The sequence below is a fragment of the Polypterus senegalus genome, chromosome 10 (genome assembly GCF_016835505.1).
Source record: "Polypterus senegalus isolate Bchr_013 chromosome 10, ASM1683550v1, whole genome shotgun sequence".
Taxonomy (NCBI): domain Eukaryota; kingdom Metazoa; phylum Chordata; class Cladistia; order Polypteriformes; family Polypteridae; genus Polypterus; species Polypterus senegalus.
In genome coordinates, this window is record NC_053163.1 from 162,231,566 (window position 1) to 162,355,179 (window position 123,614).

Genomic DNA, 123,614 nt, shown 5'->3' on the forward strand with positions numbered 1-123,614 from the left:
AGTCACCCTGTAGTCGAGAAAGGGAAAAAACAGGCACAACTGCAGAGGTTCAAAAAGAGCAAAAGAGAAACCCAAAGAGGTCACAACATTCGTAATGTCGCCGAGGCACGGCGCGCTGTTCACTACTGTCAATGCATAGGCGTACAATTCATTCATTTTATTAATCCGTCCCATCGAGCTCCCTGAGAAGAAAGACTGAGAAACAGCTGAGCAGGCCGAGGAAAAAGCGCAAGACGCCAGCGGCACGTGAGGCACCCGCGGCGCCGGCAATGCGCTTTGCTGAGGCCGGAGACGAGCGGCAGCTTCCCTGAAGTTTGGCGCCATCTAGTGGCAGGCTGTGGAAACCCAACAGCACAAGTCGTCGTCATCGTCGTTCAGTCCTTTTGGAGACAGCGTGGTCCTAAAAGTGTGCAGCTCAAGGGCCGACTCGAGGGTCGGCACACAATAAGCCATAAACCCCCACCCCCAAACCAAACCGAAAATTAAAAACAAACCGCAACGCACACGCCGACACGTCCGCTGGAAAAGGCTTTGTCTCCGCAAGACGCCTCACTGGCCTTTGTGCTCCTGCGTGTGGTTGGCCTGAAATGCCAACAAAACCCCCCAACCCATCCCGATAATATTAATAACAATAATAATAATAAAAAAAATGAAAGTGTCACTGAAAGCGTGAGGTCACATCGGTGCTTTGGTTTGCCCTGAAATATAGAAATCTTCAGTTTTAACTTTTTTTTTTTCTGAATAAAATAGAAAATATTTACATGTTATTTTTTGTTGTTGAGCTTAGTTAACCAAAAAAATAAAATTAAAATAAAATAAAAAGACAAAGTTGTGTCAGAAACACTGAGCACGGACACGGAGAGGTAAGTATGAATATGTGTAAACAGTGCATCACTTTGCTTTTGTTCTGCTATTCTGTACATTTTGGAGAAAATAAATTATTCACAGGTCGCACTTCTCTCTCTCCCCTGCTACTGAAATCATCTGCTTGGCTGTAGCGCCTCCCACTGGCCACTGCGGAGACATAACCTGAGATAGATAGTGTACTTCAAAACTTCCTGTTCCCGTTTTTGGCATTAGTAGTAGTAATAGTAGTAGTAATAGTAGTAGTAGGAGTAGCAGGAAAGCTTCTGACTTGGCATCACCTGTCCGGGGGTCCTGCGGCTTCTAAGGCGAGGGGTTGGAGGTGCACGAAGACGATGAGGTAGATGTGTGAGAAACAGGAAGTCCCGAGCTGGGGGCGCTTCGGCCACCACTTGCCTTGCTGTTGCTGGGTGCAGAGGGTGTAGATGAGCTGGCGCCTGCTGCCTGAGCAAACAGTACCCCTAAGGAAGAGAAACACACCTAATAATGAGGGGGACGCCGCTCCGTTAGGAGTACGCTATCCTGGCTTCCACAATTCTATGGTGGGCTGAGAAACTGTGGGCTACACTTGGACACCTCGGCCACTAGGTGGCACACTGCCTCTTTACAAGTGGGGGAAGAGAATCGCCCAGCATCCTCAACAAGACGTTTGCTTGCACACTCACCTGTGTAGACGACACCATTGAGCTCCACGGACATGTTGATGCTGTTGAGGCCACCTGATGAAAGGCTCATACTGGATTCGCCGCGGCTTTCTGGAATTACAAGAAATGAATTTCACTTTGTGTAGCCCCTGTTCAGCCCTCCAATACGCTGATGGCCGGCCACCCAAACAGACCTTTATCTGAATATTCCGCTAAAACACACTCCCATATAAACTGCGTACATATATTCACAAACACACACAATAATAAAGCAGTAATAACAGACTGGGAGGGATGATCCGTCTTCTTACCCAGCCAGGATGCCCTTCGGGACAGGAGCAGACAGCTTACACAAGGCCTTGTTCCCCAAGGATGCTAGATGGCAGCAAGCCCAGGATCACTTCCCCGCATGGGCGCCCACAAGGTATGCCGGGTATTAGAATCCCAGGGAACAGTCTTGTTGGGCTCCATGGGGGCTGCCCGGGCGAGCTGCAGGATTTGAGAATCCCCAACTCCATGGAGCTTCAACCTAACCCAGAAGTGCTTCAGAACATCAGCATCACAACGCCATTAGCACGCCCGGGGGGATTACATAAAAGGAGCTGCCTGCTTCACAAGGACAAGCAAAAGTCCGCTAAAGGTGGATGAAGCTTGTAAGGAGGAGGCAGTGGAGGAGCAACTGAGAGAGAGTAGGAAGACAAACGGTTACTTTACTGTGTGCTTACTGATCTTCTGTTAAATTTGCCTGATCAATATGCGGACAACAATACAGATTTCCATACCGGGACGGTCAAGGATAGGGTTAATAATGGCTGGCGCCAATACTGTTAGCCAGTACCATTACAAGTGCTGGGGAAATTGGGCTACCATCGGCTGAAAGAAGAAGGGGAAGAAAGAGGAGAGGACGAAGGTTAGCAGAGTGGAAATGAGGGTACACACTTTGAATGTTGGCAGTATGACTGGTGAGACTGGGAGAGAGTTAGCCGCTATGATGGAGAGAAGGAAGGTCGATATATTGTGTGTGCAAGAGACTAAAAGGAAGGGGAGTAAGGCCAGGGGGATCAGAGGGGGATTCAAACTGGTCTGTCATGGTGTGGATGGGAAGAGAAATGGAGGAAGAGTTATTCTGAAGGAACAGCATTTTGGAGGTGAAGAGTGTCAGACAGAGTGAGGATGATGAAGCTGGAAATTGGAGGTGTGATGATGAATGTTGTCAGTGCATATGCACCGCAAGTTGGGTGTGCGATGGATGAGAAAGAAGATCTCTGGAGCGAGTTGGATGAAGTGATGGACAGAAAGTGGTGACATGTTGGTGAATGGAACAGAGGAGATGAGGAGGTGATGGGTAGGTATGGTGTCAAGGAGAGGAATGAAGAAGGTCAGAGGATAGTGGATTATACCAAAAGGATGGACACGGCTGTGGTGAATAAGAAGAGGGAGGAGCACAGGGCGACGTACAAGAGTGGAGGAAGATGCACACAGGTAGATGAGGGTCAGTCTGAAGGAGATTGAAGACTGCAAAGTGGTGGCAGAGGAAAGTATAGTTAAGCAGCATAGGATGGTGGCCTGTAGGATGACCCTGGAGATGAAGAAGAGGAAGAGAGTGAGGGCAGAGCCAAGGATCAAATGGAGGAAGTTGAAAAAGGAAGACTGCAAGGTTGAGTTTAGGGAGAAGGTGAGACTGGCACTGGGTGGCAGTGAAGAGTCACCAGACAGTTGGGCAACTGCTGTAGAAGTAGTAAGGGTGACAGTAAGAAGGGGGCTTGGTGTGACATCTGGACAGAGGAAGGAAGACAACAAAACCTGGTGGTGGAATGGGGGATTTCAGGAGAGTATACAGAGGAAGATGTTGGTGAAGAAGTGGTGGGATAGTCAGAGAGATGCAGAAAGTAGACAAGAATACAAGGAGATAAGGCGCAAGGTGAAGAGAGAGGCGGCGAAGGCTAAAGAAAAGGCGTATGAGGAGCTGTATGAGAGGTTGGACTCAGAAAGCATTTGATAAGGTGCCACATGAGAGGTTGGGCATCAAGTTAAAAGAAGTGGCAGTTCAGGGTGATGTTTTTAGATGGGTGCAGAATTGGCTCAGACACAGGAAGCAGAGGGTGATGGTGCCAGGAACCTCAACAGAACTGGCCAATGTTACGAGTGGTGACCAGCAGGGGGCAGTGCTGGGGCCGCTGCTATTTTAATATATATAAATGATTTAGATAGGAATATAAGTAACAAGCTGGTGAAGTTTGCAGACGATACCAAGATCAGTGGATTAGCAGATCATTTGGAATCCGTTATATCATCACAGAAGGACTTGGACAGCAGACAGGCTTGGGCAGATTTGTGGACGATGAAATTTAAGGTCAGTAAATGTTAAGAATTACACATAGGAAGTAAAAATGTGAGGTTTGAATACACAATGGGCGGTCTGAAAATCGAGAGTACACCTTATGAGAAGGATTTAGGACTCATAGTGGACTCCAAGCTATCAACTTCCCAACAGTGTTGAGAAGCCATTAAGAAGGCTAACAGACTGTCAGGTTATATAGCGCCTTGATGTGTGGAGTACAAGTCACAGGAGGTTCTGCTCAACCTTTATAACACACTGGTGAGGCCTCATCTTGAGTACTGTGAGCAATTTGGGTCTCCAGGCTACAAAAAGGACATAACAGCACAAGAGAAGGTCCAGAGAAGAGCGACTCGGCTGATTCAGGGCTACAGGGGTTGAGTGATGAGGAAAGATTAAAAGAGCTGAGCCTTTACAGTTTAAACAAAAGACGATTAAGAGGTGACATGACTGAAGGGTTTAAAATTATGAAGGGAATTAGTACAGTGGATTGCGAAAATGAGTTCATCAAGAACACAGGGACACAGTTAGAAACTTGTTAAGGGTAAATTTCACACAAACATTAAGAAGTTTTTCTTTACACAAAGAACGATAGACACTTGGAATAAGCGACCAAGTAGTGTGGTAGACAGTAAGACGTTAGAGACTTTCAACACTCGACTTGATGTTTTCTTGGAGGAAACAAGTGGAGAGGACTGGCGAGCTTTGTTGGGCTGAATGGCCTGTTCTCGTCTAGAGTGTTCTAATGTTCTAAAGTGAGAGAAAAGGACCGGCGGGCTACACAGAGGGACTGAACTGGGAAAGACGCGAGGAGGGTGTGTTGAGAAGATGGAAAGAGTGCTTTGAGAGGCTGATGAATGAAGAGAACGAGAGAGAGAAGAGAAGGTTGGATGATGTGGAGATAGTGAATCAGGAAGTGCAATGGATTAGCAAGGTGGAAGTAAGGACAGCGATGAAGAGGATGAAGAATGAAAAGGCCGTTGGTCCAGATGACATACCTGTGGAATCATGGAGGTGTTTAGGAGAGATGGCAGTGGAGTTTGTAACCAAATTGTTTAATGGAATCTTGGAAAGTGAGAGGATGATGAGGAGTGGAGAAGAAGTGGACTGGTGGGCCGATATTTAAGAAATAAGGGTGATGTGCAAACTAAATGATGTACTTTTAAAGGCTGGCTGGTCAGAGAACCAGGTGGATAGGTTTGTCACATCTGCTATTGCAGGCTTATATTCAATAGCATCATTACGTTTACTGAAGAGTAACCCTTATCGGAGGAGTCAAATGAATTAAAACTGCAGATGGACTGTGATGTTTGCTGATGACATTGTGATCTGTAGCGAGAGTAGGGAGCAGGTTAAGGAGACCCGGGAGAGGAATGAAGGTCAGTAGGACCACCAAGACAGAATACATGTGTGTGAATGAAAGGAAGGTCAGAGGAATGGCAAGGATGAGGGGAGTAGATTTGGTGAAGGTGGAGGAGTTTAAATACTTGGGATCAACAGTACAGGGTAATGGGGATTGTGGAAGAGAAGAGGAGAGTGCAGGCAGGATGGAGTGGGTGGAGAAAGAGTGTCAGGAGTGATTTGTGACAGACGGGTATCAGCGAGAGTGAAAGGGAAGGTCTACAGGACAGCAGTGAGACCAGCTCTGTTATATGGGCTGGTGACGGTGGCACAGGAGACAGAGCTGGAGGTGGCAGAGTTAAAGATGTTAAGATTTGCATTGGGTGTGATGAGGACAGACAGGATTAGAAAGGAGGACATTAGAGGGTCGAAAGTCGAGATTGAGTTGGTTTGGACATGTGCAGAGGAGAGATGCTGGGTATATTAGGAGAAGGATGTTAAAGATAGAGCTGCCATGTAAGAGGAGAAGAGGAAGGCCTAAGAGAAGGTTTATGGATGTGGTGAGAGTGATGGGTGTGACAGAGGAAAATGACAAGGACACAGAGAGATGGAAAAAGACGATCTGCTGTGGAAACCCCTAATGGGAGCAGCCAAATGAAAAACAAGAAGAACAACAACAAGGTGGTATCGACTTGGTACCGAGGTACTGGTTCTTGTGACATGTGTAGTTTAATTCACATGAGGAAGACATACGTTAGGTAGTTCTGGTCAATAATCCTGGTGCCAAGTTTCATGATTCACTGCAAGCTATACACGTAACAACATTGACCCAATGAACCTGTGCTTCTTCGGAGTCACAACGTTACATCAGAGCAACAGAGTTGCCAAAAACCCACCTGCACCTATGTGCCGCAGTTGGATGGTGCCAACAACGACGCCGACTGATGATAATCAGCATGGTGTCTCATGCAGTCCAGTAACAATAATGAAGATCACATGGACTTTTTTCAAGCCAAATGTACATTTTTCATAACATTTCAAGTTACATTTCTTCACAATCAGGGACTGAGGGAAATGGCTTTACTGATTTCCTTAAGAAAACTCTCTCTAGTAGTAAATGTTTCAGAACACGACCACTAGAGGGCACAGGATCACCAAAAACAACACAAGAAAGTAACCAGCCATCCTGCGCTTTGGGAAATGCTGGTCTCCCAGCAGGGCTGTCTGCATCCCACCCTTCCAAATGCTACAACCTGAAGATAACTTTGTTACTCAAATGTGCCAATGTGTGACGTAATGTTGATGTCTCACCTCACTACTTTATATAAAGCAGCTCAAGCTGAGATGTCATTTATTATTACCATGAAAAACAAACAAAGAAAAAAATAATAATTAAACCTAATCTTGAACTGAACTTTGTGCAAATTTAGTCACTGATCTCCCTCACTTTGTTCCCAAAACTCCATCTGGACACACATCAGACCAGAACAAACTGGGAAAGGCACGACATCACAAGTGCTCCCCTTAAAGCTGCCAGGGCACAAGGGCACAGACAGAGCAGGCTTAATGGGTCAGGGGTCAGGGCATTAAGAGCGAGTGGCCCATGTGTCTTCTTACCTTGGTTGTTTATGCGGATGTTCATGGGAATCTGGGTACTCATAGCCAGCAAATTCTGCTGCAGGGCTCGCTGCATGATTCTCTGCTGCTCATCTGCCATCAGCACCATTTTTTTTTCAGGTGGCTCTCCTGCATCCAGCTTGTCCCGCAGCTGTTCCAGAGCAGCCACCTGAGCAGCCATGGCTGCCTGCGCTGCTGCCGCCTGTACAGCTGCCGCCTGTGCTGCCACCATGGAGTGACCGGGCAACGCCACTGGCATGCGGCTTGACACTGACACAGGCCCGCCATCATCTTCTACAAAGAAGAAAAAAAAAAAAGGAGAGAGAGAGACAAGAATGTTTGGTAGGTCAAGGCAGGAAGTGCTTACCACCATAGTGTGCTTGCTGCGTCAACTGTACCTGTTTTGATCTTTGGGATGGGATTCAGAGATCCTCCATTGGTCACTACAGCTACATTCATACTGGGCAAGGCCAGCTTGGGAGAGGACAGCATAGTGGGAGTCCCATTGGGGGAGTAGGTGAAGAGGGTCCCCCCAAAGCCTTGTCTGCGGCCTTCTCTTCTATTGCTGTCAATGGCTGCCTGCAGTTCATTAGGGTTGCTGAGTCCCCGCTTGTCACATTCGTAAGGGTACAGATACTTCATGTATCTGAAAAGAGAAAGACACCAATCACTTGCTATGACAGATGCTGTATGGAATGAAGACTCACCTACTGTATGAGGGTTCAGCAACAAATCGCAGTATCAAGAAAGACAGGTGCTTATCATCGTGTTGATTTCATGAACACAATTTTGTGAAGAAGTATCTCCACCTTCCTCATATTCTCCGTTTGTGTGCATTTCACACAATCAGTGTCTTCAAAGTGTTAAGACAATGCAGCATTGGAGAACAGGAGCCTGAGTGAGCACACCACAGTTTTTAAATCATGACTTCAATGTTCAATTCATTCATCCAACATCATCCATCCTGTAATTTGGTACAACTCTGGGCGTGAATTGCTACTTTTAGCGGGGGATCCTTTCCCCACCACTGAGAACCCAAAGGTTCCCCATCTGAGATAATGGCAGAATTCCAGGGCCTCAGAAATGGCCTTGTAAGCCTTTTCCCACTTGGGAAATTGCAATTCTTCTCCCTCTTTTTTTAGCGGGATGTATTTTAATCAAGGTCAAGTATTCTTCAAGAGACCTTGCGGTGACCACTTTACTCTCAAGGCAAGGGTCACTGGTAAGGTTTACAGTCAATTGGGCTGGCTCTGTCCAGTCAGCAGGTTTGAAATTTGAATATTTGTTCAGCGGTTTCAGGGAGTGATTCAGGGGGCAATAACCTTTTCACACAGACAATACAAGTGGTGGATATGTTTAATTACTTAATACGTATTAAGCAGTAAATGTACAAGACACAACATTAAAGACACACAATGAGCTGCTGGTTGAAACTTACTGGGTCCTGAGGGTGAATGCTGCACTGGTGATCGAGGTAGGCAAGTTGAGGCCTTTTGTGATTTCTCTCCACAGCTTCTTGTTTATGACCTCCACCAGGCCACCCTTCTCGGTCACAAGCATGTACAGCATGTAGAGATCCAGCACCTGCTTGGCCATGATGGGAATCCGATTGACCGGAGTCCCTGGGAAAGCAAGACAGACAGGTGAGCAAGGGGTACGAGGAGGGGGTTAGAGACAAAACCGCTGCTACCAAGGCCCAGCAGAGGGGGCACGGGGTGATCGGCATACTACCTTTGGTCTGTAGCTAAATACGCCCCCACCACCCCTCAACCCCACAGGCAACACAAACACAGAGCCTTACATTTGCGTGATCTGCTGTGGAAAAAGTTGGAGAAAAACTCACCTCGCTTCTGCATGAAACTGAAGAGGTCGTCCAGAAACTCTTTACGCTTCGGATCTGCATCGAGTTCATAGAGCTGCAAAAGAGAATTCATGAAACATGACACTCTGGTTTGAGGAAGGGGTGCTGTATGCTGTACATGGCAAACACCGAATACTCCTACACTACCACTGCTGCCAGTTCCTTCCAAATCCTGAGCAAAGCCAGAAATGTGTGACCACTAGGGGCAGCACAAAAGCGAAACTAGACTGCCAGTACTTTGGCTGAACATCTGCAGCAAAACACTGCATGATGGGATACATTACCAAACAGCTGACCACGAAGCTCAGTGTGGCTCTAGCTGTTGAAGGTCTAGGGTACTCTACAGGTTATATAGTGCCCACGCGGTGTGTGTTAGTTGGTATCCAGGATGGGGGATGACGTGAAAAATCTAACACTCTGGCCACGTGACCATGGCATCAGCACCGTCCCTTTCCTTTTCACTGTAATGACAGCAAACTTGAAGGTGACATCCCACGATAAAGCTGCTTATTTTCTGAAGGACACAGCGCCCCCTTGTGCCGAATGGAACTGGCATTCCCATCCCCGCCCCCAATGTTGCCATTCTGATGTCACAGGCCTGACGGTATTGCCAAACTTCATTTCCTCTTTTCTGTTTTCTTTGTTTCCCAACTCAGCAGATGAGTATTTGCACAGACAGTCGAATGAGGGTGGGTTGGGGTTGGCATGGGCTTGAGACCACATGAGCTCCTATGCTTAAAACAAAGCTGGGCCTTCTCTCCCATCCATTAGTCAGAAGTGAGCTGGCAATGGAGAGCAGGGCATGGGGATGGGGGGCTCGGGACACATTCTGTTACACTACGCCTGCCCTCGTGCCTTTGGACTCTGGAGCTGTGCTTTGACATTCTGGCCAAGAGGGGCGCTGGTGTTAATCTTTGGGACACTAACTCGTGCCATCAGCACATGTACTCTAGCGATCGACTAGTGTTAAGTGAAAACTTGCCTGCCGCGTGCTCCATGTCTGCCTGCTTCTCTCTGTCCATCTGCCTAGGCCTCCCTTACTCTCCTGATGACGCCCGGTTATGTAATCTCTATTTACATTCCTGTCCTCCATCTCTGTGGCGCTGGCTGATTATTTATAGCTTCCCCCGGGCCACGTCTCTTCTCCTGGAAGCGTTTCCTGGACTCCTTCCAGATTCGTCTGTCTGCTGGCATCGGTACAACTTCCTTTCCTCAAGCACGCAGTGCTTCCCCGGTGCAGCACATCACTACAGTACAAAGGCGGACGCCATCACAGCTCTTGGCCATTCATGACCCCATCACACCTCCGGCACCCTTCAAACACCTTCTCACCAATCTGATGTAGCACTGGGACTGGCGACAGTTAGGTGCCAGGGCAGAGTTCGGCACATGGCCTGCCACCAGGCTGGCCCACCACCAAAGCCTCACTGGCTCTTTGCAGCTACACAATCAGTGGTCAGACATATTGGATATGAAGCCTGGCTGTGCCCATGAATGCCACAAAGCAGCTAAATAAGCACAACTCCATTAGGAGAGACTGGAGACATGGAGCTGCCCTCAGGGCCTAGGAGTCCCAAGTGATCTTCAGAGCTCCAGAGTGTGAGGTGTTCGATGCCAAATTAAAGGCGCATTTCGTTTACCTTGGAGTAACACAAGAAATAAAACACTGCCATGGGGTGTGGCACCAACAATCAGTACAAGGGAAAAAAAATGTCCACGCAGCCGCGCTTCATCCAATTCCAATGCGCAGGCCAGCAATCAACTCTGCCCAGACACTGATAAGCTGAAAAGCCAGTAAAGAGAAACCCCAGTGGCCAGACCTCCGCTCATTCATAAGCCCAAGCCAAGGCACGTACGCACGCACGCACGAACCAACACACTGGCATTCAAATGCGGACGCTTGGACTTGCACGTTCCCCAACAAGTTTTTCTTGTTTATCAACTGATAAGGCTTCCCACCCTTCAACTGAAAACGGTTGGCTGACTTTATTTATAACAGTGACACCGTTACAACACTGGGGGTAAGGGCAAGGCACCGCAGCACACCCACTGCAGTGGTCCTAACTTTGAGCAGTCGCATCCACCTCCAGGGAAAGTGGTCAGGTTGAGATTACCACTCCCTGTGGACGTGTACTTCATCGGCATTACTTAATACAGCGCCTTCCACACCTGCACACCAAGTATATCGGACACCAGGTCAGCAGCCTTATCCAGTAGAGCGCCTTTCTAGGCCCGAGCAACACCTCAATTTCTAAGGCCAAGTTCATTCCAATCACGGCAGGCTGGTGCCACAACCTCCTCAGGCCGATTTGCAACTCAAATTAGGATTCAAGAGTTCAGTTCTGCAGGCTCCCCATCCAGCGGCTGCGAGTCGACTGAGCCTTCGCCTCACGGGTACATTTGACAGCTTAATGAATTCACCAGCTGCCTCAAACTCCTTCTACCTTCAAAGTACTGCGTGCATTTGACTCCCACTTGTCACCATTAGCAACCAGCAATCCCACCAAGTGAGGAGGCACTTAAGGCCGGCATCGTGGAGTTGGAGTTGAAGCTGAAACCTTAACAACCTTTAAAAAGAATGTGGAAGAGACAAACGGACAGCTGAACAAACAAGCAGCAACTGGGCTGAGTGGTCTCCTCTCGTTTGTCACATTTCTCATGTTCCCATGACCTAAGCAATGATCAAGTCTGGCCAGACATCTTCACAGCGGGGTACATAAAGGGATGGGTCCTCCTGGGACAGAGCAGACAGGCAAGTGTGGCGGTGGGTGACACGCATGGTCCCTTCTCATAAATGAGACGGTGCAGGTATTTATATGCTGGTGACAGTCAGGCTCAAGTGGGTGTGGCATACTGTCCTCCTCCCACCGCAGTGAGACATCATCATCATCATCACCACCACCTAAGCCAGGAGTCCTCAATCACGGTCCTGGAGGGCCGCAGTGGCCTAATTAGAAAGCAGTCCACGCTGATCATGAGACTTGGCACTGAACTGTTTGGCCTGTTAATGCTTTCATTCATCCAGGAGCAACTGGAGTTGCACGGTGGAGTTTCCTTCTGCGAGAACGTTAGCCAACCAACGTTAGTGGACCAGAACAGATTTACACCCAACGATTCTTCAAATTCTCCCCTCAGTCATTTCTTAACATTTTTTATCACAGATACTTCATGGTAAGCACGTGAGCTGGAGAGCTGCTGGTTTACTGGTGATCTGCATCTCGTTATTAACTAATTTCTAAATAAGAAAACAGGCAACAATTAAAACTCAAATGCAGCTGCAAAAATCTAAAATAGGAAATGAAGGGTTCTGAATGTTACAGGCAAGAGAGCTAAAATGAAGTCCAAAAAACGTACTGCGTTAGTAGGAAATAAAAGGGTTCTAATGAAGAAATCGGTTAAAGTGAAAACCTGCAGGACTGCAAGCGAGGACCTCTGATCTACAAAGGAACTCAAATTTGTATTTGAGGAATGAAAGCACAAACAAGACATGGAGTTCAACACCAACCATCATTATCAGTAAGGACAGTGGCTGGAATGGAAACCCCAGGGCCGTGACTGAGGACCCCTGATTTAAGCATTAGCCCTTTGCCACCCTGGGTCTCAACTACCACCCTACTATGGTATGGAAGTCAAACTTCTTACCGACGTCATGGTCTGCTTCTGCCATTTGCCAGCTATGATGCCAATCAATCCAGCCAGCCAACTCTTTCCTCCATTACGGGGGTGGACTAGCAGGCTTTCTTATTTAGCAAGTTCTTGAAGTCTAATGGGGCCGTCACACCCATTGTGTAAAATGTGCTTTGTTTATTCACCTTCTGTGTGACCTTTGCTAGAAAAGGCCTGCATGATTTAAAGCTTCACTTTAAGGAAAATGATAAACACAACAGAACAGAAGGAAGGGAAGAAATCACACACAGAAGTGGGCTTGGATTGCCTTTTTATGTGTTCAGAAGTGAAGGGGAGGGAATGAAAGCTCCATGAAGCTCAAAGACGATGTGCATTCCTGGACACACACACACACACACACACACACAGACGGTCAACTTCTTCTCACTCCTCACAACACAGCAGAGTGTGACGGCCTACTTCGAGGCCTGGGTACAGCACACGCCTGGAGTGATGGCGCGCCTTGGTAAGTAAAGAGTTCCCTGCCACGTCCCAATGGACAGGAGGTGGACATTCATTAAAGTTTCATATAAAAGTTGATTAAAGTATTTAGGATAATGGAGTTCCAAACTGTAAAACTAAATTTTTTGTTTTGGAATCATTTAAGGAATCTTCACATTTTAATTGAATTAAATAAACTGTTTTATGGGCACCGCTCAATTTTATTTTTAGTTACATATGACCAATAAAAATTTTTTTTTTTTTTTACTTTTCAGTGCATTTTTGAATAAAATCATGTCGCTTACAAATCCTAATTTTACATATTTTTGGCACCCTAATGCCACAGAATCCTTAGCTCATTACAAAATCCTTGACTTAGCAGGGAAAGGTGATTTGACAGGCATGACATTAGTGACAGAGTGGAGTCAAACCTACGATCTTCAAGTGAAATGCAACATAAATTCACATTCATTTCAGAAAATCCTAACCACGGTGAAGCCTTACACTGCACGTGTGAAGTACTGGAAAGGTGCGTTGGTCTATTGGAGAGTCGAGCCATCAATCTTTCTTAGAAAAGCCCAACACTTTATCCACTGAGCCAATACTGCCAAATCACTGAAAACAATATTTTGTTAAATTTCTATATAAACGAAGGGGGGGAAAAAAAAGAAAAAAAAAAATCGGTAAAATTGGGGAAAAAAAAAAACAAATTCCGTCTGTGTACATTGATCTCGAACCTTCACCCATTTGATTGAATGACCAACAAGCGGACCACTTGATCAATGTAGATCCCAGGTATTGCATTGTCACCAGAGATCAGCATGCATGCAAAGATGGAAGGAAATCAGTTTGAGAACAGTGGGTAAAAACGGATTGCAAAATTTGACCCAGACAAACGGACGGCAAGTTGAATAAAATTGGGTAACAATAATAATAAAAATGAAAATAAAACTCTGTAAACCCTCTTCTCTTTATAATGCCTCGGTGGATGAAAACTGTCCATTTCTCTTTGTGCACTTGGCTAGAGGGGAATGTGGCCAACTGAGGAGCGAGAAGGGCTGATGCCACCTAGTTAAGTGACAGCTCCCAGTTAGGAGGCCAGATGCAGCTACTGGAGTCTGATTTTTAACAGTGTAAGTGAATGGTAAGAGGACGTGCGGTCGCAGGTCAATACTGGTATTAAGTAACTACTAAGAAAACAAGTGAGGGGCAGAGTTAGACTCACCGATTATTAATAATAAATAAAGTACAAGGGACCTGGACATTAGAAGATGTGCGTCGTCCTGCCTTCTCTGCACCCTCTGTGTGCCATCCTACGTATCAGCGAGGCCAGCTAGCCTTCCAGAACACATTTGTGTCCGTCGCTTCTGCTTCTCACACTGACAGCACAATGTTAGTTTAGTCAGATTCTTCTAGCATGACATTAATGGAAAGCATGTTTGCTTCAGTGGCATCATCCAGAGAAATGGCGCAGATGAGAGCGCGAGTGAGCACTGCTCAATCAGATGCCAACTGCCATTAAGACAGAGTCCATTACTCAATCACTCAGTCGCTAACAATCAACAAGACTGCTGCTGTTCTCCCATTTCATCGCTTGTTTCCATGATCCAATTTCAAATTTACAACACGTATGGTTTCAAAGTGGAAGTATTACAAAAATGGCAATGCCAAACACACACTCACAAGCACTTCCTTAAGCCACTTAGAATAAGGTGAATGTAGAATCATATTCAGCATATTCATTTTGGAAAATAAAACTTGACGGGCAAACATGTGAAGCACAACACTGTGACTGTTGATTAGCCAATGAAATTAGACGACCGCTGAAATGGAGTTTGACTAAAGCCTCCTGAACAGCAGACTAAGCGGCCTGTGAATCAGAAGCCTTATTTATTAAGTAACACAGAGTCACTCACTAAATGCAGTGGGCCACATGTGATAAAGGCCTCCAGTGCCAGCGATGTGCCGCTCGCACAAAGAAGAGGAAACCCTTCAGTTCGCTATACTCAGTAAGGCGCAGGGTATTGCAGTCTTTCGCAGGTTCGCTCCAGTGACCCTCAGCCTTCAGTGTTAAGAAATGTGTAAGTACTCGCGTTTTAAAGTCTCCACTTTGGGAATCACATACTCAAGGACACAATGCAATTGAAAGTGGTCATCATTATTAAGATTTGGATGAGATGCCCACACTAAAGAGGGTTGATTCTCTGAGCCTGTCAGAGCAGGGCTTGTCCATCAGCCCAGGGTTAATCCTGGTCACTCTTCCAGAGTTAACTTGTCTTCTTTTTGTAGCATGGAGACCAGAACTGAACAAATGACTAATGATATCAAGACGACTATTTTAACAATATAGGCTAATATTTTTCAGCTTCATTGCCGCATTACTTGATAAACATGGCAGGTCATGTACTTCACTTACAATGAAATGCCAGTAAAAGCAAAGAAATGAAAGCTGCTTCGATTTAATAGCGCCAGGCACAGAAGTACGTAGAGTGGGTGCAGTTCATTTGGAATTCCACCTCCTTTAAAATACATCCCTTCAAGAGGGTTGGGAAATCAACACTAAACAATACTTCCCACAATGCCCAACAAGAGCATAAACTTGGTCCCATTTCTTCCCACTGTAAAGCCAGCAACAGCAGGCCACTCACTTCAAGTGTCCAGTCTGCCCAGTGCCCTCTCCTCTGCTCAATCAACTGGCCACCACTAACAGACACACAAGAATCCCAAGTATTTACAGGCCGAGACCTACCTGTTTGAACTGTTCTTCGTACGTCCAGTCGCCGTGATCCTGACCCACTGCCTGGCTGTGGGACCCCTGCCCCGGGAGGCTGGCTATGCGCAGGTCCTGGCCTACAGGGGTCTTCATCTTCAGGAACTGTGAGTGAGCCTGAACTGGACGGTGAGGGTGAGCCAAGGTCTTACCACCTACAGTTGCATCTCCTATGGCTCTACTCTCTTCACCGTCCTCTTCCTCATCCAAGTCATCAAAATCGTCTTCCATTTCCTCTTCAAAGTCTTCCTCATCCCATTTTCTTTTGCTGTTTTATGGAGAGAAGGACACATGTTAAACAATGGGATATGCACAAAGACAGAAAAGCACCGAGATGGTGTGACAGGTAGCAGGGTCATCGTCGATATCGTCCATCACCCATTGGCTGGACACGCTGTCAATGTAAATTATAAAATCACTGATGAATGGATTGAAACATTTGCAGAAATCTCCTCAAAGTAGCAAACTACAACTGTCACCAGCTGTGGGGCACTCACGTGTGCCACAGGAGGCATGCAGGAGTCCTGTCCTGTGCTATGCTAGCTTAGCAGGAGTGCGGCATAGTGGAGGGAAGGCACCGTCATCAGTGCGTTGCACACCAAGTTTGAATGGGAAGGGCACAGGTATATTTGTAGCACCTCATTGCTGCTCAGTACCCTTAAAATGACCACACAATTTGGAATTCTTAGGCGACTTTGGCAGGTTTGCCCTTTTTGAAGCCGCTCATTTACGCGATGGAATGCCAGCTCATACTATGGACAACCGACTCCCAGGCTAATGCAGCTTGTCAGCAGCATTACAATATTCTTCAATCACCGTCAGTTTTCTTAACCCACTTACCCAGGGGGCTCGCCATGGGGCAGCTGGAGCCTATCCTTGTGATATTTTACATAAGCAGTGAAATTCAGGTGACGGGCAAGGACGGTGGCAGCATGGCGATGCTTGAAGTGGGTCAGTACCAGCAGCACTCAAAGCTTCAAGGGGACCCCCAAACTTTGATCAAGCATTTAGTGTATTGCCGCACTTGTAGATTCAAGTTTAACAATCCCCCCCCCGATATACTTCTATACACATGCTCCGACATCTAAGAGAGTGCCATCGTGTAAAAGTAACGAATTGGGAGCAGGAACACGACACTGACTAAACTGTCATCTGATTCCACTTCAAGCACTGCTTGCAGGCAAATAAGAAAATAACACAAATGTAATTGTGCTGCGTACACGAAATAATAAATGTGAAATAAACGGACTGCACTATATAATCAAAGCTGGGCCATACCGTTTATAGAAGGCCAGTGCCATTGTCCTCCTGCATGCACATCTTGAATCTGAAGCACACAATAACACTGAACACTCGGCGTTCTGCGCTTCCTGTGGACAGTCGTTTGGATGCATGGTAAGAAACGGCAAAATATGCCCTCTAGCCAAGCCAGGATGAAACACAACAAAGTGCGATTTGTTTTCTAGAACGTATGTATGGCAGGGCTTTTTTTTTTTTTTTTCCGTTCAGAAGATAATAGAAAGAGGACAACTGAGGCTGCAGTATATGAGGAAGTACTTTTGTAACTTCTACTTTCCTTTTGGCACGCCTTTATGCTAATCCATTTAATGAGGTGGCAGACCCAATTTTAGAGTCTCATGCCAATTCAGCATTGTGATTTGCATAGCAATTCTAAATGAACTCGTTATTACGAGGACTCGAAGGCAATTCATTCCATCCCCAAATACCACTGCAGGTGCCGAGGTGCAGCAAGCAGCCTGTGAGACAACAAAACTAAATCCTGCTTCCCAAGCTAAAAAATGATAGATAGATAGATAGATAGATAGATAGATAGATAGATAGATAGATAGATAGATAGATAGATAGATAGATAGATAGATAGATAGATAGATAGATAGATAGATAGATAGATAGATAGATAGATAGATAGATAGATAGATAGATAGATAGATAGATAGATACTTTATTAATCCCATGCCCACTCACCATTCCTCCACCACCCCGTGTAGATGCTTTCCACATCAGGTAGCTCACACTATGAAGAATAGCCACCAGTGCCTAAAGCCAAGCATCCATTTGCTCATTTGCAGTTGGAACCGACCCTCTGCTGCCTGTGCACATAGTCACACATCTGCCCAGGTCTTCTGTACTGGCATAGCTGCGATCTTTGTGGTGAAGACACCTGAAGCTCGAAACTAATTTATCAAAGCCACTGTGACAAAACAGAAAAAGGCAGGCATTGTAGCACCTCCATCCCAGAGAAGCGTGACCGAGTTATCACATTGGCCGCTACTCATATACCAGATGTAGAGAGGCACCACCACCACCAGACACCATTCAGCACGCTCAGTTACTGCCATGCAACCCCTTGGGTGCATACAATTACCGCAAATGACAGAAGTGTCCCCAAAGAAGCCAGAAGCACTTTGTTTTGAGGCCTTTAAAGTGTCACTGCTAAATGAAGTGGAAATCAACCAGAGATCACTTTTAGTAACAAGTGACTTCAACTGCATCGGATGAGGGGACATTTACATAAAAACAGCCTTCTAGTTTCAGGCTTATTAAAAACCAAAGTCAAACCTAAACCAGGTACACGGTCTGCCGTTTCCCTTGAAGCTGGGTGGACGTCATCCTCAGCCTTGGGGCCCTACCAGCCTTCAATGTGGCTTCTTTAAATTCCAGATGGAAACTCCATGATTACAACATTTACACAGACCACAAGACCGACTTTGGCAGCTCAACGACTGTGAATGCCCAAAACGGTTGTCAGGAACCAACAAACACTTTACAATTCACACTCCAGTCAGGTGATCCTGAAAGCTGCACTTGCACTAAAACAAAAAGGAACTACAAGCAGAGCCGTGCCCCCCACGTCAAGGCCATTCAGTGTGAATATTAGTGAGCAAAACAAAATCCCACAAAATCGACAAGTCCAGCCTAACAACATTTACAGACACAATCTGCTGTATCATCTGATTACCAGACTGGCGGCTGCTGCTAAAAGCTGCTGTCATTGTGGCCTCCTGGGCCGAGCCCGTCCCACCCTGCTCTATAGTGTTGAGCTGAAACTCTAGAACGTGTTGAAAGGCAGGAAGTTCTGTTCCAGGATATAATGCTTGAGGCTTAAAAGGCAGAATGAGAGAGTACATAAAATAACGTTAATTTCACTTCCCAATTTTACATGGCCGCTCAGCCGCAGTAAACGTGTGCTATAGACTCGGTTGGCGCCATGCACAGGACATCCTGCAGTCAAACCTTACAACCTCCCTACAATGAACTAAAGGGAAAAAAAGTACCAACCTCACCACATACCCACTGCTCACAAATGTAACGTTATGAAGGGGCGAAGGGGAGGGAGTGGGTCGACATTTTACTCCTACACACAACTGCTCCATTTACTCAAGTCATTGATCCTGCCGACTACACCAATCAGGATCCAGCTCATCCCACACAGCTCCAGCTTGCATTCTTCCTCGCTTTTGTTAAATCTTTGTCACCCCTTCACATCATCTCACTTGGGTCACTGCATTCTTTCCCAGTAGCCATTCATTTTGGTTCCCATCTGAACCCTCACGGAGCCCCTCCACTCAAATTGAAACAACGGCCTGCCACAGGGTTCCACAGTTGAGATCTCGACAGAGCTGTATTCCACAACTTGAGCACCACCCTCCGAGCACTCGTGCAGCTCTATGGTGCTTTCTAGTGAGACATTTTTATGTTCTCAATATTCCAATTGAGGCTCACCAGTCTCCTTGGCATAAATGGCTCGAGCAAACATACCATGCAGATGTACCAAAGCTATTTAGAACCAGGAGTAGAATCACCTACTGCATAAGGCTGGTGCCCACACATCAGAACTATTTTGGCACATACGAGCTGGAGACTCCCAGCATTAGCTACAACCCCTAAATCTTTTCTTCCTAGTGTATGCCACACTTCTATTAATGCGAAGGGTGCTTGCTATACTCCGCCACCGTCACTCCTAACACCACATACAGTGGAAGTGCATCTGCGTTGTTACTCACATGTGCTCCTCCTCATCCGACCCCATCATCTCCTTGTAGCGCTCAGCTCCCTCCTCTTCGTCATCCTCTTCCTCATCCTCCTCCTCCTCGGGGACTGTGCTACCATTCTCAGAGAGTGAACTATCCGAGTGCCTCTGGAGTCCCGCCGCTGCTGCCCTCATCGCTGCCAGAGCTGCCATCTGAGTGCGCTGCAGTCCTGGTGCTTGTTCTGCAGCCACGTCCTCCTGTCTGAAGCTTTTGCTGGCTTTGCTTTCTGTCGAGTCTTCTTTCCTTGAGTTGGAAGCGGATGTCAATGGAGCCTGGGAATGGCTGGCTAATTGCTGCTGTTGCTGTTGCTCAAGTTCCATTTGAAGTTTGGCCCTCTGCTGCCTGTGCAAGTTCTCCATGACGGCTTGCAGCTTCATTGCCATGGAGAGGTTTTCTTGGAGGCCACAGGCCTAGACTATGAGAGAAAGATGTGCCTAAATTGGAGATGCTGTCGAGCTGCGTCAGAGGGCTGGGCCTCAGAGCATTTAAAACTGTTCTGCCAATCTCCTGAAGCCAACGATTCTCTAAAAGAGGTGCAGCCGAGAGGCTTCAGTCAGCACTCCCCTTTGCTTTTGTGAGCACTGACCTTGGGTGTCATGCAAAAGGCAGTCAACACGACAAACCTGGCACCTTGGAGGGCTTTGCTTTGACCATCCAGAGTCCTGCGTAGACACTTAAAGTTGTGGCCTGCCACTATTTTTATGCAGTGCAGTGGCAGATGTGTGCCGTCCCAGCTCGACTTGAGCAACGCATGTCTCTCAGTGGGAGTCAATGGGCTGGAGAGGGCGCAGTGATGTGGAGGGTGCTTGGCGCTGCCAGCAAACAAGAGAAGAGCCTGTAAAGAAACAAAAGGAAGCAGATGAGAAAGGCAAAGCAGGTAAATATCAGTCCAAGACTGAAACATAAAGTGTGCCGATGTTCTAGATGTGCTCACATACGAGTACGCCAGCCATGCCCCCTCCACTTCTCAATGTGACAGCTCAGTTACAGTTGAATCCTGAAGGGTCATACTCTTTTTAAGGTGGCATTTATTGAGATTGGATGCATCTGCCTCATTGCCCTGTACCAACTCTGAGCTTCACCACTTACCTGGTGTGAGTGGATTGGTGACAACACCAATACAGCTTGGTGTCATTAAATGACACTTTGGCAGAAAGCACACTACCTCGGTTGCATGGACTTTGCCTCCACTTTCATTATGGTTGGAGTATTAGAGGCTTAACTCCCTTGGATCAGAGCAGACTGAAGTTTTGTTTCCCTGCCCTTAGTCTACATCATGGCTGTTAACCGTTCTAATGAACCCAAAAGACACCAGGGACTTACACACCTATCTTCTATACGTTAGATATTTACATATCACACGGTGTTTCATGCGTAAATGAGAACAGATCACCAGAAACTAAACTGAATCCTGTAGAAGCACAGAGCCCAGAGTAAGACGGCCTAACGTGAGCACAGCCCAGACGGGAGGAAGTGCAGCAGAATGCAATACTGAAAGTCCAAGGAGGAAGCGGCGCACATTAAACCGCAGGCGATCAGCTCACTTATGTAAAATGGACATTTGCATCCCGAGGTGTCGAGCTCTGAATGCAAAGTAAAGTTGCTGCCGTCCACCATTCTGACAAGGAAGTAGAACTGGGACTCTAGGGAGAGTTTGTGGTAAGTGTTACTTGGCACAGGCCTATCAGCGTGGCATAGATAACTTCATATGAAACCAGCAGATGATATGCGGTCATCAGAGTAAATGCCAGCGTCAAACGCACTCCCACCACCTGCTGCCGAATCACTCAGGTATCAAGTCTCTCTCATGCACGTTATTAGAAACTGCAGAATCAAGAAGCAAAGACAAGACATCAACTTCATTCGAGAGGACGCTAGCACAGCAGATGAGGAGGAAATTCCAGAAAGCAAGGCTTGAGGCTTCAGTCACGTCATTTTTCACTAAATATAGCAGCTTTCACAGCGAGCAGTAAAACGGCAGTACGAAACATGACTAAAGATCACCGCTGCTGTGGTCTTGTGCTTTGTAAAGCACCTTGTGATAGTGTGCCATATAAAGATGAACTGATTCATAACCAAGACTTACAGATATAAGCCTAACTGCAAATTAAACATCCCAGGAATACGTTTTCATGTCCACACATGAAGACAACTCAACAGCTTCCCTGTTTGATGGTGCAGGGGACGAGGAACCTAACAGTTATGCAAAAGGTCGATAACCACCAATGTCACAGTTGGCTTGTCCAAAAATAAATAAATAGGTGGGTGTGGAAGAGAATAAAAAAGTTCTGTGTTTGTTATATTTGCATACGCATTCTTAGCACAATGCACTTGGATCACACACTCAATTGGACGAGAAAGTGAAAGAAAGCAGAAACAAACATGAAGCGGTGGGCGTCTGAACACACAAGGACTGCATTTGATACGTGCTGAAAGCTCTCCAAGATCGGGTTCCTGGAAAAGGGCACCAGGTGCCCCCTGTTTCACTATCACCCGGGTGCACTGCTCCCTTGCCGTTAACTAGACAGCACTTGGCCACGTCTCACTTCCCACCCTAGCGTGTAGACAGAATGCGCTTCCCTTCTTTCAGTATCTGCCTAGCTGTCACTACCAGAATCTCTTATCTTTAGTTTACTAGTATCAATGGGACTCCATCTTGCAGAAAGCTGTGGCATATTTCGTGTGCTGGTCCCATAACTGAGCAACTCTGATAAGAATTTCCAGATCCACTCATCAATCATAGTAGGCCTTGGCCTAGCAAATGGCTATGTCACCTTTCCTGGAAAACTCGCTTTCATTTATTTCCTCCACACACACATTCCTGACACTGGAATTAACTTATCAGTGTCTGGCATAGTCAGTAGTTGTATGAAGAGCTAAAATCTCCAAAAATCCAGGCTGAACTCCTGCCTCCTCGGCGCGCCATCATCCTTTTTCTTAATGGATTCTCTTCATTTTTAGTTCCAGGTCTGTAATGTACAACTTTTACAATTTTGGCATTACATTTCACTCTCGCTTAATGTTCCTGAGCAGCTGACCTTATTGCTTTGTGCAGCCACACTGTCACCTGGTAATCAATACTTACGATGGCGCATGTCGTGAAAGGCTCCAGGCACAGAGGTTTGCGCACATGATGCATGAAGGTCCTTGCAGATGTGCACTTTATCTGTACAGTTACTACAGGGCCCTTGCCATGGTACTTAACCCCATCTTGGACAAGCCTATTACTCCAATTCAACAAACCAATGACTTTTGTTTTTTTATCGAGTAAGTGCACTGGCACTTCTGTTGGTCACTCAAGGACATCGTTTGGGCCTGGCCACTACCTGAACAGGAGGACAATCAGGGAAAAAAGATATGTTGGTCAGGCAAATGGGGGGACCCTTACCCCGAGTGCGGACCCCAGCACGGCAGTGCAGTAACAGGGACACTGTGCTATAAAAGTGCCTTCCTTCAGGCGAGACGTGAAACTGAGGTCCTGACATCTGTGGAAAGGAGTAGGGTAAGGTGCTTCCCAATGTCCTGGCTAAACTGCCCAACCTACCCTTGTGCATCCTGGCCCTCTAATTACCCCACGTCCCTAATTGGCTAACTCTCGCTCTGCCCTTCACCATCTAATCGTGAGTGTGTGGCGAGCGTATGGCTTGTGTTGCAAAATCCACATGGTGGTGGATGAAGTGACACCACTACTTTATATGTAAAGCACTTGTGTTGGTCTAGAAAAAACGCTATATAAATGTACCTATCTTTCTGCTCATTCAGAACTCCCACAGTTATTTCTAATTTAGGGAGCAGAAAAGCATAGAAAAAATATTTAATAAGGCAAAGCATTCACAATATCTGACACACAGACAGAGTTACGACTTGAGCCATGAGTGAATAACTTGCAACCTGTCCCTTCTTTGACTGCGACTCGTCTTCGCCTCAGAAAGTTAACTTCCTCTACTTAAAGCTGGTATTCTAATGTGATCAGTGAAGCCTTTCATGCTTTAGAAACAGATAACACGAGGGAGCCATGACAAGAATTGCCTTGCAGTGGCATTTTGGCCCTGATCCTTACACTCTGCTTTACATTACAACAACCCACACGTCTTTACTGAACGGTGTCAGGGATGCCAGGGGCAGCGACCCGGCCGGGACGCCTTGAGGAACCGGAAGAGGATCTATGCCCGCCCTGGATCACGTGGGGGCCGCCATCCTGGTTGCTTTGGGGACCCGGGACCTCAGCACTTCCGCCACACTGGGGCGTGTCCAGGGAGGAGTGCCGGGAAACACCTGGAGCCCAACCGGGATGAAATAAAAGCCTTCATTTGAGGCTGGAGTCGGGTGGAAGCAGGACGAAGCAGGAGACGACAGTGGAGGCGGCCCGAAGAAAGGTGTTGTGTGGCCAGGACTTTTGGGGGGTTTGTGCACTTAAATTGTAAATAGTAGTTTGTAAATAAACGTGTGGTGGTAGAAAACAACATGTCTGCCTGTCTGTGTCCGGGCCGCGTCCACAATAGTTTGGTGAAGTTACGCCTTCTGTTGCTTTTCCAGTAGCACCAGGTACAAGCAGAGGCTGTGCAGACCGGTTTGCGGGTGCTATACCAGTAGAAGCAGGAGCTATCAAGTCTGCTTTACATCCAACATAACCAACAGACATTTTCTTAGCAGGTATGAATTACATTAGAGCCCTTTGGAGTGACCGCATTGTGATTAAAGTTATCAAAGATTAAAATATACATAAGAACAATAAAAAACTAAAAGACAGGATATGCCCAAAGAGTGCCTGACAGCATATGCATCCAAGGACTGCGCCGTACAACCAGAAACAATGGCTCACCACTGCCAAATAAGGAACTGCTGCTTCTCAGATTTCTGCTACAAATTAATCTGACTTCAAAAGAACATCGCAAAACTATTAGGATTATGGAAATTAAGAAAATAACCATGGAAAGGAATGCTGGACTTTTAAAAACAATGATTTTACCTAAAGTACTGTACTTAGGAACTATTTATTTGCCACAAATGACAACTTAAATGATAGAAGAAAACGTGTTTTTAGGGGGCTCTTTATATCAACCCATTTCCACAGAAAAAGTCACGGGGGGCACTTACAGAATGTCCAAGAAATACTGAAGCTAAAGTATGTAACAATAATTATGAATATGGCACAAAAAGGAAAACCTGATGACATCGCACAAAATGTAGGATTGCAGGGGCACCAAGACGACACAACTACATAACCTGCCAACCTTTAAAAGGCCAAGGCACTACATTGAGCATAAGGAATGTATGACTAATGGCAGCTCCAAACCAAAGGATTTGAAGAAAAAAAACTGAAAATGAAAAATGCGATCCCCCAGAGAACTACAGCACAAAGGACTCCACATGAACACGCGCTCATTACATCCTCCAAACAAACCATCAACTCTTTATGAGGAAAGTGATCCAAAATGGACAGCAGGATAGAAGGAACAACGTGCCACCTAACGTCACTTAGCCCAAGGAATTTACAAAGAAGTAAAAATCTTTCCAGGGTCTCAATAACTAAAGACGCAGTGCTGTGCGGTGCTCTTAAAGATTACAAATACAACATTTATTTTGATAGCACAGTTCCATACAACAATGTAACAATTCTTTGCATTTATATATTGCTTCTCTCACTACTCAAAGCGCTCAGCAATTGCACGTTAAGGGCCTTGCTCAAGGGCCCAACAGAGCAGAGTCCCTATTGGCATTTAAGGGATTCGAACCGACAACCTTCCGATTTCCAGTGCAGATCCCTAGTCTCTGAAAGCACAGAGTGCTTTCTTTTTCAAGAAAAGAAAAAGAATTCAGATAAGGCAATGATATTAAAGAATAAGTAACTACAATCCAAGGTCAGGTCACAGAAAAACAAAACGAAAAGAGAAGCAGATGAGGTGCGGATAAATAAAACATCATGGAAAGAGGGAGGCTTGAGGGGTAAGCAAAAGAAAATTCGAAAAAAAAAAAAAAAATCGCATTTAATTGAACCAAAAATAAAAAGGTTTTATTTTTCTAGGCAATAAACGTATGACAGCTCATCGTGACTAAAAGAGAACCGATATTAACAAGCAATGCTTTTAGCAAATACACTTTATTTCATCCTTAAAATCCGTTACTGTATTTGGCTCATATATGAAACTTACAATATGATCAAAGAAGCAGGAAAACTTCCTTTTCAGATGGATTCAAGGACTGTAAAATTACTTCACAATACACATAACTCGTTACAAAGCTTAGAACAAGAAGTGATCAACTCACGGGTCCTCCACGCGAAAGCAGGCCTGGCGTCGCCACCACTGTACACAGACAGATAAACTTACGTTCATTTTGAAAGCTCCTAATCGAGTGTTTTATTTTATTTATGTGTTTTCAAGACGCTCGTTTCTGGCATCATCTTTACTCTCTGTTTCCACGTCACTACGTCGTGGGCTTCATCGCAGCTCCTCAATCGACTCAACCACGAGTGGCAAAAAGCACTTCGCGAGTTCACGTCTTGTCTCCATGACAACACGGACAATAAGCCAATCAGTGATCGCCGACGCAGTGCGGCCTTAAGGTGGCGTTCCCGGCCCGGGTCGGAGTCTCCAGCCTTGAGTATTATTCGAGTCGGCTAAGCCCCCCACGACACTACTCTTAACAACTGGATAGCCGGAGCTGGAGCTCTACAGTTTGACTCTATTAGCATCCATTGGAGTCAACTCCACGGCAGTGGCTCAGGGACGCAGAGATTTATGTTGCCCGGATGGCACTCGCTCCACCACTGGGGAAAAAAACAAACATCCAAACCAACCTGAGTCACAGACAGTTACGTTTCTGGAAGACAGGCAAATAAAAAAAGGACGGTGGAAATAACATGGCGATAGTGAATGAGAAGAATTAAAAACACCGTTCACGTCTTTCCACCAATGTATTACGCCCCCTACTTAGTTAAAACAGCACAAACCCAGCTTTCTCGTTTAGGTAAAACCAACTACGGCAGGCTGAACTGCTGCTCAAAAAGGCCAGCTGAAGGCGGCCATAGCAACAGGGCACTAGGACCACGTGTTCGACTGCCGCCTTGGCGCTCATTGGTCAGTTTCGGGCGCGGAGAGCAAAGAGCAACGTGACCGCAGCTACAGAACGGAAGGAGGCGTCCCGCCGGGTGAGTTTGCTCGCGTTTTATTCCCGAACGAGCTCATCCACATCAACACTTTCTATTTACTTTCAGAGGCAGCAGCAGTTTGTGTCCGCGAATGCTCTCGTCAAACGACCTTTGGCGTGTTTTTTTTTTAAACTCATCTTGTGGACTGCTGCCCGTCTTCGTGTCAGGGCTCACAGAGTATAATGGGATTTGTTTTTAATCGTACACATACTAAGTACTTTATGCAGTTTGAATGGAACTTTTCAAGCGTTTTCCAAAATTGAAATTTAAAAACAGTTCCAGTTGTAAGCCTTGTAACCTTGGCTCATTAAGATACAACTTTAACGTCCAAAGCACCCATCGGGTTTGACTGCTAGTGACAAATTGGCGCTCACATCGACAAGTTACAGCAGATTGTACGGCCATCTCCTTCGGTTTTAACTCAAATTCTTGTAACATGGATGGCAGAAAGCACGTGAGGCAGGACACCGTGAGTGTAAGTAAATCCGTACGCCAAAGTAGTCCGTTCGTGCGCGGATACGGGGGTCACTCACGGGCACAACACCGGTGTGATGGGCATCCAGTGGCACATCTCCAAATCGAATTCGCCCGATTGTCGTCTTGGTTGACGACTGCCTTGGCATAGGCCCGCTGTGTCCGATAAGCCAGTAGTTTTAAAAGCATCTCATGCCACTTTATAACTAGCGTTTGCTTGGACTCTCATGTAGGGGTAAAGGTGGCAGTTCATTCCCGACTGTAAAAAGGACTTTGTTTCTTTCTAGTAAATGTTAACAAAACTTAAAAGTTTACTTGTTACTCGATAAAGCAAAAGGTGGAAGTCACGGTTTGTGTAAGTCATTCATTTTCACCGCTTTATAAATTACGATTCAAACTGCAGTGTGTACCCAGGGGGAGCCATACAGGTGGGCAATGTGGCCCACTTCATCATATTTTAAGAAGCCAATTATTATTATTATTGAACATTAAATACACATTCAGTCATTTAGTCTAACTCTTTATGATTTTGTTTTACATTTAACACGTTAACAACTTTAATTTTGGCAATTTTAATCTTTGGTTCCAATTTATTTATTAAAGTAAGCTTGACACTTACTGTTTGTATAAAAACAAGAGGAGGACCGGTTAGGCTAAGTTCTTTCCCTCAGCAATAGCAGTAGTAACTCTTTAGTGCATGGCAGTTTCTTTCTGATTGAACAAATTAACGAGGCTCCTTCTTTAAATGTTTTGAACTAATTAGCCAATCAATTTCATCCCCCAAAATGACTTGATTGCTACAGCCTAATGAAAGGCGAGGCTTAAGCACAATGAAATCCACATGCTGATGCATCATTACAACACAGGTGTGATTACCATAGATAGATAGATAGATAGGATAATTTATTAATCCCAAGGGGGAAAATCACATAATCCAGCAGCATTATACTGATACAAAAAAAAAGTTAAGAATGTACTATTACCATATTAAATTACTAAACGTTCAATATTAAAAACGAAACCAACTTCAGTCAGGTCAATGGCTCCTTCTCACTTGACAAGTTTTCAATCAATCCATCCTGCTATATCCTAACTACAGGGTCACAGGGGACTGCTGGAGCCAATCAATCAATCAACATTTATTTCTATAGCACATATTCATACAAAAAAAAATGTAGCTCAAAGTGCTTTACAAAATGAATAGAAAAATAGAAGACACAATAAAAAATAAACATAAGTCAACATTAATTAACATAGAATAAGTAAGGTCTGATGGCCAGGGTGGACAGAAAAAACAAACTCCAAAGGCTGGAGAAAAAAAATAAAATCTGTAGGGGTTCCAGACCACGAGACCACCCAGTCCCCTCTGGACAATCTACCTAACATAAGTCAAACAGTCCTCTTTGTATTTAGGGTTTTCATGGAAGGACCTGATGATGATGGTCACGTAGACTTCTGGCTTTCAGTCCATCAATGTTGGTGCATCATGATGCTTTGAGTAGGTGGAGGTGGCGCAGGCCGCCACCACAAAGAAACCGGAAAAAGAAACATAATCCCAACCAATACAGGGCGCAAGGCAGGAAACAAACCCCGGGCAGGGCGCCAGCCCACCACAGGGCGCACATGCACACACACACAGGACAATTTAGGATAGCCAATGCACCCAACCTGCATGCCTTTGGACTGTGGGAGGAAACCCACACAGACACGGAGAGGACCCGGGAAGCGAACCCTTAAGAGTCTCCTAACTGCGAGGCAGCAGCGCTACCACTGCGCCATCACGCTGCCCCACTTGACAGGTTTTGACTTCACTAACTCTGCTTACATTTTTAATAATGAAGTATGCAGTTTTCTGTAAATCCTCTCGTCATCCTTTACAGGGTCACACGGCACGTTTAGCCCGTCCCAGGAATATTGGGCTTAAGGCAGGAGTTGGCTTTGGATGAGACGCCAGTCCATCACATCTCATGCACACCCGTTAACCTAACGTGTCTGTCATTAAGATGTGGAAGGAGGCTGAAGAAAACATGCAGACACAGCAAAGAAGAGCAAATTACTGTGCATGTTTAGACACAAGACCCCTCAGAGTCAAATCAAATAGGCTGTGAAATGTGCCAAGTTGAAATGGGAATTATTAAACTATGAGAAAACAGATGTCTGTGACACTGTGTATACGTCTACCCGTTAATATTCACAGTGTTGGCACCAAATGTCTCAATGTCAGTTATGCATTAAAAAGAACATCAGTCCAATGCTGCATCCACTTCCACACCGGGCAAATTTAACAATGCATTTCTTTGAGATGTTGGTCAAAAAAACAAAAAGAACCCAGAGACAATGTGCAGAGTGCACCGACTAATAAGTACATACACGCTGCAGTGCCTTTTAATGTATCATTTCAAGATAAGCGCTCTAAAAGCACTGAAATCTGAGCCATCAAACACACTCTTCCATAACATCCCCCTCCAGGGAGCGTAGATAGTGATCACTATATTCTGTATTACACAGGGGAACATTTAATTTTAAATTGTGTTTTACATTAAAATGTTTCATATTTCAGCTCTCCCTGATTTACAGTTTAAGAGATAAAATTTGATAGGAATAAAGAGAGGGATGCATAGTGGCAGAGTGGTCTCACACAGGGTCATGGGAATTTGGGGCAAACCCAGCAGTCACACAGCTGAAGTGGAAACCTCCCAGTCTGTTTCTAGAAGTTGTTAGATGCGATATTGAGGCAGAGCAGCCATTACTTAATGTAACAACGGGTCTCCTCTGATTGTTCTTACAGTTAACGCTGCATGGTCAAGGCTCTCGAAAATGACAAGTTCGGACATTGTGCGTCTTGATGTCGGCATTTCCATCACTAAAAGCCGAATTTGAACTAAGGGTGTGGAGTCTTTCGATATACACTAGTACAATTACAGTGCAGTTTAAAACTAATGGTGGCCTGTAGAATACACTTCTGAGTAGAACTGAAGGGTAATGTAGTCGCACATCTTGAAGTGAACTCCAGAGGCAAACTGTGACCCACAAGTTGCAATTTCAAAGTGCCCTGCAAGAAGATTGTGCCAAATCAGTCGACGTGGCAGCGGGTTTTGGTTTTCCTGTTCAAGTTTAAAACGCAAACACATAGCAAGAGTTAACTTGCTTCGACATGGAAAAGAGCTTTCTGGAACTTTCCTTGCTTTCATTTATTCAAGACACAGTGATAGCCACGCACCGCCCAGGCAGTGGTGTAAGGTAATTTCATCTGGTGGTCTTCGCTGTGAGCTACCGATCAGCAAAGGGGCAGCCCCATGACCTCCTCCATGCGCTAACCTGGTGCCAGCATGTTATTAGGCTGGCTACCATTACTAGAGGTCTCAATGTAAATTTCCAGATATCAGGGGCGTGAGTCACGTTGTAAAATGTGTCAGCCATATATTGACTCGGAGTCATTAACCTGAAACCTCCTATCAATTTACCTCAAGGTGATATCCTTGCCATTCACACAGATTTCAACAGCAGTTTGTAATCGCTGCCCTATATGGAATTTGTGTTTATCATCATTTACTTGCAGACTGGGAGAGCTAAAATATACTGGTGCTGCAGTGTGAGCATTTGTCACTGCTTAGCCGTAAATGTCTCATTTTACAGGGTCAGCAATCGGCATCTTGTAAGAAGGGATGAAGGGATGTGCTCCTCTGGAAATCTGCTAGCTGTGGCGTCAACAGCCCTGTTGTTCACATTGAGTCATAAACACGGAAAGCAGGGGTACAGAATGTTCCTTGTAACTAATGGAGGCTGTAATTTGGGGACAGAGGCGAGGGAGCCCCCGGCACACCTCTGGACGGGTTTTCATTGCTTTGAATCAGTCTGGGTGTTATTTGCCTTTGTCTTTGTCTGTCCGATCTGCTAATTAAAATGTTCTTGACTGTAAGGGGTTAGCTAAAATAAAGGAAACCGACGAGCAGTTTTCCTCCAAATTAATCTTTAAAGCCTTCAAAGACAGAGAGGCATCTACCGGAAAGGCCCAATGTCTCACTGTAAAGGCAAAACAGCCAAGCTGCGTTCATCCCAAGGGAGGAGATCAGCATTTGCACAAAGCCTAGCGAGTTAGTTGGGTTCAAACTGCAAGCCTTCGTCATCAGTGTGGATTTCAAATTACGCAAAGGTGCTCCACAACTTTTGTAAGGTAAACAGAGCCTGAGACGCGTGGGAGGGAGTGCAGGACTTGTCCCATTTCTTTAATCTTGCAGTTGAAACTGTGCTCAGTAGAGAAAAGCAAACACCACGGAGCCCTCAGGGCAGAATGCGTGCCAGAAAAGCAGCCCGCCAGCCAGCCAGCCAGCCATCTGCAGTACTCGTCTGAATTGGAAACACACTTTACTTTACCCCATCTGTCAAGGATGATCAGAACCGGTCTTTCAGGGTAACGTCTGCACCCTCGCTAAAGGGGAAGGCTAACGTATTCTGGCTTGCCACTGTAATCTTCGTCTCTTGAAAGAAAGTAGTGAACCGGACCAGCATAGAACAGAGAGGGCCAAGCACTTATCAAGAAGAGCAAAGAGAGTGGAGGCCATCGGCAGTTGCTCACGGGCGACATTCCAGATGATCCCTCCACTTCTGTGACTCGGTCAGCGCTTACTGTGTGGCCACACCATCCACAATCATTCTGAGAAAGGAGTTCAAATAAGAATAATAATAAATACAGAAACAGCCCGGCAGCAGCGTATTAAACCGAGCAGGCGCCGCCGCGCACACAGGAAGGCTGCTGTCAGGTGAGCACACCGCACGGCCCTTTTGATTAACAAGCCACCCTTTCTCTTTTCACTTCAACGAGGGGGCTGTACAAGCCTGGCCCCACTTATGCTGAGCTGCCACCGGACAGTAGCGGAGTTACTAATTGTGTCGAGTTTGGGGTTTCATTGAATACCCGAGTCCACTCCGGCCTGCACGGACTACACAGACAGACATGGAGCTTGTGCAAGCTGAATAGGTGATTTTGGTCATTTCTGTCCTGTAGGCTGTATGACCTCAAACACGGCTGACTTTTAGGATTTTTGTATGTTGAAGTAAACACCTAATTTGCATGTGCGATTTCACCAAGTACAAAAACATTCTTGGACATTGGGGCGGAGGTGGTGCACTATAAGAGAGAGACAGATGACAAAGGAGAAAGAGGTGGGAATGTGAGGACTGCTTCTTCTTTGGTTTTTACACTTGGGAGATGGCAGGCTTCTCAGCACAAATGGAATTAAAACTCATCAGAACCCCATTAAAGCTTGAGAGAGGCACAGATGGGACGGGCACCAACCTACCATTGGCACACCAGCTTCAGACACAGAAGAGCTTTCTGGTGCCATGTAGCAAATGGAGGAGTCAGCAGCGCAGGGCTTTCCAGTAAGAAGACATCAACTTCCCTTTTTGGCAGCTGCAGGAAAGCTTGCCGAGTCGCTCTCGTGCGGGCGCAGGGAGGCTCCGCTTTGTAGCTGTGCTGCAGACACGCAAGCCAAATATCCGTGGAGGGCAGGGCCAGCAAGGTGACGATGGCACACACACACACAGCTTGTTAGGCGGGCTTCAGGCAGCTTTATGATCAACTGCTCTCTCAAGCTGCCATCCTACTGCCAGCTGTAGTAATAGTAGTAGTGGTGGTGGCATTGGCACAAGTGTGTGTGTGTAGTGTGTGTGCTCTCTCACATCCTAGACGGCAAGATAAATTCAACTCGCTCCAAAACGTGGTGCCTCCCGGGTGCTGAACAGCCTTGCAGAACTTCCAGTCCAGTACACCCAAAAAGGGGACCTTGGCACCAACCTGGGAGTGCCAGTTAAAGTCCAGCCAGTCAAGGGTGAACAGAGCTCCCTTACTCCCAGACGCGACTACAGCACTGCCACTCAATACGTTTACTTCTACGCAGGCCTAGGAGTCCATTTGTCGAGCCCACTCTTTCTGGACAGTGGCACATAGGCGAGCGCTGCCATGTTATAAACCCCTGACAGGTATGGACAGGTGACGCTTCAGAATTCAGCTCAAGTCTGAACCCCCCAGGGTTCCACCAAATGTCCTCTTGGCAGTCTCGTATTGTGGCAGGCTAAACCAACATAAGTGAATTCCTGAATCCTTGAACCACAGAAGAAAGCTGGAAGTTTTCAGGTCAGGTAGTTCTGAGTGGAGGTGTGTGGCACCTTGTTTAGGACATGCACGAGAGAATTTCACTACACACGTGACAACAAGGACCCTAGAAAGTGCTTCTGTATCTGCTCGTGTGGGACAAGCAGGCCATCATTCAGGACAACTCTCCCAGTGTGCGGAGAACCACCACAAACCAACAGCAGACATCACGTGGACTTCATTTGATCTCCACCGAGGTGCACACACAGAAGAAGTGGGGGATTTGCCTTGTCAATTAATTAAGAGGGAGGACGTTCCACCCAGCCAGTCCTCCATGCTCCCTGTTGGCAGCGCACTCTGTAGGGGCCACCTCAGGCTTGAAGGCCTTAAAACGGGGGGACGGACTTTTAGATTTGGTGGTCAGTTAAGCGTCTCACAAACGCTGCACTTAACAACTCACATTCATCTTAGAAACACTTGTAACATACACACCGTCAAGACCTCCAAGGAGCCAACAATGGCCCCGGGGGTCATTGCTGCCTGCAAAATATGTGGGACGTCTACCAGCAGACATTTAACTCTCTGACCACAGAAGATGAGGGACAGCAGAGAGAAAGATGGAGCCGAGTCCAAACGCCAACAGATGAAGACGCGTCAGCCCTCTGGTGATTTAGCTTTCCGATCCTCCATTTTGTAAACTCGTGTAAACAGAGCAGAGGTGAGGGGAAGCTGCCGCCGATCCCAGCAAGCATCAGGATTAAGGTGCCAAGCCCATCACAGCACACACACGTGGCATGTCAGGGGTCACCAATATGCACATCCGGAACACCTGAAGGAAACCCAATTAGCCACTGGGAGAAGAACGTCCTCACTCCACACAGGGACCACCCTGGACACAAACCCAGGTCTCCTTGCATTGATGACAAAAGCCACAGGGACAAGCGAGGTCTGTTTGGGGTCATGAGGTCCTAAAGGTGTTGACCCCAAAATGATTCCTGTCTGCATCAGAAGGATGGGGGGATGGGGGTAGTGGTCAGCCATGTGAAGAAAGGTTTAGAAGTTCTGTCTCACCTGCACCTCATTGTCCTCTACTAGAGGTAGTGACCGACTACTGTGGTGTGACACCACAAAAGACGACAGGCAGCAAATGGGGCAGACCCAGACGGCAGGAAGAGGGGGCCTTTGGAAGGCACCGGGTCGGTCTGAGAGTTCAAAGAAATGTCAGTCTGGAGCAACTCGGGGACAACAAAATGCAGTGCTCAGGTGTTAGGAGGCACACAAGTGACTGGTGGTCCTAATGACTCCCTCGTTTAGAGCCGAGGAAGGGTGCAGACAGCACAAGTCCAACCCAGTAGACGGTCTGCACTCGCTTCCATCAAGTCAAATTTCAAGTGCCCACCAGCTAGAACTGAATCGTGGGCTCTGTGCCACCTCTCAGCTCAAACTCCACTTACAGCGTGCTTTTCAATTCAAACGTGAGCACGGCCAGCTTAAGGGGAAGTCTCTTTGGGACAGTGACGACCCCAAGTGTCCACTGGTTGCTGTCACATTCCTAAGGTTAGTGCCGGATGATGGCTCGGAGCTCACTCAATTAACAGATGGAGTCATACGATTAGCCACAAAGTTGGCACCAGAGAGTGGCAATATGTCGCTTGTTGGTTGGACCCACATGTAAGAAAGTCCATGGCAACACAACTACCTGAAAGAGGAGAGAAGCTGTGGTGACATGGACTTGGCAGGGTGGCGTGGCATTTCCTTTCAAGCTGCGGCTTCAGTTTGTAATGTGCGAGGCTTCTGTGTTGGCGTGGACGAGCCTGGCTTTCATGTGGTGTCACTAACACAGGAGGTGAGCCATCGACTTTGGATAAAGCTAAGCTCTGCAAAGTGGCAAGACAACATGGGCACACTTTCCCAGTCTAATGACACAAGGCAGCACAGTGAGATAGCTGGCATGAGGCCCTCCAGAAGCTTTAAGAAATCTGAAAAAGGAAACCCTGCCAGAATTTGGGAGGGGCAGCAACAGCCAGTCAGACAAGCTGGCAGCAAAAGTGCAGCTCTGTGCCAACAACAAAGGGTTATCCACAGGCTATCAGGCGGCACTTTTGAGATGATAAACACAGGCAGCGGCGGGCCAAGACGTCAGTGCAGGCGGCAAGGGGCTAAAATGAATGTCAGTCTCACCAATTTGTGGCATGACTGAAGAGCCGCTCGATCCACGCCAAGGAGAGCGGGCTTCACTAAACAGGGGCACCACATGGGCCAGGCAGTGGCAGTCACAGACACGTGGGAATATGGCGCCATCGTGCAAAACTAATTTCACGTAGTTCCTTTCATGGCCTTCCTAAATGGCCTGCTGGTCATGCCACTTTGTCACTTTCACAGCCACAACAGGGAATGCCAGCCTACCAACCTTCCTGGCCAAGTAAAGTGTTCCTCTTCTGCAGGTAGGGTGTCATAACTGAGCGAGTTCTGGGTCCACTGGTGCCAAGTTCTACGGTCAGGTCGTGTGTATAGCGCCTTTCGTGCGTGTGCCACAGAGCTGTGAGAACGCGTTCAACAACTCGAACAGAGTGCATATTACAGGGACATCCACTAGTGACACTTTATATAGCGCCTTCCGTCATGTCTTCAGTTACAAAGCTTCAAGGGATTTGAGGCAAACGTTCAACAGACAGGTGATCAATGCTTATAATGCCTTACACAGGAATCTCGTTCCAACATGAGCCATGGACACAACTGCACTGGGCAGTCAGACAGACCATGATTGGCATTAAATGAGAACACAGTATATGGCTTCACATGGGCTCCTGGCATTCTGTGACATAAAAGTCTTTAACATGAGGCGCTCAGCCTCCTCCTTTCATACCACTTACTGGGCTGATGCCACCCTGAGCCTTTAGCAATACCCATCCTTTTCAGGGTTCAAGATGACTTTGTCCCCCTCTGTACTTCACCTTGAGGTGTTTCACCAGGCAGATTTGACAATTTCAAATAGAAGATGTTTGCAGAGGGGCAGGTGGATTTGAGTTTTGTAGGCCAGGATAACACACGAGCTTACAAGTTCTGCCACAGAAGTGCCACCTCCACGATAGAAAAGGAAACAGAATGGCGTTGAAAACACAAAATAACAAACCGCAGAGTTGAACTCGAAAGCCCGAGTTTACAGCAGAATGGAACAAAGAGCCACTTGGTGTGGTGCCATTCAAAAACACAATTCAAACTCACCTGGCGTGGTTGGGTTCAAAAGGGGGATGGAGTGGACGGAGAGGAAGTGCGACCCCGGTATGCCAGTTAGTGGATGACATGGATGTGTCCACCTCGGGCCTCCAGGGGCGCCACACCGAGGGTCGCCGAGCAGCCACGTGGCACAATGCCCGGTGTGCGTACCCGATTGACAAGAAAGGCGAACGCGTGTCAACAGCTGATCGGCGGGTGGGGGAAGGGCGGCTTAGTCGGTGGGGGGTGGGGACCAAAGAATGTTCAAAAAAAAAATACAAAGACGACGTGGTATCCGATTGGAAATCGATGGCTGTCATTGATCGGAATCGGAGCGGACCAAGATGGCCCAGGTGTGTCGAACCCGCGCGCATCCGCTCGAAACAGGAAAGGAGCGCACGTTAAGACCCACATTTAGGGTCTCAAGAGAAAGACACAAAGCAGCCAGGCGAGTTACATTGTATCGTGACGAATGGCACACGAGCACGCGACATCAGAACACGGGGGAGGCAAGAAAAAAAAAACCGAGAGGGCCAGCCGTGACCCCTGCATGCCCATCATGTTTTCTTGAATGGCCGGCTGAGTGACACTGAGATTTAAAGCGATCAGCTCGACAGTCAGCAACGGGAAGGACGAGTCGGGGCCTAGGAGCTGTGGCCTAGCGGCTAAGGCGTTGGACTGTAATCTGCAATGTAAACAACCGCCCTGAACGCCGCGGTGGTCTTCGGGATTCAAAGTCGCTACATAGACGGATCGGGACCGACTCTCCGCCAAACGCCCGCCGCACAGCACCTACTCAGGCGTATTTACGGGACCACGCAATCCAAAGGAGCGAGTGCGCAGCACAAGCAAATCTGCGGTCAGATCGCAGTGAATCGGATTGTGCCCAGCAGGAGGGGGCACCCCGAAGCACACGTACCTTCCTCGCTCCGCCCGGAGGGATGACTCGGGTGGCTTCTTAATCTGCTGGAACGTCAATCGGACTGGTCGCCTCGCACTCGAACATTAATGAGAAGACCCCCGGCAAATCAAAGGGCTTCGTCCCGGACTTTCTGGCAGCCCAACTCCTCCTCCCCCACCCTCACTCACACTCACGCACGCACTCCTAAATAATTAAAGGCCGGCGGTTTAGTGCAGGAGCTCCAACGTTAAAATCGCTAAGATTGCCCGACCCGCATCCTAAATAATTCAGTGCCGCCGTAGCGCCAGGCTAACCAAATAAAGGAAGGACCGATTGGGACAGCAAAAAAAAAAAACGATCGTAAATACTAAAAGATAAAACAACAAAGAGGCGAATCCGAGAGGAAGGGGACATGGTCCTCGGCGCGGAGCCCCCAGTTCAAAGCGCTCGGGAGCCAAACATGCCACTTACCTAATCCGCTTCCGTCTGATTTGGGCGAACTCTTGGGAACTTGAAAGGAGGGGGCGCATTCCGACCCCCTGCCCGGTGAATCCCTCTGGCAAACGAGCGCACTCCTCGGCGATCGAGCGGCACTGTGGCGTCCGGGACTACTTGGGAGGCATCGTCGTGTCGTGGCCCCGGTGTAAGGCGGGCTCGCGGCCTTCGGGTGACAAACGGCGAGCGATCAGATGCAAATTCCTAACCTCTGAATCAGAGGCCGGCGCTGGGGGCCCGAGTGGCGAAGGGCGGGCGGGCGGAGCAGAGCTCAAGGCACCGTCTCAAAAAAGTCCAACTCGGGAACCAGCGCAGCCTCAAGCGACAGTCCGCCTGCGATCAGCCTCCGGTGCTCGGGTGTGCCGCAAGACGGCAAAAGCCATCAATCGAGTCGCTGGAACGGAGCGGTGAGCCGAGAAGCGCACGCGTTCAAGCGCTGGGGACTTTTAACAAGACCGCCGTAGTCCCTGCAGCGGAGGCGAGGAGTCCACAGGGCGCATGCGCGCTACCGTATTTCCTAGTGCGTGTGACAATAAACGAGTGAACGTGCGGAGAGGCGAGGAGGGGGCGGGGACACGCGTGATTTAACAAATAATGAGGGACGCCGCGTCGCCCACTTCTCCGTCCTCGGATTCCGGGGCGGGGCCATGCGAGGGTCACCCCTGCTTGGTTATGAAATCTTTATTTGAGAACAGAAGCGACAAGCGAGCCGACGGACGAGCCGAAAACTTGAAAAGCCAGCAGTGCGGAAGAGAGAGACAGTAGTGATTAATGAGGGGGGGCGGCCCGACCTTTGACCTCTCAAAGGCCACACTTCCTCCTTAGCTGGTGGAGGGCCCTGGCCCGTGCGACAGCTGCCCCCTTCCCAAAACGCCCCGCCGCCCCTTCCTGCCAGACACGACATGTTCGGGGTGCCATTTGTATCCATGGAGACGCGTAGAGCGTCGCCTGCAGGTGCTAACGCGCAACTGAAAACAACCGCCGGCATTATGTCGAGCACAGCGGCGTTGGCGTCGACAGCCTGGCAGGGTACCTGGCAGAGGTGATCAGCACACTTGTTACAGGCGTCACACCGACAGTCGGAGGGGGCTTCAGCTGGCAGGAAAGGAGGGTCCGAGCCCAAGAGATCGCCTTGAACCGCCAAAGAGAACAAATGTAATAGACCACTCAGTGTCTGGAGGTTACAGCCATGCGTGTGGGGACGGGGGACAACACTTAAGGGTGACATTTAATGGGTGGCCATGACATTTGGCTGCCATATGCATAAAGGCAACACTGGCAACTTAGAGCTTATTGTACTGTATAGTGCTGATTAGTGGGCACAGACTGGAATGGGTTGACCCAGCAGGAAATCAGGACCTGGTCACAGCCGGGGTCTTGTCTGTGATCTTACAAGAGGGGGGCTTTAGAGATTTAAGTCCCTGACCTTTTAGTCCTTCTATTACTTATAATAACTGCCCCCAATGCTGCTTGATATCCTATATGAGTGTAAATACCATTAAACCCCCAAGGGGGGCCACCATCCCCCACTCTTCATTTACACCTAGACACCCATAAAGGGGGCTAAAGACCCTCATCCTGTCAAAATGCTCCTTTTTGCGAGGCCCTGTCTTGTCTCCACCTTTTCAAAATGCCATGGGGTGGTGGGCACTCCAGGGTCTTCACTTTACACTGTGGCTTCCAATAAAGTGTCACACTCCTCACATCCAGCGCTCACCCATGTTAATTTCTCCATCCGTTTGCACCAGCACATCATTTGTGAGGGTGGCACACTGGTACCTCATAGCTGCTGTGCGCACTACCTGGGTGTGTGGCAGCATGGTGGATGGCATCCTGTCCAGGGTTGGTTCCCCTGCACCGCATAAGTAGCTCCTCCACCAGCCATGTGCCATCATGTCTGTCCCTGTGCCCCACTGGCATCCCTTTACTTTTGATCTTACGCGGCTGTTGTTCAACCCTTTGATTGCTAGATGTCCCGTTCACTGTTCTCTGCCTGGCACTTGATGTTGCCAGGATTGCTCCCCCCATGCCATGTGAATGTTGGGTCAACACAAATAAAATGCCTGATCAGGTGGCAGATGTCATGTGACGAGATAAAACACTGCGGGTTCAAATCCCACACCTGGTCACTACCCGTGTGTGGCCTGCATGGTCTCCCTGTGTGCATGTGGCATTTCCTCAAAGGTCCCCAGAGACGGATTGAGGCCAGGCTGGCACCGTGTGCTTGTGTGTGTAAGAGAGAGAGAGCCGGTGCCCCCAAGACCCCAACTTTCAGGCAGTTGTCTCACTTTTCTTTTAATTGGCTTCATTTGAGGTCTTAGCCTGTCTGCCAGCCAGCCCACCTGGCCACGGTGTGGCACTGATTACAGCTCAGCCTGTGACCGATGGATACCCAGCTGTGACCCCTAGTTTAAATGGGGGGGGGGGCAGGCAAAATTTGAACCCTTCTTAGTCTAGTCGTTTGACCCACAAAAGTTTGTACCACAAGGAGAAGTGGATACAGGGGTGCCCACCCCAGTGAGGAGACCAACAGCCATTCAAGGGGTGCCAGCTGAGGCACTCTGGGCATCCACTGAAGAGGAGATCTTGGAGTGGCTGAGGGGGAGCCTGCAGTCCATTTTGTTATCCTCCAGAGGCCGTGCCCCCATCACCTTGAGTAGCGCTGGCCGTCCTCTAATGTCACCTCTTACTACTTCACCTGCTGCTTTTGTTTGTATTTTCCTGCCATCTTCCAGTTGTGATTTTTTTCAAAATGGCATCTGAAGTTTGCCCACATGTCACTTCTCAGCTACGGTCCTGGATTCAAATCTTGTCCTGTTTGCCCTTCATGCCCTGGTTTATGTTCAATTCATCATAATTACTATTCATGGTGGCTCTAAAATCCGTTCTGACCTCAACTCTCTCTTCTGTTTCTTTTTCCTGTGCCACCTCCACCCGCTCAAAGCTTCATGAGGCTCCAATAATGATGGTTGGGTTGAAAGGCAGAAGTCTACGTGACCGTCATCATCATCATCATCAAGTCCTTCCGTGAGAACCCTAAATCCAAAGAGGACTGTTCCACTTATGTTAGGTAGATTGTCCAGAGGGGACTGGCTGGTGGTCTCATGACCTCGGACCCCCTACAGATTTGGTTTTATTTCTCCAGCTGTCTGGAGTTTTTTTTTTTGTTTTTTCTGTCCCCCCTGGCCATTGGACCACCTTACTCTTATTCGATGTTAATTCATGTTGACTTATTGTGTCTTTTATTTTTCTGTTCTTCATTATGTAAAGCACTTTGAGCTTCTGTGTGTATGAAAATGTGCGACAGAAATAAATGTTCTTGTTGTTCTTGTTGGTCTTATGGGCTTTCCTTCCACACTTTGTTGGGATACAGTGCTAGCCCGGCCCCCCAGGCTCCAGCCCACCATGATGGGTTAAGTGCTTTGACTACAGGAAGGGCGCTATATAAATAAAATGTGTTGTTCTTCTTTGTAATGGATTGAGGTTGGCACCCAAGTCGTTTGCCCAGAATGTTTGAGAGGCTGCCCACAGACCCATGCAGTTCCACGTGCCATCACTAGAGGCCGCTGTGTGACCAGACAAGCAGGATGTTGAGGCGGCAACACAGCCAGGACTGGACTAACCCCGTGCCAGGGACGCTTCCCAAAAATCTGAACGTCACAACATCAGAGCCCACCTGCCACACAACCCCCACCCCCCATGCAATGTCCACATGTCGTCACCCGCGCCGTCCCCATTGCCCAAGGCGCACAGTAAGCCACAAGATTTGAACCCAAGGGCACTGATGCCCGGTCGCCCCTCACTGAACTGGACAGAAAATGGAAGGCTTTGGGCAAAGCAAGGCGTTATAAAAATACCACAGGTGGTCTTTGTGGACGACTCCCTGGACAAAGCTGAGGAAGTCACTCGGCCTGCCGGAATTGAGAATCTGGAAGTAGCGCAGCCCGGGCTGAACGGAAGGAGAGGCTTTTTAAAATGGCAGGGCAATGTTAGGGGAGGGCAAAATGACGGAAACGGTTGGCACCGCGGTCACTAAAGGCAAGTGACCGGCGGTCAGCAGTGTGTGTGACCATCAAACACATTAAAGACGCATCAGGAAAAGTCAGTAAGAGAAGGACAGCATCTGGCAAACGTGCGCGAGCGTAACTTGAAGGCCACCAGCGGGGACACATGGACATGTCACAGGCTGGCCAGTCAGTGCCACAAAAGTCCAGCTACAGAAACACTGCAGCAGCACAGTGACCAGCTGTCTCTACAAAGTGGATATGGTGGGCACTGCAGGACTGACATCTGCCAAATGCTTGTGGGCAAAACCCCCTGAAGTGACAGAGAAATGTCACTTGGTCACTCCGCACCCTCCATCTGGACAAGGCTAAAGGAGACCTTAGGTACAGAATGCCCGGGTGGCCACCTTACCTCATGGGTATCATAAAGTCAGCCAATGATGCAAGGTCATTACAAAGGCCCAGGTGCCCCCTATGGTGGCAGTGCTGCGCCCCCATTCACAAATGCCAATATGGACATGGAGGAGTCCCCTCATCATCGTCATTCAGTGGGCATCCTCACCATTTTGCTGTTCAACACTGTAGGCGTGTGGTGCCACCTATATAAAATGGGCACCACCCATACTCTATGATAAAAAGTGGTGTTTGACATGAAAGGCGCTATATTCAGGGCTCACCTTAAAGAAGCCAGTACCCCAAACATGGCGCTCACTATATGAAGGCGCCACGTCAAGCAAAGTTTCATTCTCATGAAAGGACAGGTACTGAAAATGGGCACTGAGCAAAGGAGCAGTTAGAGGCTTGATGCCATCCTCGTGATAAGCAGCCGAACCCCCAGCGTGCTGGCCACCACCCTCACTATCTGTCCACAGGCTGAGCAGAGGGGCACCGGTTCCTCTACCTTGGCACAGACAGTGGCATCGGATTTGGAACAGAGCAGGGTTTCTGACGGCTGGCCTGGACATCCCTTGAACTTGTTTGTGAGCCTCGCCAGCCTCATCCTCGCCAACTGTGCCCGCTCAGCCCTCCTCTGAGTCAGCCTTCCTTCCTTCCTTCCTTCCTTGGTTAAAGTGTGAGGTGTGATGGATGGCGTGCCAGACGAGGCAGCCTCGTTTAGACCACATCAAGGGTGCTTTGACAGCACGCTGGCACCTCAGAGACTGAAAGTGAACATCACGTCTGGCAGAGGATGGTGCCCGGGCCTTGCAGCCTTTTTGCCCAAAACCTTTACTTGGAACTGAGGACACGCTGCGGGTGACACTAAGGTCACGTCTGTCAATATGCTGCCCCCTTCAGCTTTCCGTTTGGCCTCTTTGGTGACTCAGTGGGTGACAGACAGGGAGCCACTACTGTGCCATCTCCAGCTGTGATGGGCTGGGTGCTATTTACTCATCCATCTGGTCATTTGTACTTTACAGGGCTGCAGCTCTGGGTGGGGTGGCACACTCGCTCATGCCAGGCTGGTAGTGTAAGTCATCTGCTGGCATCTTTCAGTTCCTGGGGTTGCAGGACGCCTCCTGATTGGCTGCACATGCTGTCAATCAAAGTTAGAGGGCACAGCTGAAGAGCACAAGGGGAGGTGGGGTTCATGTTGACAGGTGAGACCACCAAGAGACCATTAGAGTCGGACCACCTTGTGCCATGGGCTCTGGATCAGAGGCCACTTAATGTAATGTTAAGAGCCACAGGCATCAAGTCGTCTTGTCACACAAGTCACTCCAAATGGCTGGCTTAGTGCCCGGGGGGTCCGGTCAAGTGGGCTGTGGCTCAGGTGCTTCCTCGTGACCCTCAGGAGAAGTGGGTTTGGAAAATGGATGGGGGCCGCCCATCAATGCCTTTTTACACTCACTTAATGCTCGACCGTTAAAAGTGAGAAATCAGAAGGAGGGTGGTCCTGCGCTGGGCAGAGCCGGCTCTGTTAGTGCCCACCTGCGCTCACGCACTCCACACACGGACCCTTTAGATCTCCTAATCAGCCGAGCCAACAAATCTTTGGGAATGCTGGTGGAAAACCAGGGTGCCTAATAAAATGGCCGGCCGACAAAGGGACAAGCCACCTCAGTGCCGGTGACAGAGCGAGAGGGCACTAAGTAGTGTGGCGTGCTGTACCACCATATGGGGGGGCTTCAATGACTGTCTAAAGCTCAAGAGAAGTAATCGCGACTCCACTGTCCTTCTATCCTGCCTCATCAAGTAAACTCGTAGACACGGCCGTCGTCACGCAGCTCGGCGATTACGCGAATGAGACCCCCAATTCTTGACGAGCGTCACTCGGGTTTCAGAACAAATCACGGCAGAGGAAGGCGGACAGAAGACGTCTTTCTGTTGTTGTTGCTCCCTTAGACTCACCAAAGACCACCTGAGATGATGGGTGGGCCTCTCTGGCAACATCTTTGGGGGCTGGTGGCAGGACTGGCACTCCAGCCACCATGAAAAACCCCTCCCGCCATTCCAGTGTGGTGCTGAGGTGACCCCCCCCAATCTGGGTGGGTCATCGTGTGGTGGGGTGGCAATGCGCTGTAATCTGTGCCTGCTGCCAACCTCTCTCTCTCTCTCTCTCTCTCTCTTTACACCTTGGAGACCCCCGATATTCTATATGGTGGTCTCTCGGGGGTCCGCTGCTCTTTTGGATCTCCATGCTTCCATCAGGTCAAATTATCTCAAAGCACAAGATGAGCCACCACAGCTCTGCTGATGACACGCGGCTTTATGTATGGACAGCGCCTGAAGACCCCGACTCTGTGGGCTCACTGACCCCCAATGTCTGTTGTCTCAAACTTAATAAAAGAGAAAACAGAAAGCTTAGTGGTTGGCAAAAAGGGACACAGTGAGGCCATCAGAGTGAAACGCGAGTCTCAGGTGACGGATTGAGGGGTCCTATTGACGCTGACAGACCCCCATTTGAAACCCCAAGTCAGTCAGATTAGCAGGACCGCGTTCTTTCAGCAAACGGTAACCGTGGCCTTTCAAAAGGGGTCCACGCTTTAGTTTCCAGTCGACTAGGGGAGTGTAACAGGACCACCTAAGACAGACCTGAGTCGGTGACAGGGGGCGCAGAACACAACTCGAAAGAGAAATTCAGTCCTGGCGTCGTGACATTGGTGACCCGTGTCATTCAGAATTGACTTTCAGCCTTCAAACACCGCAGCCCGTCCTGTATGTTGGAATGCCAGCCCCCTCACACCCCTCAGATGGGGGTCTGCTTAGGTGGCAAGGCGGCCTTCTGCTGACATGCAGAAGAAAACCTGAGACGTGAGTTTACTGACAGAAAATCACCAGGCTAACTCTGTGCCACAGCCAGGACTCTTACCCGGCTGGGACGCCTCCATACTGGAAGGACCTGGGGGGGGGGGAGCAGGACCCCCCAGTGTGCTACGGTGCCACCGGCTCAACCCTGCTGGGATACGTAGACCACGGAAGTGCTGCCAGGAGGAGGTCGTGGAACATTCCGGGTGCTCAATAAAAGGGGTCAACGTCGGGTGGTGGGGAGGAAGAAAGAGGAAGAGAGAGAGTGTTGGTGCTGCTGTGGCCCCTGGGGTCCGGGGAGCTCTACAGCGGCCCCCTGTTGTCCACCCCGATAACAACGAAGACGGCTTCATCACAGCGACAGGGACCCCCCCTATGGTGGTGGTGACCTGAGCAGCCCCCTGAGATGATGGCATGAAGGCGGGGGTCTCGGCTGTCCCATCATGTGGACGTTTGATTTCGGACGCCTATGTTAGGTAGAATGCCCAGTGGCGGCTGGGTGGTCTAGTGGCCTGGGGACCCCCACCCGTTTTCATTTTGTTTTTCCAGCCCGACTGCAGTTCTTCGTTTATTTTGACTTCTCTCCTTACCCGGCTGTGCTCTTCTCTCTTATTGTCTCCTTCCTCTTCTCGTCGTCTCGCTTTGAGCTGCCCTGCTCTGTGAGGATGATGATGATGATGATGATGATGACACTCGAGGCCAGAAAACACCAGTGACCAACTAAACGAGGTGCACTCTGGACACGGGTTCAAAACCAGTTAACAACACCAAGGAGAACATGGGTCTGTGCTGAGCAGAGAGACTGGAAACGAACTGGTCAGCCGGTGACGTGTGACAATAAGCCGAGGGGCCAGGCAGACGCAGGTAAATGGAGGGGGGGGGCTCAAGGAGGTCCACATGTGGTCAGTCTGGTGGACGTGTCGGTGGCAGGTCAGAGCAGTAAATAAAAAAAATAATAATAAAATTAGGCAAAGAATAAAGTAAAGTCCGATGTGTCAGTCACACGGCCGTGGCCAGAGGTTTGAGAGAAGGACCCAAGTGTCCCTGTCCACCAAGTCTGCTGCTGCTGCTGCTTCAGTGTCTTTAGATCTTCGTGTCAGATGTTCCTCTGGGGTACTGAAGTACAATGACAAGCAGTTCAGAAGTTTAGTGACAATGACGTGACGTTTATGTATGGCAGTGGCGGCCCTTCCTTTTCAATTCACCCTGGCAGGCTGCCAATCAACTTGTGGGCCCAAATCCTGACTGATGGATGGCAGCTGCCTATTCTTACAGCATCAGAACTGGGGGGGTTTGTTTGCCCACCCGCCTCTTGACCACAAGTTCTCAATGGGATTATGAAGGTCTGGGGAGTTTCCTGGCCATGGACCCCAAATCTCGATGTTTTGCTCCCCGAGCCACTTAGCTGGTCAGTCACCTTGTAATTCAGCAAACACACCACAGGGGGGCGCTTGTCATTCATTTCTACTTCGGTAGGGTTAGGGCGGATGTCGACTAAAGTCGACAGGTGGGGTTGAGGGCGATAATCAGCTGTTAATGGCGACAAATCTCACCGTCACGTCACAGGCATTCCCTCTGTGCTTGGAGGAATGCTAGACTCGTTGACTCGGCCACTAATCCTAGCGTGTGCGTGAGTTGTGAAATGTAAACAATGGCAAGATGGCATCGACACGTGACAAGGGAGCGAAGTGAGTGCAGAAAAGAAAACACTCGGCAGACAATGTTTTGCACATTATCGCGGAGTCGGACTCTGATTTTTCAGAATCGGATTTTATTGACAGTGATCAGGAGATCGAGCAAGAGAGTGAGAAGCTGGCATCAGCTGATCAAACACCAGCCGATCTGCTGCCAGTTGAGCGCTTCGCGCAGCCGATTCATCTACAGCAAGGTCCACGTGGGATAAATACACAGACACTGATCCGTTGAGAGCCGATCTGGCTGCTGGACTTCACAAGACGGCATGGCTCGCTGTTGGACACGACAGATCACCAGCTGCTGGACTTCAGGCTGCTCTCTCCTGATGCTGCTTTTCAGCTACCGTCAGACGAGATAAACAGGTAGGCAGAGAATTGTTTTGAACCACGGGCCGCGTTGGCATCGCATTCTCATTTTTCAAAGTGTAAACCCACAACAAAAGACGAGATGAAGCGTGCTGTGGTATCACAAATAGAGATGGGACAGAACTGGTGATATAACTTCAGGGAGCATTGGTCCAAACGTGCTTTGTCCCCTGGTGGCTTTGGACAGGTTATGTAGCATGGTGGGAGGTACAATGTGCTGCTGCTGCAAAGTTTGATTCACTTCTGTAATAAACAGAAACAAATCCCAGGGGGTGAGCCAGGCTGTAATGCCATGCATAAAGTTCAGAAAGTGTCAGAAGATGAAAAGAGGTGACAATACGGTTCTCATGCAGGCATAAACTTGGTGGCAGTGGAATGGCACGATGGCCAAAGGGTGACTTGTCTCTCTACAGCACACACTAACAATATATGTGAGAAAGGGCAGCAACAGACAATTGAAAAGTCGGCACCAAAGCAACACGTATTGTGAGAAGTGCAATGTGGCAGTGACTGAAATTGGCTGCTCTGAGTGACATCAGACGGTGTAACACGTACGTGAAGTCATCGAGTGTGCAGGCTCATACAACATGCAAGACAGGAACATTTGTCAAAAGGAAGTATTTGTTGTTGATTTGATATGTTAAACAATTGCTTTGTGTTCTTTTTTAAAAAATGTTAGTTTTTGGAAAAATATTCAGCCCTGGGAGATAAGAAACAAAAAAAAAAATAAAATAAAGCCCTAAAAGAGTTAATGTCAGTGTATCCGAGTGTGGAATCACAGCAGCTGATCGGATTATCAGGATACAACATCGAGCACACGCCGCCTCAGCCACACACACAGTCTATTTGAACTGCTCTCATACGACAAACACTTCAGAGCCTTTCCTGTACGGACCTCGTGATTCACAAAGAGTCTCTAAACGCACTCAGTCAGCCATCAGGTGCTCCTCGTAGACCTGCTAGGACTTCTTAGTGCAATCACCTCACTGGAAACTGGCGATACAGTTATAACATCACACAACCTGCGCCACTTTATAAAGCGCGTATTCATATATGATGACGAGATCATTAAGATGAAATGCAGTAAAATATGTTTATTATATTATACAGGTAAAACTAACTTCATTTAAATAATCTACATGGTTAATATTTAAACATGTGAGGACGCGGCGTCGCTGCGCTAGCAAGGAGTTGGCGCTCCCTTCACAGATTGTTTCTGCCTCACGTTGTATTCTTGCTGGGACTGACGTGACACTGGAAGGACAGACAGATAGAATAATTAAACACGTACTACGAAGAGAATTCAAATGTTCCTTAAAAGTTTTGAACAATCGGCGTTCTCAGCTTACAGATGGCTTAACGTCCATTACAGAGCTGATTGTGTGGCGATTGGGTATCTGGAGAAAGAAAAGGAAGGACAGGAATTGGAGGTTAGTACGTCCGAGAGAGACACGACTGCTACAGTAAAGTATTTCATCGAAGGTCGCAGACGGCGCAGCAAGCCTCTTACGTGACACATGAACAGTCACTGTGCCACCGTGTGCCCATGTTTAATAACGTGCTTTAACTCCTATGATCATGAAATTGACATCACGTATACATCGGAGTATTTGAGTTATTCAGAGAGCTGGAATATCACGAATGTAAAGGATTCCGTGTCCTGTCGGAGGAAGAGAGCCGGTTTAAGAAGCACGTAGTGATTCACACACACAGAGCACATACAGCATTTAACGTGCGACTTTACTTACGATGTGATTTGAGAAACTGGCTAATTAAACGATTTTAAGATGAAGTTTCTGAAGTTCTACTTTAATGACAAAATAAACTACGTGATTAAAGTGGAAATGTCGAGATTCAAGTGGACATTTCATATTTTTTCCTACTGTGTGCCTTTTAATTTTTTTTTCTCTGTACCCTAATAAGCTGGCACGCGACACTCAGACGGTGGGCGCCTTTTCACGGTGACGTTGATATCTGACAACTTCTTTTTTTATGCTGGCCGCTGTGTGACTTTGTGTATTTGAGCTTTCGAGTTTTTCCGCCCCGCCAGGTCACTCGATCAACTTCCTTTTCTTGTTTATTCCACTGTTTGCGTCTTTCTTTCCCTCCACTTGGTATTCGCTGAACTTCTTCCATTTCGCCCTCTTGGTTTTCTCGTTGTCTTTTCACAGAACGCTAATCTTAACGGCTCTTTATACTGATTTGCATATTCAAAGAGGCGTCATTCTGGGAGGAGTCGGGGTGGGGCTGCAGGCGCGTGTACGTGTGTTACTTTTCACGCTGATCAGGATTTATGGAGCAGAAGAACGTGGAAGTTGGCGTTCGCACAGATTTATGCATCTGGATTTTTTGGTGCATACGCACATTTCCACTTTTGTCTGCACGTCACGTCAGAGTGTCAGTTCTACGCACGACGTTATTCTTGAGGCACCAGGACTTTTTCTCGCTCCTTTCTGTAGCCTGCAGACTTAGGGTCTCGTGTATAAACTGCGTGTTCACACATCGATGTTGCGTTCGCCCGTTTTGACGCTCATTTTCAATTGTGTATGAACTCAGCTTGGCATAAAGTGGCACACGTTTTCATGGCAGCCCCCCTCGAGTATCCAATCATGCCACGCTTCTGCTCGGCTTTACAAGCAGGCGGCCCCCCACATCAAAGCTGTGCTACCCCTTCTGTGGTCTGCTTTTCTTTTTTAGATTCACGTCCATGACGGTGGGCTTTATCGAATGCACCCCCATTAACGGCGAGTCGTTTCCCAGTTTCATTCACGTGATTGTACTCCGTCTGTAACAATATGCCGGTGCCCAGAATGAACAAACTGCCACAGCTGGCACGACTGTTTTAGCGTTACTAGCAATATTAAAAGCGGGCACCTCGTCTTAACAGATGATGATGATGATGACGACGATGACGATGACGATGAAGTCGATTCCCAAGCGCTCTCATCCGGCGCCGTGTGCTGTTAATGTTACTGGATATCAGGGTGAAATCCATTAAAGACTGTCGTTAATCGTTAAACATGGGGGTGTAACGGGAGTGTGGCAGAAACACTGGTGCCACGTAGTAAGGGGGTGACGTCACCGGTGTCCCCTGCCTGCAGTTTGTGGGTTTCCTTCCAAAGGCATGCAGGTTACGGGATCTGCTGGTGCTGAACTGACGTCACTGTGTGTGTGCGTTCGGAGTCACCCGGCGATCAGCTGGCACCCCGTCCAGGGACTGGTCCTGCCTCACACTTGATGCCTGCTGGGGCTGGCGCGACCCTGGATAGATGGACAGAATAATTAAACATGAACTGTGAAGATATTTCAAATCGGCGTACTAAGCTGGTTTTTAATTATTTTACAGACGCTTATTGTGTGGCGATTGGTGACGTGGAGCAAGAAACAGAATGACGGGAATTGGAGGGGGGCAGGATGGCGGGGGGGGTTTGGTATGGCACTGCCATTCAGGGTGCCAGCAAACATCTTAGAGGAGGCAGGACCAATCCCTGGACGGAGTGCCAGGTCAGCACTACCTCTGTGCCCGCGTGCCCTCACGTGTTTAATGCAAGCTTTAACCTTGAGAATGAAATCACGCGTACACCTCGGTATTCTAAACTGTTCAGCGAGCCGTAATATCGGGAATGTGATGGCGTCTGAAAGTCCTGGAGTCGCCCAAAGATTCGGTCCTGCCACGTTTTAGACCTCCTGAGAAAGGTGCCGTGTGTGTGTGTGTGTGTGAAGACGACAACTCGAGGACCCGTTCACTTTGGTCACCCACATTTTGCACACACGTATTCGGTACAAACGGAGATTTCGATCAGCTGGTGGGCTGCGCCCGCTAACCTGAGGTGGTCCTTTATCTTTTATTCAAGAAGCTGCAGACTGCGATTTCTTCAACTTTACTTTCACTCTATAATAATTGTTTCATTAATTATCAAATTATTCATTTGATTTGTTGTGGATTGCTCTTTAATGAAGTCATTATTTTTTAATTAATCAATTTAAATTATTTTAATGAATTCTTTAATTGTTCTGTCATGGGGTGGATGGGAGGAGAAATGAGGTTGGTGTGATGAACAAGAGCGCCAGACAGAGTGAGGATGATGAAGCTGGAGGTGTGAAGATGAGTGTTGTCAGTGCATACGCCCCTCAAGTCGGGTGTGCGATGGATGAGGTGATGGACAGAGAGTGGAGGTTGGAGCAAATATCAGTGGACATGTTGGTGAAGATGAGGAGGTGATGGGGAGAGGAATGAAGAAGGATAGTGGATTATACCAAAAGGATGGACATGGCTGTGGCGAATAAGAAGAGGGAGGAGCACAGGGTGACGTACAAGAGAGATGCCCACAGGTAGACGAGGGTCCATCTGAAGGAGACTGCAAACTGGTGGCAGGAGAAAGTGGAGTTAAGCAGCATAGGATGGTGGCCTGTAGGATGATAGTGGGGATGAAGAAGAGGAAGAGAGTGAGGGCAGAGCCAAGGATCAAATGGTGGAAGTTGAAAAAGGAAGACTGTAAGGTTGAGTTTAGGGAGGGGGGTGAGACTGGCATTGGGTGGCAGTGAAGAGTCACCAGACAGCTGGGCAACTGCAGCAGAAGTGGACCTGAAGAAAGCAAATGACAGGGTGACTGAGAGGAGCTGTGGTATCATATGAGGAAGTCGGGAGTGGCAGAGAAGTACGTAAGAGTGGCACAGGATATGAACGAGGGGAGTGTGACCGCGGTGAGGTCTGCGGTGGGAGTGACGGAGGTGGGATGACATCAGGGATCGGCTCTGAGGCCTTTCTTATCTCCAATGGTGATGGACAGGCTGACAGACGAGATTAGACAGGAGTCTCCATGGACTGTGATGTCTGCTGATGACATTGTGATCTGCAGGTGGAGGAGACCCTGGAGAGGAATGAAGGTCAGTAGGACCACCAAGACAGAATACATGTGTGTGAATGAGAGGGAGGTCAGGAATGGTGAGGATGAGGGGAGGAGAGTTGATGAAGGTGGAGGAGTTTAAATACTTGGGATCAACAGTACAGAGTAATGGAGATTGTGGAAGAGAAGTGAAGAAGAGAGTGCAGGGAGGATGGAGAAGAGTGTCAGGAGTGACAGACGGGTTACAGCAAGAGTGACAAGGAAGGTCTACAGGATGGTAGTGAGACCAGCTGTGTTATATGGGGTGGAGACGGTGGCACAGGAGACAGAGCTGGAGGTGGCAGAGTTAAAGATGTTCAGATTTACATTGGGTGTGACGAGGATGGACAGGATTAGAAATGAGAGGTGAGATTGAGTTGGTTTGGACCTGTGGAGAGGAGAGATGAGGGGTATACTGTTGAAGGGTGCCAAGGATGGAACTGCCAGGGAAGAGGATGAGAGGAAGGCCCAAGAGAAGGTTTATGGATGTGGCGAGTGAGGACATGCAGGTGACGGGGGTGACAGAACAAGATGACGAGGACAGGGGGATTTGGAAGAAGATGATCCGCTGTGGTGACCCCCTAACGGGAGTTGTTGGTTGCTTTAATGTCCATAACGCTGTCCTGCGGTCTCCTCCTCAGATATCCGTCTCCATATCCAGAAGGTCGAGGGGAGACCACTCACAATTTTTTCCATTGTCTTTTAACAGACCACTGAACAGAAGGGGCTGTTTGTATTGATTTGCATATTAAAATATGCAAAATTCTGTGTTCATTGGGAGTTCTAAAGGGGCGGGGCCTTTTTATGCGTCTGGATGTTTTGCCCGGACGCACATTTTCAGCTTTGTCTGCACGCCGTCATACACGAGACCCCACCAGTGCCTTCAAAGCCTGAGCAGGACCTCCGTGGAGCTTCCAGGTCTGCTGATGGAGCTGCAGATCATCTTGAGGGTCGTGCACAGCGACCTGGCTGGAGTGGATTTGTGAAGCTGGATGTCATTCAGGGGTCCTCACTCCCAGTCCTGGGGGGCCACAGTGGCTGCAGGTCTTCACTTCAACCAGTCTGTTAATTGGAGAAGCTCTTTTCTGTGACACCCCTTCAGGCTCTCGCTCTCTTAGGCTCACACGGTGCTGGGGGGTCTCTCTTACTGCACCCCCTAAGCCTTACTGGTGACAAGGGCGCGTTAGGTGGGCACCTGTCATATGCTGACCCTTCTGGCGACAGCTGCCTCTGCCCTCGAGGCTCAGCAACAAGGACCAGGAATGGAGTCAAATTAAAACTGGCGTGTCGCCTTTCCTGGGGGTCCCAGTGTGTCTCAGCCTCCTTTCTTGGGGGGCTCCCAATTGCTTTCCCGTACAGCCCGCTGCTTCTCAGATGCTGTCGTGTCGAGGCGCCTGGCTTGTCCTGTCCGCTGTGTGATTAGCACCAATGGCAGCCGTGCCACACTCACCCGCTGTGAAAACCTCGCCATCTTTAATGGGCACTCTGCTTACGCCTCGGTAGTTTCTAGAAGTCCCACGCTGAGTTATTTGCTTTGTGTCACTGACGTGCGCCATTTTAACTCCTTGGTTCGTCACAAGCAGGACCTGAACGTCACACCCTAAAGCATCGCGTCACCATCTGTACTGAAGCGGGACGAAGGCCAAACTGACCAATCCGATTGTCCGGAGCGACTGGACACGCCCACCCCATGGAGCCGTCGGGTTTCGTTTTCTTGGGGTGCGCAGCTCCAGCTTTCAAACCCTCCCCAGATTTTATACGCTTGGCATGTCATTGAAGTCACCCGCCTTACGCCCGAGATGATTTCACTTTTACTGGACAGAATTCACAATTCCTGGGGGTCCCAAGTTTTGTCAACTGAGACTTTAAACAGCTTGAAAGTTCCAGAAATTGACGTCAAGACTTCTGGCAATTCAGCAATGAGCCTCGGAGAGCCAGTTAGCCACACTGGAGTCAGCAGGTAGGTGGATGGATGTTAAAGTATGAAAACCCGAGACCACCACGGCCCACCAAGACTGTTAGTGAAGATCGCAGATGTCAGTAAATATAATTAGTTACGCCAAGGAGAGAAATCGTGAGGACTGAATACACGATGGGGGGACTGAAAATCGAGAGTCCACCTTATGACTGGAATTAGGAGAAGCCATTAAAGAGGCGTCGGCTTATATAGCGCCTTGATGTGCGAGTACAAGTGACAGGAGGTGACGCCTCGTCTGGAGTCTCCAGAAGGACACCGCAGCACAAGAGAAGGTCCAGAGAAGAGCGACTCGGCTGATTACGGGGGGCTACAGGGGATGAGTGATGAAGATGAAAAGAGTTGAGCCTTTACTGTGATGAAGAGGAGACGGTGACTTTAAAATGAGCTCATCACAAACACAGGGACACGGCTGGAAACTCGTGAAGGGGACATCTAGCAAGAGAACCAACCAGTATGGTGGACAGGAGGACGTCGTGAACTTTCAAAACTCGAGACATGAAGTGGACGGCGCTGGCGAGCTTTGAGTGTTCATCGAAGGCTTTTTTTATTGATTAAATACATGGACAGGACAGAAGCACATGCGACAGCCAAGTCGAGCTAGTGGGGTGGCTTGTCGCCTGACCCCGGAGTAGCCGAGGCTGCCGGCGCACCAAATCCGCCGATGCCTGACGTAGCGATCAACCTTTCGACCGCGGTGAGGCTGCTATGCCGTTCAGTTGATTTTACATACGGAAGGCATTTGAGAAACGGGAGGTGACCATTCCGTCCATCAAGCCCGCTTGTTTCTTTGATTGAAAGTTCAGTTCGCGGTGAGCAGAAAACGCGGCGCTGAATCGACTTTTCAGACTGGCCTGGCACTGGCGATGTCCATCTGTGCGCGTCACAATAATAATGAGCCTTTCAACGCCGCCCTTTCCTCCTTCTTATGGGATCCGATTGATGGGCACATTCCGAGAATCAGCCGAACAAAAGTTACAAGGCGGTCGTACGAACAGAAATCCGTTTAAATTCATTCCGTTTGTATTTCTCAAAGGATGGCACAGTAAACGTTATTTGCGCCGGATGCCCCCGTGATGTGCCGCCTTCAGTAACACTCGCGCAATGCTTGTTACGTTCTGTTTGACTCAAAGGGCAGCCCGTAGAGTGGAAACGTCACCAAAACTCCGCCCAATGAGAGCTGCGTTCGGCTGGACACGTCACGGATATCCAAGCCAATGAACTGGGAGCTTAGTTGCCTTGTAAACAGCCTAGTGACACGCCCCCTCGTCGAGCCGCGCATGGTGGTGCAGAACCCGGCGGTCAGCGTCTTGATATCCCTGGCACCACCAACCGAACCGAGGGGTCAACACTGGCAGGCCGCTCCGGGGAACTGAAACGCCTTGACGTCAACTGTCGCGGTGACCCGCTCAGCCACTGCAAGACAAGCTGGCTGCTCCAAGGGCGACATTTCTCGAATACTGAAACAGTGCATAAGAATAAAGTCGGTTGGCCACATGGATAGGAGACCCTCGGCAGCGGGGGGCTCAGTTCAACGGCACAGCGGGAATTGCTCGCCCGAATTTACGTGGACACACACGAGGGGGTCTCGTCAGCGGAGAGAACTGGGACTGAAGGGTCACTCCGCGGTCACCAAGCCTCTCAGCGGTAAAGAAGAATAAAAAAGCGAGAGTGGCGACGGCTGAGGGGCACGTCGTGTGTCTGACCTGCGTTTTAGTGCACTTTAGTGGGATCTGATGGGCAACGCTGTGTCAGGCATCCAACTGTGCCAACGCTGAGCCCAAAGGGTGGGAAGCAAGTCAGTCAAGTTTGATGATGGGGTGAGTCACGGAGTGAAGGGCATTCTCTGGCACAGGAGTCACGCCTGTCACACTGCCATGTGACAAAGTGAATGCCAGCACCTCCTTTAGTAACTCAGAGGGCACCAGTCAAGCAGCCAGATGAGTGAAATGGCAGCCTGGTCTGAACCAACTGGTGACAGTTATGGCAACAAACCAAGCTGTGCCCCGTGGGCACCAACGTGCCAAAGACACTGAAGTGAGGGCTGCGACTGTTATGACGCCATTTTGAAATCGGTCATCGTGAAAACGCGTCGCCAGACTTGACGTGGAGGCTTCATTTGCAGCGCAGCTGTCAGTCACCATAGTCTTCCTCATCTTCCTCCGGTCTCACAGTCCCTGGTAAACTCACAGAGACGTCGCTCAGCACCTCGTCACATCGCAGCTGAACACGGTGGGCTGCCTGGTCTTCTCATTTTAGACGCCGAGTGCCCACCTCAGGGACACAAAATCAGTTGTTGGGTGGAAGCGACAACTTTTGGGAGCGGAGATTTTACTTAAAGCCGTTCAGGACGTTCAGTCCTCTCCTTAAAATGGCAGGCAAACAGAAACGAGACGTGCGCTTGGTGGGCTCAGTCGGTGGTCTCGGACTCCCGGCAGTCTGCTAATCAGAAGTCGATGCCGAAGTTTCCAGAGCGACGTCACCGAGACCCTCAGCTTTCATTATCTGCCGAGATCAGGTGACAGTCAGCCGGTCAGGTGTTTGTGTCTCGTTATTGATTGGCTGCCAATTAAGGAGAAAAAAACCACCAATCAAGGGGTCCGAAGAGGCCAATAAGCATCGAAAACTGAAAACCTGCAGCCGGTGCGGCCCCCCGGAGCGGAGCTTCTGCTGTTGTTTGTTGTTCTTCAGCACGTTCAGCAGACATCTTGAATTGTGAATTCTTGACGCGCGTGAAGAGGAGACCCCTGAATGGGCCCGTGGCACGCAGTTTAATGGCCATGTGACGGTGTTGTGACTTTGTCGGGGACGGTCACAGTGACTCAGGCTGGCCCCCTCACCGGCGGAGCTCAGCAGGACTCGTGAAGCGAATTTGTGTCGTGTGTGACAACGTCCGTGGCCTTCATTGACAAGCGAGGACATCGCAGTGACACCACATGTATGTCACCGAGCGCTCGGAGCGAGGGGAGGTGGCACATAAAACCGAAACGGCGACGCTCAGCCCGCGTCACGACCCAAGGACGAGTCCCACTGCCATCTCGATCTCTTTGTGTCTTTCATCTCACCAATCAAAGGCGTTCTTATGTGTAACACAAACCTCGACGCAATGCCAGCAGGACAGGCCACCGAGTGGCCACTGGGGGTCCTTTGTGTCACACTTTTGAGACTGTCACTGACACTCAGCCCAGCGTCACAGCGGGTACAGGAAACGCCAGTTTCTTCACATGCCTTTCTGTTCCTGGCACACGAGACGGTTGAGGGTCTGCGTCTGCCCTGCGTGATTGGCGTCACCCCTTGTGTTGCTGTTGGTCTTGGGGACCTCCACGCTCCCCCGTCGCGAGGACTGACCGTCACTGCATTGTGATCAGAGCTTAGGGGGGCCGACGACTCACTCATCGCTCTACCTGATCGCATGCCCACCTGCACCACAGCGAACCTTCACGTGACCAAAGTCACCGGGCATATCATGGTGGTCCGGTGCCATATGCATCAGTCCGACTGCCCGTGGTGGTCATCGCCCGATTCCACCAGCTGCTCAGTTTCAGTTTGTTCTCAGACGCCATTGTGTGTTTAGTGGCAGGCCCCGCCCCGCTCATAAATATTAATGAGCTGACTTAAGTGTCAAAGTGCACAGAAATACTCAGTGTTCTTGGCACCATGATGCCGTTCTACCCACTAGGTGGCATTCAAGCAGATCTTAACACGTCAGCCCAAGTCTGACTCGGGCTTAACCCTAATTACCCACAATTCACTGTACACAAACACCACAGGGGGCACAAGGGCACAGCCCCACAGAGCAAACTGGCATCCTGTCCTGTGCAAGGAAAGGCTGTGCCCCCTCACCACCAAAACAGCCAGATGGTCAGACAAGGCTGCTGGGTTCTGTCCACACTGCACCCCACCGCCTTCTTATTACCAGCCTGTTGATGCCAGGCAGTGCAGGCCTGTGCCAACCAAGTGCCACCACTCTAATCCTGTACCCCCTGGCCATTTCCTAATGCCCAGCACCCATTTAAGCCCCCATTGCTTGACTAGTGCCCGCCCATGCCCGCTTTCTCTCATCTCCTTTCATGTTTTCCACATATTGTCTCACCACGCCAAGGTGCCACATAAAACGCCACCCTGTGCAGCATGAGAACACCAGGCTGTCACTGCTCAAATGTCCTTTATTTGATTTTCTTTACACCCATCACAGAGATGCCATCATAAAAAACAAATCGTCCCCAGCAGGCGCCAGCCCTCACACACCAGGCATCCCAGTGTGTCAGACCTGCTGGATTTAAACATCAGGGCCATGCAGGGCACCCCAACTTCTCACCCTGTGCAGCTCCAAACGTCCCTTCCGTCACCATGCAGAAGGGCAGCAAGCGGCTTCTCCAGTCGTCACCCCAATGCCAGGCTGTGCCCGAGCCGTCTCACAAGAACACAGGCTGGTCCTGCCCGGTCAGGAGCCGGTAGGTGGACGCTGGCATGGTCTTCAGGTGGATCTGAAAAGGGGGCAGAGAGCAAAGGGCATCAGGGATCATTCACAACGGGCCACAAGTGGCTTGCCATGAGGACAGGCCCGTTGGTGACTCCATCTGGTTTGTCCAAGACACGGATGATGGCACCCCCATGTCAGGTTTTGCCCAGTCCTGAGTCCACAGAGCTTTGCCCTCCCATAACCTTCTGCCCACCTTACAAATGAATCCCTGTGTGCAAGGCACTATATATGAACACCCAACAGTGTCACCTCTGCCGCAGGGTGTTTAAGGGGCACTGCAGAGAATGCCAGTCTGTCCCAAGGACCCCGTCAGCGGGTCACACTCACCTCTCCGATCGCCTGCGTGAGGATCTGGATGATCTTGTCATGCGGCGTGGCAACCACGCTCTGCCCATTGATTTCGATGATGCGATGGCCGACACGGATGCCCCCTCGTTCGGCGATTCCACCGCGCATGAGGCTGCAGATCTGTGGAGGGACAAAGGGACAGGCAGTCAGCCAGGTGCCATGACCTGCATGGAGTGACAACAGTGGCAGTGCTGAGGGTCTCGCGCACACCCTTCCCGTCTATCGGGGCGATTTGACACAAAAGCACTTGTGACCTGGCACTGGCACTACACGAGCACTCAAACAGCCCACATGGACCCGCATTTGGAGGCACACAGATGTCCATGTGAGGTGCCAAGTATGGCATGATTGTAAGTGATGACACAATGGGACTGTCACCTGGAGGTGGCAAGGCATCAGGGCATCCTGCACAGGGGGAGGTGGCGGCTGAGCTGTTGACACAAAGTGCTAATGGCAGGACGTCACCATCGGGTGGCAAAGCACCAACCACACCCGACAAGCTGTCAGGCGGGCCCACCTCAACGGCCCTCCTTGCACCAGTGGCGCCTCCCAGTGACCTCGGGGTGATGAGACGTCCTCATTGCTGACGACGTGTGGTCCGCTCGACGTGCCGTGATGTGGTGGGCCTGCACAGAATGTCAAATGTCGCCGCTGTGTCACTGAAGCGTCACACAAGCAGCAGGTGGCTCAAAGGTGTTCATTCGGTGGGCACCAGGAGGCTGGCAAGTCAGTCCAGTGCCCACCCCGTGTGCTGTGCATAGCCCATCCACTGTCCGTCAGCCTGCCACCCTCAGGACTCTGTGGAGGTCACTTTGGTTTACTTCTCGGCTCCATTTGGACTTCAGCCGCTGCCACCTTGTGTGGTGACTGTGCTTGTGAGAAGCTGGGCAGCAGTGGCTTGGTGTCTTATTGTTGGCACTGCTTATATAGCGCCCTGCCAGAGCACTCAGTCCTCACCGATGTCTGGAGGTGGTGGCAGCCGAGTGAGCTGAGTGGCTTGGGGACAAGTCTGTGTGTCCTTGAGTGGCCTAGCAGGATGTGTGTGGAGAGACCTGAAAGTGGCCGATGACAGAGGGCCTGCCAGGAAGACTGCCATCAGCTGGCCAAATCCAGGAGTGCCGAGCTGGTGGAGACTCAAAGCTGGAAGGGCTGCCAAAGGGGCTTCAACAAAGAAAGGAAAGTGGGGTTTCAGCTTTTGACCTTTTCGGGTGACAGGTCTTCACTTTGTCACGATGGGTTACTGACTTTCAAAGAACGCGTGTGGCGCAGCAACAGGACACAAAGTGCCAGACTTGAGCCACCAAAGGGGTCCTGAAGGCCAAAGAGTGGAATGACGGAGTCAGAGCCCCCTTAAGCACGCATTTCATCTGCTGAAGGCGAGGTGAACGGCAACAAGCCCCCCAAATACTCAGGAACGGTGCAGGCCTGGCAGGGCATCGTCAAGAAGGAAGCCAACACCTGGCAAGGCCGGTGGGCTCAGACCCGAGGGTGGCGGTGGCCGACTTGTCCAGTTAAGCTTGGCATCGTGTAGAAGAAGTGCTGCACATCTGAGAGCACAAAGCCACCGTTTTATGTAAAGCGCGCTGACTGAATCTCTACTAATAAAAGGCAAAGGGACAGACTGACTGACCGACTCACTGACCGACCGACTGACCGCTAATTCTCTAATTCTCCAACTTCCCGTGTGGGTAGAAGGCTGACATTTAGCAGCTCATTCTTTACAACTTACTTACAAAAGTTAGGCAGGTTTCATTTCGAAATTCTACGCCTAATGGTCATAACTGGAAGGTATTTTTCTCCATAAACTGTAATGGAGTTGAGCTCGAAAGCCGTGGAGGGCGGAGTTTTGTGTGACATCATCACGCCTCCCATGTAATCACGTGAACTGACTGTCAACGCAGTGCGTAGAAAACCAGGAAGACCACCAAAAAAGCGCTTAAGAAAACCTGCATTATATAATTGAGAAGGCAGCGAAACAATAAGAAGCGAGCGAGTGACACATACAACCATATTCATGAGTTCTGCTACTTCGGAAAGAAAGCAAGGTGTAAACCTAAACTTTAAATTAAGTTCATAGACAGGCTGACGCTGGCGTTTCTCATGCCCACAGGTAATGCGGGATACAAGTTTAATGAGAGGACGCAGGATATAAACGAGAGTTTTGATCGCTTTGTAACTAAGTTAAAATTGTAGGTGAAGGGGTGTGCTTATGCAAATTCCGAGAGACTGTGTTTGTGGGGGGATTGACAGTTAAGGCGGGTGGGGGAGTCACGTCATCATCTCCCCTCCCATTCATCCCATTTCACTCTGAGCTCCATGGCTAACGCAGTGTGACAGAAGTGACTTTGTGACGCTGCCACCAAATACTCACAGAAGAATCCACAAGTTCATCCACACGCCGTCTCTTGAGTTTCTCCACACTGAGTCCTCCAGGCACTGCTCAGCCTAATCTCATTTTGAGGGTTGGGACACCAATAACGTTACTGAGAAACTTGCAGCCGCCGAGCCTTCAGGTCACGTGTCTGCAGAAGCAGCTCATTGAGGCGACTATTTTTACCGGCGGTTGCTCAGGGAGAGCGTTTGTATTCCTCACATCCCCGTTATACCCGCGGATCTCCCATTTCAATTCAAATGCCTCCAATTTCCAGTGAGGCTCTGCTTCACGATGACAAGTCTCAGGGACAGACCCTACAAAAGGTCACATTGACAAGCTGTGGTGTTATGGGTCCACAGCTCGTTGAGAAAAGGCCATTCATTTTAATTAAATAATCACCGCACCCGAGGTGGCTTCGTGAGGGGGGCGTTGTTGTAGCGAGCCGCGGGGCAGTCGTCGATGTGGGCGTTTCTCACCGTGTGCACAGGTGAGGAACTGCCCACATTTGTGATTGCTCCCGTGGCTAATGCTACAGCTGTAATGGCCCCTCACGTTTTTAAAAAGAAGCGCGAGTCGGTTGTGGGGGGAGAAAGAAACGTTTGCGGTAAAAAAAATGGAGAGAGGAGAGAGGAGAAAGGAGATGAGGAAAGAGGACGGAGGTTACAGGGAGCGAGGAAGCATGTGGTGCAAGAGAGTCGGACAGGCGGTGTGTGCGTCTGGTGAGCGCGCGATCGAGCGCTCGTGGGCAGCTGTATGGAAGCTGGGTGTTAGGCCAACACCTAGACGTTTGAGTTGAGGTTGCTCCCGCTGAGTGACCAGGTAGCGGGAGTGCCTAGAGGAAAGCGACGAGCCGCAGAAGGCCGTGGAAAGGCAGCGGAAGTCGGGAGGCTTGGTGGTGGAGTCCCCAATGTGAGCGCCCTGGCTATTGGGGTAATCAAGTCTCGGGACTGGGATGAGTGCCAGACCGAAGCCAGGGATCGGGAGGTCTCCAGTCTCGGGTGTGTTGTAGGAGGGCAGCTGCAGAGAGCGTCTTGCCTGCTGCTTGGCCCAAACGGGATAAGCAGGTGAGACGCTAACAGAAGAGCACCGGATTTGTTGTTGGTTTTTAAGACTGCTTCCTAAAAGAAGATTTTAACCTCTCGTTTTTAAGGATGTGTTTTTTTTTCTATTTATTGATTTTTAACCTCCACGTGTTCTTTTGACATGTTCATTGACCTTTAGACCTAAGCATGCATTGACTGATAGGATGGTGTTATTCTAGAATTAGAACAATCTAGACGAGAACAGGCCATTCAGCCCAACAAAGCTCGCCAGTCCTATCCACTTGCTTCCTCCAAGAAAACATCAAGTCGAGTTTTGAAAGTCCCTAACGCCTTACTGTCTACCACACTACTTGGTAGCTTATTCCAAGTGTCTATCGTTCTTTGTGTAAAGAAAAACTTCCTAATGTTTGTAAGAAATTTACCCTTAACAAGTTTCCAACTGTGTCCCCGTGTTCTTGATGAGCTCATTTTAAAATACAAGTCTCGATCCACTGGACTAATTCCCTTCATAATTTTAAACACTTCAATCATGTCACCTCTTAATCTTCTTTTGCTTAAACTGTAAAGGCTCAGCTCTTTTAATCTTTCCTCATAATTCAACCCTGTAGACCTGGAATCAGCCTAGTCGCTCTTCTCTGGACCTTTTCTAGTGCTGCTATGTCCTTTTTGTAGCCTGGAGACCAAAACTGCACACAGTACTCAAGATGAGGCCTCACCAGTGCATTATAAAGGTTGAGCATAACCTCCTTGGACTTGTACTCCACACATCGGGCTATATAACCTAACATTCTGTTAGCCTTCTTAATGGCTTCTGAACACTGTTTGGAAGTTGATAGCTTGGAGTCCACTATGACTCCTAAATCCTTCTCATAAGGTGGACTCTCGATTTTTCGACCGCCCATTGTGTATTCAAACCTAATATTTTTACTTCCTATGTGTAATACTTTACATTTACTGACATTAAATTTCATCTGCCACAAATCTGCCCAAGCCTGTATGCTATCCAAGTCCTTCTGTAATGATATAACGGATTCCAAATTATCTGCTAATCCACCTATCTTGGTATCATCTGCAAACTTAACCAGCTTGTTACTTATATTCCTATCTAAATCATTTATATATATTAAAAATAGCAGCGGCCCTAGCACTGACCCCTGTGGAACACCACTCTTAACATCGGCCAGTTCTGATGAGGTTCCTCGCACCATCACCCTCTGCTTCCTGTGTCTGAGCCAATTCTGCACCCATCTAAAAACATCACCCTGAACTCCCACTTCTTTTAACTTGATGCCCAACCTCTCATGTGGCACCTTATCAAATGCTTTCTGAAAGTCCAGATAAATAATATCATAAGCTCCACTTTGATCGTATCCTTTTGTTGCCTCCTCATAGAATTCCAACATGTTAGTAAAACACGACCTCCCCCTTCTGAACCCATGCTGACTGTTCAGAATAACTCCTGTCCTTGTCATGTGTTGCTCAATCTTATCCTTAATAATTCCTTCCATTAATTTTCCTGTGATGCTTGTTAAGCTTACTGGCCTATAGTTGCTTGGATCTGCCCTGTCACCCTTTTTATATAATGGGATGATATTTGCCATTTTCCAGTCCTTTGGAATCTCTCCAGTGCACAGTGACTTCCTAAAAATATGTGTCAAGGGTTTATATATGTACTCACTAGCCTCCTTAAGAACACGAGGATAAATATTATCTGGGCCTGGTGATTTGTTTGATTTCATCTTATTTAATCTGAGCAGCACTTCTCCCTCTACAATTTCCAAATCCCTCAGTACCTCCTTAGTAGTTGTTTACCTCTGAGGTTATCCACTTGCTCACTTGTAAACACCTCAGAAAAATGTAAGTTTAGGGCATCTGCTATTTCATTGTCTGTATCTTTTAATTCCCCTTTACTATTCCTGATGAACTTGACCTCCTCCTTAACTGTTCTTTTACTACTAAAATACTGAAAGAATCTCTTGGGGTCTTCTTTCGCCTTATCTGCTATATTCCTCTCCAACTGTCTTTTAGCCTCCTGATATCCTTCTTAATGGTTGCCCTCATTTTCTCATACGCGCTACGGTTCTCTTTGCAGTCATTAGTCTTATATGCCTTATACAGCAGTTTTTTCCTTTGCAACTTCTTTTTTAAATCTTTATTAATCCATCGTGGAGATTTTTTTAGTTTCCTATTACTTCCAAATTTAGGTCTGTATCTGTCCTGCATTTAAAACATTTTTAAACCTGTTCCACTGCTCCTCGACTGTCTCCACATTTAAAAGCTTATCCCAGTCTATCCTACTTAGACTTTGTCGCATCTGCTCAGAATTAGCCCTACTAAAGTTCAACTTAACAATTTTAGTCTTTGCATCTGCACTCTTACAAAATACTGAGAATTGTATTACATTATGGTCACTTGACCCTAGTGGTTCAATCACCTCTACACCCTCAATTCTATCCTGATTATTACAGAATACTAAATCCAGATAGGCTTCACCCCTTGTTGGTGCTTTAACATGCTGTGTTAAAAACAGTCGCCGATTACTTCTAAATGGGTTATTTATTTAATGAACTGTGAAGACCTGCACTATTTATGGAACACTGTTTTTGACTGTTTTTAATAAAAGCACTGTTGCACTTTTTACCTTCCCCTTGCTGGAATTATTTGCCTCCATTGACTAGCTCACTCGGTAACATTATCGACGGTGTTGGGTTCAAGGGTTACCAAAATCAGATGGGAGTGTGGAGCCAGAACCCACATCGTCACACAAGCGTGTTACGTTATTTTTAAAATGTTTCCTTTTCTTAGCACAAGCACAGCTGAGAAGCTTCAATGCATGTGCTCCATATGTAGATGTTGATTATAGAGATAAAACTTCATTGAAATAATCTACTGTACGTTGTTAATAGTTACACGTGATGGCACGGTGGCACTGGCGCTCCGTTCACAGATTGTTCCTGCCTCCTGCTGTATTCTTGCTGGTGCGACACTGGAAGGACAGACAGATAGAATAATTCAACACGTACTACGAAGATATTTCGATGTTCCTTAAACGTTTTGAACAATCGCCGTTCTCCGCTTACCGATGGCTTAACGTCCATTAGAGAGCTGATTGTGTGGCGATTGGGAGTTTGGAGAAAGAAAAGGAAGGACAGGAATTGGAGGCGAGTACGTCTGAGAGAGACAGACCTGCTGCAGTGAAGTATTTCATCGAAGGTCACAGACGGCGCAGCAGCATCTTACGTGACACATGAACAGTCACTGTGCCACCGTGTGCCCATGTTTAATAACGTGCTTTAACTCGTATCATCATGAAATTGACATCACGTATACATCGGAGTATTTGAGTTATTCAGAGAGCTGTCATGGATTGTGTGTCCTGTCAGAGGAAGAGAGCCGCTTTAAGACACGTAGTGATTCACACACACAGCATTTAACATGTTATACTTTACTTACGATGTGATTTAAGAAACTAGTAAATGAAAGGATTTTAAGACGAAGTTTATGATGTTCTACTTTAATGACAAAATAAACGACCCGACTAAAGTGGAGATGTCGAGATTCAAGTTGACATTTCGTGTTTTTTCCCCACCATGTGCCTTTTTTTTTTTCTCTGTACCCTAATAAGCTGGCATGTGACACTCAGACGGTGGGCTACGACTCCCCTTTTCACGGCGACTTTGATATCTGACAACTTCTTTTTTTTATTTCCGGCACTGTGCGACTTTGTGAACGTGAGCTTTCGAGTTTCTCCAACACGCTGTCACTCGATCAACTTCCTTTTCTCGATTATTCCACGGTTTATTTGAACTAATAGTACGTTTTTCCTTTGCCTCCACTTGGTATTCACTGAAATTCTTATATTTTCCCCCGTGCTTTTCACAGAACGCTGATCTTAAGGGTGATTTATATTCATTTGCATATTCAAAGAGGCGTAATTCTGGGAGGAGTTGGGGCGGGGCAGCAGGCGTGTGTTAATTTCCACACTGACCGGGATTTATGTAGTGGAAGAACGTGGAAGTTGGCGTTGGCACAGATTTATTTTTTGTGTCCGTATGCCACGTTAGAGTGCGAGTTCTACGCACGGCGTTATGCACGAGGCCTCTGATCGTCGTAGGCCGTTATTTCCTAATGACAAGGGGGTCACTTCTGTGTCACCTGCCCCCGTCCTTGTGCACTATTGGGACACAGTTAACCCTTACAGTGCCTTGTGATCTGAAGATGTCATTATGGCATGCTGTGAAGCACCAAAGTACCCTCAATGCACTGGAAACCCCGTTAAAAAAGTCAAAGCCCACCTACCTGTTGTACAAAGTGCACAAATTATGGGATGTCTAAAATTATTTTTACGGTCATTAATATTGCGGGTGTAAGAAAAGTTAAAGGTGAACCCCGAGGAGGTGACATTCTGGGTGCTTTCATGGATCCCAAACACCAAACTGGGTCACATTTGACCACACGGCTTTGCAAGGGTTAAGGAAGCAAACACCAGAGGAAACCCAACAAGCCAGGAAGGAGGAGGAGGAAGAGGAGGAGGAAGACGACGACAATAAAAATAAGGAGTGGGAAGTACAGCCAAGGATGAAGAGTCCAGAACTGCTGCCAGACTGAAATGTCACAGTCAGAAAAGGAGGAGGAGGAGGCGGCAGCACAGGAACACAACACCCAGCAGTCACGGTGGGGGGCGCCCTTGGCATCCTGCGCATATTGAGAAAGATCCCCCCGGAGTGTAGATGGCACACTTTACGAGGAGGCATGTTGTGTGTGCCGTAAGCAGACGGTGATGATGAGGATGATGAGATGTCACTGTGACACTTTGACACCACGGCGTAGGACGCGTTCATTTGGCAGTTTTTTTACCTGCCTGGCCCTGATCAAAGGGTGAAAACGTTCAGAGGAAAACTCCATGGCAGTAGAGCGGAGGCCATTCTCATGGGGAGTCTGTGCAGATGTGGCAGAGGTGGCAGTGCCAGACAAACACGGCCGCTGTAGATGTTGGGATGTCATCGTGACACAAAGCTTTGGGCAGATCATCAACAAGGCCATCGCTGCCCACCTCAGATGACACGACAGCTGCACTCCAGCCACTGCTTAGCCGCGTCAGCCTAAAGGACTCGGAGGGACCCCCGTTTAGGTCCTGGACCTGCTCTCGAGTCCGGCCCTGCCGATTCTGGACCCCGCACTTGTGAGGACTCCTGGCGTGTGTCCCACTCCAAATGCAGGCCCACCCGCCCCCACGTGCTACTCCAGGCTGGCCGTGCCACATTAGCTTCCTGCCTTAAACTCAGCTTTATAATTCCTAATTGTGCCCCCCTGCTCGACCCCCCAATCCCACAGTCACAGCAGAGTCAACTCAAATCCAAAGCGACATGCAGAAGCAGTTCAACCAATAAAAACAAAGAGAGACTTACAATGCCATCCTCCACGCTGAATCCAAGCTGGTACTTGGGGTCTGGCCGCTTGATGATTGCCAAGGTGACTGGCGGGCAGTGCACGATGCTCAGCTTCACCTGCGTCTGGTTCTTCAACTCCTGTTTGGAAGCAACAGCACAAAGGTGGGCTTAGAGCTCGGAGCCACTCTGTGCCCCCCAAGGTGGTGTCAGCAGAGACACAAGTGGTGCCCAATGGATAACAGCACTCACTAAACAGACAGTCCTGCCAATGCGAGTCCTGGGGGGGATGAGAGCCCCCTTCAGCTTTGCCTCTTTTGAATGGTGAACTGGCCCAACATGAATGAGTGTGGCGTTTGTGTGACTGTGCCCCACCATGGACTGGTTATGCTGCCAGGACAGCTCCCTATGACCCTCAAGTGGCCACTCACAAAAGAAGCCCACCCTGGTGTGCACAGCATGCATCGCTGCTACACTCCTTGGGAAAAGTGAAACCAATCGTGCTTGGCATCTCGGGATTAATTCAGAGAATGTTAAATTACGAAAAGCCCCCACTTTACTGTTTAACATGGCAGGGGCACCCAGTGCAGTCCAGGGACGGTCACCAAGTCAATTCTGGGGGTGGGGGGGCTTTGGCCCCAAACCAGGATTTGACCGACTCAACCCACGGTGTGAAGCCCACTTTGAGTACCCATGCCAAGTCCTAAAAGTGCCCCTGGGCACCGCCCCCAATAAAGTGTGGTCATTAAATAAAATGAAACCTCGCCTGTGGCCTTCACCAAGAGGGTCAACGGTGTGGGTGGGTCTGCATGCCAGCTTTACACATTTTGAGCCGGGAGCTCGTCAGTCCCCACCATCAGCAGCGTCTCTGGACCCCCTTTAGTGGCTCAGGTGGTCCCCGCGCTCTCAAGTGACTCTGCTACCTCAGCCATCTGACCACTCGGCCCCTCTGGCTCGCTCCACCACCGACTGTCCCACCGGCCTGGTCCACTTTGATTCTCTTGTGCTCCCACCTGCTTGACTCACCCGAATGATCCCCTGACACGTGGCGATGGGCAGTCCCACAAGGCTGGTTCCGTTGACAGACATGATCCTGTCCCCAATGCTGAGCTCCCCGCTGCGCTCCGCGGCACCCCCGTGAAGGAGGTTTGCCACCACCACGGTGGGCAGGATGGACCCCCAGCCAGACTCCACGATGGCCAGGCCGAGAATCTCCCCGCTCGGCTTTTCAATGCAGACCTGAGGAACAGGAAGGGAATGGAGGGATCTGCTTAGTTAAAATGCCAACTCTGATGCCCAGGGCACACAAATAACTGTCACCCATGAGCAAGATGAACAAGCAGGGCTTCATAAAGTGAAGTGACCCAGATGACAGGCCAGGCCAGACCAGGCATGTGTTATGACCCAAGAATGGGACCCTCATTGCCGTCTACCAAATCCCACCTTCTCAAGTAGAGTGTTTATTATAAACCTCACTATGAGGTTAGTACTGCCACCCAATAAACCCACCCACTGGTAATGACCAGGGACCACCCATTTCAGAGTCCTTGTTTTGTTACAGCTGAAGCCTGCAGGTTTCCCACTCTGTGGCATAAAAGGCCCAGTTTTTTTACCCACCCTTCACTGTCCATCTTTGACCAGGTGTGCCACCTGAACCCACCTAACCTGGATTGAGCTTTAAATCCCTGCCACTGTAAGGTGGTCTCCCAGCCTGGCATACCATTCCACCATGGTGGCTTTACATTTGTGCCACTCTGGAGAGATGTCACTTGCCAATGTGAATTGAGCTGTGACAATACTGGGGGGTCCTCTGCTCAAACTTCCATCAGGCAGCCAATGAGGGCCTCACCTCTCGGAGGTTCTCAGATCGGGAGAAGTGCACCAGGTCACCGTTGTAGAGTTCCTGAGCCCCCAGATAGTGACTGTACTCGCTGGGCTGAAGCTCGGTGGGCTTGATGCCATTGGCCTGTAGGAAATGCTGATAGGCCACGCTGAACGCCTGCCCGATGGCCTGGGCAATTAGCTGCGCCTGGAAGACAAGAGAGGCAGTGAAAGGGCGTCGCCAACATGGCCATCTGTCGAGAATTAGCAGCGGTGAACCCCCCTGACATCACAGCAGCAGCGTGGCCCCCTGCTTGAGGGATGATAAAGACGAAACTTACTGCCCATGGGGGGGGGCACTCAGCGGATGACATTGGCCATGCTGGACCTTCTGAATACAAAAGTGCACAGGGTGCAGACTGGACATGAGAGCCCACCATGGACGAAGCAGCACAGTGGTGGGGTGGACAGCAGGACTTTAGGGACCTTCAGATCGCGACTCGATGGCTTTTGTGAAGTGGGCAGAGCTGGACAGGCTGGGTGGGCCTCAATGCCCGTCCTCGCCACATTTCTGATCAGATCACAATCAACCATCGTGGCCAGACCTGCAGCGGCCGTCTGCCTGTAAAATACACCGCAATGGACCACCGTGATGGGCTGGCACCCTCCGCTCCAAGGAGAGGCTTTGACCCCCCACAACCCTGAGCTGGCAGAACTCCGTTTTTGTGAGTGACGTCAAAATGATTTTTTATTACTCAAATTGTACAAACTGACTGTGAATGTCTGAACACCTCATAGGTGGGCACTTTGGACTGAAAGGTAACCAGCTGCCCGTGCCCAGCCCGCATTAAGTGGCAGCTGGTGATGCTGGGTTATCTAAGCATCACTACAAACGTCTAACTGGTGTCACTTGTACTACAGGGGGCTTGGAAATGCCAGGTGAGCCTGCTTGGCAAGCAAGAGTGCCAACCAGGATCTGGTGCTGTTCTAGAAGAAATACCCAAAGTGTGCCAGGCTCCCCTTAAAGTCACGATCTTTGCTGCCACCTAGTGGATAAAATCAAACGGCCCACTCGGGCTCTGATGTGAGTGGCAGCCTTTCCAGCAGCTCTGTGTATGACTTTATCTTGAAGTCTTTCTCTTTCTACCTTCTTCTCATTTCACTGATCACTCCTACCACCTTCTTTTATGTGGACTCGTTCCTTGGACACTTTTTACTACTTGACATGGATTTTTAAATGCCGAGACTCGTCTATTCAACTAGTCAACTTCAAGCGCAGAGAACAAATGCCCGCGCCAGTGTGGTTCCCTAGTTAACCGATGATGTAAGGCGGCGGTATCGGGGCAGCAGAGCTGGTGCTAAGACAAAAGCCAAGCGTCTAGCGAGAAAGTGGCGCTACAAACCTTCGGTGCCTTCTGTGATCCTGGGAAATGTATGTGTGAATTTCGCCTTGGGAATTAATAAAGTATCTATCTATCTATCTAGTTTTATCTCGTTGACAATGACTTTGGTCGACAGCCACCCTGTGAGAGTTAAGCGTTTTAGGAATGTTGATGATGAGGACGACAACAAAATGTGAAAAGTCCAAACATCGATCCATTATGTGGTGACACCACCCTGCCCACCTCGAACAACACACGGCCCGCTAGGCCTTGAAATGAAGACCCCAAACGAGCCGTACTCACATCTTCGGACAGGAACACGTGACAGATCATGCAGCACTTCTTGCTCGATGACGCGGTGGCAGGCGAGTTGCTGGCTTCAGATGCCCTCCGACTTGGGGACTTCCGGTGAGCCATCAGGACCACAATGGCGCCGATATCTGCAATATAGGAGATTGTCTGAAGTGGGTGATCCATCATGGCCTCCTGTCAGGAAAGGTAGAGAAACAGGAGGAAGATCTCATTTGTTTCACAGACTGTCAATGCAGCATCCCGTGAGAGTGCCCGCCTGCCTGCCTGCCTGCCCGCCCGCTACTTCTGGCTGGTGTTTGTGTGGCGCCATAACGAGTCTACAAGGCAGACAGACGTCACTGCAGAGTTGACATGAGGACACAGAAGCACAAACCAGTTCAAACCGGTTAAAGTAACCGGACCCTAACAACACGCGTCCGCAACGTTACTGTTGAGACAACCCAAGAGTGGGCACCAGGAACTGCAGTCTGTGGCATTCCTCAAGGAAATGAGCCTGCAGTTGCAGAGTTCTGGTGACCCTTGCCAACTGGCTGCCCACCCCCTTCCTGGTCATCCAACCAGTTTCAACAAGCTCCCTTAACGGTGGGAGTCCATGGCATTCCTGGGCGCTGCCCCCCTCATGTCTCACCTGCGTGGCGGCACTCAGGACCTTAATGCGTTTGGTGGAGATGAAGAGATCCACTTCAGTCATTGGTTGGGACTCGCCATCGGGGGCCTGGCAGAAATGGAGCACACAGTTAAAACAAAGACAATGTGACCAAGTGACTGAGAAAGGTGCCACCCAAGGACGACTCTCTTTTGTGGCTTTAAACTGTCGCCCACATTTCATGCCAACTTGACAGCAGAGAGACAAATGAAAGCGTAGGAGCGGCACGGCCCTGCCTTAACACTGCGTAATCGGCGATGATGGAGGACCACCGGCACGTCTCCGAGTGGGCACTGCGCAGGTACGCAGAACGAGTGGAGCTGGAGATCAGGAGGCCACTCAGTGCTGGGAATGAACCTCGAGGCATTTCAAGGACGGTCACCTTCATTATGCAACCAGAACTTGAAACGGTTTCTGGTCAGATAATGAAATAGGCCACAGGTGGTGACAGACCCCCCCCCAAGGTGACACTCGGTGACAAGTGCAGAGGGGCCAGTGCTGTGTCAATGTCACTAACAGTTCTTGCCCTGACCATGTATGTCATCACCCAGCAGCCACCTCAGTCATGTGCCTGTCCCCCCCCCTTGAGCTCTCCACAGTAAGCAGGACCCTCACTCCATCTTAATGAACACCTGCTTCTTGTCCACCGTCGTCTGGGCGAAGGCACGTTGAGCGTATGCCATGTCACCGACAGACAGACAGGCTTTGGGTTGGCACCTTCATTTCATTATATTCTAATAAAACCAAGGACCACCGCACTCAAGAATCACAACAAGGCGGGCGGCGCAGGACTGGGACAGGAGGTTTCAGGTCAGTCACTGCCATTGGTCCTCAGTCTGCAGACACGTCACGTCACGTCACAGCGCCTGCCAGTGCAAACCACTAAAGCATGCTGGGTAATATTCACCAAACAGATGCCACCGATTTCCAACATACAAGACTCTCCCCTGAATGTCAGTGAGCGGTCTACGCAGAGCTCAGGTGAACCCAAGATGGCATCATTTACTCCGACAAGCCCAAGAGGGGGTCTTCAATACGTCCGGTCCTGCTGGACGGCAGCCACTGGGGCTCGGACACAGCCAGCCATTTCATTTTTATATCAGCTGCGTCACTTGTTAACACGCACAGGGGAGGATTAAAAAAAACGCAGAGGGACTTGACCCACAATGACACCACCTGGGCTCTTCTGCAACTGCCACAGGCTGGCACCAAGGTCGCCCACTCACACTATCAAATACAAAACATTCATCTTCTAAACCCGCAAGCCCCGAGCAGAGTGGCAGGGAAGCTGCTGCCCATCCCGACAACTGAATCAACTTTTTAGCCTGACAGGATTTTTGGGGGCCTCAGGCCCGTGTGACGGACCCCCCCGAGTGGACGCCGTGTTGTCCTTCTTGTCAGGGTGTGCGGCTTTAAACAAATGGATTTGATGTCCACACGTTGTCGTTCAGAAATGAAACCCGTGACTGAAGTGCAGGACCGCAGTCTCCCTCGGTGGACCCCAAAACCAAAATAAGAGCACAACGAACAAATGGCTTGTCACTGGGGACAACGTCACAGAAAGCCCACCCAGGAGCCACGCTAGCCGCAATGTTGACAGTTGGTGGTCGGTCGGCCCCCGGACTTCAGATTGTAAAACCTTAATGCGGTCCACAGCCTCCTGTGCCTGCCTCATGCGCCCGTTGGTCGACGGGTTCTTCTCCGACAGCAGTTGGGTCGAGCCCAGGTATTTTGCTCCAAAGATGACACCATCCAGAAGATCTTCAGGGTCACAGGGGCCTGGCACTGAGGGAACAAAGGAAAAGCAACACAACCCGTCAGCAGGCATGAAGCCCGGGCACCCCCTTCACCATCACACCAGCCGAGCACAGGCTGCCTTCACGATTCTCCTGGCATGAAGCCCCAAATATTTAAAAGGTGCCCACATTAACCACAACTCAGGCAGGGTACCCCAGTGGAACTGGGCAGCCAGAAAGGACAGCCAACCTGCACCCATCTTCATGGTCGTTGGGACCCCCTCAGTGAAGTGAGGCTCTCGATTCGTTATAAAGTCAAGGGGGGCGATTTTAAAGAGTGAGGGGGGCAACTTACCGTCTTTAAATGCAGGAACGCCAGCCTGGTTCTGCAACAAAAAACAAAATCAAAAGTGAACGACGGGCAGAAACTCACAAAAGTGCAAAGTCAGCCCTTAGTGACCCGAGGGCCTCACAGCCTCGTCACATCAGGGCCCATCATGGAGATCAGGACCCTCGTCATCATCATCATCGCTGCCCTCCTTCAGTCACCACAGGTGTGCAGACTGGCAGTCGCTCCTGGTTCACTGGCACACGTCTCTCGAGTGTTTAGAACGCTGCTGCTGCTGTGCCACGTCATTGGTCAGCCTCTCAATCAACTGTGAAGTGGACCCTTAGGTACAACTGGGATGGCGACACTCCTCTCCACGAGAGAATGCCGACAGGTCTGGAGGGGCACCATCACCACACTCTGGCAGTGCCCAGCCGAGATCATCATCAGGTCCAAGCAGCAGAGCCGCTGCCACAATTCCCTTAGCCAGGTGGGCACTCCCTAAACTCAATGCCCTGACCAAGAACACCATTAACAGGAGTCCAGCGACCCCATGGGGGTGTAAAGACCCCAGAATTGTGATGCAGGGTCCCAGTATCGTTCAGCAATGGAAGGGGGGACCAGAGGGGGGTAAAACACAAAGATTGTGGCAGGATGCCAGGATGGACCACCTTCACTCCCAAGTATCGGGGCCCACAGAACGCCACACTCTCACAAGCCTTCTGCGAGACCCCACGAGGCACATGCAGACCCCCCCACCCGCTGGTCAGAGCGGCCCTGATGGTGGCATCTGAAGTGTCACTGGGCTGCTGGTGAAAGTGAATGACACATTGTGGCCAGTGGGGTCCATCGCTCACAGTCACCACAATAGAGAGGACGTCAATGTGGGGGGCTAAGAATCGGATGAAAACGACCAGCGACAAAATGAATGAAATTAGAAATCATAAAGTGCCCCCCAAACTCCATCTTACACAAATTCAACTCTGCCAGCAGGGCACATTTCCCCACCGAGACCCTCCACCTGCGTCCTTGACCCCAATACCAATCGGCTTCTTTAAAGAAGTCTCCGGCATGCCAACCGACGTAGTAAACTCGTCCTTAGATACGGGGGTCTCGTTAACCCCCTGCGCTCGACTCCTCTCTCCGTCTCTGATCATTTTAGCCCCTCATCACGCAGCTCAATGTCCACCTCAATAAACCCACTGCTCTTGAGATGTTTGAGAACACAGCACAGCACAGACACGGCCCACCACGGCGCTCGTCCACGACCCGACGGGTTTAAAGCAGACGGAGGTCGTCTATCTGCCCTCATCCTCGGAGGTCCGAGAGCCACTTTGATACCACTGACCACAACAATCTTCAAAATCGCCTTAGTCAGTGGGTGGGCCTCAATGGCAGGGTCTTCAATTGGTTGTGTTCATGATACTTCAGAGACCCCCATATGGTGGTCCGCTGCTCTTTACGATCTGCATGAGGTCAGATGAGCTCTGCTGAGGACACCCTGTAAGTGTATTTATCAACGGCGCCGGATGACCCCGACTCTCGTGATTCAGACCTCTTGTAACTAGAAGATGCTGAGAGACGAGTGGATGACTAGAAGACCACCAAGACAGACACTCCTCTCAGGACCACCAAGACAGACATCAATCAGTAACAACAGAATCTGAACCAGAACAAGAAAATCCGAGCACATCACACCAGTCCGAGCGTCACTATACTGGTGACCGGCGCCATTTCGAATTGACTTTAAAATCCTGCCGACGGTTCACAAAGCCTTCAGCCACCTTCACCCTGTCCTGCCTGTCACCCTACACTCCAAACCGTCACCTCAGGTCTTCAAGTGAGGGTCTGCTCAGAATTCTAAGAGCTGAACTTAACAGAAGTGCTGAAGGCCTTCTGCTGGTGGGCACCTCAAAGCTGGAATATGAGGTGACCGACAGAAAGTCGCCAGGCTGACACGGTGGGGCACTTTAACAAACTGATCAAGACCCTCCTCACAGCTTCATTTTAGTGGGACCCTCACATTCTACAGTTATTGATCGTGTCTCCACACTCCCCCCCTACTGTCGCTGCTCTTTGTGCACCCTCACCACCTGACCAGGGCACCGTGATGTCCCTACGTTGATGGACTGAAGGCCAGAGGTCCACAGGACCATCATCATCATCATCATCTAATTACTCCACGCGAGGACTGATGGAGATCATTGGTGTTGGGTCTGGGTTGGGTCTGGGTGGTCTCGTGGCCTTGGACCCTCTGCAGATTTTGATTGTTTTCTTCGGTCCTCCTGCCCATCAGACTCAGACTCAGACTTTGTTCTTTGGTACTCAGCGTTGCCTCATCTTGTTTTGATCTTTTTCTTTCTTTCTTCATCTCGTGTGACGACATGTGGACAGGATGACAGCACACAGTGGCACAAAGTGACGATCCTCAGGGCACAATCAGACAGGAGAGCAGGACAAGTAACGAGGGCAGCGGGTGACAGCTATGACAGCTATGACACACGAGCCTGCCCGGATTGCAATGATCTGAACCACGTAATAAATGACAGTTTAGTGACCACGGCACGTGACAATAAGACAAGACGTGCAAGTGGCTCTGCCATCGGATCAACCACTACAGGCAGACCCGAGGGGTGGTCCGGACCACCGAGGGGCAGATGTGCTCTGAATGCTACGACACCTTCTGAGACGGTGGGTGGGCTGGCAGCGATCCTTCACAGTGCCACGCCCCGATAAGAATGCCTTGAAGGGAGGGCATGGAGGGCCCAGTGACCTGTTCGGCCGTACCCGTGGTAAGACCCTGCGGCTCCCAAAGCAGAGAGAAGACTCCCGGCCAATGAGCGAAGGGGGCGCTCAGCTCCAAGTCGACCCCATGAGGGTGGGCTTCACCTTTACACTCGTCTCATTTGGTTTATTTCGCAATGTTTTAGTAAAACGTCACGCATTTTGGACACGGTTGAGCGTCAGTGGGACACGAGTAACTGGCGTGTTTTAGGGGTCTCGTTATTTGCTGCCATCCAGTCCTGCCCCATCACCCTTTGAAGCCCACCATATCAAGAACACGGCCGTCACTACAAACATGGGCCAGCTGACCATTAAAGCGCACATTTTAGGCGGAGTATTTCTTTACTTCAACACGGGGGACGACTCCGAGACCCCCAGGCCTATGACAAGTCCTGCCGGCCCATCTGTCCAGCATTTGACAGAAATGCCAAAGAAAAGCCAACTCACCGCGTCCTCTGCCTGCTTCCCATGATGCTCCACCTCGGCCAGTGATGGTGAGTGCATCTTCAGCCAGATGGGCTCAGGGGTCTCCTCGGGACTGCCGGGTGACTGACGGGCAAGGGGCTCGTCTTCCTGCGTGCCAAGTGACTGGCCTCCCTGCTCCACTTGTCTTTCCTTCAAATCCTGGGCCAGACCCCCGTAGGAGATGGAGACCACCGAGTCCACCTCGCTCCCCTGGGCCTTGTACTCTAAGGGTGGGTTACTGGAGCTCAGGGCCGATGCCACCTCGTGTAAAGCGGTGCCCCCCTCACAATCCAAAAAGCTCACAAGCTCTCTTTGGCTGGACTCTGAAAACAGCAGCCCACCTCCAACATCCGTGTGGGGTCCATCCTGACCTGCCCGCAGATCCCCGCGATTTGCTCCAAGCCTGGCAGGAGCCCCCCAGTCTTCTTGCAAACCTGACTGAGCCCCCGTGACTTGCGTGTCAGACGCCCGGAGCTGCGCCAGAAGAACATGAATGCTGTTGTGATCTTCATCACGTCCCCCTTCGGCTACGGTGCTGGACGGCCGGCCCGCGTGCTGAGGGGGGCCGCAGCCACAGTCGGTGCTTGAACACCGGGGAGGCACCAACGAGGGGCACGGCCCTTCAAGCTCACCCGAGGGCATTTCGTGAGCTTGTGCCGCCTCGGAGATGGAGCAGCTCTCGCTGTTGCTGTAGGAGTCCAGGCTGGCTGTCTCACTCCAGTCGAGGGGCGGGGGCTCAAACAGGCAGGGTGGGCTCCACTCCTGCGGTGGACGGCGGTCCTCCACACCTCCATGTCCTGAGCTGTCCTCAGTGGAGGCTGCTGGCGCATGAAGGCCAAGCCAGGATGGTCTCGTGTTGACCCCATCGGCGCCCGGTGGCTCCTCGGGCCTCGGCTCCGACTCATCATCCATTATAAGGGGGGCAACTGCGGGCACACAGCTACGAGAACCTGCAAGAGAGCAAAGAGAGGCGCGTGAGGCAGGTGTGGCACAAATGCCAGCCGTGCAGAAGGGACACTCCAGGCCACTGAACCCCAAACGCGACCCTGGGATGACTAAAAATAAATACAGAAATGTCAGCACTTAAAGGAGATGAGCCGTCACCCCCGGCTAGGGGGGCCATTTTAAAAAGCTCTTTATTGTCCAGAGACCCCCAACAAGTTTACACCTTCCTGGATTTCAGAACATCCGTCTTCACCCCCCAATCGCGCTGGTGAGGCCGACACTTCACAGACAGACGGACGCAGTTGGCGTTCATTTTTGTGCCCGTTGTCATTTTTTATGTCACAGAAATGGTTGTTGCCAAGGATTACAATTGTCACTCGCAGCACACCGGAGTTGGGCGGTGGGCTCACATTCCTGCTCCACGATGTCGAAACATCGAGAAGAGCCCAGGGTGGAAAATCACAATCAACTTTCTGGTACGGAAAGCCGGCGTGTGAACGTCACGAGGGTCTCCTCACTCATCATGGGGTCCGAGAACAGCAACCCGCAGATCAGCACACATGACTGCAAATTTCACTGGGACAATAAAAGGCGCTATAAAGCGATCGGAGCAGCGCACAACTGAGAAGAACACAAAACACACCGACATGAACAATACAAGAAGAAGAACAAGAAAAACGGCGACGCCATTCACATAAAAGGGGACTTTAAAACTCCACTTACAATCGTCACCACGTCTCATCACTGGGCCACCACAGGAGCTCCTCCTCAGCCAGCCCGCCCGCCATTGGTCAGGAGAGCCATTGACCACGCCTCCCAGAGGGGCAAAGGGCCAATGAGTGAGCTTTACGAGTGAAGAGCTGGGCCTCCCCCTCCTCCTCATGCATGTCGAGTGGCACACGTGACAATAAGGACCCTGTGACACCCCACGATGGCTCTAACTCCGCTCCTGGGGGGCTTTTCATTCAAAGTCGTGTCCGACGTTGGGATTTCCTCTTTTCTCGGAGCACTGGGGTCCTGAGACCCTCACCTTTCTTTATTCTCAGATATTGTGGGGCTCACCAGTTGTTTTGGCTCAGTTTGTGTCTCCTTATTGTTTGGCTGCTAATTAAGGAATAAGAAACAATGAAGGGGCGGAGTCTTCAAGAACAAATCAATGCAAATGAGTTGAGGCCACTGACTAAGACAAGGGGGAGAATGAAAAGCAGCGGCCCCCCCAGGAGCGCAGTTGGAGACCCCACTCTGAACGTTCAGGTCATGTCCTGTTCCAGCGAGTCCACAAAGTCACAAAGCCTGGCGCCGCGACGGTGCAGACGACCTTTATTATCATTTATTTATCACATCACTGGAGCTGAAAGACCAGCCGACGCCAACGACAGCACCACCAGCCGCAGCGGCCTGTCCCGGGGGGCTGACATCAGACCGCCATCAGCAGCTCTCAGATTACAGGTGGCGCAGCTCGTGTGCCAGTGTGGCGTCACCCACCCGGTGGACAGGACGCAGACAGTAGTAGTTGGGGGAGTCGTTAAATGGAGAGGACCCCATAATACACACACACCACCCAGTCACTTGGGGGGGGGGCATCTTTACGGCTGGCCTAACCCCCTCTTCAGTGCCATCTGTTCACAGGGTGCCCAACACTTGCAGGGGACTCTGCTGTCAATGGGCTCACAGGACCCACCCCGTGCTGCCAGGGCAGACTAACATCCTCTGTGCCAAAGGCTTGGAGAAAGATCCAGGAAATGCTGACTGGCAGACACTGGCACACGTCTCTCCAGATGGCTCTATGGACCCCGGGATGGAGATGCTGACGACTCACGCCATCTCAGGTGGCACTGAACCCCAAGGCTGCCAGCTCAATCGCTGCCTCTGCCTCAGTGTGCCACCCTGTGCTGCAAACAGAAATCCATTCAGATGCCAAGCGTCGTCACCTTGACATAAGGAGCCACCTTGGACTGGCGCAGCCAAACTCACAACAGCGACAGGAAATGAGGAGCAGCAGCTGGCGGCACCGGACCACTGCTACCAGTTCTTTGGTTTTATTCTTTTTTGCAGACACAAACACCACAGAAGACAATAGAAAAATAAAAAATAAAATTAACAATTCAACAAGATGCCTCCCCACGTGCCAACCTGAAAAGGCCTCCCCGGCTGTCTTTAAACGCTGACTGTCTCAGCATCCCCTAAGGCACAAAAGAGCCCCCCTGGGGTCTTCAGCAAGACGACCAAAGTGGGCAACTGGTGGTATAATGTGGCAAAAATAAGAGAAGAATCAGGACTGGAGCCGGGGACCCCCGGTGAACGGCCAAGACTTCAAATGGACTGAACGAGCCGATAAGCCGTCGCTGATCTCTGGGTGCCAGTCCTTCAGGCTCGGCTCACACCTGCCCACCCCCCTTAAAACCCACTCATCCTCCACTGACCCAATGCAAAGCCCCCCCGGTGACATTTCTCTCTGAATCTCCTTCAACCCAATTGTCCAAAGTGGGCCAGAAAGCCCACTGCATTTCAAAACCGCTGCCCTTGTAACTGAGCGTGGCACCCCCCCCCACCCGTGGCACCCTTTGGCACGCTGAACAGACAATCCTGAGGTCCGCCGAGCCGCAGGCCGAACCGTACACTCTTGGAGTTTTCAGACATCTGCGGTGTTCCTGCCGACTTTCCTGAATGGCGATTGGCACGCTGGCACAAGCCCCAGGCACACACTGAACTGCTATCATGAGAAATGAACTGAATGCACTTTACAAAACGCCAACGGCGGGCAAAAATGAGGGAGGAAAGAAAAGAACAGGAGATGGGAGAGAATGTGAGAGAGCAGGCCAGTCGGCCCACCGGACCCTAGGCCATCGCAGACCTAAGCTGGCACAGCCTCCTTCCGAGCCCCCGTGTTGTCATGAGGGTCTCGTTTTAAAACAACAGCTGCAGGCCTAAAAATAAAGTTAGCTGAAGCGATGCCAATGTGGGTGAGGTGCCATCCACATGAAGGTTCCAAAAAGAACTTCAAATTAAAGATCAGCAGGTTCCTGATCTTCAGATGACTCTCACCGAACTCGGGGGTCTCGTTGATCTGCCACTGCACTTAGGTGGTCTACAGTATGTGAGGCTCAGCCACAAATCAGGAAGCCTCCCAAAGCCCAGAGGAGCCAATTTAATACACAAAAGACCCTTCAGTGATTGAAACGGCTGGACGAGGAACACGCCCAGTAAAGTGCCAGCGCTGGCAGGAGTGTGGTCTACTTGGCACTGGCATCATTCCCAACAGGTCACTCACGTCACCTCTACGAGTGAACACAAAGCGTCGGCTCACACCCTGCAGTCCCCCGATCCGACTCCTTCGGGGTACCCTACTCCAGTCCTGCGGGGGCAGCGGGTTTCCATTCCAACCAGTTTCCTAACTAGGAGTCAGGCCTGGCAGAGACCAGTAGCAGTACCAGTACCAGTGCAGGCTCCCCAACGTGACCGGACCGAGCAGATAATGAAAGTCGCGGTTTAATTCTCCAGCTTCTTACCGCTTTCATTCTTCTACAGTCTCATTGTACACTTTTGACTTTCTGAGAGCTTCACTCACAGGCTTTGTGGTGCCAAGCAGACTCGTCCCTCTTGGTCCTTCCTCCCGTCTCTCATTTATTTTAAAACTCTGTACTGACGCCGATTCTTCAAACTGGAGGCAAACGGGTTTAAATGGGAGCACATCAGCTGGAGAGCTGCCGGCCACTTTGTCATTTACTGTCATCGTTAACAGACGGCTGGTTAAGAAAATGGGCAGCAACTGAAACCTTCACGCTGCAGAGGCCATTAAGGGTTCTAAATTGTAACAAACAAGTTGACTAAAAACGAAGTCCCCAAAAAATGCTTTGCTGCAGCAGAAACAAATGGGGTTCTGACTAAACATTCGTTAAAGCACAAGCCTGCAGACCTCCAGGACGGAGCAGAGGACCCCTGCGTAGTGGCACTGCTGTCTAGTGCTGCCGTGTGTTGTGACACCAGGACTGCAGAGGCCATTTCAGAGTCGCTTGTCAAGGAGCGCAGAGATAAACTCACAGAACTGAACATGCGATCGGCCTCACCTGCACGGTCCAGCAGGCCCTTCACTTGTGTATTCAAATCGACCTTTTCACCTTCATCAGTCGCCAGTCCGTCGCTCGGCTCCTCTCAACTCAATCGGCTCCTTCCTCGTCATTTGCTCTCCAATCCAGTCCGGTGTCATCATAAGACCTGGCCGGCTTATAAAAAAGCGCAGTGGCCACGGCACTGACCCCCGGACACCACACGGCTTCTCTTCAAAGTGCTCAACCTTATCGTCTACCCTCCTAATACCGAATCCCGGACTCCTACTTCTTCCATTTCGATTCAAACCCCCATCAATATCCTCAGACCGGCTGCTTTTGCCGCTTCCTCCTCCAAACCCGACAGAGCACCGGCATACAAACATTCGGCCCGCCGCTCGTCTCGTTTCTTTTCTTGCCAAGCATCGTAACGCGTCCAGCCGCAGCACAGAAGCCTCCCGTCCACACAAACTGCTTCACGTCCTGAAGACCGAACGGCCTGCAATTCAACGGGCGGGACAGCGAAAGGACGAGCCAGTCAAAGTCCAACTGGCCTTCCCGAGGCGGGCAGCACTCGCCGTTAAAAGCTTCCTCGCGTCGCCCCGCTTTTCGCCTCCTGCCGGGTGCCTAGGAGATCACCTTCAGAACGAGGAAGCCCTCTTCGGCTTCAGGCCCCGACTCTACTACCGGAGAGTCGTTAAAGGTTCACTCTGAACGCTAACACAGCAGTTCGGGGCGGCCTCGCGGGAGTCGAAGACGACGAGCGGGCGACGAACTTCTTAAAAGTTGATGACCGCTGCCATTCCACGCTGGCAGGAAGACAACCGCGAAACGCCGCGCTCTCCCCGTCCTAAACTTCTCGCCTTGACACAAAGATCGAGCACTGACGACATTCACTTTCTCCCTCCGAGAACGAGACTAGTCACTCGGCGCGACTGCGTGCGCACCAACTTACCTCCCGGTCTGGCTCGCCGTCCTCCGCCAATTCTCCATAACGCAGTTTACCCGCTCGCGCTTGCGTCTCAAGAGTGGACGGAGGCTGACGCTCGCCAAGGGGTGTGGGCGTGGCTCGACAAGGCGGACCTACGCAGGGCGCGCCTGTGCGCACCACAGACACACAGAGGACGCACAGATCGGTCACAGAATTAAGGAAAGAGTTGGGCCAGGCGGCCATCTTTCTTAGGTGAAACTTCCTTTAAAGGGCATTGCTTTCAATCTCACGCCATTTTTAACGGAAGGGCACACCCCCCAGCCTGCAGGATCAGAGGGGCGCAAGTGTGACATTATGTTATTGATCACTTTATAGAAGATTTGGGTTATAACAGAGTTATTTCATGATGTTATAAAGTTCAGCCTTACTGGCATATGCCAGAAGCATATTGAATGGAGTGCTTTCTCAAAGGGGCTATGATGAAAGATAACTACTGTACAAAAACAAGGGTCCGTAGACAGCAGATAATACAATAAAAGCCGTTACACAAACTGTGGAGGCCCCTGTGTCTTCTCACTGAAACCTGGCTTAGTAAATGTGACACTGTCCCCTAGCTGAGGCGTCACCAGATGGATACTCGTTCCTTCACAAGTCTAGAGATTCTGGTCAAGGAGGAGGACTTGGAATAATTCATTGTAACAAAATGCAAATCACTTCTAAAAATGTAGGCGACTTTACATCCTTTGAGGCATTCATTTTAAATATTAAAACAGATTTCAACACAATTATAGTGCTAGTCTACAGACCACCAGGGCCATCTTCATTGTTCATGACTGAATTTAGCAAACTTCTATCTGATTTGACTATAAATTATGTTCTCGTAGTACTGATGGGGGATTTTAATGTACACATTGATGTGGAAACTGACACATTTAGCAAATGTTTTACTTATCTGTTAAATTCAGTAGGATTTTATCAGATCGTCGAAGGTCCAACTCATAATCATAATTAGATTTAATTATAACTTATAAAGTTGAAGTTCTAAATTGAAATATTACTCCACTAAATGAAGTTATTTCTGATCACCACTTAATTACATTTGATTTAGTTCTGCCCAAGCCAACGCACTCACAGATTAAAACAAAGACAGTGCGACATCGAGATTGTAATTCGGCTTCAGAATTTTTATAGATACTTTGAGTAAGTCGAGTGTAATTGTGGAAAACCATTTAGATCAGCTGACATCACATTATAATGCGACCTCGAGAGATGCTCTGGACGAGGTGGCGCCCCTTAAAACAAAAGAGATCAAAGCACATAGAAAGTCCGTCCATCCATTATTCAATCCTCTATATCCTAACTACAGGGTCACGGGGGTCTGCTGGAGCCAATCCCAGCCAACAGAGGGCACAAGGCAGGAAACAAACCCCGGGCAGGGCGCCAGCCCACTGCAGACATAGAAACTCTCTGGTTTAATGAAAACACTCGGGCTCTTAAATTAGAGAGTCGAAAACTGGAGAACAACAAAGCTACATGTGTTTCAAATCGCATGGACAGAGAGTGTTAATAAATAGAAAAGAGCTCTCTTTAAAGCTCGCTCAGAGTACTATTCTACAATAATAGATAGCAATGATAAAAATCCTCAGTACTGTTTAGAACAGTCGCTAAATTAACAAATGGGAATTCTGATCAACAGTGCAAAACACCAACAGACATTAGCAGGACAGACTTTATGAACTTCTTCAATGAGAAGATTAAAAACAGAAGATCCCAGCATCACAGTACAAACCGCACACTAGCTTAGCAGACCCTGACGCACATCACATTCAGCACTTTAGTCATTTTAATCCTGTAACTGAGCAGGACGTCTGAACTTTAATTTCTAAAATGAAGCCCACTACTTGTTCCCTGATCCAGTGCCAACAAAACCAGTAAAAAGTCCAATGGATGTTCTTGCAGCGACTCCTCTAAACATTATCAGTAGTTCATTACTGTATGGCACCGCATACCTGATACACTAAAAGTGTCCGTCATGAAACCATTTCTTTAAAATGTCAGACCTACACTCACACATACTAAATAATTAAAGGCCTGTTTCAAATTTACTGTTTCTCTCTAAAATACTAGAGAAAGTAGTCGCCAGTCATCTTCAGTCACACCTCACGCATTACAATTTATTTGAGAAATTCCAGTCTGGCTTCAGCACTGGTCAGAGTACAGAAACGGCACTAACACGGGTTGTAAACGACATTCTGATATCCTCGGATGAAGGAAACTCCACTGTGATGATGCTGTTGGACTGAAGCGCAGCGCTTGACACCAGTGACCACTGATTTGACTGCACAGGCTAGAAGATGACGTTGGGCTTACAGGCAGTGACTGAGCTCGCTTGGTTTAGTTCTCATTCATCAAATCGACTCCAATACGTACAGAAATGTGCTGACGGACTCCATCATGACACACACAAGTGACATATGGTGTCCTGCAGGGCTCAGTACTGGGACTGTCACTGTTGTCACTTCACAGGCGTCCACTGGGATCTCTCATTAGGACACATCACTCGTATGCAGATGACACTCAGTTCTACCTTTCATTCAAATCAAATGAAGTTCCTCCGATGTTGTCTTTAATTAGTTGTGTTAGTGAATTAAAGGAGTGGATGGATGAGAACGACGCGTCTTTAAACACAACGATAAGACAGAGATGTGAATTGTTGGAGGGAGTGACGCTGATCACCACAATATTCTGTCATCGTTTAACTCAGTTGGAGTCTCCATTAATTTCACTGAATCAGCCCACAATCTCAGAGTTCTCTTTGACTCTAGCAGGTCATTTAAAGCTCACCTCACACAGTCGTCCAAATCAGGTTTCTTCCATCTTAAAAATGTTAGGAAATTCAGGCGCTTTCTAAATAAACAGGATTCGGAGAAATTAATTCCTGCGTTTATCTCTAGTAGGATTGACGACTGCAATGCGGCGTTCACTGGATGTTCAGACTGTTCTTTATTCAGCCTCCAGTTAATCCAAAATGCTGCTGTAAGAATTATTACAAGAACAAGAAAACACGAACACGTAACTCCAGTCCTTGAATCCTCACACTGGCGCTCAGTTAAGTTTAGGGCAGATTTCAAAATCCTCCTTTTAACATATAAAGCATTAAATGGCGGAGGTCCGGCTTACTTGTCTGAACTTCTCATGACTTACAAACCTGAGCGCACATTAAGATCTCAAGATGCTGGTCTGCTTAGGATTCCAAGGATTAATAAAATAAAACGGGAGGTCGAGCTTTTAGTTACAGGACCCCTAAACTGTGTGGTGGTCTGCCTGCCACTATAAGAGATGCCCCTTCGGTCTCAGGCTGAAGACTCACCACTTCAGTGTAGCCCACCCTGACTAGAGCTGCTCATTAACTGTCCAGACTCCATCTCTGTTGTTGGTCATCAGCACTAAAACATCAGTGACATGACAGTTACAATTTGTTACTCACCCTCACCTATTCAGTTTCTCTTCTCAGTATTCAAATGTGCCACTTGGTGCCACGGCCCACCTGCCAACTTGTTCTGCCTGCCTAAGGTAAGTCAACCCTGATGGAGGATCACAGGAATCATAGGAATGAGGGGTCCTTTCATCGGATTGGCTGGTTCATCTGTGGAATGGCCAATAGGGGGAGGCAGCTTGAAGGCCGAGGTCTCCAGGACTCTAAATTTATCCAAATCCTATTATGGGATATCATCGGCTGTTAAATTCTGCTCCGTACTTCTAAACTTTTTATTTTTATGCTGTATTGAGGGTTTGCTCTGTTCTGTGTATTCTATTGTCTTGTGTTGACCCCCTTCTTTTGTTTGTGACACCCACTGCACGCCCAACCTACCTGGACGGGGGTCTCTCTTTGAAGTGCCTTTCCTGAGGTTTCTTCCATTTTTTTCCCCACAAGGGTCTTTTCTTTGTCTTCTTAGAGAGTCGAGGCTGGGGGGCTGTCAAGAGGCAGGGGCTGTTAAAGCCACATGGGCCACATGGCAGCGACGTCCACAGTGATAGTGGTGCCACTCTGCTCTCGAGGGGGCACTTGGGTGATTGATTCAAACTGCCACAGCAATGACCCACCCCACCTTTAGTCATCATGAGACATCTGGAAACACTGTGACACCTCGTAGGCAGCCCTGCCTCTCTGGGGACATTCTAATAAATGGCCTCAACATCAGGTGACACAGCCACTCACAAGCCGGTGACGCCACGATCTCGGGGTCTTTTATCAGGTGCCTGGAGGAGGTGCTGGCACAGCTGGCATGACACTTTCTCCTCAGTGACTAACAAGATGTGGGGCGAGTCAACAGGGATGCCATTCAGCAGCCAGGGCACCCCAAAGAGGGCAGTACAGCTCCACCGAGCCCCACGTCTGAGGGGTCAGAAGAACATGAATGGACGTGGCTGAAAGGTCACAGCACTGATGGGCCGTCGCAGCCTCAGGACACCAGCTGGAGCGCATGAGCCTGCAGTGCCCACCACTCTTACCACATCTGAGGGGCACTGACTCCTTGTTTTATATAGTACCTTACAGCATATTGTCACTCTTAGGGTGTATGCCAGGGAACAGAAGTAACAAAAAAAGATGAGCCTGAAAGGGAACAACACGTGGGCACCAAGAAGGCACAGCATCTGTGGGTCCGAGTCTCTCTGACATGAACCCTGTCATTTGTGGCACTTTTATATAGCGACTTTCACAGGCAGCTTGGCTCGGAAATAATAAGGACATGTCCACCGCATGAAGAGCAGAGAGGAGAATGAAAACTCGGCTGCAATGAAATTCTAAACTCACATTTATTTAGATGACAGAACGTAGAAAGTTTCATCCAAATGACCACCACAAGGTCCAGCTGCTGTACAGAGTGACCTCCAGCAGGTGAGTGGCTCGTTCAGCGAGTGACCTGGCGCCATCACAGAACATGACAGGATGGGGACAGCAGCACCCCCCCCCAGTGTCCTGCAGGAGAGAGGTGGCCAGTGCCACCTTCTGAAGAGCACAGTCGGTGCCACTCAAGTGAATACCCACAGTGCACTGGTGCCAAGGGAGTCAGCAAGTCTTAAGCTGTAATCGTTCCATATTTTAGGGCTCGGCGTCCAAAGATGTGTGGCCGTCACTCAGATAAGGAAGTCTGAAGTGCTGGGAGGATAACGAGACCCTCATGGGGTGTCTACCCTGGACTTCTTCTGTCCACAACTGCTGTGTCCGGTGACTTTGTTGGGGCCGAGACTTTGCCAGTGTTGTGTTTCTTTCTCAATAATTCATCGCATTCAAGATCTTTAAATGTGCAGCCCTCACTTGTGTTTTGTGGGTGGGACATCACAGGTGCAGGCCCACCCACCTCCTATATATGGCAGTTAGACCTGAAGAGGTGGGGCCCTCTGACATCACAGGTGCAGGCCCGCCCACCTCCTATATATGGCAGTTAGACCTGAAGAGGTGGGGCCCTCTGACATCACAGGTGCAGGCCCGCCCACCTCCTATATATGTCAGTTTATTGGGGCCCATCGATTGCTGCAGACCTCAACAGGTGGGGCCCTCTGACATCACAGCTGAAGGCCCGCCCACCACCTATATATGGCAGTTAGACCTGAAGAGGTGGGGCCCTCTGACATCACAGGTGCAGGCCCGCCCACCTCCTATTTATGGCAGTTTATTGGGGCCCATCGACTGCTGCAGACCTCAAGGCGTTTGGTGAACATCGCTTTCCACGTGTTGGCTCCCGTCTCGAGGTTCTTTGTTTCTGCTCTCCTCACAATTCTTAGCTGCCTTTTGTCTTCTGTTTCTAATTTTTTTTTGTTAATAAATCCTCACTTTCTAGAGATTTCCATTGGAGTTGTGTTTACAGTCTTCTCTCCCATCTAAGATGTTTTCGGACTTTGAGTGCATTTTGAACTTTAAAAGCTCGTTTCCTAATTGGGGTTTGCACAGGTTGGCTGACTGCCAAGGTTAAGTCCACATCTGGGCAGGTTGGCGAAGGTCCCGGCCTGCTGTTTTGGGACTTTTAGATGGCCTCCATCCCTTTTTGCCTCGTCTGTTATGCACTATTGTTGGTTTCTGTGTTTTTAAATTGTTCATTTACATGTTTTGATGTAATGTCTCTCACGTTTGTCTATGATTTACTCATTGTGTACTGTAAATGTAAAGGAGGCGGGGCTGGTCTGATGTCACCTCCCCCTGGTTATGCACATCAGCTGAGAAGGCTCAGGAGTAGGAGATCATTGCATTTGTGTGCAGTGTTGACGAGTACTGGTAGCTTTGTGTGGAATTCTCTGGTTTTTGATTATTTTCTGCGGATGGTCCAGGATGTTATTTTTGGGTTGTGTTTCTTGGGACCTTTAAGGCAACTCCTTTAATACTTTTCTGAATATTTGGCTGTATTTTTCAGCTTTGTTAAGTAAATCCTTATTTTGTCTTTTTGTGCACAAGCTGGGGGCTCACAGTCATTCATCCTCTTCCTTGTTAGGTTTATTACTATATTCCATTACGTTTTTTGTAATATTTGAAACTATTAAGCCAGTTTTCCCCATTTTGGGCCTAGCCAGGGCTGAAGCCTGCAGGTATATTTTTCAGGCAAGCTGGTCTGGAGCGAGTCTCTTCAGGGCTGAGCAGTGAAGGTCCTGGCCTGCTTTATAATGATTTCTGGAGGCCTCACACGGGTTTCATTGTGTTTGTGATTCCTAATCATGGCACACGGCTTTGTCGTCTCTCTCTCTCTGTGTTGTGCTACTGTGTCTGTGTAACATTTTTACAAAGTCCTTGGTATTCCTTGCAGGGTCTTTTAGCTTGTTCTCTGTATGCTGAAATGGGGGGCCACAGGGCCCACTGACGCTGCAGCTGTAGGCCCCGCCCCCAGAAGTCAATGAAATGGACTACAACTCCTGTCATCCAGATCTCCTTGTTTAGATCTGAGATCCCCAATTATTACAGGAGGAGTTTCCAGCCATCCTCTGAACTTGCTTATTCAGTGCCAGGTCTTGTGGAAGAGGAGTCCATGCCAGCAGGCACTGGGCACAAGGCAGGGATAATCTGGGGAGCCACGGCCCACCTGCCAAGTTGTTTTGCCTGCCTAAGGTAAAGCCATCCCTGATGGAGGATCGCAGGAATCGTGGGAAAGAGGGGTCTTTTCATCGGATTGGCTGGCCCAGCGCTGACTCAGCTGTGGAACGGCCAATAGGGGGAGGCAGCTTGATGGATGAGGTCTCCAGGACTCTAAACAAATCCCAATCCTATTATGGGATATCATTGACTGCTAAATTCTACTCCGTACTTCTACAATTTTTCTTTCTATATTGTATGGGGTTGTTCTGTTCTGTGTATTGTATTGTATTGTGTTGACCCCCGTCTTTGTGACACCCACTGCACACCCAACCTGCCTGGTAAGGGGGGGTCTTTCTTTGAATTGCCTTTCCGGAGGTTTCTTCCATTTTTTCCCTACTGGTTTTTTTTTGGGAGTTGTTCCTTGTCTCCTTAGAGGGTCAGAGCTGGGGGGCTATCGAGAGGCAGGGCCAGTTAAAGCCCACTAAGGCACCACTTGTGTGATTTTGGGCTACACAACAATAAATTGCATTGTGTCGTATCCCACGGTGAACAGACACACACACACAGACAGACACACAGACAGACAGACAGACAAAGGCCATTTTCTGCTATCTGATTCTCACACTTCTCTCTTTAGCATTTACGAGTTTTGAAATTGTGGACCGGCTTGCTTTGCCGTATTACTTTTGGTAAATCGAATACAACCTCAGAGTTCACAGCGTGGACCACAGGAGTCACAGTTGCCCCCCACTCTGTTCTGTGTGTTTTACTTTTGGTATTTTAAAAAGCCTTCGCCCCATTTTGGGGTCCCTGCCGGTTGGGCTCTGACCTGTCCTACAGGCACCGGGGTCTCTTCCAGGCTTATGTCTTATTTTTCAATTATTGTTTGTGTTGTTATGTAAAGTTTTGTCAGTAATGTTTTCCATAAATCGCATTGCTGCCTCCCCAGTGTTTTGTGGGCGGGGCTGCCGTGACATCACCACTGGGGGTCCGGCCCCCCGCCTGTGGAGTGCAGGCCTGCTGTTCTTACGGTTTATTGGACCTTTTCCTCCCTCTTTGCGACTGGCGAGTTACTTTGTAGCCATTGACTTGCTGCTGCTAATTGTTTGCCTTTCATTGATTTTTTTTTTTCATATCAAATGCGCCTTTTTAAGTCCCTTCAGCCTCAAGTGTTGTTCTGTTATTATTATTCTCGTCCCATGAAGGACATTTCAGAGTATTTTTGCACTTTTAAAGTCATGTTAAAGTCGGGGGTCTGGCTGCCTGGGGTAAGGTCTATGGTGGGGCAAGCTAGCGAGATGCCAGTCTGGCCTGCAGTGTATTTTGGGGCCTGCACCCCCTCTTGGCATTATGTGCAGCACATTCATAACTGGCAGCTCAGGTTTTTGTGAACTTTGAGGTCTGCTTCCCCCATTTTGCTACAACACCAAAGCTGTGGCCTGCCAGGTCTGCTCTGCTTCATCACTTTCTGATTAGAGTTGTGCTGCCTGCAGTAATACGCTAATTATGATCCATTACTGCCGAGTCCATTCTGGTGTCTCCTTGAGGTCCTCCTGTCCATTGAAAGACCCCTAAGATGCTGGGAGCCATCGACTCAAAGGATGAAGAGACTCCGATGGCGGCACAGACCCGTACTGTTGAATGACCAGCAGCGGGCGGAGGTCTCCAGGGCTGACTGAGGACCCCCATTGATGCTCAGTGAGGACACTAATGGGCAGACACTGGGAGGCTCCTTCTGCTCCGTGCTGTGTTTTTAAGCAGACCTGCATTGGCACGTCTGTACGTTTTGTAAAGTCTGGGCTTTGTATTTGACCTGTAAACGTGTGACACAAAAATAGCAGGCCCGGGTTATCAAGGTGGGCAAAATGGCTCAGGAGGTTCATGTGGTGGAAACACGCTCGTGTCCTCCACAGCAGACCCCAGGCTGGATGTGAGGGTACATTTAAAGGACATGCTCCAGCCGTGCCCAACTGGTGCCCATGTGTGTCTCGCTGTAGCCAGGCACAAGTACTGTGACACGGCTGGCATGTCACATTATGGACCACTACAGTGGTCTGCAATGGACACGGCTTTAGACGTTTCCTCCACTGCCCTTGTTACACATCTGGTGCAGGCCAATCAGGGAAGAGAAGGTGCCCAGGAGTCCCACCAGCCAATCAGGGAACTGCCCTCCCCACAGAAAGCCAGGGGGCATCCAGTGTATGGCATTAGCAAGATCAGCGGCACTACTCAGGACATTCAGTATCTCCTCCTGCACAAGCCTCTCCAGGGATGGCATCCTAAGGAGAAACAAGCCTGTGAGTTGGCATCGGGCAGTCCGGTTGTGCCCCAGTACCTCACGAGACCCTCACACAACAGCTCTACCTGCTCTTCTCAAGTCGACCTTCTTGCTTCTTCCTTTTCTGGATGAGATGCACAATCACGCTGGTCGACCTGCAAAAGAGAACCAAGGACCGTTAATCAGGAGCGAGAGGAGCCGCAAGCCACAAGTGGCAGAACAGAATCAAAAACAGAGGGGCCAAGTGACGGAAGCGAAGGGGTGGGATGGGCAAGCTGGCACAGCTTTAAGATGGCCGTCCCATTCGTCTCCAGCGGCTGCTCTTAAGGAATCTGAAAGCTTTTTTTGTTTGAGTTCACCGTGACGTGGGGGCAGCCATGTTGTGCTTCTTTAGCGTACCATCAGGGCCATCTTAACAGCATTATAGCCCCCCGGGCAGAGCAGTGCACTGCGACCCCCTACCAACACAGCATACAGAGATTAGCATGGGGTCCGCGCTACTGCCCAGTGTGCCCACACGTCAAGATGACCCTGTGCACCGTCGCCACAGCACCTGATGTGTGATGTCATCACCACGCCTTTACTAAACATGGCAGTGCCACCTGCTCGGTCATCCTGGCACTGGCATCAATCCACAACTCTCTGCTTGCATTTATTTGGATTTTTTTCTTGCATTTTGCGACTGATTTTTGTTTTCTCGTATTCGTCCAAACATTCGATCGTTTTAGACCTTCTGTCTGTCTGTCTGTCTGTCTGTCTGTAAACACGATGACTTGAGTTCACTTTCACTTTGGTCAAACACATTTGGCACACAAGCATTGGGTACAAGGCCGAGACTTCCATTAACTTTGGAGCTCTTTCTGTTAGCTTGACGTGGTCCTAATCCTGAAACGTTTCCCCAAAAATATTCCAGATGTGATCGTCTCACACCTTATCAAGGTAAAGCAGCACTGCTAAGCAGGTTGTCTCTTTACGTTCTGACATATAAGACGACCGGCTTGTGAGACAATCCCAATGTTGTGTCTGCCGTTCAAACGGCACAACAAGAGCCTCCCGTGTATTAGGCGCGGGCGGGGAGTGATGCCATCGTTGGCTTGTAGATTCCTGCCATTGAAGTCTGACTTTGGATTTAGGGGTTTGGTTTTGGTTACAGCGGCCTCCGCTCGGGCGCCTGGTAAATGAGACGTGATGACGCTGTGAAATCAAGTCAGGATTTAGGAGACGCAAACTTGGCGTGGCACTCCACTAGTACTGCATCCAAAATCGAGATTTATTTAAAAGGCTTAGTAGTGGTGGCCAAGAAAAATGGAGAACGAGAGAAAATCGCTTATCATGTAATGGAACTTCACCGTCACAAAAGACCGACAACAGCAAACGGTGGGACGACGTCCATGGAGAAAACAATTCCAATTCTCCCGTTACTCGTGTCACATAATCCCGATGTCTGGAAATCCAGTGGAATCCCCAAAACGTGCAAAGAGTTAAGGGGGTGGAACGGCAGACCGCGGCCCCTAAGAGGTCAGTCGCGTAACACCACACGTCACGAGACGCCCCCAACGTCAGTCACAAAACGGCCATTTCACGACTGACGTTGGGGGGCCTTACCCAGCATACATTGTGGGCACTGCAGGCTGCAGTTACACTCGTCTCCAAAAAGTGGGCATCTTTTACTAAAGTATTATTAGGATTTACTTCTAGAAAAAGCAGCACAATGCATTCCCACAATTCAATGCTTAAGAACTGAAGACTGGGCTCTTGACCAATGAATGAGGGGGAGAGGCAGGTCTTCACTCCAGATGCTCGTTCACGACGGCGTTTTCCAAGGCGGTCCACTTCAGACTCTGCTAATGAAATGGCCGGTTTGGGATGAAGTGAGCCAACAAACGGACGACTCCGAGCGCGGATTGCGCAGCTCGAGTAACTCGCGATGTGTTCATGGCCGTTTTTTTTTTGTCTTGTCCTGACTGTTGCCTCCTTTCTGTTTTAAACACGAGATTACAAGTTTTTCTCGGCTGTCACTATGAAGCACTTGGGGGTACAGGATATCGTTTTCCTTTAATGTCACAGCAAGTCTCGACCATCCTTAAGGCCTACGCAGACGTTTTTGGTGTTGGCATTGCAGGCTGCAGAGTCCAGGTGGCAGGTCAATGAAGTGAACAGAAAATCAGCGCCATTACGGTGCACCCCGGTGTACTGGCACCGTTTGGTGGTGTCGCCACTCTGATCTGTGCATGAAAAAGAGGGGCATAACTGGCAATGGCAGCGTGAGCTCGTCTGGAGGATATCGACAACGACAGGGGAGTCACACACGTGCGATTAGGAGCGGGTCAAGTGGAGGTAATAATCCGCCAGGCCAGGGGGTGCGCTGAACCTGCTTCTGTTGTCTCTGTAGGCCACGTTTGGGAAAAACTTGGCTGATTTAACGACGATGTGGCTTCACTTCCACTATCGCCCTTTACAGATCAGTTCAGTCTGGAACTCAAGCCGTGCACATCGCTGCTTTGTGGCCAGAGACAATATACGGGGGGCCCACAAACCTTTCCAGGGTGTTGAGCCTCATTCTTTCACAGGGGTCACAATGACGATGGCTGACTTATGAGCCAATTTAGATGTTAGAGTTGTGTGCTGAACTGGAGCTGACGCTACAGAGACCACCATGGCGGCCCCTGTTCTGTTACAGGTGTTAACAACTGCAAGCGACGGGCACTTTCAGTGTGAACTGGCTAAGCGGTCACAGTCACCCCTCAGCCACACTGTGCCACCTGAATGGGGTGGAACACTCAAGATGATACCCAGACATGTGCTTCTCTTAGGCAGGACCCAGACGTGGTCAGAGCACCACATGGAGTGAAGCCCCCCCAGGTCGGGTGGAGGCCCCACAAACTACCCAGAGACCCCAGCAGGGCCGCCCCACAGGCTTATAGGTCTTAGGCAGGCCTGTGTGTGTGTGTGATGGTCCTGGAGTGCTGCCACCTAGCTTAGGAGGGGAGCATACAGGGTTAAAAGGCAGGCTCCCTGCCAGGTAAGGAGCTGGAGTTCATCACGACTGGCATGCCAGTCTGCCACTACGGCAACTGACAGGCACTGACTAAAGGCACGCGGGCGACCACACGGATTAACGTTACTCTGAGATTCATAAAGGCGCTGCGCGTGGCACGGCACGTGGCACATGGCATACGTACTGCCCAATTTATTTTGCGTGTGTGACATTTTTGCCTTCTGAGTGTGGTGTGGAATCAAAGGAAGGTTTTATACAGGAGGCCCCTCAACTTACTTGATGTCTGCCCACTTATTTTTGTAACAGGCAAGTCTGGCAGTAAAGACGCAGATTGTCGGTTATACCTGCACTGTTATCGCTCTTTAATTTAATGTTGTTTTTTATCAGTACGCTGCTGCTGGAGTGTTTATGAAGTCTCTCTCTCTCTCAGTTATATAGCGCCTTTCACATCCACCTCTCTATCTCTATCACATGGGCTTTGCCTGAGCTGCAGGTGAGCTGAACTCCTCAGACATCTCTCATCATTAATCTCATCATTAATAGAATTATTAATATCATCATTAATATCATTATTAATCTCATCTATACTAATAAAAGGCAAAGCCCTCATTGACTGACTGACTGACTGACTGACTGGCTGACTGACTCATCACTAATTCTCCAACTTCCCGTGTAGGTAGAAGGCTGAAATTTGGCAGCTCATTCCTTACAGCTTACTTACAAAAGTTGGGCAGGTTTCATTTCGAAATTCTACGCCTAATGGTCATAACTGGAAGGTATTTTTCTCCATTAACTGTAATGGAGTTGAGCTGGAATGGCGGGGGGAGTTTAGTGTGACATCATCACGCCTCCCACGTAATCACGTGAACTGACTGTCAACGCAGTACATAGAAAACCAGGAAGACCTCCAAAAAGCGCTTAAGAAAACATGCATTATATAATTGAGAAGGCAGCGAGACAATAAGAAGCGAGTGAGTGACATATACAACCATATTCATGAGTTCTGCTACCTCGGAAAGAAAGCACGATGTAAACCTAAACTTTAAATTAAGTTCATAGACAGGCTGACGCTGGCGTTTCTCATGCCCACAGGTAATGCGGGATACAAGTTTAATGAGAGGACGCAGGATATAAACGAGAGTTTTGATCACTTTGTAACTAAGTTAAAATTGCAGGTGAAGGGGAGTGCTTATGCAAATTCGGAGACTGTGTTTGTGGGGGATTGACAGTTAAGGCGGGTGGGGGAGTCACGTCATCATCTCCCCTCACACCTCATTTCGCTCTGAGCTGAGCTCCGCGGCTAACGCCGTCTTCCGAAGCAACTTCGTCAGACTGCCACCAAATACTCACAGAAAAATCCACAAGTTAATACACACACTGTCTCTAGAGTTTCTCCACACTGAATCCTCCAGGCACTACTTACAAAAGGTCACATTGACAATCGTGTTACGTTATTTTTAAAATCTTTCCTTTTCTTAGCACAAGCACAGCTGAGAAGCTTTATGCATGTGCTCCATAACGTTAAAAATAATGCATTTAATCACACTTTGCATTACAAGCAAAGGGAGCTTTTGTCAATGCATGATTTCCTGGTACACGATTACTTTGATCAGCATCCCGATTCATTTTACCCTCGCACCACCTTAGTTTGAGAAGAAGTCTGAAAAAATATGAGGTTAACACAGAAAAACAGATCACCAATTCAAGCTTTATGAATAATCGATTCGCCATCAATAATTGTTTTGGTAAAGCCATCCTCCTTCCATTTTATAATTTTTCCGCCACTAGCCATGATTAAATGAGCGGTAAATAAAGTAAGAGCAAAGCGAGGGTGACTTATTTAGGCAGGCATATATATGACAGCAACACTCATGACAATGTCAATCATGTTACGTTATTATTAAAATGTTTCCTTTTCTTTTTCATTACTTCTTTAACACACTACTTCTTCGCTGCGAGGCGCGGGTATTTTGCTCTATATATAATATATGAATGACCTCCAAAGAGCTGAGACTTTTGATATCATGAGCGTGTCTGTAAAACTGGGGTCTCCTGCCCAGCAAAAGTCGAGCAGCCAGCGCGTGCATAGCTGTGCCGGCCTTTGAGACGCTGACTGCGCTTCTGCCTTAAGTCAAAGTGAGCACTTTTAATTTTTTCATCCTCCCCTGAGCTATAGCCCAGACAAGTGCAAACACGGGACCCCTTTTCTACACCACGGCAAAATAATATTAAGGCAATTCACACTTTCTTTTGCACGTATACGATTATGAGGTCCTCACCTCGGATTATGAAGACACGCACAGGAGTGGAGGACTGACAGTGCCATCACAGCCGATTAATGGCAGGGGCGGCTCACCAGTCTACACAAGACCCCGCGACTGTCCCCAAAAGGCGATCATAACGTCAGCGAACACATCTCTCTATACTATATAAAAGAAAAAGGCAACTTTCCTTTCTTTACACCTTTTTCCTTTTATCCCAAACCAAAGCCTTTCTCTCTTAACACTGCAGAAGACACAAAACTAATTTTCTTTAAATGCCGGTAAGGCACATTACCAGAGGCACAAATTTGAACGTTCACATAGAAAATGTAATTTCTATACCACAGCCGTCATGTAGCGCCTTTCAAAAGGGATCAACTACCGAGAGATGATCCAAATACATTTTAGCTGCTGTTAGTTACTTACCTGTTGTGTTACACAGTCTTTAAAATGTAGTTTACCGGCAACCACTCCAGTAGTGCTCAATGTACCTGTACTTCTTGAAACGTTAATGTTTTACTGTTTAATAACTTATAGGCTATATTTTATTATTTCTCCCTTGCACTCAGTGACCAAAGCTATACACACACATATAGACACATACAAACATACACATATATATATATATATATCTATCTACATCATATATACACACACACACACACACACACACATATATATATATATATACCTATCTACATACATACATACATACATATAATTTGTGTGTGTGTATGTATGTATGTAGATAGGTATATATATATATATGTGTGTGTGTGTGTGTGTGTGTGTGTATATATATATATGACAGCAGCAATCCAAGCTGTGAGACAACACTAAAAAGGGGGCGTGTCAGACGTTGTGGTACATTTTCTGATGCAGCTACCGAAAACAACTTTGTGACGCTGCCGCCAAATACACAAAACAATTACTTTAACAATCATGTTACGTTATTTTTAAAATTTTTCCTTTTCTTTTTCGTACCTTCTTTAACACACTACTTCTCCACTGCGAAGTGCGGGTATTCTGCTAGTCATTAATATAATTATTAATCTCATCATTAATCTCATCATTACTGTTTTTTTTGCCCCCCCCCCTTTTAACTTGACGTGATTTTTATTGCCGACTGCATTTGATTTTCATGTCACTTGTTGTCACCTTCACAGGAGCCCTCAAGGCCGACATGCACATTACATTTATCACTTAAAGCCCCCCCATGAGACCACCTGTGTGTCACGCAGACGCCATACCAGGACAGACAGAAGAGCAGCGCAAAGAGCCGAGGTCCACATGCAGTGCCCTCCACTACTACTGGCACCCTTGGTAAATAAAAGAAAGCTGGGCTGAGAAAATGAAAACTAAATAAAATAAAACAGCAATGTGAATTGTGTACCAAGGGGGTCCTAAAAGGAAAAAGAAAAGGCAAAGGAAAGCTCCGTCCTTACCTGAGCACCGTCACCAGAAGAGAGGCACCCCACAGGGCCGTGCTGGCCACCCACCACCGCTCAGAGCGGGTCGCGATCAGCTTGGCATCGGCTGCCCAGGCGATGTGCTCACACGGGTAGTACAGTTGGTCCACGAGGTTCCCAATGACAGACAGGCACCTCAGGGGGGCGGCTTCACCCTACGTGGAGGAAGAGTTGCAGAGAATTATGGGAACTGGGAGCTGCAGCTGGGCACCACTCATGGCGGCTTTGTGTCGTTTGTGACAAGTTCTCATAGGAGCTCAGTGACAGGGTGACAAAGGGCGTTTGAAACAGACCACCATAAATGGAGCCCACTAATGAACTGCTGAGCTATGGCCGAGCACACAAGTGTCTGACGGAGAGCCGGCCCACGAGGGGCTTCTGCTCCGACGATCGTCAGAAAGGGTCACATGAGGTGAGGTTTGATTCTTTCATCGGCGAGCGAGGCGGACGGAGTACGAGATTATCGAGTAGCCATCGTGGACAAGGACGCGGAGATCGAGTTGGCGGGCAAGCAGACGGTCAGTGCGGCGCAGATGAGATCAATGACCTGCAACTGAAGGGAGCCAGCGGCCGGAGGGCACAAGGGGCTAAAGCACGGGGCACAAAGGGCCTCATCGGATCGAGGTGTCCGGCAGGGGTCAGTGGCGGGGAGGCCACTCTTTTAAATTTCTAACAGGAATATAAAGCGGGTGAAGTTTCATAAGCACCAGTCTGAGGACCCCTGTACTGCATACACACAGGTGGGCACACTGGTAGACAAACACACCTGACGTAAATAATCACCACACGTAGGAATGTTAGGTTCAGATGGGCTTTGGGGGGTCTCAACGTGGACAGGAGGAGGTTATAAAACTCACTGTGGGGGTCTCACCTGGAATACTATGTGCGGCCAGAGAGAGACAAAGGGCGGAATCGGCACAGAGGGTCCCTGCTGTTACTTTTCAACAAGGACACGGGTGGAAACGCGACACAAACCTTAGCAAGTGTATCTTCACGCTGGGGACCTCCAAAGCTCGAGTCGCTGTAACTTTGGAGACATCACTGAGGGCGAGTGGCGCTGGTCAGCCTGATGGGCCGAATGTCCTGCGTCTTTCTAAAGACAAGCAGCGTTTGTACTCCAAAGGCCGAGATGTCATCAGGCAGACAGCGGAGGAAAAGACAACCAAAGACAAAAGCCACTGGCTGTCACTGCTCGTGTGTGGCCGAGTGTCCTCAGTGTCATCCAGATCTCGGTGAACGTGGTACCCACAGGCCTGAATGCCCGCTGGCAGATCCTGTTTGTGTGTGGCTGGCACCTGTTCTGTTGCCCCTTAGTTTTGACTCACATTTATCTCCCGATTCCCAACATTCCTCATCCCGCTTGTGGCTCCTCCAGCCTCACGTGACGAGGTTTAAAACACTGAAGGCTCCCTTTAAGGGGTCTCTCGCCTGGTCTCCAAGTACCCAGGGTTCAAATGTCACTTCATGTTCGTGTTGCTGGTCATTTAGTTTCTTTGTATCTTCTTTTGCATTTCATGTGTTTTGTGGCCCCCATGCCTTCCCCACAGTCCCCTACAGTTCATTAGGAATTCACTGGGGTGCTGACGCCGTACAATACAATTTATTTTTGTATAGCCCAAAATCACAGAACAAGTGCCGCAATGGGCTTTAACAGGCCCTGACTCTTGACAGCCCCCCAGCCTCGACTCTCTAAGAAGACAAGGAAAAGACCCTGGTAGGGGAAAAAATGGAAGAAACCTCCAGAAAGGCAGTTCAAAGAGAGAGACCCCCTGTCCAGGTAGGTTGGGTGTGCAGTGGGGGGTCAATACAACACAATACACAGAACAGAACAGAACACAAGTCGTCCTCAATGGAGTATAAAAATAAACATTTTACAAGTCCGGAGCATTAATTTAACAGCAGATGATATCCCATAATAGGATTTGTTTAGAGTTCTGGAGACCTCAGCCCTTCTCCTGTGCTTTTGCTCTTTGTCATCTTTCTTTGGAGGGCATTGCCATCTGTGCCATCCATTGTCTAACCCGCTGAATCCAAATAGGGTCACGGGGGTCCGCTGGAGCCAATCCCAGCCAACACAGGGCACAAGGCAGGAACCAATCCTGGGCAGGGTGCCAACCCACCACAGGACACACACAAACACACCCACACACCAAGCACACACTTGGGCCAATTCAGAATCGCCAATCCACCTAACATGCATGTCTTTGGATTGTGGGAGGAAACCCACGCAGACACGGGGAGAACATGCAAACTCCACGCAGGGAGGACCCGGGAAGCGAACCCAGACGGGTCTCCTAACTGTGAGGCAGCAGCGCTACCACTGCGCCACCGTGCCCGTCTTATTTATTGAGGTTCTTCGTTGCCTTCTCTGTTACTGGTCATCTTTCCCCCTCTAGTGGGCACTTTTGGGATATTTTGTGACTTTTAAGCTTGGGGACTCAAGTGCAATCATTAACTAAGAATGTGCCTTCGGGCCAAGGTGGCATTCACGTTGCTGGGCCACCGCCGACTTCATCAGCAAACTCAGCTGCGACTTCCCGAGAGCAGAGCGCCTTTCCAAGAAGCTGACGCACCACAGCGTGGCCTCGGCCTTTATTCTCCAGCAGGACTCCACCCAGACCGGCCATCATGGAGGGAGGGAGGAAGACTCCACTACTGCCAACCTGTCACTTCTGCAGCGTCCTAAAGTGACACGATGCCCCCCCACACACACCTTACAACAGACACCCAGACCTCAGTGAGGTGCTCCTCTGATTTGTAGGATTACCGCCCTTTGTGTGCCCCATTCAACGGCCTTCCTCCTCACTCTGGCTCTCACTAACACAGTCTTCATCAAACTATTTGCAGGCTATCAGGGGAGACCCTCCATGGCAGAACACTTGCCAGGGGTCCGGACATCTGAAATGTCGCCCGGGTCACCCGTACAGAAGATAAATGTCACCTGATGTGAGCACATTTCCTTACAAACACTCACACACACCTTTGAGTTTATATAGTGCCTTTTCATCGTCATCATCATCATCCATTTTAAAGGACCCCACTCCTTACCTGCTATCCCAGAATTGTGCCTGAAGCCTCCAAAACGGCCCACAAAGCAAACTTCACCCCAAGGCAAGCCTGACCGCAGGAAAGCGGGAGGCTTCAGGCCCGAGAAGGCCTCAGAAGGGGAGTCAGGAGCCCCAAAACCCTTGAGCTGCGTCCCCCCAGAGTGACTGCCTTATGTTAACCTCCTTGGCGCTAGTCCTGAGCGTCACTTGGACAACTGTACAGACGCGTTAGACCCGGGGGTCACTCGGGCTATAAAAGTGGCTCGGGAAACGGGATGGGCGTGTCTTGTGTTACCAGGGCAACGGCGCAGACACGCCTTCGCTTAGCCTCGTAATGGCACCTCGTAAGAAACGTCTTTCAGCAGACCTGGCGTTGCTCGCTCTTGACGGTGACACGAGCAGCGATGGCGAGGTGATCAGTGAAATCAAAAGGGGTTTCTGGCGAATCCGAACGCGACGCTCGTGTCAACCGCACTTGTGCAGTGGGCTGTCAAAAAGCTGATCAGCCTGGAAAGAAAACCCGCAGGGATACTGGCCGGACTGGGACGTCAGATTGGGAATTTCACCAGACACATTATGTACGGCAATAGCGTTACTTTGGATTGAGATTATTATGACTAGGAGGCTCCGCCCCCTCCTCGCCAACCGCCATGTGGGCACTACCTGCTAGCCACTTTGCGGCTCTGCCCCTCGTGTATGGGGCGGCTGACGTACAATTTAATTACACACGCCTAATAGAGCCGACTATTTGACATCACAGCGAGTGATTAAGCAGAGTAAAAAAGAGAAGACGTCATAAATTGAAAGTAAATGATGTTTCATGTTGCGCTGCGCGCTTCCGTTCTGTTTAACAGACAAATACTTTTTAAACTTCAGTAAGAACAGCGTTTGGATTGAACTTCTCGTTAATATCGCATTGAATTGATTTTGATTCCGCGTTTGGACTTTCATCGCAGCGTATAACTGCCGTCAGTGAATTTCGTTTCTCTCTCTCCTTTTTGGATGTTTGTCCCTGTGATTTGTTAATCGTCTTTGCCAAAGCTAATCTAACGGGAAACGTTTAAATACGACGGGCATATCGAGGTCTCCTTTGGTGTCTCACGTTAGATGTCGCCTGTTCAAATTTTACGCGTCTGAATTGTTTGACTAATTTTCAATACAACTAATCTTGTCATATTGCATAGCCCGCCACTTGGACATCAATGACACAATGACATGACGACACGTCCTTCTGTCAACAGTAATCCGGCCAGCAGAGGACCCGACGGTAACAGCGGCTGTAGATATTCTTCATGATATTGTAAGTTGATGTTTTCACCACCGACTGTTTCAGTCTACTGATATGCACTTAACTAATTGGCCGCTACATCCTAACTACAGGGTGGAGCCAATCCCAGCCAACACAGGGCACAAGGCAGGAAACATACCCCGGGCAGGGCGCCAGCCCACCGCTGTTGCCGTGTGACCGATCGACCGATTTCCGTGTAAATTTCTTTGACTTCATCGTTTCTCTGGACGCAATTCTTCAGTAATCTGGACAGAATACGTCTTCTTTAATTGGGAACTTAAAGTGAGGAAGACATAAAAATGGAGGAACTGAGCGTGTCTGCCGAAAGCATTCACACCAATGAGAGGGGAGAGGACCACGAGGGGCGGGGCTTGAGAGGAGGGCGGGGCTTGATACAATCAAATGGCCAAAGTCTCGTCCCAGGACAGATTTATTATAATAGAGAGATTTGTAGTATTATTATTATTATACTTTCTACACTTCTGACTTTGCACTTTTAGTGTTTTGCATGTCTTACAGTAGAAAGATGAGATTTAATAAATATATCTTTTTTTCAAGCCACTTTTACAAAGTTTTTTCACAAAGAAATGTAACGCCAAGGAGGCCACTGTGCACCTCGTATGCTGAGCCGAAGCCCCCGCAGCTGAAGGTCGTCCCCCAGTGTCATTTAAGAGACCCCCAGATGGCAGCTGTGGCCTCATTTCTACTTCAGTCTCTCGTTCCTTGCGTGGCCTGAGATGTTCGACTCTTTTCTCATTTTCTGGACTTTGACTTTTCTTAATGGGATTTTCTTTTTGGATTATTGACTGGTTGGTTTCACTTCGGTTTGCCGTTTTATTGTCCCTTTTTTGCTTTTGGATTTTTAATTTTTTTGTACACAAACCCTTAAACATAAAGTGACATTGTCTTGTTATTGGGCCAGCGGTCCCCCCTCTCTTTTGGAGTTTGATAAACCAGCTGCTGAAGGGGACGTCGAACTCGAGGATGTCAAATGACACAACTAGGAATGACAGGAGATGACAACCCACACACTGCATGCGGACAGCCAATCCACGTGCTGCCTGGCACCTCCCGGGCATGGGGAGTTCAGCCTCAATCTCCGGCCTTCCTCCTTCACTTCTGTCTCGGTTCGACAAACGCCAGACATCACACAGACGAGCCTTCCTTCCGTCTCCCACCTTTCCTATTAAGGCCGGAGTTATACTTCACGCGACGCGACGCATGCTGCAGCGGACGCTCCTGCTACGCAAGCGTTGAAGTGTTTATACTTGCGTGCGTACTTTATGTAAATCTGGAGGAATCCACCAGGTGGCAGTGTGAGATATTATCACGGTGAAAACAGGTTCGGCTTCTCTGTGTTGTGAATTGCCTAGAACACCTATTAAATTCCGATAACACCTTACCGCAATATCTCTGAAAAGGATGTTTATTGATTAAATCCATAAATCCAGGGATGTGTGTGTCCATTCCAGGAAGCATTGGGCACGAGTGAGAAACAGTCCCTGGACGAGGCCTCAGCTCATCGCAAAGTGAATACAGGCACACACATACACTCGCGTCATGTTAGCGGCACCAAATCTGCATATCTTTGGAAGGAAAGCGGAGCACAGTGTGGAATACAAGCAGGAAATACCAGCAACGTAACTCCCTGCGAGACAGCAGCGCTATCGCTCCGCCACCGTGACACCCCCATGTGTGTAATTATTAACAGGATTCATTATTTAAACGAAAATATATGTAAAATGTAACATGCACACTTTAATGCATTTCATCATGAAAGTGATATCAAGTATAAATCTAAAGATTCTAAATGTGCAGAGAGTTGGAATATCAGACATTTCATTTGTTCTGTTTGGCGATCTATTGCTGCTTTCCGCTGCTGAAGCAAAATGCCGACATACAGATTCATTCGTGGTGCTTTTATATTCAAGCGTCGCATATTCCCGATCGTAATGACACGATACATTTTAAAAGTCTCGCATACCATCTTTTGTGCCGTCTATTTTTTTTTTTTTTTTCTTCTTCACATCGGCTACATGATGTATAGCGCTGTATTTGAGCCATTCATCAGACAGCAAAGCGCGCACGTCGATCCCCGAAGGATCTCCAGAGAGGTTTGCTGTCACATGTAGATAGTAAACAGAGACTCTGACGTCACGTTCCGACTTTTAGCACACTGCGCCCCCCCGACTTTTGCTGGTACTGCAACTCGCGCACGCGTCACGTTAATTTCTGAGGACCTGCCCAGAGGACGCGTGAAATGAACGCTGGGAACGCGTGGCAGCCATGATGCGGGCGCGTACGCGTTCTGAGCGTGAAGTATAAATGAGCAGTTACAATACAGCAGTCTGGGCCTTTTCGACTACAAACGTCTCAATTTTGGAGTCTCTTGGAACAAACATTTGACTGCGACCTCAAAGTGGAGGTTTATGGAAGTTCAAAGGTCGGCAATAAAGGTGGGTTTAACCCACCCGGCTCACTGCTGGCACAGCTGCTTCACATGAAGTGAAACTCCAAAGTGGCGGCAGCGGCACAACCTCGTGACTTCCTGCTGGTCACCACTCACGTCTGGGTGACTTTATTGGACATGACAGATGTGTGCAGGTTCTTTAGCTGCTGATTGGTCATTTGATCGAGTTCTTACATCGCTTGACTACTCGCTTAGTGAATTCTCACGCCGACATCCCAGAAGGGAGGCGCACACTTATAGGAGACAGTAAGCCATCGTGCCATCTGAACTGCTGGCAAGGCACTGGGAGCGGATGAAAGGTGGACCCCAGCACCCTAAGAAGGGGCACCTCGTGTCCCCACACTCAGTAATCATCATCATCATCATCATCATCACGGCGTGTAGCGCTACTTCAGACGGCGTGCAGCGACGAGGTTACCTCAGTCCCCAGCCCGTAGTCCCTCGTGTACAGGAACATGGCCAGGTCGTCAAAGAGCCGCAGGACCGTACGGCAGTGACTGAGCTGAGCGGACAACAGCAACAGGCGCCTCCCAACTTCTGATCTCCCCGAAGACTTCTGCAGCATCGATCCACCAACCAGCTGGCAGCCATAGCACAACGTCCTGATCTGCAGATATGAGAAGACAATGAAAAAGACATTCCTTAAAAGACACATGCAAGGACATCTTCACTCAGAGGGCACAGCACAGGAACGACTCGCCGCAGGGGGTGGGTGCGCGGGACCCTCCTGTGCCATCTCATAAAAGTTATCCCGGGGGCTTTGCGTCCCAACTGCCGTTCCGAACGGAGCGATTTACTGAAAGGCATCAAGTGCCAACATGGACTGCCATCTGGGACTCGCTGGCCTGTCTGAATCCGACTTCACTACTCACGTGTGGAGGAACACGTCATAATATTCTGAACAAGGACACAAATGAAACAGACAGACAGACAGACTGTGTGCAAGAAGACATTAAACCAGAGCGACACGTGTGGGCAACGCAGCAATGAACGTATACAGTACAGACACAGCTGGCACCTTCACACACTGAGACACGAGGGCTTCGTCACTGGGCGAGTAGCTCTGAGGGAGCCGCCTCTCGGTGGTCTTCACGTGCACTCCTGGGGGACCCCCTATGAGTCTGCAGGTTTGTATGCCAACCCCTGGCACCTTTAGCTGATCCCACTGACAAACAGACTCAGCAGTGTGAGCCTCACATGGGTAAGAGACGTCGGACGCGTTGCATTATCGTCCCAGCTTTACATTTTAATTCACTTTCTCCATCCAGCACACACACACACACACACACACCGGGACCCTCAACATTATAAACCTGTCCAATCAGGCAGAAGTAGGGGCCCTGGTTGGTCATTGTGGGCGGGGCCCCGTCACACCTACTCTCTGATTGGTTGCCTTGATGACCGTGCACCGTACAAAAATCACAATGTTGATGAAATACTGCAGTTAAGACAAAGGAGGCCTCTCAACGACACGGTGAGCCAGCGGACGGCGCGTTTAGGACTGAAGGCTTCTTAACACAACGAGATGTGCGAATCGCAACAAGCCGCCGAGACGTGGGGTGGAAGGAAAACCACGAGAGGCCGACACTTCGCTTCCAATCTCTGACGCCTCTTTAATGTCAAAAGTCAAACACCCCGGAGATGATGATGATGATGACGATGAAGATGATGAGATCGTTGATCCACAAAAAGCTTTTGATACGATTGAACGGCACTACCTGTTCACTACATTGGAGACATTTGGGTTTGGATCAAACCGCTGCACAGCAGACCAGACCAGACATGAAGCCTCAGTTTGTATTAACCACGTTAACTGAGAACACTTCAAACTAGAATGGGGTGCCACACAGAGATGCCCCTCGTCACCACCAGCAGTTCGCTGTCGAAATGTTTCTGGGATAATCGGATTATCAGAGAAGGACTTGAACAGCAAATCTCGCTCTGTGCCGATGATATCAGACCACAAAATGGGGGGAAACGTTAACATCATACAAAGTTATTGTCTGTTACGACTCTTTCATTTAATATCGTTCTTCATCAGTAGGCTGCTGCTGGAGTGTGTGAATTTCTAAAGTATCCATCTGTCTAACAGGATTTCTAAAGATCTCTGGTCTCAGAATGAATTTGACTAAACGTGCGCTCTGCCCAGTGAGCTCCCCAGCACTCAGTGTCAGACTGGACTCCTCACTCCGATCATCGCAGATCAGTTTAAACACCGAGGGCTCGACGTCACAAGTAGACATAAAGCTCTCGATCAACAACTGTACGGAAATATGAAGGCAGACTTGCAGAGACGCTCAACCGTCCATCTCACTCTCGCTGGAAGAATGAACGTTGTGAAGATGAATATCCTTCCTAAGCTTCTCTTTTGATTCCCAATATACATCAATAAATCATCTTTAAGAAATCAGATCTGACCGTAACCTCATTAATTTGAAATTCAAGACCTCCACGTATCTAAAGAGCGACCCTACAAAGACCAAAGGCAGAAGGTGGCATGGCTCTGCCCGACTTTCAGTTTTATTATTGGGCGGCAAACTATAAAAACCTGGACATGGACACCAATAGATGAACACACACAGGCCTGGTGCGCAATAGACATCAAATCCTGCAGCACGTCTTCGTATTCCCTGCTTTGTGCCCCGTAAGTCCAAGTCATCGCCGATTTCCCACCAAGCCAATGGTGCTTCGCTCACTCAGAATACGAGCCAATGTAGGAAGCGTTTTAAGATGGAGGATCTTTTATCTGCGGCTCCTCTACGTGATGACCACCCTTTTCAACCCTCACAAAGTCTGGAAAACATTTGGAATTGAATTACTTGGAGATCTTTATATAGACGACATCTTCACATCCTACGACCAACTCCACTCCAAGTTGAACTTCCCATTTCTTTCACTGCCTTCAAATCAGAAACTTTGTTAAACAGAACCTGCCTGACGTCCCTCCGATATCTCGCAGTCTCGAGCAGCATCTCTGTAAGTTATCCAGCCATTTGACAGTCCGTCCCTTTCAAAGATCCAAGAGGACATTGGGAAAAGGATCTCTCAGCCAACATCTCAGACACGGAGTGGAAGGCAGCGACGCAGAGAAGCCACTCGAGCTCCACACGCGCAGAGCATTCAGTCACTCAAATGGCATATCGAGCACATCTGTCTCGTCTCCAGGGCGACAGCCAACCTGCGAACGCTGCAATCGAGCTCCAGCCTCACTGGGTCACATGTTCAAATTAACATCTGTAAGTGCCAATCAGACATCCTGGGGGTCCCAAGCCCTCCTGATCCACTAACAGCTCGGTCTGGTGGGCTCGCAGAGGGGCTTAACGTGGAGAAGGCCAATCCAACTGTCATGGCCTTCACTTCACTATTGGCACGCAGGCTTATCATCCTAGTCAGCAGGTCACTGGTGTTTTATATTATTTGAAATTGGAACAAATCAAATTGTCACTTAGGGGGTCTGTGCAGAACTTTTTCAAAACCTTCTAATTAATGACATTCTAGAAGAAGCTTTTAAAGCACCGATTCTCTGCCCGTTGTCTTTTCCTTCTCCGTTGATCTACTGTATATTCACTTATTCACTTATCTATTTACTTATTTTTACTCGGTTTAAGTTTTATTCTGCCGCCCATGCTCTCATTCTCAGGGGTGGAGGTTCATTTGTTTTCAGTCCTACTCTTGTAAAATTGATCTTTTCCTATGGATTGTTGTGCAATTTCAATAAAATTAAAAAGCGTTGAGAGCCTCGAAGGCGGCCCAGGACGAGCTATTGAGGCAGCTCAGCTAGCAGCTAACCAAACGGACTGAGTGGTCTCGAATGGCAGACTTCTTTAGTTCCAAACAACACAAAACCCGAACGAAGGGTCCCCTATTCTGGGCTTTTACTCGGCACCACAGCTCTCAGCTAAATGTCCTCGTTTGGCCCCAAATCGATATTAACCGTGTGGTGGATGAACATCAACTGCCTACCACCACGTCCCATTAAAATTGTTGGCACAATGACGTTTGGATGGAGGGCTTGGCTGTTGTGGTTATTCATGATAAACTTTTAGAAATTCTTAAATTGTTTAATCGGATTAACTGCGATATCAGAAGAAAGCTGATTTCCTACAGATGTGATGTGGCAGGTGGTTTCATTCATAGCGATGCACAAATGAGTAGTAAAGGAAGGTGAACTGGCCCCGATATAAAGTTTGGGGGCGGCATGGTGGTGCAGTGGGTAGCACTGCTGCCTCGCAGTTAGGAGACCCGGGTTTGCATGTCCTCCCCGTGTCTGCGTGGATTTCCTCCCACAGTCCAAAGACATGCAGGTTTGGTGCATTGGCGATTCTAAATTGTCCCCAGTGTGTGTGTGTGTGTGTGTGTGTGTGTGCGTGTACGCCCTGTGGTGGGCTGGCACCCTGCCCAGGGTTTGTTTCCTGCCTTGCACCCTGTGTTGGCTGGGATTGGCTCCAGCAGACCCCGTGACCCTGTAGTTAGGATATAGCAGGTGGGATAATGGATGGATAAAGTTTGGGCTCTTTGTCTATTTCCGCCCCCGATCTGATTTAAGGCCCACAGGCAGCACATTGCGACGTCCTGAATTTGTCACCTGATCCGTGGGCCTGGCGGGTGTCGCTTGTGTTTCTTACCGTCACTTCATAAGCACCAAGGTGCTCAGGACTACATAACGGCTCAGCTCGGTGGTCCTTAAGCTCAGTGCTGCAGGCTTTCGTCCCAACCACCTTCTTACTTTTAATCGAACTCCAACATCATTTTTAAAAAAGTTGCGATTTCCCAGTTTCTGTGATTTTAATGTCAAAAAAAACTACAAAGACGGCTCTGCCGCGTTTTAATTAAAATGAGCTCGTCGATGACGCTGAAGCAGCTGCAGAGAACAATAAACAGCTTTTAGTGATTTATATTCAAATATTTTTATTTATTGCTGCGTTGCACAGCCCGCTTCTTTATTTAAAAAGAGTTCCTCCATACTCACAAAGGTTCGGACTTTCGACCATCACGAAGCCCAAGCGCAAAGCGGCGAACTTCCCCCTCCAGCTCCCCGGCGCTGCTCGCATTCGACCCGCCTAATCCCTTCGGGCGCTCCTTTCCTCTACTCACCACCTTGTCTCGGCCTCTGTACGACTCCAGCACCGCCACCAGCCTCTCCGCATGACCTGCCATCGTGCAATCCGCTCACCCGCTCCAGCGGTACGAAGGCTGAGCGGACATCTGAACCCGGAAGCGTCTGCCGAGGATTGTGCAATCATACCAGAGGCTAGACCAATCGGAGACAAGGACGGGCGGGCATTTTTAGCCTTATTCACCAATGAAAGCGCAACTTAGACATCATTGGTCCGCCGAAGTCGGGGGCGGATCCTCCGAGCGCAAAGTCCAACTCTAAACAAACGTCCCTGAGCGGGTCGGGATGGAGGATATGGGCGGATGAAGTGGCCGGCAAGTTCGCCGCTGCACCGCGGCCTGTTACTAGCGCTGGAGGCTGTGCTTTGAGCAGGTGGATCTTAGAATGTGGACGGGTCTCTGCCTGCTGCTTCTGTTTCGGGACTCTGAGCCCAGAGGAACTGCACGCAAGAGCGCACGGAATTCATCCGAATAATAAATCAGGTGTCAGTTGCTGATGCATACGCCGCCAGATCGTTTCAAGAGTTTGATTTCCATGCTAAGCAGGTTTCAGTCCGATTTCAGAACATTACACAGCTGTGAGTCTGCTCTGCTCCGAGGGACGCTGACTTACTTATGGCGGCAGACTCTGCACACTCCAGCGTATTCACTCGTACTTATAGAATGGAGAACGTCCTGGGTATCCCTGGCACTGCCCTCCAGTGGTTTAAATCCTGTTGGCCACAGCTGGTCCAGCTTGCCCTTGACGCTTCACCTCAGCCATGTTATTTGTAGCTTTGGGTGGCTTATCATTTTATATGCAGATGGCACTCTGATGTATTTCAGTGTTAAATGTGAAAGTTCATCAGGACTTTCGTGGCTCACACCGTACTTCAGAGAAACTAAAACTTGAATCGATTTAAAAAACTCTTTAAAATTAAACTGCAAACAATACCAAAGTGCTGCTACCTTGCAGGCCCACACCTAGGAAATTCTGGGCCCCAGGCGGCTGACAGAGTTCGGGCCCCTTTCGTGTTTCAAACATGTGCGTATATTTTAAAACTCGCCCCCATCTAGCTCAGGCCCCTTACAAGTGTCATGGTTGTCCCAGGTGTGGGCCTGTACCTTGCAATAAGATAATTAGCTTATGGTAAAGATCTCATTAGACCTTCTTCTACTGCCGGGCACCTTGGTGGCGTGTTTGACTCGTGCCACTCTGACCGATCACATTCATACTCTCGACCTCGTCCCGACTTCACTCATTCCTCTCCTCTTCCAAGGCTGACACGCTTGTCACTGCTCATCCCATATCGACTACTGGATCTGAGCAGTCCTGAGCAGTGGGCACCTCATGCCCGTGCTGCGGCCCCTTCACATATCTGAGTGTATTAGTGACCTCACATGAGTGAGCTCCTCCATCACTAGGCTCCTGTCCACACACTGAGGTCCACCGCACCGATTCTGGCGTCCCAAACTAAGCTGACCCTTCATATAGCGCCCGGGCTTTGGATCAACCGCCGTAGATTAATCAGCCGACTCAATTCACTCTTTAATGAAGTGGTGTCAGACTCGTTGAACTGACCCGACGTTCAGTTGGCCCTCCTTGTCTGCCCAGGTGCTCAGCGTGGTTTGTGTCACAAATTCTGTTATTTGTTTAGGGTTTGCTTCTCAAGTTTTTTGTATTTTGTTTTTCTGGTTGATTGTCTCCCAGCTTTGTGCTTCCCGTATTGATCTTTCTTTAGAGGAGATTCATTTGTATCGTATGAACGTAATGCCCACTTCCAACCATTGACTTTCAGGAATGTTCTCGTCCGTGCAGAAAGCAGAATTTTGACTCTTTTTGAAAATATCATTTTATTGGTAAGATTAATCTCTAATCTTTATGAATGCTGAAGCGCAGAAAAGGTGTGGCATTCTGATTGGCTCTCCTCTCGACTTCTCATATACTCGGATATGGAGATGGAAATTTGAGGAGTAAAGCAGGTAGCAACTCTAGGGGGCATGCCAGCCACCCAACCCGACACACGCCAGAGGCACACTGATGAAACAAAGATACTTTAATTGTTCTTCTTCACGTGGGAAACGCCTTCCCCGTCTCCCACAAGCACAATGGCACAATAGCAGTGCTGTACTTCCTTATCTTCTCTCTTTACTCCTCCTCAGCAAGCTTCGTCCTCTGCCACCCAGAACTGCTTCAAGTGCTCTCTGCCCCACTTCTGGGTGTGGTGGAAGAACCACCCACATGGGCTCAGGAACAGCGGCAGCGCCCCCTGGCAGTGCCCCCCCCGGACCTTAACAGGGCTGTATTGGACTCCATCTCCCATGGAGCCCTGTGGGAGTCTGTGGTACGGCTGCCATCTAGAGGTAGCCCTGTCCTTCCATAGCAAAGATGTCCCGACCCGGCAAGAGCCCTGGCATCTATGACAAGCACAAGACAAGGATTCTGTTTGAATATTATGGACATTAAAGAACCACCAACAACACATCAAATGAGATGAATAACTCAGGGTGTCCATGAAGTCCGGGTGCAGCTTCAGAGTTTCTGAGTAAATGTGACAGAGAGAATTCGTTAACGGGATTAGAAAGCTTCATGTGTCTTCTCGATTTTTTGGTTTTGTCTTCAGAAGTTTTATTTTTGCTGTATTTGGGGAACTGAAAATCCACAGGAACATGAAAGAGATTCTCCCAAAGTTAATGTTTGCTGTGCTCGCGTCGTCGGGCCATCCTAGTTTGAAGGGTGTGTTGGTGATGGTGACAGCGATTTAGAAATGACGCGGGGTGACATTCTTCCTCAACGTGAACGCTTAGGACTGAAAGAGAATCCAGCGTTTCAACAGGATGGCGCTCCTTGTCACTCTGCTCTGCATGTTGGACACTTTCTACAGACACATGGATTGGAGGCGGTCGGCCGTTTTCTTGGCCTCCACGTTCGCCAGATTCTTCTCCATTTGGATTTCGTTTTATGGGGACCTGTGAAAACAAATGTTGATTCAACCAAACCTCCATCTTCAGAAGACTGGCAAGCGAGGGCAACTGATGTGTATCACTGAAAGCCACACAATCGTATTAGTGATGATGGCGGACATGTTGAAAATGAACAAGAGCAGTAAACATGGAAGGGTTTCGTCTTTTGAATCCTTCCTATCACATAAACGTACAAAGCTACAACGACTGGACTTGAAATTGCACACGGACTTCATGGACACCCTGTATACTGAACAGTTACTATAAAGGTTGTCATGGACGGCCAGAGGTTCATTCCAGCCGGGACGTCCCTGAACAGAAAGAAGGAGGAAGAGCAGGCTTTTCAGGGCACTGCATCCCCCAGGACGCTAGGTGGCAGCTCTCCTGGACGGCAATGGTTCTCTGGGGTCCCTCAAAGCATCCTGGGACGTGGAGTCCGTTTCCTCAGCCCTCTTGGGTGCCATGGGTGCCGCTCACAAAGGACCTGGGGACTCCTAGTATTATGACAACCCGGACGTACTTTGGAGTCACAAGGATGGAAGCCCGCAGTACTTCTGGACTGCATAAGGAAGGATGATGTGGCATTCACTCGAAAGAAGAGGTGGAGTACTTCTTTATAGACGTATTTAAAGGACTTTGGGAAACCCAGCAAGGGGAGCCGGAGTTGGGAGGTTGGGAGGTTGGGTGACGAAGCTGCTGGGAGTGGAGGATTGTCTATTGGTGTTATTGATTACTGTATTATTATTGACTATTGGACAATTGTGGAGGGTGTGGTGCGTTGTGCACGGTACAAGAAACATATTAAAGGAATCTTCTTCGTGCTTTTACACGTGTGTCCTGGATGTCTGTTTGGTGGGTTTCACGGGGCAACAGCGACACCTAGCGTCCACAAGGTAAAGTTGAATTTGGTTGGCCGAAGTGAAAGTAGAAGACAAAGTAGAACGTCGTAAAGAATTCAAAAACGCGGGGCGGCAAACACTTGCGGCGCAGGTCAGAGATAACGGAAGTTCAAAAATTCAAAAGTCTCGGTAAAAGGAGAGTAAAGACCGCATTAGCACAAACAAACGGAAATTATTACTCGGTGAAATAACAGAACAGTGAAAGGAGAACAAATGTACTGTTCAGATTTCAACTTTAAGTCAGAGACTTGCAGATCGTCTAATTTGTGTTGCCATCGAGAATTAAGATTCCAAAAACGCCGGCGCTTTATGAAGTCCCGTGAGACGGAGACGTTTAACATGAGATTCTTACAAGTCACGCCACACTTACAACTACTTCACACAAGACCACCGTCATCTCACCTCTCAGTCGTGTGAATGCTTCTGTCAGACACACGTCCTGCGCTCTCAGCTCTTTTATCAGGACAATAATTTAATACGTTCTAGAAGACACGTCAACGACAAAGTGAAGAAGAAGGAAGAGCAGGACAAAGACTCGAAAAAGTCATTTTGTTTATTAGGGAGAAAGAAACGATATCCATTCGCGGGCAGTTATACGTTGTGTTGTCACGATGAAAGTCCAAACACGGCATCAAAATTCAATGCGATCTTCAAGAAAAGCTCATTCCAAATATTAATTATAACTGAAGTTTTAAAGTAAAAGTGCAAATAATAAATATGTAACAATACCCATGAAAATAATAATCTCTTTAAATTGTAAAATGAAACTCGGGTTGAGCAAAGCGAGCAGGGGGCGGAGCCTCCTGGTATCGTAAATGGAAAAGAATCGGATGTTGAAAAAGCAAACCGTGGAAGGACGCAATGATCGGCAGTGATGAGCTGGTAAATGATCGGGTAAGTTGGCTCCTTTCTCCTCTCATCTCTCTTTCCCTTCGCTTTCTTGCCTTTCGGATCCAACCATAGACCTGGAATTACTAGACGGCGCATACCCAGCAGCATCGTACGTCAACGTCGCCGCCATATTGCGAGTGGCACTGCTGTGGAGTGAAGTAATGGATAAGGTGCCTCACACATGTGCTGCTTGGGATTACAAACCGCTGGATGCTCCAAACCTGATCACAGGGATTACATTTCATAGGTAAGGCTGAACAATTATTGTAATTATATGTGGCCATCAGAAAATTCTGTTTTATAATCTTAACTTTAGCTACGCCAGGCTAAGCTAGCAAAGCTGTGCATTTATGAGCTCAAGTGAGCCTCCAAACAACGTATTCAGTCACTAACTGTGTAGATGTTGTTAGCTGTTAACGGTTCTCAAACTCTGAAGGTCAGGAAGCAGTCTGTCCTGTGACGTGTGCCATGCTAGTCTGGTGACAGACGCTGTACTGGCATCATATGATCAAAGCTACCACTTGCTCACATTAAAACAAAGGAGGGTCCAGTCGAGGTGGTCAAAGTAGCCAAGCGAGTTATCTGACAGTCGACATTCAGACAAGATGTCAGCGTATCTTTGATCAGTCAGTCTGTTTGGGCTGAGATTGGTTCAGACATCGAGGAAACACAGTTTGAAATTGACGACCATCATTTGATGTTCATGTGCTCCACAAACTAAGGCTCACATACTGACAGACTGAATCGTCAAATTACAGGATCTGAGTGAGTGAGAGGAGTGCCAGTCTGGAGGAGATCAGCGAGGTGTGGAGAGCTTGAAATGTCAAGAGCGGGATTGTGTGTCGTATTCAGTCGTCAAGAGGGAGCCAGTGAAGTCGAGAGAGCATCGGTGTGATGTGTTCAGTGGATTTAGAGCAGCAGGTTATCATCCTGGCAGCAGAATTTGAAGAAGTTGTAAGCGATGGATACGTTTATGTGGGACGTCAGCTAGAATAGCATTACAGTAATCTATAGGTCAGGTGACTCGGGCATTGAGCGATACTTCAGTACAGTGCTGGGTAAGAACAGGACGATGTCTAGAAATGTGTCGGAGATGGAAGAAGGCAGTCTGAGAAATGTGACTTATATTATATTATTATCTAAGGATGGCACAGTGGGTAGCGCTGCTGCCTCACAGTTAGGAGACCCGGGTTCATTTCTCGGGTCCTCCCTGCGTGGAGTTTGCATGTTCTCCCCGTGTCTCCAGTTTCCTCCCACAGTCCAGATACATGCAGGTCAAGTGCATTGGTGGTCCTAAATTGACCCTAGTGTGTGTGTGTGTGGCGCCCTACCCAGGGTTTGTTTCCTGCCTTGTGCCCTGTGTTGGCTGGGATTGGCTCCAGCAGACCCCGTGACTCTGTAGTTAGGATATAGCGGGTTGGATGATAGATGGATGATTATTTAATAATTGACATTATTAATGTATAAAAGGATATAAATAATTGCATGTAAACGATTCGCCAACATCTGTTGCATGTAAACGATACTGTTTTAAATGTTATTGATTTTTGATCAGAAAACCCGGTTTCCACGTCTACCTGTATTGGTTTCAATGGCACTTTTGCCACTCACAACATGGCGGACGCGCTGACGTATCGTGTCGACTGGGCAGCACAGTGAATGCGCCGTCTATCTATACTGTATACGTCTGTGGATCCCACAGGTGATTTCCACCTCAGGTTGCGGTCTCCCTCCATCATCCTTCCCCTCTTCACTTATGGGGACAACATTTACTGGCGCACACGTAACAGACAGTAAACGGGACGATGAACACAAAACACACTCAGCACAGACCTAAAGACAAATACTTCTTATTATGATGCCCAACTCCAAGGTGATCGTGTTCACACACACACTTAATTCTAAAACTGGTATTTTCTGACTCATGGAGGTCTAAAACCTTCTGATTCATCCAAATCTTGAAATGGAATTTTTGGAGGATTCCGGTACTTTCCCTGTACTTTGTATACGAGAAAGTAAAAAAGGACAACATGCAAATGTACTTGTAGAATTCATTGAATAACAGGGTTTAGTACGAGAGATTTCAAAGGAAGGTGCCATGAAACACTTGCTAGTGCCCGCTGTATGTGAAGAAACTGGGTGCCCCCTTGTTCAAATCGCCAGACCATACCTGACAGTAACCTCGTTTTCATCACAGCTGGCAGATTTCTTGCTTTAATAAAAAGCGACTCATGGCCAAAAACACTGGCACCCCTGCATCTGGCGCTTCTTTTACAAAATGCCAATGCTTTGGTGTCCGCGTGTTTATTTCTTGACATAACAAAGCAAAGAAAAAACAGTCAAACCGGCGAGCACTCCTTTCAGAACTCCCGAGACGGACTGTGCTAAATTATAGGCACCCTTAACCCTAAAATGTGGCCGCACAACCTTTGGAAACAATAACTGAAATGAATGACGTCCTGTGACCACACACGAGGTCCTGAAGCCTCTGTGATGGCCCTTCAGTGTGCAGTGATATTAGGGTTGACTTTTTCTGCAGGGTGCTGTCCCAAAGCACTGACACTTTTAAGATTGTAACACAAGCCCTAAACACACCCGCGATGCCTCTCAACACATGATGGATTTATTGGCACCGCATTGTCCAGACAGACGGATTACTTACCAACAGTAAAGGTTTGAAACAGAAGTCTGTCCAAGCAAATTCATTGACATTTGAGCGGCGATGCTCGAGAGATTTTGCAAAGCTCTTAAAAGAAAGCCCTGTGTGCCCACAAATGATCACAGTTTTGTGCCAGCCATTTTGATTCAGGCACCCACGTTGGGCTGAGTAAAACTGAACTGAAACTTCACAAAGGCATCTGTCTTTTGTGACATGTGTGACAGCTGGGGTGGCCCAACACTTGTTAACCCTTTACCGTTCAATTCAAACGTCACAGTGCACCCCATTCATTTGTTACGGGAGTCTGCCAACTCTGCCCATCCCGCTGGGCCAGGAGCAGCTCAACTGCGCAGTGTCAGAATTAGCTGGCTGGAGCTACGAAGAAGTGGCAATCCTCAGCCTCGTAATAAAATGGAGGCTGTTAAAGGCACCAAGTGGGAGTTTATTTGAAAGACCACCGTAATTAAAGTCAAATCCTCGCATTAATAACGAAGAATGTCGGGGATTCATTTAATTCAATCTTATCGAGAGGACTTCAATTAAGTGCAATCCGCGTGCAAAACTCAATGGAGAAATACAATTCAGTGTATGCAAGCTTTATAAATGTAAATGCTACTTATGTATCAATGTACCTGTAATGGAGATTGGCCAGGGTGCCGTAAGTCTAAATTCCGAACTTACAATAAAAAGAAACCAATAAAAGAAACGCGTGACCTGCGGACACGACGAGCGCCTGCCGGTTTTCTATCCTCGTTGCCTTTCCGCTTCCTGACCCTCTGTTTTCCTGCACGTCCCTCGGTGCCCCTCCGTCTTGTCTGTGAATTTACGCCGATGCTGAACGAAGGTCGCCAGCGCCGAACGTTTCTCACCAAATGTTAGGACGTGACAAGCAGCTTTCAGTGTCTGCGCATGCGTTTTTCCCTCTCAATTGGTGCGCATGCGCATGCGCATGCCTCTCGAGCTACAGGCGCGAATGGGCGCGAAGGACAGAAGTTGACAGGGAAGCGTTCGATTGTCCCACAAAATGCCTTTCTGAAAAATGCGAAACTTTATTTTGAACAAAAATGTTTTTATCAGAACACTTGATAAAGCAGGATGAACTGTCAGAATGTCGGCGTGAGGCGCTGGGAGCGCCAGTCGGGTGGGCGTGTCCCTCCCTCTAATCTCGAAATGGCAGGCGGCTGGGCGGGCGAACAGACGTGACTGGGCGGCGAGTCGCTCACTTCCTCAAACACGAGCGGCGCGGCTTCCCTTCCTGCATTCGGAGAGGTTCGCGTCCAGTGGTGTTGTCGGGCACAGCAAAAAGAAAAGCACTGCCACAATGTTCCAAAGTATCCGCAGCTTCACCGTGCACCTGGATGGCGGCGAAGACGCGGTGTTTAGGCGCGGGGAGCCGCTGACCGGTGAGGTGGTGCTGGAGCTGGCCCGTCCAATCAGGGTGAGGTCCTTATCCGTGACGGTGCGAGGAGATGCCACGGTGCACTGGCTGGAGAACCGCAGCGTGGGCATGAACATCGTCTACAACGACTACTCGGACAGCGACAACTACTTCAAGAAGAGGCGCCACCTGATTCGAGGTTAGTGTCCTCCGCTCCTGGGCCGGCGCACTCCCGCTAAACCCCACAGGTGTTAGAAGTTCACGCTGGACACCTAGACGGGTGACTGTGCTCCTGGAGAGCTGTAGATGTCACCCAGACCGATGTAGCCAGCCACCAGTGATGATCGTGCTTTAATGTGTCTTAGGGCACAGCCCTCCTGCGCCCCCAAACGGGTTGCGTCCATCCATTTGTTCATCAGTGATCCGACGCTAGCACACATTCCTAGGCATTAAAGTGCTAATTTACAGAGAGGGACATTTTATCTAAAGTCACCTGCAAATCAGGAGAGGGAGAAGAGCGGTGACCTTGCGCCTTAAAGTGTCTTGTCCAACAGTGACATCTTAAAGGGGGACACGAGGGAGTAGAGAGGGGGCTGAGGGAGTTGCATTTACTCATTTGCTAGGCCGTTTATTCGTTTTGAATGTTTCTTTTTTTAACGTTTTTCTTCCCAACATGCGACATTCTTTGTGTGAACTCGTGCGACAGAAACAAATGTTGATCGCACGTAGCAGTCTGTCAGAAGGCGCTATAAAAACAAGGCTTGTCTGGCTCACCTTTACTCATCCTTTCTGGGAGTCAGTCGAGTCCTCTCATGCCCACTGTGCTTCAGCTCTTTAGGCACCTCAGCGGCGCTCCGCAGGGCATGCAGTTAGTCGCACGTATATCTTAGACGGAAAAGCTGGAGGTGGGTGGTTGGCACATGTGAGGTTTTCGCACGGTCGTTCGTGCACGTCATGATGAAGGTGGGGCTGGGCACGTCGAGATCAACGATGCTTCAGTTCTGGGGCTAAAGCCTCGGAAGCCTCCCCGCTAACGACGCCACCGGTCAGTCCAGAGGGTGCTCTCTCGTGCATGCAGACACCCGAGCGTGCCACCCGGTGCTGTCCGTGTCACCAAGTGTCGCCTGTTAGCGAGAGCGAGTGCGACTCCCATTTGGCCGTGCGATCATCACATTTTAATTTGCTGACTTTCCAAACGCTAAACAGGTCACGGAGTACACGGTCAGACCGGTTTGTGTTTCCCCAAGGTGGTATTTTATTTACGTCTGCGGGGTCCCCCCGGTACATCTGGTAGCGCAGCGCGGGGCTGGGCTCGACTCGTCGGCGGAGCCTGCAGAACAGGCCAGTCCGTTTTTTAAAAAATGCTCTTTTGGTTGCCCAGCAACGTGTGCACTGGGTGGCCTCATTGGCTGATCGCGAGCCCGCACCTGTCAGCGCGCCAGGCGGCCCGTCCTGGCCACCCTACTTTCCGCCTTGTGTCTCTGTCGGTATCCGCCGCGGTCTGACGGTCTCTCCGTTCTTTTCTTGTCGCTTTTACTTTCGATTCTCCGCGGAGGGGCTGAGCGCAGACTGCCCGGCCCAGTCGGCTCTGCGGTATTCAGGTTTTGATTGTCATGTCGTTATTTCGTGTCACGCACTGGTGATTTGTAAGTCGCTTTGGATTAATTTTAAGTCCTGAGGACCCCAGCTCTGAATTCTGGGGAGCTGCTAGTGGCGTGGAGGTACAGTGCTGGACAGCATCCGACCACCTCCGTCTGGCTTTGGGGGCACCGGCTGAGGCTTTGACTGGCAAGCACAACACAGCCCTGACTCTTCTGGTGGCTTTATGCCCGGCCAGCTTGCCTGCACTTGTTCTGCTGTCGTTCGTGTTTGCCCGGTGGAGTAGTTAAAGGCAGTCCTGCTGAATGCCACTACAGCTGTACAGTATATAGTGCCTTTCCTGAAGGGCTGAACTTTGAGCAGAAGCCTGTTCATCTGGTTTTATGGATGAAGGTGGACTAGTGAGGACATCCTCAAAGAATGACCTCCACATGACTTGGTTCTCTCCACAGCACTTGAAAGGCGCTATACGGTGTTAAGTCCTTCCTGCTGGCTGATGACGTCACCTCCAGTGTGTACACCACAAGTACAAAGGCAGGCTGCTTATCCTGGAATGCCCTGTGTAACGCTGAGTGCCTGGCAGCTCCTCGTCCAGTGAAAGGAGTTTGGCCGGTCTGGCTTTGGCATCCCTCCAGCCTGGCACAGATGCCACACTTTGTTTTTGTCCTGAGAGTTCAAAAAGTTGTTGACAAGTCTGCGTCGGGCTACGTGACTGAACCCCTGATCTAATCTAGACGCACAGGCGACTGGCACGTACGGCGGTCCTCTATCAGGCGCACCACAACGCTTGTGTGAAGGGAGGCGCTATGCGAAGCCACTAGAGGGTCACGTCGGCACGTTTGTCACTTGTCATTAGACTCTGCTGTTGACTTGCATTTTTTTTGGCCGTGCCAACTGAGTTGGACGACTGGCCGTCTCATACCTGCCTTCCTTTGCCCCTCTGCTCTCTCTCTCCCCATTCTGTGCTGCTCAATGGAAACTGTGGGCGCCTTGCTGGTTAACTGGCATTTTTCCACTGTGATGGACTGAAGCGCCTCTTCATCTGCCATCTTGTCAGTCAGCCATTGTCCAACCCGCTATATCCTAACACAGGGTCACGGGGGTCTGCTGGAGCCAATCCCAGCCAGCACAGGGCGCTAGGCAGGAACGAACCCTGGGCAGGGTGCCAGCCCACCACAGGGCACACACACACACACCAAGCACACACTAGGGACAATCTTGGAACGCCAATGCACCTAACCGGCATATCTTTGGACTGCGGGAGGAAACCCACACAGACACAGGGAGAACATGCCAACTCCACGCAGGGAGGACCCGGGAAGTGAACCCTAAATTAAGGGTCTCCTAACTGTGAGGCAGCAGCGCTACCCACTGCACCACCGTGCCACCCCTGCTGTCTTGTGCTCATATAAAATAATTAAACAGAGGCAGTGGTGGGTATTCTGCAGGACAGGTGAGCCTGGGTGTGGGTTTGAGTGGCCAGCAGTGTGAGGATGGAGGTCCTCTAAAGTGCCACCGTCTAGTGGTCTGGCTCACCTAAAGGTCCCTGTGTCCCATCAAGCCAGGGACATCTGCTGTGCTCCTCGGTCACTTAACCGTGTCTCCGGTCCTGTGTATGAAGCAATAAGTGAAATGTCGTGGCGCCCCCTATGGGCCTGTAGAGCTCATTATAACTGACTGAGCACTGACCGTGAGTGTAATGTCACTCTTGTTTTACGTTCATCAGGGATTCCTCAGTTTTTACCACTCTTGTCACTTTCTCTTTCATATGACAATGGATCTGGTGATGGGGTCAGCACCTTTGGGGCGGGGGGGGGTGCATACCCCCCCTCACCAGTAGATGAAATCAGCAGTAAATGGCCTCCATGATGTCAGAAAGTACTGAGCCCCCCTGCCCACCTTATCGTCTTGTAGATTTCATCTTAAATGAATCAACTTGCCGTTTTTGTCCATTCAGTGGCCCACGATGACAACGTGAAAGTAGCTTTTCATTAAAGTTCACAAATAAATTCAGAATCAGAATCCAAAATCTCCCATTCCACTAAGTATTCAGCGCCACCCAAATGGGAGTCTTCTTGGCACATCTCTACAAGCTTGGCACACTTCCCGGCACATCCTTTCTGTTCTGTT

General features: G+C 49.1%; 3 protein-coding genes and 1 long non-coding RNA gene across 6 annotated transcripts; all 4 read right to left on the reverse strand.

Annotated features, from left to right (window-relative positions):
• Positions 1-555: 555 nt before the first annotated feature.
• On the reverse strand, positions 556-38,258 carry arid3a (AT rich interactive domain 3A (BRIGHT-like)). 3 transcript variants are annotated; one of them, XM_039767189.1, is made up of 9 exons: positions 37,901-38,258; positions 19,568-20,429; positions 15,522-15,810; positions 8,648-8,720; positions 8,243-8,426; positions 7,203-7,450; positions 6,805-7,098; positions 1,530-1,619; positions 556-1,325 (listed from the first exon to the last, which is right to left on the reverse strand). In XM_039767189.1, exons 2-9 carry the CDS (start codon positions 19,975-19,977, stop codon positions 1,168-1,170), a joined length of 1,746 nt encoding a protein of 581 aa, XP_039623123.1. In that variant the 5' UTR covers positions 19,978-20,429; positions 37,901-38,258; the 3' UTR covers positions 556-1,167. The 3 variants fall into 3 exon arrangements, with proteins under 3 accessions (XP_039623123.1, XP_039623124.1, XP_039623125.1); XM_039767190.1 differs by lacking the exon at positions 37,901-38,258 and adding an exon at positions 37,448-37,544; XM_039767191.1 differs by lacking the exon at positions 37,901-38,258 and adding an exon at positions 27,838-27,855.
• A 19,983-nt stretch (positions 38,259-58,241) lies between these two features.
• Positions 58,242-83,272, reverse strand: si:ch73-40i7.5 (amyloid-beta A4 precursor protein-binding family A member 3). The gene is made up of 11 exons (XM_039767192.1): positions 83,151-83,272; positions 77,187-78,154; positions 73,983-74,013; positions 73,531-73,676; positions 71,874-71,960; positions 71,237-71,419; positions 69,580-69,759; positions 68,757-68,969; positions 67,752-67,871; positions 58,906-59,046; positions 58,242-58,582 (listed from the first exon to the last, which is right to left on the reverse strand). Exons 2-11 carry the CDS (start codon positions 78,114-78,116, stop codon positions 58,511-58,513), a joined length of 2,103 nt encoding a protein of 700 aa, XP_039623126.1. The 5' UTR covers positions 78,117-78,154; positions 83,151-83,272; the 3' UTR covers positions 58,242-58,510.
• A 4,653-nt stretch (positions 83,273-87,925) lies between these two features.
• LOC120537918 lies at positions 87,926-90,247 on the reverse strand. Its single transcript, XR_005635413.1, has 2 exons — positions 88,785-90,247; positions 87,926-88,557 (listed from the first exon to the last, which is right to left on the reverse strand). It is a non-coding gene; the product is annotated as an uncharacterized LOC120537918 (long non-coding RNA).
• Positions 90,248-91,309: 1,062 nt separating this feature from the next.
• On the reverse strand, positions 91,310-111,233 carry pex11g (peroxisomal biogenesis factor 11 gamma). Its single transcript, XM_039767194.1, has 5 exons — positions 111,095-111,233; positions 106,419-106,607; positions 99,172-99,350; positions 92,554-92,622; positions 91,310-92,468 (listed from the first exon to the last, which is right to left on the reverse strand). Exons 1-5 carry the CDS (start codon positions 111,155-111,157, stop codon positions 92,261-92,263), a joined length of 708 nt encoding a protein of 235 aa, XP_039623128.1. The 5' UTR covers positions 111,158-111,233; the 3' UTR covers positions 91,310-92,260.
• Between the last annotated feature and the right edge of the window lie 12,381 nt (positions 111,234-123,614).

Coding starts and splice junctions, on each gene's coding strand:
- arid3a (XM_039767189.1), bottom strand. CDS start 19,977: ATGGCAATGAAGCTGCAAGCCGTCATGGAGAACTTGCACAGGCAGCAG. Junction 8,427..8,647: donor CAGTTTCATGCAGAAGCGAG/GTGAGTTTTTCT, acceptor TTGCTTTCCCAG/GGACTCCGGTCAATCGGATT. Junction 7,099..7,202: donor CATCCCAAAGATCAAAACAG/GTACAGTTGACG, acceptor TCTTCTTTGTAG/AAGATGATGGCGGGCCTGTG.
- pex11g (XM_039767194.1), bottom strand. CDS start 111,157: ATGGCAGGTCATGCGGAGAGGCTGGTGGCGGTGCTGGAGTCGTACAGA. Junction 92,623..99,171: donor CTTCTGGTGACGGTGCTCAG/GTAAGGACGGAG, acceptor TCTCTTTTGCAG/GTCGACCAGCGTGATTGTGC. Junction 92,469..92,553: donor GGTCGACTTGAGAAGAGCAG/GTAGAGCTGTTG, acceptor GTTTCTCCTTAG/GATGCCATCCCTGGAGAGGC.
- si:ch73-40i7.5 (XM_039767192.1), bottom strand. CDS start 78,116: ATGGATGATGAGTCGGAGCCGAGGCCCGAGGAGCCACCGGGCGCCGAT. Junction 59,047..67,751: donor TCAGCGTGGAGGATGGCATT/GTAAGTCTCTCT, acceptor GTCCCTCCACAG/ATCTGCAGCCTCATGCGCGG. Junction 58,583..58,905: donor TCACGCAGGCGATCGGAGAG/GTGAGTGTGACC, acceptor CCCCCTTTTCAG/ATCCACCTGAAGACCATGCC.